This window comes from Muscardinus avellanarius (assembly GCF_963383645.1).
Source record: "Muscardinus avellanarius genome assembly, chromosome: 1".
Lineage (NCBI taxonomy): Eukaryota > Metazoa > Chordata > Mammalia > Rodentia > Gliridae > Muscardinus > Muscardinus avellanarius.
The window spans coordinates 81333221-81455116 of record NC_137786.1 but is presented as its reverse complement, the minus strand read 5'-3'; the positions used below and the strand labels follow the sequence as shown (position 1 = coordinate 81455116).

Here is a 121896-nt window from a genome sequence, read left to right as displayed (position 1 = left end):
ATCACATGTGTAGAGTAGGAAGTGGGTTTGAGTGGGATAACATAGTCCTTGTTCTGTATGGATTCCTAATGTAACCCTTTCTAGTTACTTAGTTCATTACAAAGTTGCTCTTTTGTTCTAGCATATTGGTTGTTTTTTTTTAAAACATTTTTGCTGAAAGCAAAAAATAATGTAAAAAGTTAAAGCACTCATAAATCCTTGATGTAGGAAACAAAAGTTCTTCATAACTCAGTTACTGCTGAATTTATTATAAATTCTTAATTTTTGCATACTATGCATTGTTAAAATTATTAGAAATACTTCTTGACAAAAATGAGGCCATATCATGTTGCTTTGAAATTTGCTTTTTTTTCACCTAACAGTGGGTATTTTTATGTATATCATTAGGGGTGATGGTGATAATATCATTAGTCAAGACATTTCTTATGTTTGATTTATCAGGATTTGTTTTTACTATAAAATCATGCTATAATGAGCATCCATATTAATATATCTTTGCATATGTTGGGAACATTTTATAATATAAATTTATAGTCTATATAATTGTGGGATCAAAGGAAATACACAAACACATGCTTTGGAGTTTTTTTTTTATGGTACTGAGGATTGAACCCAGGGGCATTCTACCCCTGAGCCACATCCCCAACTTTTTTATTTTTTATTTTGAAACAGGGTCTCACTAAGTTACCCACACACTGGCCTTGAACCTGCAATCCTCTTGTCTCAGCCTCTCAAGTACTGGGATTATAGTCCTCCCCCCTCCCCCCACAGTGTATATAGACAAACTGTAAATTTCAAAATATCAACAGATGTTTCCAAGTTGCTAAGTCATAAATCATTGTAGTGATGTATAGTGTCACTAATAATGCAGGAGAGTGCACACTTCTCTTCACCCTTGTCAGCCCATTATTATGACTCACTTTAATCATTGCCAATCTGAAAGTGGGAGTATAGAATTTCTTTACTTTATACTTCTTTAATAAGTATAATAATAATTATAATAATCGTACCTTATAGTAATAAGTATAATAATCATACCTTCATTGATTATTGTATTGTTCTGTGACTTTTATGTTTATATCCTTTCTCCATTTGGAAAATAAAATATTTGATTTATTATTTTCAAATATACATAGGCTATTAGTTCTTTTTCCTAGCATGGCACTTAATTGCAAAGGACTCTTGCTATTGCATTCAAACTCTTAAATACTGCTGTGGAAATCCCTTGAATTGTGGAACCAGTGATTCTACATATAGGTACTAATAACAATAAATGGATATGTTTCAAACAGATATGTTTCTCTAATTAAAAAATTAGAGAAATTCTTGTTGATCAAAATTTATTTTTATTTTTTTATTATGGTACTAGGGATTGAACCCAGGGGCATTCTATCTCCAAGCTATATCCCTAGCCCTATTTTATTTTTATTTTTATTATTTATTATTCTTTACTGTACTGGAGATGGAACTCAGGGGCATTCTACCTCCTAGCTACATCCCCAGCCATATTTTTTATTCTTTATTTTGAAACAGGGTCTTACTGAATTGCAAAAGGCCTCACTGTGTAGCTGAGACTATTTGTGAACTGTGATCCTCCTGTCTCAGCCTCCCAAATGCTCAGCCATGCACCACCACGCCCTGTTTATTTTTATTTTCAAATAGGGTCTCACTAGGTTGATGTGTGTCTCAATACTTGTTGAGGCTGATTTTGAACCCACAATTTTCCTGTCTCAGCCTCCCAAATATTGAGAATACAGATGTGTGCTACCATTCCTGGAATGCCCAAATATTTTTTTTAAAGGGTAATTTTTTCCTTTATTGGGAGGAATTGTCACTGTAAGACACCTGAAGCATGAGTCCCCATGCCAGGGTTATACAAAGATTTGTTACTAGAAATTAGGCCTTGTTCTAGCACACATAGTGCATGCCATGAAGAGTTTGTTTCTGCTTTTCATTATTTTCTTTGTTGTTGATTTTTTTTAAGGTACTATGGAATGAACCCAGACTTTGCACATGCTAGGCAAGTGTTCTGTCACTGAGCTACATCCCCAGTTCTTTTTAATTTTTATTTTCAGACATGGTCTCTCTAAGTCGCTGAGACTGGTCTCAAACTTATGATCTTCCAGCTACTTTTCATGGTTTTACTGCCTCATTTCAAACTTTATATTTAACAATAAATCCAGAAAAGTTAGTTACATTCTATGTTATAGATATTAGTGTTTTTTTTTTATATTAGTGTTTTTGAAGTGCTTCTGAATTCAGTACCTAGGTCAAATTATGTGGACTATTTATGACAGAAGCTACTAAATTCCTTTATTTTGCATGGGTTAGCCCTTACTTTCTCATAATTGTGATACATGATGAGCAAAATGAAAGGATATGCATAAGCTAGACTTGCTGTCAACATTGGGATTGTTAGAACAGGGAAACCTCTGTGTCAGAAGTTGTGAATCAGCAGCTCAGTGAATGTATCTGTTCCACAGATATTTCTCTCATACTTTAAGAACTATGCTAATACTTACAATTACTTAAAAATAGATGCTAATACTTACAAACGGAGAGGCTTCTCTTAAATGAAAATATTTTGGGCTAAATTCATGCTGGTAATGAATTGTAACTGCATAATGGCTATTATTTCCATTCAGAATCACTAGTCTCTTCTTTGCCACCGCTCCTCTGTTCTTTAATGTCGCACACTTGGCCTTACTTCATTCATTTGTGTAAATTATGTAGGTTCTATTTTTATTTGTAGGCGAATAATATAAAAAGGTATGTATGTGAAGGAATTTTTAAATTTTTCATTAATAAGTTGAAGATATCATAAAGCTTCTTTATTGTTGTTTTCCTGGCACATTCATCTCCTTAAATGGTGGCAAAAAACTTCAGATTCTCTAGAAGCAGAAAACATCCTAGAGCTATTAACCTTCTTCTGTACAACTTTTCACAACAAACTGCCCCATTAGCTGGTGAAAAGAAGATGTCTGGAAGTTTTTAGATTTCCTGGAGTTCCACAATCTTACGCTTTAATTTCTTTATGTCTTTCTGTACTTTATGCTTTTCTAAATCCATTTTTGTTTTCTGTATTTGTTGAAGGGAGTTGAGAGAGTCATGAATCGACATAAATCCTGGGAGAGGAAAAAAGAATAGACAATACTTAGATTAATGCATTGGGACTTTTTTTTCTTTTTGGGCCAAAGTTGTTACTCAGCAGTTGCTAATTTTGCCATAATTGATTATCATTTAATTCAAAGCACATTATATTCCATTAAGACTCATCTACAAATGCATGAAATCCATTTCTTGTATGTCATAAAGATATTTTACTCCTACCGTGTTTGCTCATAACTGGTTTAATTGTGAAAATTTAATTATGTTCCTTCTATATTGTATAATGAAGTAATTTTACATTTCAAAAAGTTTATAATTTTTTTGATTTCTAAATGGTTTGAAGAGAGATTTGTATGATCTTTTCTTTTTAAAACCAAGTTGAAGGTAAAGTCTACAAATGAATCTGATTTGAAAATTCTCTGAAAGTTACATGTTTGGAAGACCTAAAGAGTGGCCCCAGCTCTTCACTTCTCCTATGTACCAGACACTCATGACCACACTCCTGCAGACCTCGAGCTTCTTAGAGCACAGTCATGTCTTACGCACCGAGGCCTTTCATATAGCTGCTTCTCAACACAGTTTTATTAAAGGCTTAAAGTAGCAAGCAGACCACTAATTTAGAGCCCCCTTTGCTAGAATTCTCACTTAGTAAAACACATCTATTTACAAAAAAAAAATTGCAAATTTCTCTTCAGCTCATTCTGAGGTTGTAACTAATGGAATGAGTAAAATTAAATCTCCCTGATAAAAGGAGAAGGCAGGGCCATTGTTAGAAGGGTCAGTTAACTTTGGGACATGATTCCTGGCCAGATAGTTCACTATTTTCACTTGACAATGAAAGTAGGGATTGTGAGGATTAGGTTTCCAGACAGCAGATTCTACTCCCAGGCCAGGAACATCTGTAGAATGAGGCAATGATGTATTTTTAAGGCACCTGCAACATATTTTCTTATAGGATTAACATTTCGTGGAATTCACACATGACTTTTTCTGAGATCTAGCAGATAGAAAATGAGCTGGGGCTTTATCTAATACAAAGAACCCTGATTCTAGTAAAACGCTCAGAATTGTGACTGGAGGCAGATGGCTGCTCCACGGCTCCTATCCCATCTCCTTCCCTTTGACAAATGAGATGAGCCTTTTAAATTAATCCCCTTTGATGTTAGCTCAGCTTGACACGGCTGCCATTAGCCTCTTAAGAAAAGCAGTCATTATACCGGACTCTGTTAATTCATCTCTCTTCCTTACTTCTAAAGGTCAAGTTTCCAGCCTGACATCTGTCTGGGCTCATTACCTGCAGTTCAATGAGAGGGACATTTGATTTAGGCTCCTAATTTCATAATATGTCCACCAGTCAGGTCTTGTGTTCTCCAAGGACTTTTGGTGGCTAGCATTTATAATTCTACGATCTTATAAAGAATCTCATAGCAGTGGCGAGCTTGTGCCATTGCCCAGTGTGAGTGAAGAAAGCTGACTCATGGACATACCTTCCAGTGGTATGCTGACATCCGATAGGATATTAGAAACGTCAGGTTAAATATGTAATGAAGTGACCAATCACAAGATTGATTCCTGGCCACTGGCTCAAAGTAGAACATTCTGAGGCTCTGCACTGGAAAGGGCAGCTAGTCTTTGTTTAATACAAAGGCATCTGCTCACCTGATTGATATTCATTCTGCATTTTCTCTAGTTCACTCCACATGTGCTTTTCCATTTGACTCATCTTTTTGGACAATTTATTTTCTATATGCTTTACTTTGCTTAATTCTGATTCACGTTTCTGTGAGTTAATGAAATTCTCCAATTTGCTTGAAAGCTTCAGCATTTTTTCTTCCATTTTATTTTCAGATTTTTCCTAGAAAAGAGACCATGTGATAAATCTGTAGCAAAAAAACCCGTATAGATTCATATTTCAGCTTAGAGAAAATGTTTTTAACATGTTCATGTATTTCACATTATGCATGAAAACTAAAACCAAGATCCCTTGTTTCTAAAATATATTCCTGAGTGTAAGAGCTAATCCCTTTGTCTATAGATTCTGAAATTCTACATGTTATGAAGAAAAGGGTTGTTGTCTTATTGAAATGCCTTGAGGATCGGGACTTTTAGTCTAGATTTTTAAAAAGTGTAACAAAGGAAGATGATTTAGCTACCACTGTGCCTAAGCTGCCTGGACATGCTTGTGTTAGATGATCTTGTTCCCTGGGATTTCATATCCCCATTTGGACACACTGTGAGGATAGGAAAGTGCCCCTCCACCTTGGATCACACCCTTGCCCCCAAATTTGATTTCAATGGTTTATGATTAGTACAGTTTAAAAGCTCCCCAGGTGATTCTGATGTGCAGCAAGGTGGCCTTAGGCTAATGAGCTTCTCCTCTCGCTTTCCCATAGGCCATTCTGGAGGAGGAATTGGGCAGAGCTGGCCCTTTGGTTCTTCTCTGACTCTGCCTAAGGAATGGTACATTCCACTCTCTTTTTTGGGAGGCTTTTACCTGCAGGGTCACCCCCAGGGTCACCTAGCACTGCCTGTTACTGGTAGGAATTTGCCTAAACAGTAAAGAACTAGCAGCCCCTCCTGGCAGCCGCAGGTCAGACAGCTCATACTTTGTTGGCTCTGTCAGTGGTAAACCTGCTATGCTTACCGCCAGCTCTTGGACTCCCATCTCACTCAGTTACTTACAAACTCAGTAGAGTCCAGAGGCATCATTTCCTGAGTCGCCCAAAGCTGTTCTGTAGAAGTTCTCATGACATCCTATGGGAATCCCCTCGGAGGCCCCTGACCACACAGATGGCCTGGTGCTGCCCTCCTCCTTGGGCCCAATGTGCTAAACAGTGGAGAAGGAATCCCTGAAGTAATACTCACGTATCTTGGCAGCCCCACCTCAAAGCTTTAGAGTTATCTTACATATGGTCTGATCTGAAAAATGCATTGAAAACTTTTGATCTACTAATAGATGCCCATAGAAGTTAAATGTTTTGTGAGCATAAATTTTCAAACTTTCTTATGCCTAACGACTACCCAGGGTGATTGTCTAGGACCACATATTTCCAGTGGAGGAGGACTGCTATGGTTTGGATTTAGAAGAGCCCCTAGGCTTTGCGTGGTAGAGGCAGCTGCCATGTTGAAGGCAAGCCTTGGTTCCTGGAGTGGGTTCCCTGGGCCTGTAGTCTTGGAGATTACATATGTCCTTCATCTGGTCCCCTTGGACTCTCTGCTCCCTACCATGATGCCCTAAAGAAGTGTAGCCACAGGCCCCTAAATGGACTTTGACCTTCTGAACTCTCCAGAACCATGAACAAGTAAACCTTCCTTCCTGTGAGTTTCCCATGTGTCAGATATAGAACTACAGCAGTGGGTGTGCTGACTGGAATGGGCGAGTGCTTACTCCCCAGGTTGGGGGTAAAAATCTGTATTTTTAAAAGGTTTCTTCAGGCTGTTTTGGTACAGGGAGAGCACATGTGAGAAATGTAGACTCACAGAGGTGGGGAGTAACAAACAGACCTGGAATACAGGCTGCGGGCTCCTATTGCAGTGCTAATATAATAAAGGAGTTACCAACACACTAAAGCTTGCTGTAAATGTGGAAAAGCCAACTTCCAGACCGCTCCCCGTGGCTGGCAGCCAATGAGCATGCAGCTCCACTTCATGAGCTCACAGAGCTCCTTACCAGCTTCTCCTGCAGGACCTTCAGGCATTCATTGATATGGCCCAGGTGATCTTTCCTGTATTTGATAAGCTGGTCTTCTGTCCATTTTTGATTGTTCTCAAGTTCTTCATACAGATTACTTGAAAGTGAATTAAATCTAAGGAAAAATATTTTGTTTTAATGAGTGAATTTAAACATATGACAAAAAGTTTGTAAAACTTTTTGAAAAGTTGAAAAGTCTGTAGCAAGATTAAGCTCAATGTGCCTAGCTAAGTTCTTATGGGGTGATGTGGGAGGTGGGGAGATGAGGTAAGTGGACGGTGGGACCTGTCCTGTGCTTGAGCTCAGCTGGCTACTGTCAGCACCCCCTGCCACCTTAAACAGGGGCACAGGGATAGGTGCACTGCTGGCTTGGAGCTAACATGCCACTCAGAGATGCACGTTATATGCAGAATTCCTCTCCGGCCCAGGGCTCCTTGTGTGGGGAGGAAACACTTTAATAAGTTATTTGGGAGTGGAGAACATTACTTGATGGTAGGGATCAGCCAACATTTTCTGCAAAGGGTCAGATTGTAAATAGTCTCGGCTTTGTGGCCGTTATGGCTGCCCAACCGCTCAGTGCTGCCTGGGCTGCAGGAGAGCAGCCACAGATAACCGGTACATGGGTGGGCATGGCTGTGGGCTATTCAGACTTCACACACTGACATTAAAATCTCATATAGTGGCCGGGCGTGGTGGCGCACACTTGTAATCCCTGCGCTTGGGCGGCAGACAGGAGGATTGTGCAGGTTTAAGAGACCCTGTTTCCAAATTAAAATATAAAATAGGTCTGAGAGTGTAGCCTGGAGAAAGGGTTCCATCTCCAGTACCACACACACACACAAAATTCATACAGTGTTGGCACAAAATGGAATATCTCTTTTTTTTAAAAAACTATTTAAAAGTGTAAAAACCATTCATAGCTATGAGCAGAATTGGCTAAGGGTGGGAGTTTCCTGACTTCTGCTCTACAAATGCCACTGGGAAGTTGGGAGAGGGGCAGGACAGAAAGAACGTGCATTAGCTGGTGGGGTGGGCCACTCTTGTAATCCCAGAACTTGGGAGGCAGAGGCAGGTTTGAGAGCACCCTCAGAAATTTAATGAGGCCATCAGCAACTTAGTGAGATGCTATTTCAAAATGAAAAATAAAAAGAGCTGGGGGTCTAGCTCAGAGGTAGAATTCCCTGGTTTTAGTCCCCAGCAACACACACACACACACACACACACACACACACACACACACACATACACCTGCATTGACTAAGTAAAAAAAAAAAAATCAGAGCAGGGGAATGTGGAAAAGGTCTCAAAAGGACCTTGGGAAAGCAATGTCCAAGGGGTACTTTATGTTATCTCCATCTCAGATGAAATCTTCAGCACAGTCTCCATAGCCTCCAATGGAATTGTATGGGTGGATATTTTCAGGAGCAAAGACCAGAAATAACCGACTTGCAGAAAGGGACTGCTGGCCTCAAGGTAAAGTACCACAGGAATGTTACATAGCAGAGAATGAAGGAATTTTTAAAAAGGGAGTGGATGTTGTTATAAATATGGAAGGAATTGGAAAGATACACCATCCATCTAAAACGTCACTCTTCCTCAAAAGATCCACTGGCTCCTGCCCTCATTTCAATGCGTATTTATGTTTGGACACCACCTTATCACAGAAGCCTCTTTTTAATCCCCCTATGGGATAAGACCCCTTCTCCTCACCTGATACCCCCTATTCCCTTATTCTTTTTAATTCCCCCCCCCAAATTCCCATTACCCTCTGATATGTACTAATCTGTGCACTATCTACTTCCCTGGAACTTCAGCTGTATGGCAGTAGGATTTGCTTTTTCCTTGCTGTGATCAATGTCTGATCAATGAACAGTTGTTTATAAGAGGAACCAGTGGTTCAATTCTTTCTCATTAAATACCTATTAGGGCTGCTAACAAATAACACATAAAATTGTCATACTACTTAGAAACCTAGTCTACTTTTATTTTTATCTTCCTTCCTCTGTGTCTGGTGGAAGTATTAACTTACTTATTATGTTTAAGGGGGGCTAGTAAGTCCCCAGATAATCAAAAGATAGCCTTATAACTGAGAATTTAGGTTTCAGTGCTCATCTTTATAATAAACGCAAGCAATTACTTTATTACTTATATAATAGTAATATCTGTCTGAAAACCAAGGAGCCACTAAATGTGCCCAAGTAATAACTCTGGAAGGGCACTGCAGTAATTGAAATTTTGAAATTAAAGTAAGGTCATAGAAATGAATTACTGCCCATAATCCCTTTATTACAGTATTTGCCTGTGATTGGAGATTCACTTTCCTGTTAACGTCAGAAGTCAGACTCTGCCTGTTGGAAATGTATTAAAATATGAAGGCATTTTTAAAAAGCATTTTCCTTGAAAGATGAAAGGGATCAAGTAAAACAAAGGTTTATGTAAATCTTTTTCTATGCCTAACTTAACAGACATGTTTTGCTCTAATTCTAGTAATTATAGAACTTACAGTTAACTAAGTTAACTCAGATATTTTATTCAAAAGAATGAATTTTTCTTGGATGACATCGTTTAGTTTCCAAAATTTATTCCAGTGGGTATAGTACTTCTATCTGATGTAGAGAGATAGATGGCTTTTTCTTTCATTTTTCCTCAAACACAGAAGTCAAACTTAAAATATGGCCAGAGATCCCAGTAGAATAATGCAGGTCCTTGATTTTTTTTTTTTTTTGCTTCTTTTTTTTTCTTGAATCTTATGTTATGAAATCAGACTCAAATCCACACCAAGGAAGAGAGTTACAAAGATAAAGGAAAATTTAATTGGAAACCATGGACACAGAAGAGCCCAGGGCAGAGAGCAGAGGTGAGGGCTAATAAAGAAGATGAAGATGCATTAGGGTCATGGTTGACAGAGAGGAGGACGGGGCTCCAGTTTAGATCAGTTTTACCAGTTCCCTGTCATCCCCAAACCAGTGTCTTGCACTCAACAATCTATTGAATGAACTGTTTTAGAATTTGTGAAGATTTTGGATTCTTGGAAACTGTTACTGCTAATAGGATCTTAAGAATTCACATAGTAGCTTTGACCAAGTGCAAATATTTTAAAAAGTGGCCTTTAATGAACTGACAAACACAGGAGATAATTTCATTTTTTTGTAATTATATTTGAAAAGCTGCTTAGACAGACCACATACTCATTCTTTTAAGACTGAGTCTAAGAATTCAAGACTCATGTTAGAAGCAAGAAATTAATTCCAAAAAATTTTTTTGCTAAGTTTATACTTACAGGTAGAACTCTTTTGAGCTAATTTCTTTTTCATATTCTATGACTAATTAAAGAGCAATTCCAACTCCACTCTTTTAGGAAGACTTTTTTTGTGTGTGTGGGGGTCTGGGGATGGAACCCAGGGGCATTCGACCTCCGAGTTGTACCCCCTGCCCTATTTTTTATTCTTTATTTTGAAACCAGGTCTCACTGAGTTGCAGAGGGCCTCACTAAGTAGCTGAAGCTGTCTGCGAACCGTGATCCTCCTGTCTCAGCCTCCTGAATGCTGGGATTACAAGAGTGTGCCACCACGCCCGGCTGTGGAAGACTTATTTTTAGGTCATTCCAAATAATACATGAACTTACATCCCAATAACTTCATATCCCATTTCCCAGTTCCCTGAAGCAAATGTAATCTGTCTACACCCAAACTTTTGGTGGCACAACTGATTTATTAATAAGTCAAATAAAAATATGGAGGCCTCATGGACTTATAAACAACCGGATCTTTGGAGTCAGACACTTTCAAGCCTGTGAGTTGGGCAGATTACCTTTTCTTAATGATTTTAAGTGTTCTCATCTCTAAAACAGGCAAGACTCATCCTGGAGGGCTGGGTGCAATGAGCATCATGAGAACTTAATGACTGGTAGACATTTACAAGTGGAAATCACTAAATTTATTATTCCTGCCTACTGACATTGAACATTCTTTTAACGTTTACTTTTTCTTTGTTTAGCTTTTCACTAATTTATGCTTTTTTTCCAAATAGTATGTGTCAGTGATAAAGTTTTTGAGTATTCCAAACCTCACTCACATATAAGGTGCTCAAAAAATCATTCATGTATTCATCAGCTTCTATTTGTAATATGTAGGGTGCTAAGGATACAAACATGAATGAGACATAGCCCTGCCTTGGATACTTTTTAGTTTTCTACTGTAATTACATTTTCAAAATTGAGTGGTAAGATTTGAAGTTATGGATTTGCTTCATTGACCAGACACTTTTTTCTTTTCAACATCAGCAATAAGAACTATCTAGGGAGAGACTGATAGATGCTGCCCCTGCCAAACCCTTACTAAAATATGGCTATATTTCAGGATGGCCAAGACTCTTGCTATATAAGCATTAAGTTGTTGGCTCGGGACCTCACTTAGCTGAACATCTGACCAAGACCCTTCTAGAAGGAGGCTTCATGGGGACTTCACTGCACATCTCCTTTGTCAGGTCTTGTGATCAGTGCCTAAGTTTCAGGCATTCACAAGAAAGCCCCTGGACAACATTGTGGCATCTAAATTTAATGTAAAACAGGCTTGGATGACAAACTAGAATTTGTTAAAGGTTTTAAATAGGAAAACTGATTATTTAAACTTATTTTTAAATGTTATTGAATGTTTTTATTGAAGCTACTCCCTTTGTTCAGAAATAGTTCTTACTTCAAAAAAGAGAAGCAAATTCTATATGCAATTCACTTAAAATAGGTCTGGGAACATAGCCTGGAGGTAGTAAAACCCATGGGTTCCACCCCCAGTACTACCAAAAAAATTTTTTTCCCTTGAACTAAGTTATAAAAGGTTCTTGCTAAGTTGCTAAGGCTGGCTTTGAACCTGAAATCCTCCTGTTACAGCCTCCCAAGTACTGGGATTACAAGTGTGTACTCCCACACCCAGCTCCCACTCCACTTTAATTTTAAATTTATATATTTCTCAAATTTTTAATACTAGCAGTGATTTAAATACTTTTAAAAAATGTTGTAGAACAGCCAGGCTTGGTGGAACACGCTTGTAATCCCTGCGCTTGGGAGGCGGAGACGGGAAGGATCATGCAGGTTTGAAGTCAGCCCTGCTGGCTTAAGAGACCCTATTTAAAAAAAAAAAAAAAAAAAAAAATATATATATATATATATATATATATATATATATATATATATGTCTTGGAGTGTAGGCTGGAGGTAGAAGGGTTTCCAGGAACCCCAGTACCACCAAAAAAAAAAAAAAAAAAAAAAGTTGTAGAACTACTTATTATTGTTCAAAGGCAACTTTGCTAAAAGAAGCAAAAACCTAATTACTATATTAGAATAAAATGCCCTGTTAAAAAAACCATTACTCACTTACTTTCCCTTTGTGCAAAATACAACTTCAATACGTATCTCAGTAGAAAGATTAATATCCCTAATATAAAGACATCCTACAACTAGTAAGGCAATAATTTTAAAAATCCCCATACAGAATTTGATTAATGATAAGAAAAGGCAATTCACAGAAAAGGAAAGTCAAATAGCAAAGGAAGTGCAAATTAAACCCCCTGCTAGTTTTCATCCTTTCACTGGCAAATATGAGAAAGAGAGCCCAGCCACTGTAGGGGAAGATAATCAGGAAGACTTCCACATGCATTGCCGCTAGGAGTGTAACTGCCATTATAGGAAAGACATTTAAAAATTAATAAATATGTATGCTTTTTGACCAAGGAATTTTGCCTGCAGAAATAACAGCCCCAGACTCTCAGGATATCTCAAAATAGACACATAATCGTGTTTTCTTCTTTTTGGCTGTGGTGGCCCCAAACTGGAAATAATCTATTCAGATAAGATAAATGGTGAATTATGACACATCTATAAGATGCAATATTATGTAGTTATGAAAATTGATGTTAGGGCTGGGCGTGGTGGCGCACGCTTGTAATCCCCGCGCTTGGGAGGCAGAGACAAGGAGGATCGCGCAGGTTCGAAGCCACCTCGCTGGCTTAAGAGACCCTGTTTCCAAATAAAAAAATATAAAATAGGTCTGGGAGTGTAGCCCGGAGAAGGGTTCCATCCCCAGTACCACACACACACACACACAGATGTTAGGGTAATATTCACTGATCTCAAAAGGTATCTTGCTCCTTCATAAGATGATCTCCCACTAGAAAAATGAGTAATATATATAATTTATTTTATTTGCTTATTTTTGTGGTGCTGGGATTAAACCAAATGCATCACACATGCTAGGCAAATGCTCTACCACTAAACTGCATCCCTAGCCCAAGATTTATTTTTTAAAAACTATATTCTTTCTATATATACAAAATGTGCATATATCCCTTTTCTTTATATTAATAGGAGGTAAATGTGGAAGGGTACATCCCTACTGTTAGCATTGGTTACATTAGAAAGCTGAGGGACTTCCGGGAAGATGGCGACCGAGAAAAGTGGGGCTCAAGAGCCCCGCTAACAAAAAATCTCCATTACCACAAAATCAGCGCCTTTCATAGCCAGAAAACACCATCACCAGTGAAACAAAAAATCACCAGGCTCCAGAGAGAAAGCGGACTGAGAACAGAGCCACAGAGGAGATACACCGGCCTCACGCCTGAGGACATGGCAGAGGCGGCAGCAGCGCCATACTGCCGGCGGTACCGGCGAATTCACGGGATGGCTACAGCAAGCCGAGGTGAGCCACTGAGGAACAGCCAGGCAGGATTTCTCCGCACAGAGAGCATCTAAAGCTCCCAGTGGCTGAGCTCAGCACACGCTGCAGGGATTCAGAGTGGAAATCAAAACCAAGAAGAAAACACCAGCCCCACAGCCGAGGGCATAGCAGCGGCGCCATATTGCCACTGGTGGCAGCAGCACCGAATTCGGCGAGGCCAGTACAGCTACATCTGCGTACTCAAGAACAGTGAGTCAAATTGCCTGCCACAGAGGAGAAATCCCAGTACTGTACACCCTGGGACTTGACCCAGTGGGGGAGGGGCGGTGGCAGAGATATCACACCATAGGAGAACGTGCAACCTGGCACCTCCCACAGTCTAAAGCAGCCTCTATCGACTCTCTGGGTCGAAGACTCTGTGATACAACCCAGTAAAGGAGTAGTGGGGTCTGAGGTACTACTGACTCGAGATCCAGAACACATTAAGTGAAGTCATAGTGACCCAAGGGAAGAACCCAGAGAAGGCACAAACTTCCGAAATCATGGGAAAGAGGAATAATACTGGAGCAATAAATGCCCACAACCCCACAACATCAGAACCCGATAAAACTGAAAATCAGAGATTTCTAGAAGATCAAATCAGGAAAATAACTGTAGAAATAATAGAGGTGCTTCGAAAAGAACTCAGAGAGAGCCAAAAAGAGATAAAGGATGCAATTAATGAAGTAAAGACCTCAATTCAAAGCACAAACAACCGATTAGAACACATGGAGAACAGAATCTCGCTCTTAGAAGATGAGCAATCCAAAAATGAACGCATAGTTTCTAATCTAGAAAAAAATATCCGACAGCAGGAATTTGATATTGAAGAAATATGGGCCCATTTTAAGAGAGCTAACCTAAGAATAATTGGAATAGAGGAGGGAAAAGAAAGTGAAACCAAAGGGATCAACAATCTCTTCAAGGAAGTAATAGCGAAAATTTTCCAGACATAGAGCAAGAGGTCGATACACAGGTCCAGGAAACTTATAGAACTCCCTTTAGACAGGATCGGAGAAGAGGATCCCCACGCCACATAATTGTCAAAATGACCAATGTGGAAGCCAAGCAGAGACTCTTAAAGGCAACAAAAGCAAAGGGCCAAGTGACATTCAGAGGCAAACCAATTAGAATCACTCCAGACTTCCCAAAACAAGTTATGAGAGCCAGAAGGGCTTGGAGTAACATATTCCAAACTCTGAAAGAAAACAACTTCCAGACAAAAATTTCCTACCCAGCAAAACTTTCTACCAAATTAGATGGAGAAATAAGAAGCTTCCATGACAAACAGAAACTGAAGGAATTTATGTCTTCAAAACCAGCACTAGAGAAAATACTCAAAGAGATTAACTACAAAGAAGAAATAGGTAACACACTCCAGAACTAGAGAAACAAGAGTTTCCATCCAACAGACAACTAAGATTGGTTATCTGTGGAGATTCATTATTTATGTTAGTCTTTTACCTATCTCTAAAGGGTATTGTTTGCCTTTATTGTTGTTAATTTCTAGGACTTCTAGTTGGAATATTAATATACCTTCAGATATAGCATTTGGAAATATTTTATCCCATTCTATTAGTAATTGTTAACTCTGTTTACATTGTCTTTGGATATACAATTTTTTTTATTTTTTAGGGAGTTTGTATACTCCTCTGTTGCCTGTCCCATTGAAATCATATCCAAGAAATCACTGCCAATTTCAATGTTGTGAGGTTCTATGACCCAGATTTTCTCCTAAAAGTTTATAGTCTTAAGATTTATATTTAGGTCTTTTACCTATTTTGAGTTAATATTTGTATATGGGATTAGGTAAGGGTCCAATTTTATTCTTTTCCATGTAATTATTATTTTTTAACAATATTTAGTTAAAAGATTAATATTTCCACCACCAAATGTTCATGGAAACCTTGTCAAAAATAACTTGACAATATAGGGAAGAGTTTAGCTCTAGGCTTTTATTTAACTCCAATGGTTTATATATCTGCCTTTAGAATAGTACTACACTGTTTCAATTATTGTAGCTTTATATGGTTTGAAATCAGAAAATATATATCTTCTAGCTTTGTTCTTTTTCGAGATCGTTTTGGGTACCTAGAGTCCATATTCCATATTAGGATGGATTTTTTTCTGAAAAATAAATATATAAATATATGATAGTTTCACCTAAAAAATAGAAAAAAAATATTCTCTGGTAAGAAAGAAAGTAAAAAGAAATATTGAAATGTTATCTTTAAGTCATCAAAAGCTTGGTATCAGACAAATGAAACTGTTATGTGAGATTATCATTTTTAATTTTAGATAAATTGCCATAATACTAGATGTCAACTACTAAGCCAAGCATGGGAGGGAGGGATAGGGAGAGAATGGGGTGGGGATTGGGTGCGGGCTGACTGGGAAAAGTGTGCATGTATGTCTACAAAAGTATGTATCCTATTATGATGTATGAATATAGTGCACCAATAAAAAAAATCAGAAAAAAATGAAAGTTGAGATTATGACTTTTTTAATGTTAGTTTTATTTTGATACAGTATGTGCATATTACCTTTTTTTAAAAAAATAAAATTATATAGGAATGAGATAATCATGTAACTAAAAGAATTATTAGAGCTCATAATTATTTATATAGAGAAAAATATGACTCATTGCCTGCTGAAATGGTAATGAAACGTTAAGACTTCATTATTTAAGATAAAAAAGATTCAAGTTAATACTGTTACAAAAATATCCAGATGTTTATGTTCATGTAGATGGCTGACTTATATAGAAGCCAATCTCCCACAGTACAGAAGGCAGAAAAAAAAAAAAAAAAAGGATTGCCAACAATGAAACAGTCTACTCTGGATCTCAAACATTTTATTTCCTCTCTTTTCTTTTCTTTCCTTTTTTTCCTTTCTTTTCTTTTTTTTTCTTTGTGGTACTGAGGATTGAACATTCTACTTCCGAGCTATACCCCCAGCCCATTTTTTTTTATTATTCTTTATTTTGAAACAGAGTCTTACTAAGTTGCAGAGGGCTTCACTAAGTAGCTGAGGCTGGCCGCAAACCCAGATCCTCCAGTCTCAGCCTCCCACGCACTGGGATTACAAGCATGTGCCACCACACCTAGCTTCTTTCCCCTCTTTTCTAAATGTTATATTTTATCCCATTCCATATTATAAATCCTATCTCTTCCCTATGAAATCAATTCTAAAACTGGGCATCTATAAAAAGTTTACTTTTCTACTTACCTTTGGATACTTTGTCCAAATTCAACACTAACGGCATCATCACACCAAGCATCACATAGGTATTTACAGTGCACTCTCTCTGCACTATAAGAATCTAAAAATGCTTTCTTAGAATATGAAGTATGTATTTTTTGTTTATTCAAGACATCTATTCTCCAAATTTTAGTGAGAACTGGTGTTTCTCATCAATTTTTAGGACATATATATTTTTTTGTTTTAACGTGTCCAGAATCAGGTGTGTTAAAATGATGGTATGCAAGCCAGATGGGCGTGGTGGCGCACGCTTGTAATCCCCGCGCTTGGGAGGTGGAGACAGGAGGATCGCACAGGTTCGAAGCCAGCTGTGCTGGTTTAAGAGACCATGTTTCCAAGTAAAAATATAAAAAATAGGTCTGGGATTGTGGCCTGGAGATAGAAGGGTTTCCAGGAACCCCATGTCTTGGAGGTACAAAAATATAATGGTGCATATTATATGTGATGGAACTTAGATATAATAAAAACAGTACAGTAGAGAAAACAAAGTATTATCAGAATACTAGATTTGACCAAGGCATTAGACCCAAGTGGTGTGGACATACAGGAGAAGAACAATGGTACCAAGAGCAGTCAGGTGTCAGGCAGTATCAGCTAAGTGGCTGGCATTTTTCTTTGTCTGCACCATAACCCCTAGACATGGTCTTTTAAACAAGAATTTGAATGTTTGTGGAGACTTGTCTCCTTTTCTACTTTCTCCATTGAACAGGGGAAAAAATTCAGCATAATGAGCAATTGTGCAATTCAGTTATTTTTGTTTTGTTTTGCTGTACCTGGGATGGAACCCAGGGGCATTCTACCTCTGAGCTACACCACCCTCAGCCCTATTTTTTAGTCTTTAAAAAAAAAAAACAAAAAACAAAAAACAAAAACCAAGGTCTTACTGAGTTGTGAAGAGCTTCGCTAAGTAGATGAGGCTGTCAGGGAACTGAGATCCTCTGGTCTCCGCCTCCCGAATGCTGGGATTGCAAGCATATGCCACCATATTTGGGGGCAATTCAGCTTAAAAAAGTCACAATATGAAGGAGTAAGTAGAAGATCTTGGAAGATGTCTTAAAGGAAAAGCTTGTTTATCAAAAGTGCTTTAAAGTATACTTGGATGTTTTCTCTCTTATGTGGAAGCTAGAGAGAAAATAGGAGACAAAAGGGACTTTAGGTAATTTAGGAGAGCGACAAGTAGAATATTGGAAAGGGGATGGGGAGGGAAATGAGGAGGAGAAAAGAAAGATAGGCTACGACCATGTATGAGGGTATCACTACCAATCTCACTATTATGTATGGGAGGAGTGGGTAGCAGGAGGGACCTGGGTGCATGTTTGAAAGTGTAAAAATTATACTGGATAATCTTAGGAGGTCAACTATATTCAATAGTTCACTTCAGTCATTTTATTTTATTTTATTTGCGGGTTTGGGAATGAAACTCAGGGGCATTTGACCTCCGAGCTACACCCCCTTCCCTATTTTTTATTCTTTATTTTTTGAAACAGGTTCTCACTAAGTTTCAGAGGGCCTCACTAAGTAGCTGAGGCTGTCTGTTCTCAGCCTCCCGAATGCTGGGATTACAAGCACATGCCATCATGTCTGGCTCACTTCAGTCATTTTAACATAAAGTTAAAGTAAGTTAAAATTACTCTATAGGAAGAGTCATAAAGAATATGGCAATTTAGTTGAGATATTATGCAAAGAGAATGACAGAATCAGTATTCATACTTCTTTTATGAATATTGTATAAGCTACTTTAGTGCAGAATATTCTCTGTATTGGTTTGCTACTTTATTTCTTGGCCAGGTTCAACTTCCTGGGATCCGTTTTCATTTTATGCAAATGCTTTCATTAGGCAAAATTCTTTGGAATGCACTTAACAGAATCAAAAATCTTCCATTCACTTACTTGAATTCCAAAATGTTCATTTCATGGCGATAATCTCCCTGGACCACCTTTAAATTTGAAGTTTGCTCAGAAGTGGAAGTCTCTATCTTTCCTAAGAGCTGCATTACCTAATGAAAGTACAAGAGGGAGCTTTTTCTGTGTGTGAGCAAAACCACCAGCACTTACACAAATTATATCTTATTCATAAAGGAGCTAGGAAACAGACTGAAACCTATTGAATGTTTGCATTTGAAAATGACTTTTTCAAAATGAGTATAATTTGCAGGTATAGTCACATTATTTTCAGGAAAAGGATAATGGGGAGTGCTCCATTCTGCTGTCTATAATATTCTTTTATACAAGAGGCTACCAAATGATATAACAAAAAGATACTGTTTTCATTAGTTTGTTATTAACTTGATTATTTCTTTAGCTTCTGTCTCTGGTTACAAGTGGTTACACAGCTATATTCTCAGGTCGCATTCGGTGACTAATGGCAATGCTCAACCAAAGCTGAACGAATCAGTGTTTTGCTTCACAATTAGTCCCCGAGGAAAACACACATGACCGGCTGAAGATTCAATTTCAGCGTTTTCTAGGTAATATTCTGACAGGACCACAGTGAAATGACTTAGGGAATGTATAGATATAAAAAAACAAAATCTAGTTCCAAAAATTTATGAGTAAAGTGCCTTTCACACTGCTAGAAGCGTGAGGAAATTCCTCTGGGGACAAAAACTGGATTGAAAAAGAGATGTAGAATTGCAGCATGTACTTGTGTCTAAGTTAATCATTGTCAAGGAGGATAAAACACTGGCTTGGACCCAACAAAATTTAGACCCTGAAAAAGATGATAATATGGAAGAAAGTTGGCATTCAATACAATCAGAGTTCTTTTAGCAAAGGAAATGATAAACAATGGAAGGGTTTGAATAGATAAATCTTGAGTGGCAACGATTAGCACCCAAATGGTTATTACAGGAGATACATTTAAGGCAGGGTAAAGGCAGAAATGTTGAAAATAATAGGCTAATATACACCTAGTAAAGGCAAAAAAAAAAAAAACAGTAGAGCAGTGTTAATGTTAGATAAAATGTTATTCAAGACAAAATATGTAAAAAAGAAGGACAAAGATGGTAATATTTTTTGATGAAGAGAAAAAATGGTGAAAATAAAGAACTTTCAACCTTATTTACTTTATATGCTGAGTTAAGCAAAACCTTTTTAGGATAGACTATCATAAATTATATATTAGTAATTTTAAATGAATTCTCTTTTTCACTGGTTGAGTACATAAAATACAAATAAAGGTAGAGGAACATATGAAACATAAATTTTATTTAGTAGATTTATATACTCTTTCAATTTATATATGGTTTAGATACAGAAGTTGAATGGTAAAGCTCATGTGTTGGCAAAGAAAACATTCAGAGGTGAAATTATTAGGACTCTAACCTCATCATTGAATAAATACATTGATGAATAAATAATTTGAATAGATTTATTGGGATCTATTACCTGTAGGCAGGTAAGGTGTGGCTGGAGAACAGAAGTCACTGGGGTTGAGGTCTTGGGGACTATTTTTGTCCTTGGTCCCTTTCTCTCTAGCTCTTATCTCTTCCCAACTACCCTGAACATCTTTCCTCTGCCACATCCTGCAGCCATGTTTCTGCCTTGGGGCAGCTAACCATGAACTGAACCTCTAACACCATGAGCCAAATAAATGTTTCCTTTATTAGATTGTGCTTGTCAGGTATTTTAGTCACAGGGATGAAAAAAGGCCAAGTACAACACATACCAAACCATGTAACTTACAAATAGGCAACATTCATTCTTTCTCATTGCCCCTGAGCATTTGCAACAATTAAGCACACATGCACACCTATAAAGAAAATCTCAAATTATTCCTCAAAGCAGGAAAAGCATAGGCTGTAATGTTGTACTGCACTGAAACTATAAATTATTGATAAAAGTACATACAAAGAAACAAAAATAGAGCCACTTGAATAAAAGAGAAAAACACTCTGTTTGTGTATGTGTGTGTGTATGGTAATGGAGCTTGAACTCCAAGGCATTCTACTTCTGAGCTACACCCCCTAGCCAAATTTTGAAACAGGGTCTTACTAAATTGCTGAGGCTGGTCTTGAACCTACGATCCTCCTGTTTCAAACTACTAAATAACTGGGATTACAAACGTGCACCACACTCCCGGCTAGAAAACCACTTATTTATTTGTTTATTTTGGTGGTACTGGGGTTCCTGGAAACCCTTACTTCCGGTATACACTCCCAGACCTATTTTTTTTTTAATATTTTTATTTGGAAACAGGGTCTCTTCAGCCAGCGTGGCTGGCTTTGAACCTGCGCGATCCTCCTGTCTCCACCTCCCAAGCGTGGGGATTACAAGCGTGTGCCACCACGCCCGGTTCCCACTCTTTTAATTCTAGCATTTTGCATATTTCGAGCAAGGGCTATAATTGTCCAAGGTCCTGAACTTCTGAGCTCAAAGTCCGCACCATATGTCCAGACCATTCTTTCCACGGGCTTCTCCTAGTCAGTGTCTCCTAGTGCATGATATTCCTTTGATGGATGACTTTCCTTTAAGAGACTTGATGAAATGCTCGTTATAATATCTCAGATAAAGCCTTCCTTCCCTTTTGTCTGCACAGGGACCAGGCTAGTGCTACAGTCTGAAGGTTCTCCCTGTCCATTTTTCTTCACAGGTTTTCCCTCAGTAAAACTCCTGCCCATCTAATTCTCTCATGGCAGTTGCTTTTCAAAGTTAACCCTGAATTTACTTGGAAATGACAATGAGAATATTATACATCAAAAGGATGTAGCCGCATATGAGTGAAAACATATCCTTCACTTCCTAGTAGAATAGTAGCAGGAGATTTGAGGAGGGAGGTGGGTAAGTGACAGAAGAAATCTGATGATAGAAACAATTCAAATAATCCTTTGTTGATATATGAAATTATCTATATCAATGTTAATATTATCTATGGGGAGGGGAAGGGAGTGAGGTGGGACCCAGAGGGAAACACACAACAAATGCTGAGTGCACCGGTCTCTCTATCACTCTGAAAACCTGATTATTATGTGTAATTACAATGCACCAATTAAAAAAATAAAAAAGGATGCAGCCAAATCTGTAATTAGGTAGCTACTTACAGGTATCTCAGTACCGCTGGGCAAAAAGGATGAGTCAGAAAGCCCAGGCAATTAGCAGGGGCCTTTAAAATCCTGCCTGAAGGATGTTTATGTTGGAGGTTGGGGATGAAGCTCAGTGGTAGAGTATTTCCCTAGCATTTATGAAGGCCTGGGTTTTATTCCCAAGTATTTCAAAAGCAAACAAAAACGATTTTTATACATTTTTTTGTAAGATATATAACCATTGCAGAGTTTTAAACAACGACATAGCATGATCCACTCATATTAATGTTGGCTCTTTAATAGGATAGCTTCCAAGGAAATTCCTTTTCTTTTAACCCCCGGTTCTACAGTTTTTGGGGAGAAGCTAGAGAGTATGCAAATGGTAGTCTACGTGTACCCAGGAGACAACCATTAAATACTGTTCACTGGACTGATTGCACATGGTGTGTTTCAATGAGCCATCATATTACACCTTTTAAACAAAAGAGTTCTTCTAAAGAATTACCACCTGACTGGGCATTTTGATAAGCTATAATGATATTATGTCTTGTAGTAACACATGGGTCCCATCTAGTTTCCATTACCTTCACATCCAAGTTCTTGGAAACAGTGTCCAGGGCGGACACAAGATCTTGAATTGCTTTCTCGAGTTGCCGGTACTCCTGCCTCATGAAATGAATGTCTCCAGAAAGCTTCACGATGCTTGAGTCACATCTAGTGCCAAGATGCAAACATATGTGAGATCAAAAGGCTCATAACGTTTTTCAAAAACTCTCTTATTGGTGCATTGTAACGATACATCATGGTGAGATTCGAAGCGATACAAACATGCTTGCATATAGCACTGGGTGTGTTACCCTCCAGATACCTCCCTTCCCCCACCTTCTGCCCCTTACATGGTTGAGACTGGTGATACCTTCACACATGAGCATAATATTATTTGAACATTTTCCTTTATCAGGCTTTTTTTTCTCCTCCTCACATCTCACTCCCACATCAAGACCCCTTCCACTATTCTTCCGGTCTCTCTCCTCATTTTTCTAAGGTCCCATTTATTTTCTACTTTCCATCTATGAGAGAAAACATATGATCCTGGTCCTTGACTTTCTGTGCCTGGCTGATCTCACTTAGCATAATATTCTCTAGTTCCATCCATTTTCCTGCAAATGACATAATTTTGTTATTATTATTATTATTATTATTATTATTATTATTATTATTATTGTGTGTGTGTGTGGTATTAGAGATTGTGCCCAGGGGCATTCTACCACTGAGCTACACCCCCAGCCCAATTTTTTATTCTTTATTTCAAAACAGGGTCTCACTAAGTTGCAAAGGGCCTCATTAAGTAATTTAGTTATTAATGGCTGAGTAAAATTTCAGTGGGTGCCATATTTTCTTTATGCATTCATCTGTTGACAGACACCTAGGTTGGTTCTATAATTTGACTATTGTGAATTGTTTTGCTATAAAAATTTAAAATACTATATAGAGGCTGTGCATTTTTTTATGGCAAGTTCTAACATCCTGTGAATAATCTGTTGGCAGATATAGGAGTAGGTATAGGAGTCTCCTTCTTCATTTCTTCTTTTCTTCCTGATGGGAGAGAACCCAACTTAGATACATTGATCCAAACCAGAGTGCCACAATGGTGTATAGGGAACAACGAGGTATTTTATAAAATTGTTTACACTTTCAGCATTAGAATGACTCAGTCATTGGAATTTTAATATGTTTGAAATATACCCTGTTGCAAAATTGATAGTTTTTCCTTTTTCTATTATCTTCTTTTTTTTTTTTTTTGTGGTACTGGGATTCCTGGAAGCCCTTCTACCTCCGGGATACACTCCCAGACCTATTTTATACTTTTTTTTTTTTGGAAACAGGGTCTCTTAAGCCAGCACGGCTGACTTTGAACCTGTGTGATCCTCCTGTCTCCGCCTCCCAACTGCAGGGATTAAAAGCGTGCGCCACCACGCCTGGCTTTATATCATCTTCTAAATCCACTTTCCTCCCTTTGGTCTCTTTTCCTTCGCCCCCAGACTGTAAATAGTCCTTTGGCTAGCAAAGGTGTCCCAGACAAAATCTTCCAGTTAATCTTTTCTTGCCTTCTTTCACTCCTGTCTCTTGAGTGCTCTCAGTCAGGCACTGTCTCATATTGGGACAAAAGCAAATCACACTAACATGAATGTAACTGTGGTCCATAAGGTAGCATTTGATATGTTAGGGAAGGAACCCTGGTGAGATGGAGTTAAGTTGAACTTTAACAATCTTCTCAGCAGCTCAAGGAAGAAAACAAATAACTCTACCTTCTGACATTACTCAAGAGCTCTCTTGGGAAAGAAGGTTACACACTGAACTAATAATCATTTAATTAATGTTCCTATTTCTGTATGCATGATAGATAAGATGAACACTGGAGTTATATATGAGTTACCAGCCATCACTTTTACACCTATCTTTTCATAAAGTAACTGTTTTGACTGTTGTCAAATATTTATTAGAAACCACATTTTCATGTTGTTATGTTAAGTGACATAAGTATTATTTGCTTTATCACTGTTAAGATTTTGTAGGATCTAGAAATGAATTTTTAAAAAATATTTTTCATGCCAAAGAGTTGAACCAAAGTTGAGTGAAGATGGTCATTTTTCCTGAGCATGTCTTTGAAGGAATACCAGGTGATTGAGAGGAGAAAACATTAGAAGCCAATCTGATCAAGAATGGAAACAAGATGGTATGCACCCAAGCCCTGGTCCAAAGCTATTTTACATATCTGTGTATAGAAACTGTCATTGTCAAAATAATACTTCTGTTGTTGATTAGTTGGGCTGTCCTTATGTGGGTCTATATGGAACTCTCCAAAACTATAGAAGTGGCTACTGCTACCACTCTCTCCTGCCACCTCCTTCCACCCCTCCCTTGTTCTCCATCCTCAGGGACAGCTGTTCTATGTACAGAAAGCTACTGGTTAAGAGTTTTGTTTCAGCCGGGCATGGTGGCGCACACTTCTAATCCCCGTGCTTGGGAGGCGGAGACAGGAGGATTGTGCAGGTTCAAAGCCAGCCGTGCTGGCTTGAGAGACCCTGTTTCCAAATAAAAATATAAAAAATAGGTCTGAGAGTGTAGCCAGGAAGTAGAAGGATTTCCAGGAACCCCAGTACCACCAAAAAAAAAAAAAAAAAGTGTTGTTTCTTTCAGATCAGATTTTGTGTCCTGCATCTACTATGTCCTAGGTTTGTGATCTGGGACAGGTATCTTCTGTTAGTTTCAGTTTTCCTCATCTAACAGAAAAAAGGGGAGTAATGATATTGAGGTTGCTATATGCAGTTGCACAATTTGCTTATCATGCAACTCCAGGGGATGTCAGATACCTGAAAAGCTGTGTGATATGTCCCTTGGAGTACTGGACGTTCAACCCTCAGAACCATAAGCAGTGGCCCTGAATAGCACTACTTTATAAAGTTACTCAAAGATGGAAGAAGGCAAGGAATGCAACTTAGGTGATACCTGGCACAGGGGGATCATCCATACAAGAGAAGAAGCTATATATTTACTCATCTTGAAAGCTGTCACCTGTTCATTCTTACATTCTCAGCCTCCCACAAGCCCAACTCATACATATTGTTATAGTTAGATAAGAAATGCCTGTTAAAGAGCTCACTTAATTTTTGGAGTTCATATAATTGAGTCATGAGGGTTGTAATCACAGAAGTGGATAAATCCATTGTAATGAATTTACTTGGGTGGTACCTGGTAAACTGGTAGGGTGTGGCTATAGGAGGTGGATCTCTGGGGTTGCAGCCTTGTACATTATATATGCTGCTGTTCCTCCTCCTCCTCCTCCTCCTCCTCCTCCTCCTCCTCCTCCTCCTCTTCTTCTTCTTCTTCTTCTTCTTCTTCTTTTCTCTCTCTCTCTCTCCCTCCCTCCTCATTTCCATTTCACATGGATTGAGCCCAAAACCATAAGAAAATAAATCTTTCCTCCAAGTTATCAGGTATTTAGATTATGACTACAAGAATGCCAATGGATATAATAAATGGTACCAGGAGTGGGATTTCCAAATTGGAGAACCAGCTCCAGAAGCCACAAAACCAACTAAGGAAATTCATCCTCACAATTCTTTTACTTATAACCACCCCACTCCTGGTACCAAAATCTGTATTTGTCAGGGTTCACTAGAGTAAAAGAACTCTCAAAACATGTATATGGGGGTAAAAAAAAAAAGGAATTTATTAAGTCAGCTTACAGTCCAAATCAGTGTAGTCCCAGGTTTCTGACTATACAAGGAGAGCCAGAGGAACCAGCAGCTGGCCAGGTGGTCCAAAAGCTGAACTCTCATTATTAGAGAAACTACTAATTCAGTCCCAGCCCAAGATAAAACAGCCAGGAAATTCTCTGGAGAAATGATGGTGAAGATTCCTAAAGTTTGAAGAGCTATAGGTTGATATGTCAGACGAGAGCAGATGTGCTTTCTCCTAGAAGAACCATGCATGCATTCACACAGCTTTTTATTTTTTATCTAGGTCCTTTGCCTGTGAGAACATGAGAACATGCTGCCTACATTCAGCAAAGGACTTCCCCTTCAGCCTGCCAATCACTCAGTCATCACACCCAAAGTCACATAGTCTTAGGTGTTTCATGGTCCAGTCAGGTTGATAATTCAGACTAATCATCACATAGGTAGAAGTCAAGAACTGATGAGCAGCTTCCCAAAGCTGCACTCTATATTCCAAAAGGAAGTTTTCAACCTCTATTTAGAATGATTTTACTGTTTCTGTTAGAATACTATGTGCCCATTGTAAGAAAATTCACATAATGTAAAAAGGAACAAAGAAGAGAGCTTATATAATTACAAATAACACCTTTAAGAAATGGCGACTTCCGGGAAGATGGCGACCAAGAAAAGTGGGGCTTAAGAGCCCCGCTAACAACTAATCTCCATTACCACAAAATCAGCACCTTTCATAGCCAGAAAACACCATCACCAGAGAAACAAAAAAATCACCAGGCTCCAGAGAGAAATTGGACTGAGAACAGAGCTCAGAGCCACAGAGGAGATACACCGGCCTCACGCCGAGGCTGAGGCAGCAGTGCCATACTGCCGGCGGCAGCGGCGACTTTACCGGACGGCTACAGCAAGCCGAGGTGAGCCGCTGTGGAACAGCCAGGCGGGATTTCTCGCCGCAGGTAAAATCTAAAGCTCCCAGTGGCTGAGCTCAGCACACGCTGCAGGGATTCAGAGTGGAAATCAAAACCAAGAAAAAATATGCCAGCCTCACGGCCGAGGGTGTAGCAGCGGCGCCATATTGCCACCGGCGGCAGCAGCACCGAATTCACCGAATCCAGTACCGCTACATCTGCGTACTCAAGAACAGTGAGTCAAATTGCGGGCCACAGAGGAGAAATCCCAGTACTGTACTCCCTGGGACTTGACCTAGTGGGGGAGTGGCGGTGGCAGATATATCACACCATAGGAGAACGTGCAACCTGGCACCCCCCATAGTCTAAAGCTGCCTCTATCGACTCTCTGGGTCGGAGACTCTATGATACAACCCAGTAAAGGAGTAGTGGGGTCTGAGATACTACTGACTCGAGATCCAGAACACCTTAAGTGAAGTCATAGTGACCCAAGGGAAGAACCCAGAGAAGGCACAAACATTCGAAATCATGGGAAAGAGGAGTAATACTGGAGCAATAAATGCCCACTACCCCACAACATCAGAACCCGATAAAACAGAAAATCAGAGATTTCTAGAAGATCAAATCAGGAAAATAACTGTAGAAATAATAGAGGTGCTTCGAAAAGAACTCAGAGAGAGCCAAAAAGAGATAAAGGATGCAATTAATGAAGTAAAGGCCTCAATTCAAAGCACAAACAACCGATTAGAACACATGGAGAACAGAATCTCGCTCTTAGAAGATGATCATTCCAAAAATGAACGCATAGTTTCTAATCGAGAAAAAAATATCCAACAGCAGGAATCTGATATTGAAGAAGTATGGGCCCATTTTAAGAGAGCTAACCTAAGAATAATTGGAATAGAGGAGGGAAAAGAAAGTGAAACCAAAGGGATCAACAATCTCTTCAAGGAAGTAATAGCAGAAAATTTTCCAGACATAGAGCAAGAGGTCGATACTCGGGTCCAGGAAACTTATAGAACTCCCTTTAGACAGGATCGGAGAAGAGGATCCCCACGCCACATAATTGTCAAAATGACCAATGTGGAAGCCAAGCAGAGAATCTTAGGGGCAACAAAAACAAAGGGCCAAGTGACATTCAGAGGCAAACCAATTAGAATCACTCCAGACTTCCCAAACCAAGTCATGAGAGCCAGAAGGGCTTGGAGTAACATATTCCAAACTCTGAAAGAAAACAACTTTCAGCCAAAAATTTCCTACCCAGCAAAACTTTCTATCAAATTAGATGGAAAAATAAGAAGCTTCCATGACAAACAGAAACTGAAGGAATTTATGTCTTCAAAACCAGCACTAGAGAAAATACTCAAAGAGATTAACTACAAAGAAGAAATAGGTAACACACACCAGAACCAGAGAAACAAGATTTTCCATCCAACAGACAACTAAGATTGGTTATCTGTGGAGATTCATTATTTATGTTAGTCTTTTACCTATCTCTAAATTGTATTGTTTGCCTTTATTGTTGTTAATTTCTAGGATTTCTAGTTGGAATATTAATATACTTTCAGATATAGCATTTGGAAATATTTTATCCCATTATATTAGTAACTTTTAATTTTGTTTACATTGTCTTTGGATATACAATTTTTTTTTTTTTTTTAGGGAGTTTGTATACTCCTCTGTTGCCTGTCCCATTGAAATCATATCCAAGAAATCACTGCCAATTTCAATGTTGTGAGGTTTTATGGCCCAGATTTTCTCCTAAAAGTTTATATTCTTAAGATTTATATTTAGGTCTTTTATCTATTTTGAGTTAATACTTGTATATGGGATTAGGTAAGGGTCCAATTTTCTTTTCCATGTAATTATTATTTTTCAACAATATTTAGTTAAAGGATCATTATTTCCACCACCAAATGTTCGTGGAAACCTTGTCAAAAATAACTTGACAATATAGGGAAGAGTTTAGCTCTAGGCTTTTATTTAACTCCAATGGTTTATATATCTGCCTTTAGAATAGTACTACACTGTTTCAATTATTGTAGCTTTATATGGTTTGAAATCAGAAAATATACATCTTCTAGCTTTGTTCTTTTTCAAGATCGTTTTGGGTATCTAGAGTCCATATTCCATATTAGGATAGATTTTTTTTCCTGAAAAATAAATATATAAATATATGATAGTTTTACCTAAAAAATAGAAAAAAAATATTCTCTGGTAAGAAAGAAAGCAAAAAGAAATATTGAAATGTTTTCTTTAAGTCATCAAAAGCTTGGTATCAGACAAATGAAACTGTTATGTGAGATTATCATTTTTAATTTTAGATAAATTGCCATAATACTAGATGTCAATACTAAGCCAAGCATGGGAGGAAGGGATAGGGAGAGAATGGGGTGGGGATTGGGTGGGGGCTGACTGGGAAAAGTGTGCATGTATGTCTACAAAAGTATGTATCCTACTATGATGTATGTATACAGTGCACCAATAAAAATAAATATATAAATAAATAAATAAAAAAAAAATAAAAACAATTAAACCAAGATATCCTGGTTGAAGTTACTGAACACCAAGAACAAAGAATTACTGGGCATCTAGAAAGATAAAGAAAAATCACACAAAAGAGGGTGAAAAATGTAGTCTCCTACGACTTATCTGTCTCATGGAGTGCCAGGAAAGAATGGAGAGAGCCGGGTACCGTAGCACACATCTATCATCCTAGTGTTAGCGAGGCTTAGACAGGAGGATCCCAGGTTTGATCAGCTCCAGCAACTTAGCAAGACCCTCAGAATCTTAGTGAGACACTGTTTCAAAATAAAAAAAGAACCAAGTGTGTAGTTCAGAGGCAGTGTACTCCTGGCTCCAATCCCTAGTACTAAAACAAAAGAATGGAGCAATGTCTATCATGTTTGAATGAAAGAAAATATATTATCTTACCCAAGTTACCATGCAAGTGTAAGAGAGCAGATAGGCATTCTTAAGGACTTAAGGATTCCAATCTGGATGATGAAATCTGGCCAACCAAAAAATAAAGATGTCATTGGGGTTAGGGAGAATCATGGTTTAAAGGGACTGTTAAGGAACATAGAATCTAATTATAAAAAGATGATTCAACAGCTATATAAATTCTAGTTATAGAACTCAATACAAAAATCATAAAATTTTACATTTAAAAACAGAGAATTATTAGCTGGGTGTGGTGGCACATGCTGGTGATCTCAGCATTTGGGAGGCTGAGACAGGAGGATCAAGGTTCTCAGACAGCCTCAGTTACTTAGTGAGGCCTTTTGCAACTCAGTGAGACTCTATTTCAAAATAAAGAATGAAAAATAGGGCTGTGGGTATAGTACAGAGGTAGAATGCCCCTGAGTTCCATCCTCAGTACTACGGGAAAAAAATAGAGACATATTAATAAAATTCTTGACAAACAGCTGGGCGTGGTGGCACACGCTTGTAATCCCCACGCTTGGGAGGCGAAGACAGGAGGATTGTGCAGGTCCGAAGCCAGCCTATCTGGCTTAAGAGACCCTGTTTCCAAATAAAAATATAACATAGGTCTGGGAGTGTAGCCCAGAGGTAGAAGGGTTTCCAGGAACCCCAGCACCACCAAAAAAACCCAAAAAAACAAACAAAAAAAATTTTGACAGAGCAAGTATATACATTTATTTCCACATTTTTGGCATATGGTCATTGGATAATGTTTAAGTTGAAGTGCTAGTTATAAAAATATAACAATTCCAATCTATGATAGCTTTCAATAACTTCTTTTAGAGACAAATGTCTCTCATCACAAAGAAATACAAACAGCCCCTCCATATCTGTGAGTTATATACCCATGGTTCTATCTACTCTAGATGGAAAATACTGGGGGGCTACAGGCTTTTTTTCATGTCATTATTCTTTAAGCAATATAGCATAACAACTATTCACATAGCATTTATTTTGTATTAGGTATTATAATTTAGAGGTGATTTAAAGTACCTGGGAATATGTGTGTAGGTTATATGCAACTACTACACCATTCTATATAAGGGACTTTAGTATCTGTGAATTTTGGTATCTGAAGGGGTCTACTTGTTTTCCTAGAACCATTCCCCTATGGATACTAAGGGTCAATTGTACATATGTATGTATGTATACATATATACATATTCATGTGTGTATGATTGTGAACAAAATAACCAAGCACTAACAATGCCATTTCTTTTTTTTTTTTTTTTGGTGCACTGTATTCATACATCATAGTGGGATACAAACGTTTGTAGACATACATGCACACATCACCCAGTCAGCCCCCACCCGAACCCCACCCCATTCTCTCCCCATCCCTCCCTCCCATGCTTGGCTTAGTAGTTGACATCTAGTATTATAGCAATTTATCCAAAATTAAAAATGATAATCTCACATAACAGTTTCATTTGTCTGATACCAAGCTTTTGATGACTTAAAGATAACATTTCAATATTTCTTTTTACTTTCTTTCTTACCAGAGAATATTTTTTTCTATTTTTTTAGGTGAAACTATCATATATTTATATATTTATTTTTCAGAAAAAAAAATCTATCCTAATATGGAAAATGGACTCTAGATACCCAAAACGATCTTGAAAAAGAACAAAGCTAGAAGATGTATATTTTCTGATTTCAAACCATATAAAGCTACAATAATTGAAACAGTGTAGTACTATTCTAAAGGCAGATATATAAACCATTGGAGTTAAATAAAAGCCTAGAGCTAAACTCTTCCCTATATTGTCAAGTTATTTTTGACAAGGTTTCCACGAACATTTGGTGGTGGGAATAATAATCTTTTAACTAAATATTGTTGAAACATAATAATTACATGGAAAAGAATAAAATTGGACCCTTACCTAATCCCATATACAAATATTAACTCAAAATAGATAAAAGACCTATATATAAATCTTAAGACTATAAACTTTTAGGAGAAAATCTGGGTCATAAAACCTCACAACATTGAAATTGGCAGTGATTTCTTGAATATGATTTCAATGGCACAGGCAACAGAAGAGTATACAAACTCGCTAAAAAATAAAAAAAAATATTGTATATCCAAAGACAATGTAAACAGAGTTAACAGTTACTAATAGAATGGGATAAAATATTTCCAATTGCTATATCTGAAGGTATATTAATATTCCAACTAGAAATCCTAAAAATTAACAACAATAAAGGCAAACAATACCATTTAGAGATAGGTAAAAGACTAACATAAATAATGAATCTCTACAGATAACCAGTCTTAGTTCTCTGTTGAATGGAAACTCTTGTTTCTCTGGTTCTGGTGTGCGTTACCTATTTCTTCTTTGTAGTTAATCTCTTTGAGTATTTTCTCTAGTGCTGGTTTTGAAGACATAAATTCCTTCAGTTTCTGTTTGTCATGGAAGCTTCTTATTTCTCCATCTAATTTGATAGAAAGTTTTGCTGGGTAGGAAATTTTTGGCTGGAAGTTGTTTTCTTTCAGAGTTTGGAATATGTTACTCCAAGCCCTTCTGGCTCTCATGACTTGGTTTGGGAAGTCTGGAGTGATTCTAATTGGTTTGCCTCTGAATGTCACTTGGCCCTTTGTTTTTGTTGCCGCTAAGATTCTCTGCTTGGCTTCCACATTGGTCATTTTGACAATTATGTGGCGTGGGGATCCTCTTCTCCGATCCTGTCTAAAGGGAGTTCTATAAGTTTCCTGGACCTGCGTATCGACCTCTTGCTCTATGTCTGGAAAATTTTCTGCTATTACTTCCTTGAAGAGATTGTTGATCCCTTTGGTTTCACTTTCTTTTCCCTCCTCTATTCCAATTATTCTTAGGTTAGCTCTCTTAAAATGGGCCCATACTTCTTCAATATCAGATTCCTGCTGTTGGATATTTTTTTCTCGATTAGAAACTATGCGTTCATTTTTGGAATGATCATCTTCTAAGAGCGAGATTCTGTTCTCCATGTGTTCTAATCGGTTGTTTGTGCTTTGAATTGAGGCCTTTACTTCATTAATTGCATCCTTTATCTCTTTTTGGCTCTCTCTGAGTTCTTTTCGAAGCACCTCTATTATTTCTACAGTTATTTTCCTGATTTGATCTTCTAGAAATCTCTGATTTTCTGTTTTATCGGGTTCTGATGTTGTGGGGTAGTGGGCATTTATTGCTCCAGTATTACTCCTCTTTCCCATGATTTCGAATGTTTGTGCCTTCTCTGGGTTCTTCCCTTGGGTCACTATGACTTCACTTAAGGTGTTCTGGATCTCGAGTCAGTAGTATCTCAGACCCCACTACTCCTTTACTGGGTTGTATCATAGAGTCTCCGACCCAGAGAGTCGATAGAGGCAGCTTTAGACTATGGGGGGTACCAGGTTGCACGTTCTCCTATGGTGTGATATCTCTGCCACCGCCCCTCCCCCACTGGGTCAAGACCCAGGGAGTACAGTACTGGGATTTCTCCTCTGTGGCCCGCAATTTGACTCACTGTTCTTGAGTACGCAGATGTAGCTGTACTGGCCTTGCTGAATTCAGTGCTGCTGCCGCCGGTGGCAATATGGCGCCGCTGCTACGCCCTCGGCTGTGGGGTGGTGTTTGTCTTCTTGGTTTTGATTTCCACTCTGAATCCCTGCAGCGTGTGCTGTGCTCAGCTACTGGGAGCTTTAGATGCTCTCTGCGCGGAGAAATCCCGCCTGGCTGTTCCTCAGTGGCTCACCTCGGCTTGCTGTAGCCATCCCGTGAATTCGCCAGTGCCGCCGGCAGTATGGCGCTGCTGCCGCGTCTGCCGTGTCCTCGGGCGTGAGGCTGGTGTATCTCCTCTGTGGCTCTGTTCTCAGTCCGCTTTCTCTCTGGAGCCTGGTGATTTTTTGTTTCACTGGTGATGGTGTTTTCTGGCTATGAAAGGTGCTGATTTTGTGGTAATGGAGATTAGTTGTTAGCGGGGCTCTTAAGCCCCGCTTTTCTCGGTCGCCATCTTTTCGGAAGTTCTTAATTGTTTTTAGATCTATTTTCCCAGTGTCACAGTTTTACATTTTTTCTATAGAATCAAATCTTTGTCTCAATAATTTTTTCTTTGATAGCCACGAATACTTTTTGTTTTCTTAAGAATTTATTTCTTCTTCAAGGCCTCCAATTAGGTTTCTGATTTTTTTGTCATATACATAATTTTCTTATAGCCATTTTTATATAAAAATCCATTTCTTTTCATTTGATGTGGTTTGCTCATGCTTTTTATTCTTATTAACTCTTATTTTAGTTGTATTTATTCTGATTAAGAGCTTCTGAATAGATTCTCTCTTGTATTTCTTTTATCCCTGAGAAATTTTTATTTACTTATCTCCTTTTATTATCCAATAACCTCCTCTTTGAGAAATCCTCCTAAATCTTATTCTTGAAATTAATTTTTATCTTATCAAAGTAAAATATGCTTATGGTTTGAAGTAAATGATAACTAAAAGGCTAATAAAAAAGCTATAGTAGTCCCCACTGATCCACAGTTTTACGATCTGCAGTTTCATTTAACTTGTCAAGCATGGTTTGAAATTATTAAATGGAAAAGGGTGAGTACAGTGAGAGAGAGAGAGAGAGAGAGAGAGAGAGAGAGAGAGAGAGAGAGAGCATTCACATTACTTTTATTAGTATATTGTTATAAAGTAGACTTTATCATTGGTATGTATGAACAAAGTTTGGTCTGATCTGTGGTTTCAGGCTTCTCCTGGGGGGTCTAATCTGAAGATAAGGTGAAGGTATTACACAGTGATTCTCTCTCTCTCTCTCTCTCTCTCTATCTATCTATCTATCTATCTCTATCTCTATCTGTCTCTATTTCCTCTCACTATAGTGGCTAAAACTTTTGATAATTCTGTGATGTTTTTAGCTTGTCAAATCAGAATGTTTTTAGCTTGTCCTACAGCTGTTTACACACATTCACCTGCTTTTGTCCTGAGTTTATGTCTTAAAGAAACACTTTTTTTTTTTTTTACTGTAGATTTGGTGGGGTTTTTGGAAGGAGCCAAATTATACATGATTGTGTATGCAGTAATTCTCTCTCTCTCTCCCTCTTCCCCTCTCTCTCCCTCTCTCTCTTGCTCTCAATTTCTTTAATACCAGGAGACTTTGGGTTTAAACCCTTGCTTTTCTGGGCAATTCCTCTCATGAAGCATAATCATCCATCTTTGGCCTGTATTTTTGTCAGTCTGTCTGTCTATCAATCTATCCATCCCAGATCTGTCTATCTGAAGATGGTAGTACAAATGATTTTTATTACTGGCTAGATTTTCTCACTATGATAAGTTATGCATGCTATGGTTTTTAATTTAAAAAACTGAGTGGACAAATAACCTAAAAGAGGGTTGTGGCTTGAATATGACTCTCCCAACCTGAGTGTTGCCAATATGACATTTTCAAATGCTTCTGGCCACCTGCAGGACATTCGTGGGGATGCTTGGTGGAGGGTAGATGCCATTCTCTATCAATTCTTGCAGTATCAAATCTGATATTTCCTTAGGTCTGGGGTGGGGGCACTTCTACCAATTGTCCCCTGAAATACAGATGGGGGTGTCTCCTAGAAAACATCGAGTCATAGCTTCTCTGTCGCGACAGTCACTTCCTCTCCTTCCTCTGCCGGCTGCAGTCCAGCCAGTTTCTCTCAGGTATGCCTGGCAAGGAGGGAGGTCCTGGATGGCTGAAATGATGTAGAACACGCTGCATCTGCAGCCACAGCTCCCCAGGTATTCTGTGCCATTGACCTGTGCCTCTGAAGGGACATTTCCTATCTCTCTGATGACCTATGCATGCCCCTAAGTAATACTTCTTTGTTAAAATTATTTTGAGCCAGGCATGGTGGCACATGCCTGTAATTCCAGGATTACAAGGAGCTGAGACAGGAGGATCACAGGTTCAAGGACAGCCTCAGCAATGTAGCGAGACTCTCAGCAACCTAGTGAGACCCTATTTCAAAATAAACAAAAAGGGCTGGAGGTGTACCTTGGAAATAGAATCTCCCCAGTACTCCACCAAGGGGAGTGGGATTTGGCAACAGGCATGGTGGTGCACACCTGTAATCTCAGTATCTGGGAGGCTGAAACTGGAGAATCACAGGTTCCAGGCTAGCATCAGCAACTCAGCAAGACACTGCCTCAAAATAAAAAATAAAATAGGGCTGTGGCTCAGAGTATAGGCCATTCCTGGGTTCAATACCCAGTACCATACATAAAAATATTTTTTCCTCTGTCTTTCAGGATTATGACTTTTCATTTAATGAAAGCTATCAGGTTTAATATCTGAGAAGAACTGTATCAGTCCAAATATTTGGAAAGCATGCCCTGTCTATGGTTAGTGGTTGTCGCAAAGTCCATGTTCCATTAAAAATGGTGGCTTTTAAAATTTGTTTTTCTTTTATTTCCCGCTGGATTTGAGCTACCTCAACAGCATAAATGTCTTTATTCTCTCCTCTTTAGCCAGTAGTATTCTCTCTGATATTTTCAAAGTTGCTGATATCTATAATATTATTGTTTCTTCAGAGGACACAATTTTGGTTTTAATTGTACTTCAGCACAGTTTACTTATTTTTTAAATGCAGTTTTGCCTTGGAGTCCCGAGGAGTCAAGAGTGGCCAGAGTGTGGCCCCCCGTGGCTGTGCTTCAGACTGTAGGCCATACCCATCCCTACAGGTGCCCTTTAAAGCTTCACCTTTCCCTTGTTTGCACTTGAGACTAATCTATCAAATAGAGGAGAGGGTGTCACAGGCAGGCTGGGCATATTTGAGAATCTCAGCTCACTGCAAGGACTTGCTCTTAAATTGCCACTATATGTGGGTGGGAAATAAGGTACAAATGTCAAAGAACATTGTAGTTATTAAATATTGAGACTGATTTATGAAGCAGCAAAGTGTTTGCTAAGAATTATGTTCAAATAACCAACCTAATTTCACTTAATTTCACAATACTAATTGGAATTAAAGTTACTGGATAAGGAAAGCCAGTAATCAATATGCCTCAGCGTGTCCATTAGTCATTTGTCTGGCAAAAACACAGAGAAGAAATAGGAGAGGAAAGATGAATTTCAGTCTCATGGCTTTTAGCCAGAGTCTGTCTCAGATTACCAAATAGATTTCAGAAACTTTCCATGAAAAGGAGACACTTAAAAAAAAAATCTTGTCCCCCAAATCACTGCTGAAGATTGAAAATGAGAGCGATAAATCGAAGCAATCTGGGCGTGGGGCGTACTCCTCTAGTCCTCGCTCCTTGTGAGGCTGAGGCAGGAGGATCACCAGGAATTCACGACTAACCTGGGCAACATAGTGAGACCCCGTCTTAAAATAAATAAAATACATTTAAAAAGAGCTGGAGATATGGCTCAGTGGTAGAGCATGTGCTTAGCATGCAGAATACCCTGGGTTCAATTCCCAGGAGCAGAAAAGCTAAAGCAAAAAGAAATGTAGTGGAGCAAAAAGAATTGTACATCTTCTCATATAATTCCATTGATCTCTTGGTTATTTTTAAGTTCCTTTGATTTTTGTCTTTGTTTTGTTTGAAAAACAAGATTGATAAGAACAAAGTAAGTTTGTAAATGGTTTACAGAAAGACAGTGGGAATGTCATCAGTGAACCATCAAACTGTGTTTCTCTCAAAATAGATATTTAGTACTTATCTTTTTGCAAAACATATCTGGGTAGTTGGGCGTGGTGGCACACGCTTGTAATCCCCGCACTTGGGAGGCTGAGACAGGAGGATCGCACAGGTTTGAAGCCAGCCTCAGCTACTTAGTGAGGCTCTCAGCAACTTAGTGATACCCTGTTTCCAAATAAAATAAAGTAGGCCTAGGGGTGTAGTCTGGAGGTAGAAGGCCCCTGGATTTCATCCCTGGCACCACCATAAAAACAAAACAAAACACCTCCCCCCAAAAAAAAGAAGAACAAAATAACCCACAACTGGGTATGGTGGCAGATGCTGAAACCGAAGGATCATAGGTTCGACACTAGCCTCCTCAACTTAGTGAGGCTCTCAACAACTCAATGAGACCCTGTTTCAAAATAAATAAAATAGCTGTGGGGGTGTGTCTCACAGCTAAAATGTCCTTAGGTTCAATCCCCAGTACCACAAAACAACCACAAAAGCTGTTCCTCATTTCCAATCTTTCTCCTTTGCTGAGTAACTAAGGATTCAACCAGTCCCCAATCCAGGAACTTGGATAGTTATCCTTGACTCCCCCATCTTATCTCCTCTCATGTGCTTATTCACGTACGAACCCCATAGACTCTACTTTGCTACTCTCTGTCGCTTGTCTTCCACTCTGATCTCAAGGCTGGTGCCTCTGTTCAGGCCCTCACTACCTCTCACCTGGGTTGCTTTGGTCTCTATGTACCCCAACAATCCAGTCGTCCCGAGAATGTCACTAAACATACCATCTCCTTACCTACAGTCCTTCCATGGGCTATTTACAGCCTTCTACATAAAGTTCGAGCTCCTCGGCCCACAGCATCGCTCATCTTTCACTTTGGATTCCTTCTCCAGCTCTATCTCCCATCTCCCTGAATCACACTCCAAACTACCACAACCAAAATAGTCTTCCAGGCAGGGCGCTCAACCTGCCGCATCCTTTCCTGAGTTCTTTTGCACATAGGGTTTCTCCTATGTACTTTGACTTTCCTACCCTTCCTTGTCTACTAACCCCTACACGTCCTGTGACACCCATCCTCTCCTATGGGACACCTCTGCTGTGCTCAGCCCAGCTGGGGTGTCCTCATCGTGCCCTAGGCTTTCAGCACAGGGCTGCTCTTACTGCTCACTGAGGAGCCAGCTGTGTCAAGTAGACTATGAACAGGTACACAGAGGGAGCTGTGTTGCTGAATTGTTGCACACTGCATGGGCATATAGTGTTTAATTTTTTTTTTTTTTTGGTGGTATTGGGGTTCTTGGAAGCCCTTCTACCTCCGGGCTACGCTCCCAGACCTATTTTATACTTTTTTAATTTTTGGAAACAGGGTCTCTTAAGCCAGCACGGCTGGCTTCGACCCTGCGCCATCCTCCTGTCTCTGCCTTCCAAGCGCGGGGATTACAAGCGTGCGCCACCACGCCCGGCTAATTTTTTTTTTTTTTAAATGGAGTCAGTAAATACCCTGATAGAGTGCTATGGCTCAAACCTGTTTCTTCAAACTCAGGTGTTGCCAAATTATAGCAGTAAGAAGCATTTAAGAGGTGGGTAGGCCCTGCGAGCTCCTCACAGGGAATGGGATTCAGGACTTTGAAGATGCTTCGCAGAGCATTTCGGGAGCTTTGCCATTTTGCCTCTGGTTCCTGCAGAGGACACAGAGTCTCCTTCTGGAGGATGCAGCCCTCTCCAGACAACAGAGCCTGCAGACTCCTTGATGTGAGAGTTCCCAGTCTCCAGAACTGGGAAAAGGTTTCTATTAAGTTACCCAATATCTGATATTCTGTTATAGCAGCATAAACAGACTAAGAGCCTGGACTTTGGTGTTCACCATCTAATTCTCACTTGGTCTTTCATGGTTTGAAAAGAATTAGTAAGATGGAAGTAGGGACATCCCAGGAGAGAGGAAAAAGATTCTGGCAGATGTAGGGAGAATGGTGTCCACGGAAAAACATTCACAAGTCAGTTTTGATATGCCTTTCAGAGTGGCTCTTCTCTTGGTAATACTTAAGGTTTTTTTTTTTTTCTGAACTGCATAATATCAACCTCTGACTTAAAAATCTCATATGAAAGTGTTTTCGAAACTTATTTGGGAGCAAATCCCCTTTGTTAGGCTCATGTGATCCTTGAATATTTTAAAAGCTTTACTCATTAGAATTTGATCCATGTGGACATTTTATAGGTGGTTATGAGGGCGTGGCTGTGTATGAATGTTGGCATTGGGCTCTTGTGGGCTGTAAAAGCAAGACTGATAGCTTCTAGTGGAACAAACTTGACTGTCTATGTAAGGGGTCTTTTGTAGAACCCGTGGGCCTCATGATCTTGTGCAACTGGCCATGATCTGGTCTGTCCTAAGAAGAAGCAGGGAACTGGAGGGGTGGTAGTGGTGATACATGGCTTTATTCCAGCTGTGGAAGGCTGAACACAAGAGGCCTCCACCTCTATACCAAGCGATGGCTGACAAGATACATGTGAACTCCGTAAGAGACTTCTACACAGGATATCCACGCATTAACAGTCGCAGTCCAGTTTATACATCGAATCAGAACAAAGTGGCAGTTGGCCAGGGCACAGTGTTATGTAAGATGATATGACATCCTTGGGGGCATGCTTAACTGTTTTTAATACAGCTATGGCCTTTAACGGTAGGATGTGAAGAAGTCTACCTGACACCACGCTTTGGTGGTCCTAACACACAGGTAGCTAGAGACTTTCAAAATTCTATGAAACGATTTCTCAACAACCATCTCATTAGTTTAGCTTAAAGTCAATATCTTGTTTTCTGCAATCTGGAGTTTGTTTGGAAATGAGAGTCCAGTGGCCGACCTGATTGCTACACATTGGTTAGAATACCTCTCACCTGGCAACCCTTCCCCGAAGGTCTCCAACTCCTTGGAGGTGTTTGAGGTTTAGATCCTGTACCGCGAAATTTGTTCCTGTGGCCGCCTGATCTCGAACTCTTATTTGGTCTTCTAAGATCTGTAATTTTGAGTTAGGATTTCCATTAATTTATCATCACACATGATAAGAAAACATTTAAAGCAGGTGAATGCGTTTTGCAGTTAGGTTGATGGGGTTAATGAGTGAAGGAAGATGGCTTCAGAGAGAATTGGTATCTGGAGGAGGCCACAGTGGTTTGATTGCAAGCGGAGGATTCCCAGGAGGGAGTAATATCACGAGAGTGTTTCAACAGAAGCTAGAAATTCCAGACTATGTGAGCGTTTTCAGTTTAGAAATATCAGGGTCCACGGGGTGTGGTGATGTACACTTGTAATCCCAGTACTGGGGAGGCTGAGACAGGAGGATCGCAGGTTCACAGCCAGCCTCAGCAACTTGTGAGGCTCTCTGCAACTTAGGGGAACCCTGTTTCAAAATAAAGAATAAAGTAGGGCTGGGGGTTTAGCTCAGAGGTAGAAAGCGCCTAAGTTCCATCCCCAATACTGCAAAAAAAAAAAAAAAAAAAGCCACAAAAAATCAGGATCCCATGCAAAATCATTAAACACTATATGGGCCAAACAAAACATATTCGATTATGGACATTATTAATATAAAAACCTCTCTCTGTCTCTTTCTCCCCCCCCCCCTTTCTTTTTTCTCACACACACAGCTTCACAACTGCTGAGAAGTTTAGAAAAATATTTTTCAATATGTGATCAGGAAGAATCCTTTATGGATTGAATCATAACCACAGCGAAACTAGCACAATTAACACGAGCCAGTCTGAATCAAACTGTCTCACATCCATGGAATGAAAAGGATTGCTTTTCCAAATTTTTTAGAAATCATAAAACATAAGAGAAACCATATAAGATTTATATATTTTTAGATTTTTTTGTCCTTGAATATTATTAATGTTTTCATGGTGTTTTGAGAGTAAATCTGGTTTTCCTGTACTACCATGTTGGTGGACTTAGAATAGTTTTAATTTTATGTACTTATTTGTTAGTTTAAAAAACTGAAGCTGTGTGTGGTGATGCACACTTGTAATCCCAGTACTTGGGAGGCTGAGACAGGAGGATCACAGGTTTGTGGCCAGCCGCAGCTATTTAGTGAGGCTCTCTGCGATTACTAAGACATGGTTTCAAAAATTAAAAAATAAAAGGGCTGGAGGTGTAGCTCAGAGATAGAATGCCCCAGGGCCTATCCCCAGTATCACAAAAATAAAAATAAATAAATAAATCCATAGAAAACAATTAAATTTTGGTTAACATTTAAACTCCAGTATAGCCGGGTGTGGTGGCACACACTTGTAATCCCCGTGCTTGGGAGGCGGAGACAGGAGGATCGTGCAGGTTTGAAGCCAGCCGTGCTGGCTTAAGAGACCCTGTTTCCAAATAAAAATATAAAATAGGTCTGGGAGTGTAGCCCGGAGATAGAAGGGTTTCCAGGAACCTCAGTACCACCAAAAAATAAAAAAAATAAACTCTAGTATAAAGTGCTGACATACAAAAAATTTTATCGAGAAAAAAGTAAAGGTATAGAATTTTGAAAAGCACAAACAAATCTGTGACTTGGGAAACATTTGAGTTTATGATATTTGACAGAGACCTGAGCTATGATCAGAGTTGTTTATTAATTTAACTGTGTAAAGTTCATTTTGTAGCAAATGAACTATAGGAATTTCAAAGACTATATAAATACCTTTCCCACTTTTAAATTGGCAGAGATAACCCAAGAGCAATTAAAGCCTTCATTGAAGACATAAAAACACTAGCTAGAGCTTGGTTTTGTCTTTTTGCATATGTGTAAGGGCATTTTTGTTATTTTTGGTAAAGAACACTGATAAAAGGAACCTTGCTCTATCATGAACTAGAGCATCTTATAGGACAAGGATCATAATCAGTGACTTAGTGGTCTATTGCCATTAAGTACAATGTAATAAAATAATGCCCTGTAATGTAATAACAAAGACTTTGGTAAATGTGAGAAAGAAACATTATCCATGAGACTCACAAATCAACAGGGAGAAACTTTCCCAATGGTGTCAGGATCTGTTTACTTATTCAGAAGACATTACATTTACTTATTTAGAAGATACTTACCTCATGTCATAAATCAATATAGATTTTAAAAATATATATTAAAATATAAATTAAAGCCATAAGAAGACCTGGGAGTGTAGCTCAGGGGTAGAGTACATGCTTAGCATGTATGAGGATCTGGGTTCAATCCCCAGTACAGCATGCATGCATACACACACATACAGGCACACACACACACACACACACACACACACACACACACACAAATTTAGCCATACGAATAACAGGTAATAGAGTAGATTATTCCATCTCTGAAAAATTGTCTAATCTTAATACTAATAAGATAAGCAAAATATGTGAATGTGAAAGTTTATATAAAACTTATAAAAGCCCTGTAAACACAATTATGACATAAAAATAACACACTGACAAAACATAGCAAATGTTGTTGGTTTTTTTTTTTGCCAAGGTGTCATTGGTGTCGTGCAGCCCATATGCAGCAGTCTGAGAACTGACTGTGCTTAACTCTTCCCATCTTTGTGTTCAACATCATCACGTTGGTGGTTTAAAGTCAGAATGGAAGTGTTTACACCATGGAAATAGGCACACTCTATGCACCGGCTCCCCTCCCCCAAGAAACTGCTTATTCTTAAACATTATCATTGTATCAGTAGTTAATATGTAGAAGGGCTTATCATATAAAAAATAATTAAAAAGTGCTAAAACTCCAAAAGATAAATTGTCAAAAGACATGAACAGATAATTGACAGAGGAAGTAAAATTTTCATACTCATTGATAAATGGATTTACTCTTTTCAAAAAAAAATTCACTTATGTCTTATGAGATTAACAAAAATTAAAATAAGTCACGATGCTGGCAAAAACAAAGTGAAAAAAGGACTTTCCTATAATGCTAATGGAAGCATAAATTAGTATAAACTCTCTGGAAACCAATTTGGCAATGTGTGTCAAGAGTTTTCTGTGTTCATGTTTTGGTAATTCTACTTCTAAGAACATATGTTATAAAAATAATCCATTAGGTAAATATTTATGCACAGATATTTTAAGTAAATAATTAAATCATGGTATTATGCTCCATGCAAAAAGCTTTTAATGAAATGAAAGAGTTTGTGCGTTAAATTTGTGTTAAACATTGTGATTACAAAAATTGTTTCAATCTCCTAAGCAAAATTCTTATAAGGATCAGAGAGAGATGTATTTGGATATTGGTAGAGATTGACATTTCATGGTGAAGTTGTGAGAAATATTTTTTCTCAGGTTTTAAAATCTCCTACTGAACTCCCAAAATAATTATAATGAGCAAGTATTGCTTTAATCAACAAGGGTGGTGGGAACTGCAATAAGGCAACATTATATACAAATTTTCCTTTTGAATTAAAATAATTTTTAAAACTTGTAACTAATTGCCTGTTTAAAAACACTTGCTTTAGAAAAGGAACAAGCCACTTAACTGCTGTATTTATGGTAAGTTTAATTTTTTTAAATTCCTTTTAAAGACCTGAGTCAAGCTTTAGTTCACATTGAATCTAGCTTTCTGGCAAGTTTGCAAATGTACTGTCTGGGTTGCTGAATTTAGGCTGTATTAAAATATTTGAATAGCATACATTTCTCTTCAAAGTGCTTATTACTTTATAGTTTCAGCTACATAATTAAGGCAGCCTAGTAGTTTTCCCTTTGTAATGTTTAAGCACATTATCTAAAGCCTTTAAAATATATACAAATTTATTAAAGTATATAAATACATACTATATATAATATGTTATTAAAAATATATATATATTTAAATTTTAGCTTTCCACACAATCAGATCAGTCATTCTTTTCCCTATATATAAAACAAAACCTTAAAATGATTGCAAAGATTTTGAGGTTCTGTAGTTTTGGGGAAACATCTTGGCTTTGTCTTATCTCAGAGCTAATCTATGATAATCAATTACTGTAGGTGTAAATGAGCAGTCAAAAGAACTGTTTTTCTCTGGGGCAGTTATACTGTAATCATTTAAACTTAATGGCAACACATTGAAAAATGACAATGGGGGCTGATAGTCTTTGTCCAGCAATGGTACCAACAGATGGGAAATAGAGATCTACCTCAATGTTTTGGTTGAGTTTTTTGACGATGCTGGTGATGGTCTGTATGTGGCTTTCCAGTAACTTCCTGGCAAGTGACTCCTCTTTCTGAAAGCCGTGGGTCCCTTGGAGACAAGCAGAGATATCTTCCTTGATGCGGAAGGCTTGCTCGAGGAGGAAGGCTACGGTGCGCTCCTGGTTGTTCAGCCTTTCTTCCAGCTGACTTTTCTGGGTGTTTGGAATGACAGGAAGAAAAGGACGACCCCTGGTCAGGAAAAGGAAACACCAGGGGCATTATGAGAATGAGCTGGAGGGGCCAGGAAAGGGATTCACATTCTCACTGCCGCACCTGCATCTTCTCCCCAGTGTAAAATTTGGTCAGACTTTGAGGTACATGGTTAGAATCTTGGTTTATGTCTCATCTAAGAATCAGATCTGACTTATGCCTTGATCTCATATGCTGCGGTTTTCATGTTTTCTAAGCAGAAACTGTTCTATACATATTGCTGGTTGGGAGGAAGTGGGAGCTCCATGAAGCTTCCTTCATGGAAAGGCTTCATTAGAAGCCTTTTCCCATGGTTTATGCCTTTACATATACTCTTTAAAAATTATACTTCAATCTAGAAAAAAATCCAAGTACTTATAATTTTAAAAATGCAAAAGTGACTTAGTTTTTCAAAGGGTACATCTTGGAATAGTAGTAAGACAGGACACTACAAAAGATGTTTTGCTCAGATAAATTTGTAAAATATTACATATAATAAATATCCTTCTCTTGGTAAGTTATAAATATTATATTAATGTCTAATAGTATACTAACTTTATAAATAAAATTATTCATGCAGCAATTAAATAACTAGTCCCAGACCATATAAAATCTATGGCTAAAGCACTTAGTTAAACTGTCTCAGCCAGGCATGGTGGTGCACGCTTATAATCCCAGCATTCGGGAAGCTGAGACAAGGAGGATCATGGTTTGTGGACAGCCTCAGCTACTTAGTGAGGCCCTTTGCAACTCAGTGAGACCTTGTTTCAAAATAACAAATAAAGCCAGGTGTGGTGGCACAGGTTTGTAATCCCCGCGCTTGGGAGGCGGAGACAGGAGGATAGCGCTGGTTCGAAGCCAGCCTTGCTGGCTTAAGAGTCCTTGTTTCCAAATAAAAATATAAACTAGGTCTGGGAGTATAGCCCGGAGGTAGAAGAGTTTCCAGGAACCCCAGTACCACCAAAATAAATAAATAAATAAATAAATAGGAGTAAAAAATAGGGTTGAAGGTGTAGCTCAGAGGTAGAATGCCCCTGGGTTCCATCCCCTAGTACCATAAAAAAAAAAGAAAAGAAAAAAAAAAAGAGAAAAATAACTGTCACCTTAAGAACACTTATTTTATTTTATTTTATTTTTTGCGGGTCTGGGGATGGAACCCAGGGGCATTCAACCTCCGAACTATACCCCTGCCCTATTTTTTATTCTTTATTTTGAACTTAGCAATTCCCTCAGCATCTTAGTAAGATCTTGTTTCAAAATAAAAAGGATGGAAGGTATAGATCAGAGATAGAATATCCCTGGGTTCAACTCATGGTACCAATAAATAAAGAACCAAAATTATAGAGATTTTGGAATAGATTGGTAAGGAGCTTGAGAAAGGCAGAGATGCTGAAGTTTCTGATTTGGGGTTAATGAGTGGTGATGGCTTCCATCAAGGCTGAAATGTAAATAATAGATTTTAGGTGAAGAAAATGAACTTGAGATATTTACAAGTCATCCATGTAGATTTGTCCCTCAAACATTCTGAAATGCATGTAGAGATAAAGATTGGGATGTTATTTGAAAATTAAACGGTAGTTGAAGATTTGGGTGAGTACAGTGAGACTGGCAGAGTTGGAAGGAGGGTGTGTGTGAGTGTGTGTGTTTGTGTGTGAGTATGTGTGTGTATGTAGGAGAGAGAGGAAGAGGGAGAGGGAGAGGGAGGGGAGAGAGAGAGAGAGAGAGAGAGAGAGAGAGAGAGAGAGAGAGAGAGAGGAGAGAGAGGAGAGAGAGAAATATGATGGAGAGGGGCCTATGGGGCCACCTCCCCCCACCACCTCCAGTCCTGGTCCCTCTGCAGCACCCTGGGTGACGCTGCCTGTGGACCACAGCTCAGCTCTGCTTGCAGGCTATAGAAGACACACTCCGCTTCAGACTCCTTGGTAAAACAGGCTTTTGGTGAGCAAGACAGTTGAGAACTAGCATGGCCATGTCAGCTAAGGTACATCTGTCCAGAGGAAGATGAGAGCTTGGGGACACAAAGCACAGAAAGGAAATAAATTACACAATTCTTCAGGGGTAAAAAAAAAAAAATTCCAGGATTGAATGTTGTTTGACAAACAGGTTGAATTAGCATGACTACCATCTTTTTATTCTTTTTTCCCTATAAATCCCTGGAAACCCTAGAAAAAAGAATACTGAGAGAAAGCCTGGGGACGAAGGGGGCATTGTCAAGGCTGAGGGAGTGGGGTAGTGCAGTGGGTGCTGGCTGTGCCTCCCAGACCTTCTAAGAAGGAGGGACTTCTTCCCTCCACTGCTGTGAGTGTTGGCCTACTTTGAGAACTGCCTTGGTGAAGGGAGTTGCCTTGCCAAGCAGGCCACTTCCGAAGGTATCATGCATTCAGTGATTGGCCAGTGCATGGCTATAAAGTCCCAGCCTGCTTGCTGAGACAGGACAACTTAGAAGGGCCATTGTGGCCTCAGAACTTCCTATGAGTTCCGCTGAAGTCTTCATTGGAATATTTTCACAGCTCAACTTTGCCTCCTGAACAATTCTGTTCCTTTCCACCAACTTGATTCCAGTATTCTCTAGAATTCCCTAGTCTCCTCCTCAGAGTCTCTTTCCTCCACGTACCAGACCTGAGCCCAATGCCCATGTTGCCTGAGGAGAGAGACGCTTAGCCTGGCTGTGGGGGACTAAACAGGCAAGGGGAATGAGGTAGATCTGCCCTGCCACCGCTTCTCTACTGCAGTTGGGGCAAAGGGCTCCCACTCCTGTGAGATTTCAGACCCTGGTCTAGGGGGCCTCCAGAGAAAGATCGGTCAGAGTGCAGGGCCTGTGCTGCTGACCAGAAGTTGGGATAGTAACAATAACAGCAAACTCAAATGGACTTTGGGCAGTTGCTTCTAGACAATTTCACCTAAACATGTCCCAGGGTTGGGAAAGCTGCTGCTCTCCTAACCTTGCTTTTTCCTGAAGAGCAAAAGATGAAGATGTGGTAGGATGATTATTAAGGGAGGGGATCACTATGGTTTTGGGGAGCCTATGGCTTTAATTTTTCTTTCTCTCTCTAATTCCCTCTCCTTCCTTCCTTCCTTCCTTCCTTCCTTCCTTCCTTTCTTTCTTTCTTTCTTTCTTTCTTTCTTTCTTTCTTTCTTTCTTTCTTCTTTTTCTTTCTTTCTCTCTTTCTCTTTCTTGTACTGGGGATTAAACCCAGGAGAATTCTTATCTCTGAGCAACACTCCCAGTTCTATTTTATTTGGAAACAGGGTCTTCTAAGTTTCCAAGCTGGCCTTGAACCTGCGATCCTCATGTCTCAGCTGGGATTACAGATTTGTGTCACTGCCTAGCTCCTACAGCTTTTTTTTTCTAGATTAAAAAATTATTTAACTAGTGCATTGCAATGATAAATTGTAGGTTTAGTGTGATTAAACACACACATGCACACAGACAGCTCTTGGTGTATTTCCCTTCACATTTCACCCAATTCCCCCCTTTTCCCTTCTGTACATGTTAGTGAAATTGGTAGTAATACCTTCACATGGTGCTATTGCATTATTTTAACTGTTATCTTCTTTTATTCCTCCCTAACTCCCTTCCCTAATTCCCTTCCACTACTTTACCAGTCTCTTTCCTCATTATTTAAAGTCCTTTATGTTTCCTATTTTTTCTAGCTTTAACATATAAAAGAAAACACAACCCTTGACTTCGCAAACTGACTGTTCCCATATTTCAACATGTTCTCCAGTTCTATGCATTTTCCTGAAAGTGAAATAATTTTGTTTTTTTATGGCTGAGTAAAATTCCATTATGTATATATTCCACATTTTCTTATCCATTAATCTGTTGATGACACCTAGGTTGGCACCATGATTTGGCTATTGTGAACTGTGCTGCTATAAACATGGGTGTACTGTATCACTACAGTATTCTGACTCTTTGGAAAAGAAACTGAGGAGTGGTATAGTTGGGTCATGTGATGTTTTTATTCTTAATCTTTTGAGGTGCCTCCAAACTGATTTCCATAGTGGTTGTACTAACTTACAATTCTACCAGTAGTGTATAAAAGTTTCTACTTCCCCATATCCTGGCCAGCATTTGTTATTGTTTGTATTCTTGCTGATTACTATTCTAATTGGAGTTAGGCAGAATCTCAATGTAGTTTTTTTTTTTTTTTTGTGTGTGTGTGTGTGTGGTATGTGTGGTGCTGGGGATTAAACCCAGGGCATTCTACCTCTGAACTACACCCCCGACCCTATTTTTTATTCTTAATTTTGAAACAGGGTCTCATTAAGTTGTGGAGGGCCTCACTAAGTAGCTGAGACTGTCCATGAACCTGTGACCCTCCTGTCTCAGCCTTTCAAGAACTGGGATTACAAGTGTGTGCCACCACGCCTGGGTTCAGTATAGTTTTGATTTGCATTTCCCTAATTGCTAATGATAGTAAAAATTTTTTCACATTTATTGTCCAATTGTGTTTCTTTTGAGAAGTGTCTTTGAGTTACCCACTTTTCTTTTGCGGTACTAGGAATGGAACCCAGGGGCATTGTACCTCTGAGCTATGCCCCAGTCCTATTTTTCAGTCTTTTTAATTTTTTGAAATGGGGTCTCACTATGTTGTGAAGGGCCTTGCTAAGTAGCTGAGATGGTCTACGAACCGTGATCCTCCAGTCTTTGCCTTCCAAATGCTGGGATTACAAGCATGTGCCACCATCTCCAGCGTGAGTTGCCCACTTTTTGATTGGGTTGTTCATTCTACTTTATTTGCAATATTGAGGATTGAGCATAAGACCTCACTCATACTAGGCAGGCACTCTACCATTAAGGTAAACCCTTTTTTATTTTTTTGGTGTTGTATTTTTGGAATTCTTTATGTAGTATAGATTTAATCATCTAACAGAGAAATATCTGGCAAAATTTCTCCCATTCTATAGATGTTCTCTTTAGACTCTTGATTGTTTTCTTTGCTCTGCGACATTTTTAAATTTGATACAATCCTATTTATTTATTTATTTAATTTTTTTGGATACAATCCTATTTATTGATGGTTTTATTTCCTGAGATTTAGGAGTCCTATTGAGAAAGTCTCTACCAGTGCCTATATGCTGGAGAGTTGGTCCTATGTTTTCTTCTAGTAATTGCATAGTTTCTGGTTTAATTTTTTAAAAGTCTCAGTTCTGCTTATTTATCAAATATTTATTTTTCTAAAAATAGAATTTTATTGGTTCATTATAGCCATAAATCATATTGAATAGAAATCTGATCCATTTTGAGTTGGCTTTTATGAAGGGTAAGAGATAGGGAACCAATTTCATTCTTCTATATATGGATATCCAGTGTTCCCAGAATTGTTTATTGAATTGGCTATCTTTTCTTCAGTGCATGTTTTTGGATCCTTTGTCAAAAATCAACTGGCTGTATATATGTACAGGCTTATTTCTATATCTTTTATTCCACTGGTAAATGTTTATTTTTGTGCCAATGAAAGGCTTTTTTTTTTTTTCTTTTGCTGTACTGGGGATGGAACCCAGGGGCATTCTGTTTCCAAGCCACACCTCCAGCCTTATTTTTTATTATTTATTTTGAAACAGGGTCTCACTGAGTTGTGGAGGGCCTCACTAAGTAGCTGAGGCTGGCTGCAAACCTTGATCCTCCTGTCTCAGCCTCCTGAATGCTGGGATTACAAGCATATGCTACCATGCCTGGCTGCCATACTGTTTTTTGTTACTATAGCACTGGAATATTATTTGAAATTAGGCATTGTGATGCCTCCAGCATAGTTCTTATTGCTCAGAATCACTTTGGCTATTCCGGGTCCTTTGTTCTTCCGTATAAATTTTAGGACTATTTTTTTCTAGCTCTATGAAGAACATCATTGGTATTTTGATAGGAATAGTATTGAATCTTTAGATCACTCTAGCTGGTATGGCCCTTTTGACAATGTTTATTTTGCTTATACCAGGACATAGGAAATATTTCCATCTTCTGAGGTCTTCTTCAATTTCATTCTTCATTATGTATGTATGTATGTATGTATTTACAGTACTGGGGTTTGAACCCGGGGGCATTTTACCTCCGAGCTACACCCCGAGCCCAATTTTTTATTCTTTATTTTGAAACAGTGTCTCACTGTGTTGCAAAGGGCTTCATTAAGTACCTGAGGCTGTCTGAGAACTGCGATCCTCTTGTCTCAGCCTCCCGAATGCTGGTATTACAAGCGTGTGCCACCACGCCCAGCTCTTCAGTGTTTAATTTTCATTGTAGAGGTCTTTCACTTTTTGAGTTAGATTTATCCCTAAGTATTCTTTTTGAGGCTACTGTGAATGAGATTGTTTCTGGAACACTTTTTCAGTGCATTTATGGTTGGTGGATAGAAATGCTATTGATTTTTGAAAGTTGATTTTGTATATGGCTACATTACTGAATTTATTTATTCTAAAATTCTGTAACATCATAATGGTAATAAATGATAAACCCAAAGCCAACATCATACTGAATTAGAAAAAACTGAAAGTATTTCCTCTATAATCAGGAATAAAAGATACCCACTATCACCACTCTTATTCAAAATAGTACTAAAATTCCAGGCAGAGCAATAAGGCAAGAAAAGGAAATTAAAGAGAAAAAATAAATAAGGAAGGAAGCGAATTATCTCTATTTGCAAGTGATATGATCTTAAAAGATCCTATGTCTATTCTTAACCCCACCCTCTGGGCTCAGTACAGCCGACAAGACCCTATAGAGTTCAGGGTCTGGTTTAAAGCCTCAGGACAAAAATGAGTTCTCAGGTCAAATAGGGGATTTGATAATCACAGTATTTTAAAAATCATTAAGTCTGCTACATTGTTGGTGGGATTACAAATTAGTACAACCACTTTGGAAAAGAGTATGGAGGATATTCAGAAGAATGGGAATGAAACTACCACATGATCGATCCAGCAATACCACTTCTGGGTATCTACCCTAAAGAATGGAAACCAAACTACCAAACTAATGCATGCAGATCTATGTTCAGAGCTGCACAATTCACATTGCCAAACTGTCAAATCAGCCAAGATGTCCATCAACAGATAAATGGATTACACAACTATGGGATATATACACAATGGAATTTTACTCAGCCATAAATAAGAACAAAATTACATCATTTGTGAGGAAATGGATGGAACTGGAGAACATTAATAGCTAAGTGAGATTAGTCAGTCACAAAAAGTAAAAAAAAAAGCAAATGCTTTCCCTGACATGAAGAAGCTAGGGAGAAAAAGTGTCATAGGAAGAACTCTAGAAGAAGGAATAGAAACCACAGATGAACAAATAAGGTGACCTAACTGAGGAGGATGGTAAGTGGAATAGAGAAATTCCCTAAAGTACATGATGTTCATTTATTAAAAATATCAAAGTCAATCACTAAGCCAAACATGAGAAGGAAGGAGGGGGAGGGAATGGGGTGGGAATTGGGGAAGGGCTAAATGAGTCATGTGTGCATGTGTGCCTCTAATATATTGTACTCTGGTCAACATATATGACTTCAACGTACCAATAAAAAACTTAAAAAATAGAAAAAGATCAAGCCAACAAATAAGTAATCTATTGGATCACAGAGTCCTACAAAAGAGAAACAGTATGGGTAAAAAATTTAAAGGCTAAAAAAAAAATAAAGGCTAATAAACACATTAAAAGTAATGGAAAGATATTAGAAAATAGAAAAACTAAAAGTAAATAAGGAAACAAATAGAATTATAAAAATATATTTAAAGTAGCCGGGCGTGGTGGAGCACACTTGTAGTCCCCACGCTTGGGAGGTGGAGACAGGAGGATCACGCAGGTTCAAAGCCAGCAGCGCTGGCTTAAGATACCCTGTTTCCAAATAAAAATATAAAATAAGTCTGGGAGTGTAGCCCCGAGATAGAAGGGTTTTCAGGAACCCCAGTACCACCCAAATATATATGTATACATTTAAATTAAATAAGATACCTTCTCATAGTTTTCTACACCTGAAGCCTAAAACTTCTTATTCTTTTGTCTTGTCACCATGAGATTTATAGCCCTTTGTTAAAATACTATTCAGACAAGGCTCCTAAGCTACTCTGAGAGCGACTCTTCTCCCACATGACGTACATTCACTGTATATGTAATAAGCTCACTTGCATTTTTCTCTTGTGAATATGCCTCTTGTTAATAGGAATCTGATCCAGCCAGGAAATTACAAAATTAGCAAAATAAATCAGATTTCCCCCCTCTTGACTAGTCAAAAAGCAGTATAATTAATACCCCAAAGTGTCTTCAGGCTCTAACTTAGTTTGTTTTTCTTTTCTTGGTCTCTGCCACTGTTATTTCTTTGACTTTTGTCTTGCAAAAGGGCATCCCTTGTAAAGTGACTAGAGTGGTCTTTCCAAAGTGTAAATGATAGCACTTACCTACTTAAAACACTCCCATGGAATAAAATTCCAGCTCTCCTTTCCAAACTCATCTCTTCCCACCTTTCCCTTCATCTACTCCCATTCAACCACACAAGCCATCTTTCTATCCCTCAAATACACCAAGCCATTTTCTGGCTCAGAGGCCTGGCATTGGCTGTTCCTTCTGTGTGTGGGTTGGTTTTCCCTATAGTCATATCATGCTTTCCTCTTTTCCATTGTTTAGGTCTTGACTTCAATATCCCCCTTCAGAAGCCTCTCCCTCAGTTACTTTCTATCACACTACCTCATTTTATTTTCTCTGTAGCACTTGTTTACTTTTTGTGCTTGCTTTCTGTCCTCCATCATCAGAACAAGACCTCTGTGCGCAGACACTCTTCTAACTTGTCTTCCACAGCATCCCAATACTCAGAAGAGTGTGTGACACACAGTAGGCGGTCAGTAAATATTACTCATTGACTGATTTCTCTAAGTTGATAACTCTCTTAAGACTCAGTTGTTGAGGGTAGAGGGAGAGTCTATAAACTCACAAGTTATTGACTCAAAGCTTATACTTTATTTTCTTGAGAACTGGAAAATAGCCCCAGCCAGGGTAAAAGTCCTCTTTCCTAGCATCACCCGCACATCCAGGAAATAAAGAAGGCTTTGCTAAGAGGTTTCATTTGTCAGATTCTACCTGTCACTCATTTGGCTAAAGTGTTCTGGAAAATTACCAAATGGTACCTTATTTATATGGATACACAATCCATTCTTCTAAATGCTCACTATGCTGACAGTGCTACCTTGGACTGGGTGCATGAGTCAGAGTCAGAAGGGAAGAGAATGTCAGGCCATCCTGATGGTGACACATAGCTTAGCAATGGACTGCAGATTTGCTCATTATTTTCTTTGAGAAAGTGCTTCTTTCTAGCTTCTAAAATGCAGTGTGGGTTTGCCAGTGAAGGTATTAAATCTCTGTTCTTCATTCCTAGACAAATACTTGTAAATTATGCTCTAACTCCCAATTTAGAAGTTTTCTTTTAGGTGTTCTCACTGTGGAATGCTGTAGGTTATCTCCTTCCTAAAAGTCACCCCCACTTTTGCTGACTTGATTCATCCTCCTGCCTCTCATGTCCTTTTATTTGGTGGGAGAAGGGGACTAATTCTGTTGTTCCTGTTTTTCTGGGTTGAGATGCAATTGGTTTAAATAGGAGCAGGTTTCCTCCTTCAGCATCCTCACTGCTATAACCCCAAATAACTGACAACAAATCTTAGAGGAAGGAAGACTTATTTGCTGACAGTTTCCTGGATATTTCAGGCTCAGGTCTATGGAGCGTAGTGCATGGTGGTGGAAAGCAGATGGAGGGAGAGAGCAAGGCTCTGCTCTCACCTGGAGGCCAAAAGCAAGAGAGCACACACCAGCAAGGGATCCCATGGCCACGCCCTGATGGACCCACCTTCTCCAGCCACACCCTACACGTCTAGATTACCACCCAGCAAATCCATTCACACCCAAGAGATTAGAGCCCTCATGACTTAGTCACATCAACTCTGAAAGCAAATGCTTGAGCTTTTCAGGGGACATTCTATATCTAACCATAACATATGAATCAATTTTGGCTGTGCATGTGCAAAGAGAAATTTTCTATGAAGTTCTTGGGTAATGCTGTTTTGCTTTCAAACTAAAAAGCTTCCCTCTTCTTTACTGGATGTTGTCATGTCCATGTGTAATGCCTAGGATAGATGAGGCCATCTTGTGATCCCAAGAGAAAAAGGAGGCAGAGGAGGAGGACAGAAAATGCCTGGCTGCCTGAGGCTGCTGTTGTGCCACTGAATTAACCAGACCCAAGATTTTATTTTTCTCATATAAGCTAATTCATGTGCTCAGACATTTAAGTCATTTTCATTGGTGTCTCTATTTTATTTTTGGTGTTGAAGATTGAACTCAAGAGAATTATACCTTTAAGCTATACCCCTAGCCTCCTGATTATTATTATTATTTTTTTATTTTTGTGATATTGGGGATTGAACCTACAGCAACACTGTATCTGTATCTAGTAACTAACCAATACAAATGTCAACTGAAATAAAAATATATCAGTTAATAGGCATTTAATATCTACTCCATGCATAGTATATAATGGTTCTGAACCTCAGTCTAATTTCATGTTTTTCAAAAAGAAATGTGAATTAGTGTATAGGTTAAGGAAGACAGGGAAGTTATTAAGAATACAGATTCCTTGGCTTCATCATAGACCTACTAAATAATAATCTTTGGGTGGGAATATGTATCCAGTTTATTTTATTTTTGGTGCTGAAGGTTGAACTCAAGAGACTTAAATCTCCAAGCTATACTCCTACCTTCCCTTTTTTATTTTTTATTTTTGTGATATTGGGGATTGAACCTACAGCATTTTAACCCTGAGCCCTATTTTATTTTTCTTATTTTGAAACAGGGTTATCAAAAAGTTGCTAAGGCTGGCCTCAAACATGTAATCTTCCTGTTTAAGTCTCCCAAATACTGAGATTATAGGTGTGTACCACCACGCCTGACTAAGTATATATATATATATATATATATATATATATATATATATATATATATTTTAAGCACTTAGGTGATTCTAATGTACTCTGAAGATCAAATAGAACTGATTTAAGATCAGCCATGTGAACCAGAAAATAATATGAGGCAGGATGTATAATGAAGTGCTAAAATGCAAAATAGCAAAAACTAGCTCTCAGGTTCTATAGACCTTCAGAAGCAGTTTGGCAAGTTAGAAAATAAATAGACTGAGGGTGGGGCACGGACTCATCACTTACCAACCAAGAGTTTTGGTTGTTTCTTCTTTGAACAAACCAACAGGGGCTATGTTGCTAATGGTTAGGGGTTCTGAGATAACAAGTGAGATGTCTACAGCTGGGGGTGGTATGACCAGTGCCACACAACTGTACTACGACCCTGAGGAACCCAAATGCACCAGCTCCTGGGGACAACTGCGTGCTGTCCAGGTTGAATCCAGAGAGCGATGAAGAAGCAGACCTCAGCTAGCAGAGGGACCAGGGAGACAGGGCTGCCACCTGGCTCACATGCAGCCCATGCCGTGTCTGTCACAGCTGGCTCCACTGTGGTTTCTGCCTGCCATTTGAAGCAGCCTCTAAGGAAGGCAGTGCTTCTTGCCATGCAAATGTTTTTGCCTGCAACCATGGAAACATGACTCACACACGTGCTGGACTATAGCTCTTTTTTCTCCTTTAGTTTTTAAAGATTATTTTTAAAAGTTATATTTAAATGGAGAGCTTTCTTTTTTGAGATTTCATGCCTAAGATTTTCTGTTAATAAAATGATTGTGCTTGCTAATAATGTTGAAAGAAGCATCAAACGATGCTGTTTAGTTTTATCTACATGATTTCAGCAAAACAAAACACAGGATTCATATTTTTCAATTTCCATTGCTACAAGGAAAGAAAATATTTTTCTAGTTGACCTTTATAAAGCCACAATGGGAAGAAAAAAACATGTGAAACTTCCTACTTTTAAGAATTTCCAGATGATGCTATTATTCAAATCATCAGGTTGCCCAAAAAGTTATAACCTGAAGCCTTTCACTAGTAGTGAGCTGTGGCCACCCTGATTCTATAAATACATAAACCAACCAACCAACCAATCAACCAACCAACCACTGAAGTGCTTTCAGAGGTAGAATGCCCTTGGGTTCTATCCACAGTACCGCAAAAAAAAAAAAAAAAAGTCTACCCAGTAATAAACATTATTTACATTTTAGTATACATTATTTCTATGAAAATAGGTTTTTGGTTTTGCTTATAAAATTAGGGCTGGGCTGGGGTTGGTTGTGTATGTTTATAATCCCAGTGCTTGGGAGGCTAAGTCAGGAGGATTACAAGTTCACAGCCAGCCTCAGCTATTTAGTGAGACCCTCTGCAACTTAGATCCTGTTTCAAAATAAATCATATTTTAAAAAAAGGGAGCCAGGCATGGTCATGAATCCTTGTAATCCCAGTATTTGGGAAGCTGAGGCGAGGATCACAGGTTTGCAGAAACCTCTCTCTATATTTAACTGTTCAAGGAATGAAGTAACTGAGATTTTAGTCTAGTCCAGATGAAGTCATTAACCACAGGAGAGGGAACACCTATGGGCCTTTTCAGAGAGGTATTTGGGCTTTGTATAGAGCGCTGATTGTGTAGCTGACAACTGACTCTGAACAGATTTTCCACAAACTCCGAGTTCTATTTCTCTGCAGTTTGGTGTGACTTATACCAGCTGGGCTGTAGCTGGCAGAAGCATCATCACAGGAGCCTCTCACTTTGCTGCCTGTTCTGTCCTTGTGAAGAGAGCACTAAATTTACTTGGGAGATCCTGATAACCATTTTGGCAACCTGTAATACTCAGAGACAAAAATTGGAAAATCTACACTGCCTTCCAGAACACAACAGGGCACAACCAGAAAACCCTCTACATTTTCAGGAGATCTATTTTATGAGTTGTTACACTCTGAGTGCACAGAGTCCTACAAAAGATGTAAAGGGAAATTTTAGGGAATATTTTGATGCCTCACAAAAATAGTCTGTGTACAGGGAATATATATTCCCTGAAATATATAGAAGAAGTATGTTCTATAGTTTCTCTGTTGCTTGTTTTTATCCACGCAGGCAGGTGGGTTGAGGGAGGCTCAATGCTCCCCGGGGTGAGGGAGTATCTGAGTTGCAGGGTGCAATCTGGAAAGAAGAGCAAGTGTGGTGGGACTGGATCAGAATGGGGCTCAAGGAAGGACCTGGAAAAGAGAGGATTAAATAGGGGCACAGCCAAGAAAGAGACCAGGGAAGAGACCACTTGTGCACCTTGCTGGTGAAAAGTTATGCATTCTATGGGGAAAATGCTTCATGTTCAGTGATAGTTCAGTAACACTGCCAAATTTGTGATGCCCTTGGTGTGATTGGCTTGCTGTTTTGTGGAGGTGTCAGGGTGGGTGAGGGTTCCAGGCAGAACCTCTGGGTGAATGAGGGCAGAGTGGACATCTGGGTCACCTGTGAAGGTCAGATGTGAGTAAATTGCAGCAGCAATTTACGTACCCGAAATGTTTTGAGATGTCTAAACTTGTACACCTATTTAAGCATTAGCAATTATTAGATATCATGGGTTGATTTGTGTCCCTCAAAAGGGTATGTTGGAATCTTATCATCCAGCATCTCAGACTGTGACCATACTTGAAATAGGGTCATTGCATATGTTATAGTTAAGACAGGGCCACATAGGAGATGGGTGGGTCCCCCTAATCTAATAGGACTGGTATACTTATGTGAAAATGGTCATGTGTAGACAGACACAGGGAGAATGGAAAGATGGAGGCAGGGACCAAGGACATGAATCTATAGCCCCAGGAATGCCAAGAATTGCCAACAGTCGCCAAGCTAGGAGAAATACATGGAAGAGATTCTCCGAAGGAACCAAATCCTACTGACACCTTGTTTTCTGTATTAAAACCTTCAGAATGTGAGGCAAGAAGTTTCTGTGGTTTTCAGCCACCCAGTTTGTGGTATTGTGTTAGGACAGCCCTGGGAAAATAATATGCATGGTGAACTACTTAAAGGGAGGTCCTAGCCCAGGTGAAATTTATTAGAACACTATCTTAGTTTTTTTTTTTTCTTTGGTACTGGGGTTGGAACCCAGTGGCCTTATACCTCCAGGCTAAGTTACTGAGAGCTTCACTAAGTGGCTGAGGCTGGCTCAAACCTGCGATCCTCCTGTCTCAGCCTCCCAAGTACTGGGATTACAAGCATGCCTCACCACGCCTGGCTTATCTTAGTTTTATATAGTGTTTATAGTCAACATATCACTTTCTAATACAGTATCCCATTTGATTCTCACAAGTACCCTATGGTATTGGTAAAACTTCTCTCAACTTAGGATGAAACTGAGATGTGGGGTTTATAAGGAACTCAGCTGGTAAACATTTTAACCTGCTTCTTTCTTCCACATCACAGCGACTTTACTTAGGCTAATTAGGGGCTCTTCCTCTTAAACTTGCACTTTTTTGGGGGGAGAGTAAGGCATGCTTACTTCTCTGCTTTTTAGTATGTTTCCTGATTCTAACCATGTAAATTTTCATCCCTGCCACCTTCCCCTGTTTGGCCTACGTCTGTCCTCTCTGAGGGTCAGGGTTAGAGGGGATCCCTTCAGGGAACTGAGATTGGCTTCAGCCTGACCTAGTGGGGACCTTTACCTGAGCAGGATCTCTTAGATGCACAAGACCCAAGAGCCTCCGGGGGCAGGAGGAACTGGGTGTCATGTGGGAATCCCTTGCCCTGATGGATTTGGGTGTCTTGGTGGGCACTGTCCAACTCCTGGGGTTGTGCCCACTCATAGCCAGAGTCCTGCCCACCACAGGTAGGGCTAAGGAGAAGATAGAAGTGAGAATAAAAGACTGCTGTGGCGATGGCAGAGCCATCCATCCTGACATGATCCCCTGTAGAAAGCTTAACAACAACATTTTGTCTTCCGTGTCGTGAAATATCTTCATCATGTAATAAAATTAATGCCTTGCAGCACAAAAAAGTCTGCCAAGGTGCTAAGAGAAACCTTAAAAATGAAGCCTGTCAGACTATGAATGCCATTTTCTACTCCAAAGAGAAGTTATTATTTATTATTTTGTCCCTCTGATTAAGTGAAATTTTACCTATCCAAATTTCAATCCTCTTCCTACACTGTCAGCCAGACCCCAAGATGTCATCCTGCAAGAATTACTGAGCTGTCATTGGTATAGTCTGGCCCGAGCAACTGTTCAGTATAAACCAACCTCATTTTCCTGGCCTCCTTTTTGTTTAGGAAACCTAGAACTTTCCCCAGGGACCTCAGAGACTCAGGATTCTTTCTATTCAAAGGCTCTCAAATTAAACCCCTCGTCCCATCACAATTCAAGTTTATATTTCTATTATTTTTACTCCAGCCATTCTTGCCCCGTTTCTATGCTGCCTTAGAAGCTTGTCTCTTACATAGATGTCCCCATGCCAAATCCCTTGTCTCCTGGTCGTGGTTCACAAGCCAGATTCTCAGTGAGGCCCAGCCTGAACCGGCTGCCTGGCAATGCATGTCTTTTCTTGCTAGGATGTAAGCTCCCCAAGGCAGGGATTTCTGTCTGATTTGTCCCCTGGTAACTTCTAAATGCCTGCCACAGTACCTGGCTGGCATATAGTAGGTGCTTAATAAACTCTTAAGTGAATAAATGGTAAAACCCAGTTTTTGAAGACCAAAGAATCTTAGGGATAGAAAAGACACAAGCAAGTACTTGATTCAATGGTGAAAAAATTTTTGTTTTTTCCAAATGAGTCAATTAAAGAGAAATCAAAGATTTATGAGGAAGATTTGTTTTCCATTCAAAATTAAAAGCCATGGGAGAATAATATATGTTATTCAATCTTAACCAGCTACTCTGTGACTAGAAGAATGATGAGAAATTGTGGGCAGAGCTGAGCCATAGCCAGTGCTTGTCACTGATCACGTGAAACTCCCACCCCATCCCAGGAGACAGAGAATGTCCAGAGAGGGGAAGAAATGCCCTTTTTCTCAAATTTGCATAGTTGACTGGAGGCAGATTCAGAGTAGACCTCAGGTATCCTGGCTCCTATGACGGCTCCTTCCACCATCAGAAGGAGAAGAATAAAGAAAAAGGCTTTGTGCTTTTCTGCACAATTAGCTCTCATGAGTATTGGATGCACTGTCATGAAGTCGGTGGCTGTCTGCTTATTGTGAACTGATTAGCAAATGTAGAAATCAGAATTATTTATTGCCTCTAATATTACGTCGCTATAATTGATCTGTGGTCACAAGCGTTCTGCCACCCTCTGTAGCCTGGGGTAGATTATTAATAGGACTTAACATTTAGCAAGTACTAAGAATTTATGGCTGCTGTTCCAAGTGCCTGAGGACGAGAAGGGCCTCAGACACTTGGACGACACACAACTGGACTGCCTGTCTATAATGTGCATATCTTTTGCCCAAGTTTTTTTTTTTTTTTTGGTGGTACTGGAGGTGGAACCCAGAGGCTTTCTACCTCTGGGCTATACTCCCAGACCTATTTTATATTTTATTTAGAAACAGGGTCTCACTAAGTTGCTAAGAGCCTCACTAAGTAGCTGAGGCTGGCTTTGAACCTGTGCGATCCTCCTGTCTCAGCCTCCTAAGCGCGGGGATTACAAGTGTGCGCCACCACGTCCAGCCTGCCCAAGTTTTTTTTCATAGGATAGGCATTACTTTTGTTGCAGGATTTTTACATTTTCAGGTTGTTATTATTTGTTCTGAGTATTATTTGTAAGTATATCCATATATGTTTATAAGGCTGACCTCTGAGAGAATATATATTATATATTCAGGCAGTTGAATGAGTCAGAAATAACTTTTGCTTATCTAAGTCCCTTGTTAGCATTCACTGGACAGCAGAAAATGTATTTAAATAAAATGATTTGAATGGTGCAATTATTGAAAGGTGGTTATTCTTCATTTAGTTCTAGAAACATGGTTTAGCCAGCAAGAGAAGGTCAGGTAGAAATTAATGTTAGGGCCAGATCATCTTTATCAAGCTCTTACTTAGAATTATAGACTCTTTCTCCTCTTTATCTCAATTCTGTTTCTCTGAGATTCAAGATGTAAAAAATATCTTGGCTTTATTGTTATCATCTTCCAATAATTTATTCTCCTTCCTAGAATGCAGGTCTCCAATGTACACTAAAAACATTCTATTGGGTTCACACTGGACTGATAGGTGAGAAGAATGATTTCTAATCTCCACTTGTCATGTGGAGTCATGAAATAAGTCTTTTCTCCTTGGACAGTAGTTATTATGACCATTTAAAATTATTTTTAAGTACTGTATTCATTGTAACTCATTAAAATTTATTCATATAAATATAATACACACACACAAACACACACACACACACACACACACACACATGGTACTAAAGATTGAACCCAGTGGCTCTCTACCACTGAGCATATACCCTGCCCTTTTATGAGACACCATTTCTCTAAGTTGCCTAGGCTGACCCCAGAAAAACCTATGCCACCATGCCCAGTGGTAATATTTTAAAAATATTATAAAATTAATTTCCCTATGATTCCATTTTGTATAAATTATAAACTTATAATTAGACAAGCAATTTAAGTTATGAGGAGCATGAAAAGAGAGACCATAATACTGTTGTTGGGCTTTTTGGAATATACTGAATTTAATTGGCTGAAGAACAGGGAAATTCTTAATTGTGGAAATAGTGAAATAAAAATCAGTGAATTTAAAATATGTTAAAAGTTGAAGTCTAGTGTTCAGGTTTTTTTCTTTGTATTGACTCACTTTATTTATTTGATCATCTTTCTTTGGTGGCTAATATGTATATTTTAGAATCAGAATTGTTATAAAGCTACAACAGACCCTAGAGAACTCTAGTTCAACCTCTTCATCTTCATATGAAAACAACTTAAGCTCAGAAACATTATGAGACTGACTGAGGTTATAGCAAGTTAGTGGAAAGGCTGAGTCTAAATCTTAAGTGCCCTGAAAACATTAATGAGAACGTTAGACCAAATGTTTCTCTCATATGCTGGATAGAAGACATACATTGCCTCTGATATCCCATCGTGGCAAAGTAGAAGTTCAGGATCTTTTGCATACTATGCACGTATTAATAATATATTATTAAATGTATTTATAAGTGTTTAAAGTTGTTTTCCTTTGTCAGGTCTCCCTGAATCAATTTCAAAAGTGGCACTGTAAATAGCAGAAACAAAACTTTCTGCTATTTACAGTGATTAACCTAATATATTTCAAATTTTCTGGAGACATTTTTTTGTTTGGTGGAACTAGCGAATGAACTCAGGGGCATTCTACCTCTGACCTACACCCACAGCCTTATTTTTTTTAATTCTTTTTTTTGAAACAGGTACTTAATAAGTTGTGGAAGGCCTAAGTAGCTGAAGCTGGCTATGAGCCTGTGATCCTCCTGTGTCAGCCTCCCAAGTACTGGGATTACAAGTGTGTGCCACCATGATTGCCTGGAGATTTATTTTATTTTTTATTTTTTTCTGTTTATTTATTTATTTATTTTTTGTGATTGTTTATTCAACTTTATTTTTTTATTTTTATGTGGGACATATTGAAAATGGCATATATTTGGACTATGTTTGGTGCCCTCCCCTCCACTTCCCCTTCCTCCCTCCCAACAATAAGTGTTCAGGTTAACCATGCTATATTTATACAAATTCAGATGTACCTCCTTCATTAATCAACCTCAGCCTTCTTCCTCTCCTATCCTTCCATTCTAGTTTTGGTGAGGTTTCTCCTCCATTATCTGGAGTCCCTCTGGTATCCCTAATATTCCCTAGTTTGGGCATATTAGAGAAAACATAAGTCCCTTCTCTTTTTGTGCTTGGCTGATCTCACTAAACATAATGTTCTCCAGGTCTTTCCCTCTTCTTGCAAATGACATGATTTTTTTTCTTCTTTATAGCTGAGTAGAATTCCATTGTGTGTATTTTCCATAATTTTTGCAATCCATTCATCTATTGATGGAGACCTAGGTTGGTTCCATATTTTGGCTATTAGGAATTGTGCTGCTATGAACATGGGTATGCATATGTTACTGTAGTTCTCTGATTTCAACCTGTTTGGACAAATACCCAGGAGAGGTATGGCCGGATCATATGGTGGGTCTATTCCCAGTTTCCTAAGGAATGGAGATTTCTCTTAAATAATGGAATGTTGAGCAGTGTACCTGATTATCTTGGAAGTCATATTCAGTTATCCCTGTTATTGTCATATGTAACTTACTGCCTGTAGTAAGTCTTACCCACAAATATACAGGGACCTATGAAAGTCATTTAAAGAGAAGTCAATAAAATCTGCTTCCTCTGTCAGAGTGGAAGAGGTTAGAGAGGTTTGTCTTGTTGAGATAGTTTAGACTCTTCTTAAAGCAGAGAAATGATTTAGATATGTATAAAGGTCTCATTCAGGACCTTTAGTCTCTGACTTAATCACTAAATGCAGTAAAAATTAAAACTAGTAATTTATAGACTTACGTGTCAACATATTCAACTAGATCTGTAGGATTCTTGGTTGACATTTTGGCTGGAGAAAATCTTACCTATAACAAAGGTCATAGATTTTAAAATATGTCATTGGCTATGTCATTTACAGGTTACTCTTGTTCATTTTATCCTTGAAGAAATTGTTCAGTTTTAAACCAAATATAGACCATAGACCATCAGCCTAGTTTATCTTGTGCATGTTTCACTTGTATTGACAAATGTATTTGTATTTCATGACAACCAAAAATAAGTTCTAGGAAGATACTAGAGAGCATTAGTTCACAAATTGGTATCACAGACAGGAGAAACTTTTTGGAAAAATCAAAGTCATAGATTATTCCTAGATAATTTCTAAATAAAATATCCAGTGATTATTGACTGAGTTTTGAAAAAAATCTTCATAGATTGATTTACTCCTGACACAGTTATTTCTAGGGGAATATCAGCTAAATTTCAAAAACATATCCCCAAACTAGAAAACTAATCTATCTATGTAATTTCCTATGCTAAGAAACCTGGGTGTTCAATTACTGGAGTCAATGAGAAATAAACGCCCGAAGTACAGCTATATACATAATTTATTAGTATTAAACATAGTTTGCCATATGAACACTTAGCTAACAACTTCTAATCCAGTAAAGTGGTACTTCTATAAAGTTCTATCTGCAGAAAGGTTGATAATTTGGCAACATTTTTATGAAACAAGAGGATACCAAATGTATTCACTGTTTTGCATATGCTGAAAATGTTTAAAGCTCCAATGTTCTTTTATTTAATTTTAAGAGAAGAGCACAGCAAAACTATTACCATTGTGGTACAATTATTTTCTTAATGCATTTTTATGTATCTAAAATAGTATTTATATTTTTATATCTTTTCTAATTGAATATAGGAGTTCTTTACCTCATTACTGTAAGTTGGGATGTGATCATATGTAAAAATGATCTCACTGTCAATCAGTTTGATGGTTATTATGGGATTGCTTTACATTAGTCAATTTTCATAATACTTTAAAATGTTATAACTCTTAAGGGTTTATGAACTATAAAATCCTTTCTTGCAAAAATGTGATTATATTCTTCAAATAGACCTGTAAGGATCATATCACTCTTTTACATTATGAAAGGCAATACCTACTTTACATAATGAAAATTCTTTATTACAAAAGAGTGTTAGGATGATTGTTTTTATAAGTGAGGAACTTGAGAATCAGAAATAACAGACTTACTCAAGATCACCTCAATGTTGGGAAATAATCACTATAGCTATTGATGGAGCCCTTTCTAACCTGCTAAGCACTTTACCTAAGTGGCTCCTTCAAATCCCACTACAACTTTGATAGGCCTAACTACCTCATTTTATAAAAAAGGAAACAGAGAAGTTAAGTAACTGCCCAAGCCCACATAATATGTTCACAGTCAATAGATACTCTAAAGCAGTCTTGATAATGTGTTAGCTTTCTGGTGCTCTTTCCACTAGATGGGTGTAATGAGAATGACCACACAAAATCTGAAGACACTGCTGGCCTAGAATGTTCTTTTTAATTAATGGGAAGATAGTACTACTACTATAAAGAAACATTTCTTTTACCTCTTATTAAATTTATCCTGTTTATACCTTTTGTTTATCATTCTTAGGCCCACACATTAAAATCATACCAATTTACATGTCTACACTTGAGACCCTTTTTCTTCTCAGCCTGTGCTATAATCAGTTCCTTTTCAAAGCAGAATAAGCAGGAAGTATAGGAAGACTGAAAAAAAAAAAAACACCAATTTTTTCAGAAGGCCTTACAACTCTCTAAGCAACCCTGAGCTTTGAAGAAGCTGAGCAAAATATTCTGTTTTTATATGTATGTAAAATACTTGCTTTCTTTTCTTGGTCACTGTCAGAGGCAGGAAGGGGGCCATCAGGTAGATCAGGCGGTTCCTCCACGGTTGGGGAGGCACTTTTGTTTATATCCGTATCTAGGCAACCAGAATGCAGAATCAGCTCAGGAAGGAAAGCAAGTGAATCTTTATATTCATTAAGGAAACCCTCTAAGCTTGCTCTTGCTTTCTCATTTGCTTGCTTTTCTTTTACACTTGCTCTCTTCCCTTCCCCCACCCCAGTTTCCCCCATGCCTGCCTCACAGCTGTAGTCAAATGGTAGAGCATATTCTTACATCTACTTCCTGAAGAGGTTTAGGAATTTTTGTTGAAATCAAACATTTCTAAAATAATAAGGAATAATTTTCTGCCTTACCATGCAAAATTTATTAATTTGTTTATATGTAATAAGAAATATAAGTACCAAGCATGTGGTGGCACATGCTTGTAATCCCAGAATTTGGGAGGCTGAGACTGGAGGATCACAGTTCACAGACAACTTCAGCTACTTAGTGAGGCACTATGCAACTCAGTGAGACTCTTTTTTAAAATAAAGAATAAAAAAATAGGGCTGGGGGTATAGCTCAGAGGTAGAATGCCCCTGGGTTCCATCCCCAGTACTGCAATGTGTGTGTGTGTGTGTGTGTGTGTGTGTGTGTGTGTGTGTGTAGGATAGTGAAGTATGAGAAATTTAAAGATATTTTCCTCACTTTCCTCACTTTTATAAGTGAGGAACTTGAGAATCAGAAGTAACCAGACTTGCTCAAGATTACCTAAATGATGGGAAATAATCACTATAGCTCTGTCCTTTCTACCTGCTAAGCACTTTACCTAAGTGGCTCCTACTTGTGTAGTGTGTGAGATAGATACCTGAGCTCATGAGGCTTGATTTCCCAGCTTTATTTTTTGTTGAATCGATGTTTTGAAAGGGAACAGAGTTTTTTCTTGGAAAGCTAAAGGATTAAGGAATCTTGGTTGCATCCTAATTGCTATGCTCCTGTTGGGCATCTTCCCCAGGTGGCCCAATAGCATTGTGACTGCAGGAAGGAACTGTGATGTCAGTGGAGCAGGCCCCCACTCTGCAGGCTGTTAAATCCCTGGGATTTAGGAGTTTACAGCGTTTCCTTAATATTCATCATAAAAATCACTAGGTTCTTTACCTGGTATTTCACACCCATACCCTGATATTATCTTCACAGTTTATATCTAAGTTGACAAAACCTTTTTATACCAAAGATAAAGGACTGGACATAGTGTGCATCTGTAATCCCAGCTACTCAGAAGGCTAAGGCAGAAGGGTAGCAAGTTCCAGGCTAGCCTGGGCCAATTTAGTAAAACCTTGCCTCAAAGGAAAATACAAGAAGGGCTCAGGGTGCATAAGAAGTGCCCGTAGGTTCAGTACCTGTAAACACACATACACACACACACACACACACACACACACACACACACACAGGGACACACATAAAATGAATTATCGTCCAATCCTTTTCCAATTTTGCTAACTATTTTAGGACACTAGAGGAGTATGACACGTAATATAGTAATAATTAGAGGTGACATGGGTCTGGGCTTTAAATAAACTATAATATTAAACTTTGATTGTGTAGAGGAAATCTTATTTAGTTATTTGTTCAAAAGGGAAGGGATTGTTTCAGCTCTAAAATGTTTTTCTGAGTTTCAAAACTAGAATTGGCATATTTTGTTACTACTTAACTCTTCTACTTGGCTCTTCTAATGATGCTCTGGCTAAGTTACTGTCCACATTGTGGTGCTGGGTTTGCCTTGCCTCAAGGATACATGATATTCATGATTCTGAGTGACATACTTTGATCTATAAAGACTACCCATGATTTTGGCTCCATCAATATATCCCTTAGTGCCGGGCGTGGTGGCGCACGCTTGTAATCCCCGCGCTTGGGAGGCAGAGACAGGAGGATCGCGCAGGTTCGAAGCCAGCCGCGCGCGCTGGCTTAGGAGACCCTGTTTCCAAATAAAAAAAATGTAAAAATAGGTCTGGGAGTGTAGCCCGAAGGTAGAAGGGCTTCCGGGAACCCCAGTACCACCAAAAAAAAAAAAAAATATATATATATATATATATATATATATATATATCCCTTAGTGTTAAATTCAGCCTTAAAAACTTAGACATACAAGTTGGGCAGGGTGGTGTACATCTGTAATCTCAGTACTTGGGAGGCTGATTTGGGAGGATTTCAGATTCAATACCAGTCAGCAACTTAATGAGATTCTCAGCAACACACTATCAAGAGCCTGTTTCAAAACAAAAAATAAAAAGGGCTAAAGGTGTAGTTTGGAGACACTATGCTTCTGGGTTCAGGCCTCAGTACCACACACATGCACGCACATGTATACACACACGTGTATACACACATGCACACACACCTTTCGAGATACAGTGGTTTGTAAGCAGTTCAAAAGGCTTATATCATCCCTCCCAACCTCAGTCACCAAATTAGCCAGGGCCAAGGGACACTGAAACGCATCAAGTAGAGCTGGGGGTTGTGATTTCTCAACCTGCTAGCTATTTACTTTGGGCAAAATTATACCATCTCTTCAAGCCTCAGCTTTCTCCTCTGTAAAATGAGCTCATACCATCTTTTAAGGTGGTTAGGAGAGCTAAATGCAAGAATACATGGCATATCTGAGTTTCAAGCCATGGACTCTCTAAAAGGTAACTGTGGTTAGGGATTATTTCACAATTGACAATTACCCAAGAAACAGATACTAGGAACATACGCATGATGAAAAAAACAAAAGCAAAAAAACACATGTAACCTTGTCTAACAACTCCTTGAGATTCTTCCACCTTAAATTCAGATTCATCTATAGTGTGGCTAGAGGGTGGATCCCACTGAATGTCTTTGGAAACCACTCAGCTCTGAACAAACTGGAATAGTCAGTGTCCCAGAGCTCAGTCCTTGGAATTCTCTACATTCACCACCTCGAAGAGCTCCCCCATGGCAATGACTAGAAAAGGATGTTCTCCATACAAGGCTGATTCTCAGAGGGTCTTTCCCATTGCAGTAAATGGCAATAGCCTTTTTTCAGGTTTCCCAGGCCCCAAACCTTGGAATCCTCCCTCCATCTCGCTCTGTCTCTCACACGCTGCCTGTTCATGCCCCCTTCAGTGTATTTACAGCTTGGCTCATTTCTCACCATTTCCTCTCTAAGCCCCATTCTTTCTCCCCTGGATTATTGCAGTGCCTTTCTAAAGCCAAGCTGCCTTCAACCAAACTTGCTTCCCTGCCAAATTATTTTCAGCCAGACAGCCAGTGATTTTGTCAAAGTTAAGACTAACCATGAAATTCTCCTACTCAAATTCTTCAACAGTTTTCCATCTTGCTCAGAGTAAGGGACTGAACCCTTGTGGGATCTGCAATGTCTTTTTAAGGCTATGTGATAGAGGCCCCCAATGGCCTTCTAGCTCTGAGCCGTTACCGTCCCCCATCCTGGCCACCCAAGACTCCTTGAGGATGTTGGCAGGCTTAAATGACTTTCCCTAGCTATGCCCTCTGCTCACCTTCTACCTTCTTTCTAATCTTTACTCAAAGGTTACTTTCTTAGGGAGGCCTTTCCTCTATTCTAAAATTACAGTTTCCGCTCATATTACACATACTTCCTAGTACTGTTTCCTGCTGAATTTCCCTCCTTAGCACCTATTTAATATGCATTTTATTTTATTATTATTTTTTGGTGGTACTGGGGGCGGAACCTAGGGGCTTTCTACTTCCAGGCTATACTCCCAGACCTATTTTATACTTTATTTGGAAACAGGGTCTCACTAAATTGCTGAGAGCCTCACTAAGTAGCTGAGGATGGCTTCAAACCCATGCGATCCTCTTGTCTCAGCCTCCAAAGCGTGCGGATTACAAGCATGCACCACTATGCCCAGCTAAATATGTATTTTATATATCGTTTACAATGCTAAAATCTACACTCCATAGGGAGAATATTTTTGTCTCTGCTCTGCCTCATTGCCTGAACTCACTGCTCTGCCTCATTGCCTGAACTGGTATCTGGCACATGGCAGGTGCTCAATAAATATCTAAGTTAATAAATGAATCCATAAAACACATAGACGTAGCAGGGGACTACAGAAGTATGGGGGAATGTGTTTTAAAAAGCTGGCATTTCATGTGAAGCTTGAAAAACACAGCGGCTGGAGGTTCCCAAGGTGAGTGGAGCTCATTATGTCTGATACTTCCTTTTCCTCTCTAATGGTCCTACTGTTCCAGAGGCTGGATGTCCAGAGGCTTGTGTACGATCCAATGTGGTATGAATGTGGGTTGGAAAAGTTTTTCTAAAACAAAAATAAAGGCACAAACAGATTTTATTAGTAGGAAAGCATCTGTGTTTGTGTTAGTGCTGGGTTGGTAAGCCCTGGATGTAATCATAAGACTGTCCCCATGTCAATAAGAAATGTAATAGCAATTCCAGGCACACCTAGGCTAACCTGGGGCTCCTCAGGTCTGATGAAGATCAGGGACGCTTGAAGGGAGAGCCCTGACAACATCAGTCCTCTGATGTTCTCAAGACCAGCCTCCTCCAGACCAGCCTTAATAGTCATGGGCATCTGGCTGCTGTGGTTTTTTTTTTTTTTTTTTTTTGCCCCTTTGAATGAATGAATGGCCTCTCACGTCTGTTATCCATCATGTGGGGGTAGGAAGGAGTTGGTGCCCTCATCTGCATAGGAGCGGGACAACTCCTTCAGTGCCCAAATCGATTGCAATGTGGACATAGGGTCTCCAGAGGTGGTGCTTGACAGTTTTTGATAGGATGCTCAGCCAGCTGCATTAGAAGCAGGTTAGTGGTGGCTTAGGAACCATGAGAGAGTAGGGGGTCCTGGAAGGGGATGGATTGGGTGATGGCTGGAGCCATATACTGGGCTTGTCATTTTAGTTTGTCCTTCTCAAGCTCCCCCCTGGTCCTCATTGCCTCTTCCCTATTATTGAATAACTTACAATCTGCATAGAAAAGGTATAGAAAATGGAGGCCTTAGTTTTTGCCTGCTGTCTGGGGAGTTCTGGCTAATAAAATGAACTGCCAAAATGCCTTGTCCTTCTGGAGTCTCGGGGACTAAGTTGGTATATTTTCTAATGGTCTTGGGAATCTGTAATTGGAAAAGGTCTGAGTGATTCTAATTGGTTTGCCTCTGAATGTCACTTGGCCTTTGTTTTTGTTGCCTTTAAGATTCTCTGCTTGGCTTTCACATTGGTCATTTTGACAATTATGTGGCGTGGGGAACCTCTTCTCTGATCCTGTCTAAAGGGAGTTCTGTAAGTTTCCTGGACCTGTGTATCGGCCTCTTGCTCTATGTTTGGAAATTTTTCTGCTATTATTTCTTTGAAGATATTATTGATCCCTTTGGTTTCACCTTCTTTTCCCTCCTCTATTCTGATTATTATTAGGTTAGTTCTCTTAAAATGGGCCCAATTTCTGCAATGTCAGATTCCTGCAGTCGGTTTTTTTTTTTCTAAGTTAGAAATTATGCATTTGTTTTTGGAGTGATCATCTTCTAGAGTGAGATTCTGTTCCCCATGTTGTCTAATAAATTGTTTATACTTTGAATTGAGGCCTCTACCTCAATGATTGCTTCCTTCATTTCTTTTAGACTCTCTCTAAATTCTTTTCGAAAGTCCTGTATTATTTCGACAGTCATATTCCTGATTTGATCTTCTGGAGATCTTTGAATTTCTGTGTTATCAGGTTCTGATAATATGGGTTTGTGGGCATTCATTGCTCTATTGTTGTTCCTCTTTCCCATGATTTTAGAATTTTGTGCCTTCCCTGGGTCACTACGACTTCACTTAGGGTGCTATGTATCTTGAGTCTGTTGTAATCTCAGCTGCCACTACTCCTTTACTGGGTTGTATCGCAAAGTCTCATATCCAGGAAGTTAATCGAGGCTGCCTGAGACCATGGGGATGCCGGGCTGGGCATTTTCCCACAGGGAGCTGGGACTAGGGTGTGGTATCTCTGCCACTGCTACTCCTTCACTGGGTTGGACTGAAAAATATCTGACCCAAGGAGATCAATGCCACGCAAGTCCCTGGGAGTGCAGTACAGAGATTTCTCCTTTAGGGGCTGCAATTACACTCAGGGTTATTGTGTGTGCAGATCTGGAGCTGTGGCGGGGCGTGGTGAACTTGCTGTCACTGCTGGCAATATGGCGCCCCTGCCACGCCCTGTGTTATTTGTTTTCTTACTGGTGAATTTCTTAAATTCTCAGTATATTCTAGATATTAGTCCTCTATCAGAAGAATAGTTGGCAAATTTTTCTCCCATTCTGTCAGCTCCCTGTTAGGGTTCTTGATAGTTTCCTTTGCTGTACAGAACCTCTTCATCCTGATTTCTTCTTGTCTGACTTTTCACCTAGCCTTCCATTAAAAACATCTGATTAATTCAGTACAGACTTTACACCTGATGGGGGACAATGCCTTCGTTTAAATCTTACTGTGTAAAAAATTTACCCAGAGAACTCCTTAAGCTGTAGATGTGTAGTCTGCTCTCCAACCCCCGCCCACCCACACTACAACTTTCTAAACAAGTTCATTCTGACCCAGAAATCCAAGTTTCATATACTGAAAAACTTGAAAGATTTCTGAAATGGCATTCCTGGAGACCTCCAATGAAGATAATTTTGATCAGGGGATAATTTGGATGTCTCTAAAATTTCTACCATATTCCTATAAAACTATCCATCTGTCCATTTATTTATCAGGTGCCTTAGATTCTGTGTTTAAGAGATTCCACAATTTCCAGAGGAGTGCTTGAGGTGCTTTTAGCATTCAAAACCTCTTTCTCAGGTCCCAAATGCCATCTGTAACCTCCCCTGAGGCCAGACCACATCCTATGGGGAGTCCCCTCTCAGATGCCAACTAACAGTTTGAATTTATACCCAGCTGCTCCTTCTCCTCCCAACTGTGGTTAAGGTCCTTTTATCCAGTCTCTGGTTTTCTGTTACCACTTCTTTCTCCTCTGTCTGAAGAAAGAGTTTCTCTCCAGACATCTAAATTTACCCAAGCTACTAGGTAAATCCCAGCTGCCCTTCCTGCCTCCTGCCTTCAACTCCCAGTGCCCTTGACCTGGTTTTGGTGAACACCAGCCACATGAACTGATTTATCAAATTAAAAAGTCCAATGCATTAAAATATAGTAACTTTGATAATTTCCAGTGAAATTAAAATGCCCAGGGAAAAATAGTCTCTGGGAAAAAGTATTTTTCCTTATAGACATGTTTAGTTTTCAGTCTGTCATGCATAGTCACATTTGCAAACAGAATAGAAAACAACCAATCAAAACCTAAAAAACTGACAAAATCTCACACGACAGCCAGTGCAGTAGAAAGGTAGATTACTGCAAATTCAAAGACAATGTCCACTCATATGTTTATTTATTGCCCAGATAAGAGAACCATAGATAGGACTTAGCAGAGGCAATAAAAGTCTCTGCTTATTAAATTGATCTGCAAGATCTCTATGATATAGCCTACAGGAGTATTTAGTGTAGCTGCAAAAATCTGTAGCTGTGGGAGGTTTCTTGCTCTGCCAGGGAGACCCTGAGTATGCCTTTGTGGACATTGTAGTCTGCTCTGAAAAACCGTGATTCAAGGTCCCTGCCAGTGTCACCTCACCAGACACAGGCTATTTTGGGCAGCCATCCCAACATCTTGCTCTCATGATCTTCACGATCCTGTTTTGTTGTGTAGTAAGACTGTTGTCCCACCATCTAGACTAAAGCAAGCACCTGTCCTTCAAGGTGACCAGAGATATCAGTTCAAAGAGCATATGAGTAGATTCTAAATCTAAAATCAATGGATGTATTTTTGGCCCTCGACATCTATACATTTAGCCAAATAGCTCTAGGACAGATTTTAATATTTTATGTGTTTTGTCTCATCAATAGAAAGGGTAATGAAAGCCACAAGAGAGATGTTTTTCCCGTGCTCTGGGAATACTCCTGTGTCCCATAACTAAAACACATGATGTTTTGTGCAAAGCTTATCCCTGAGTAACCCTCTCTTTTGAAGGCATGCCCTTTTCAGTATAGACCACACACTCATATCTCCTTACAGCCATGACTTCTAATCTTGAAAGGGGGCAGGCAGCTTGCTTTTGCTACAGTATCCATCTAGTATGATTTGTCTTCTTAAAAGTCAAAGTCAAAAGCTGGGTGTGACAGTACAGACGCTTGTAATCCCATTACTTAGGAGGCTGAGACAAGAGGATCAGTAGCTTAGTGAGGCCTGCTACAACTTAGTGAGCCCCTATTTGAAAATAAAAAAAATGATAAAATAAGGCTGTGAGAACTGTCATTATAGAACATCTCTGTAATGATTTTTATATGTTGTTATATTCAATCTTAATTTATATGCATACATAGGTAATTTTGCAAAAATGCATAAGTGTGAGATGTCATAGAACTACTACCAGAAAGGATTAATATCTTGATTATATAAAAATCTATACCAAAATATAAAATACTTATAATAATCTCTTTGAAATGATCATTGTATATATACATTTTATTTTGTATTGGTGCCTTGTGATCAGCACCTTGATGCAGTTCAGGGTGATAGAGGCATACATGCATACAGCACTTGTTGAGGCCTTCCCCAGTTTAAACCCCACCCCCTCACCTTCCCCACCTTCCCCTGCACAGTAACCGGCATTAATAAGTTTGTGTATGCTACTTTCTAGCCTTTTTCTATGAACATAGAACTTTCTCTCTCCCTCTCTCTCTCTCTCTCTCTCTATATATATATATATATATATATATATATATATACTCACATATAATTGAAATCATATATGTATAATTTTATAACCTGGCAGTCTCACTTATCCTTATTGCTGTCCAACGTTCTGATATTTTACCTGTTATTACAAATTTTTGGAAATATTTTAATGGCTGTAGAAAGTATATTCTATGAATAATATAATTTTGCTTAAGTGATTTTCTATTTTTGACCTTTGAATTGTGGCCAATTTTTTGATAATGGAAAAATACTGCAACAATACCCTAAACAAATCCTTTTATATGTGTCTGGTTGTTTTCTAAGGAAATAATGGATCAAAGGGTAGAGATATTTGTGAGACTATTAATACATACTGCATATCGCCCCCCAAAAAAGATTATTATATTTTGGCAAAGCAAACTGAAGATATGCAACAATATACAGTACTTTTAGAACCAAATGCAGTAATAGCATATCTAAAAATATATCCTAGGGAAATAAAGAAGACTTACATATTAAGGTGTTCTTCCGTGTTAAAATAACCCCAAATTGGAAGCAACTCAATTGTCTGATACTAGACTAGAGGCTATGCTGGATGTATTACTTCTGTGAGACTTAATTATGACAACCATTAAAAAGGATTATTAATAATTATGACATAAAATTTATATGTTGTTATGGTAAATGAAAAGTTGTCACATAAAATGTTACATAGTTATAGTTATTATATTTTTATCTGCATGTATTATTTTTATATTTTAAAAAGTGACTAATTAAAAGACAACTTGTCCTTTGTCAAAAAATTATTAGCCAGGCGTGGTGGCTCACACTTGTAATCCCAGCATTTGGGAGGCTGAGACAGGAGGATTGTGGGTTTGCAGATAGCCTCGGCTACTTAGTGAGGCCCTTTGCAACTCAGTGAGACCCTGTTTCAAAATAAAGAATAAAGCCGGGCGTGGTGGCTCATGCTTGTAATCCCCGCGCTTGGGGGGCAGAGACAGGAGGATCGCGCAGGTTTGAAGCCAGCCGCGCTTGCTTGCTTAGGAGACCCTGTTTCCAAATAAAAAAAATGTAAAAATAGGTCTGGGAGTGTAGCCCGGAGGTAGAAGGGCTTCCAGGAACCCCAGTACCACAAACAAACAAACAAACAAACACAAAGAATAAAAAAAAATTGGTCTTGGAGTGTAGCTCAGAGGTAGAATGCCCTGGGTTCAATCCCTATTACCACACACATAAAAAATTATGCTTTTTCTCCTGGTTTCCTTACCAATGTTATTTTTAAAATAAAATCAGTCCTATTTTCGTTATCTCATGATGTGTATTGGTTTCTAAATTCTTTTAAAGAAGTCACAGCAGAAATCACAAGAGCTTTCTGACTTCAGGCTCAGAAGTGAGTGGCCTGGAATTTCCTGCTCCTTCCAGAATACTTTCACAGATTTCACCTGATAGAGATGGATAGGCGGTTTAGGATCAGGAAATCAAATTTGGTTTCTGACTAGAGCAATTCTCTGCATCTATTAGAAGGAGGCAGCAGGGAAGGTTCTTGTCAAGTCTGTTATTGATCCGTGGAGAAGCAGACAGGAAAGCGCTTTTCAGAGAAGAATGTTAGCTATCTTTTATTGTTAGTTATCTTTTAGACCGAGGGCACTTTTTACTCCACATTGCATGCTTTCTATGCACCAGTCAATAATGTTCTGGATTTTAGGTTTTGTGTTTTAGGATGAAAGAGAAAATTATCTGTGACATAAAACAAGAAATGTTTTGAAGGAGATTCAGTAGGAGACTTCTAAAATTGGTGAGAATTGGGGGATTGCTGTAATTACTTCTAAGTGTTACATTCAATCTCCATGTATGTGCACATAGAGAATTCTACATAGATGTATAAATGTGATGCGTTTCCTTTTTCTTTGTTTGCTTTCTCTTTTCTCTAGCCCTCTCCCCCACATTAACTACCTACAGGTTAGCCTTAAAAACACCTTTGTAACTTCAGAATGTGCCAGGTAGATTAAAGCACCCCCCTTGGGTTCACATTTTAGGGCAGGTGCTGCACTTCAAATGTGAGCCAGGCTTGGAAGCTCTGTAGCAACAGCCTCTTGCTAGTATTAGTCCGTGCTGAACCTATACTTAGAAAAGTGTTATCTGCTTTTATGTGAAAAATTAAAAAGCTAAATGTTTTTGTTGAGTGAACAGATTCACTTTTATGTTACTTCAATTTAAAAATGTCTATATAAAGCCGGGCGTGGTGGCGCACGCTTGTAATCCCCACGCTTGGGAGGAAGAGACAGGAGGATCACGCAGGTTCGAAGCCAGCTGCGCTGGCGTAAAAGACCCTTTTTCAAAAAATATAAAATAGGTCTGGGAGTGTAGCCCGGAGGTAGACGGGCTTCCAGGAACCCCAGTACCACAAAAAGTCTATAAACACTTTTATTAATAAAAGAAAAATCTTGACCAGGAAGGGCACAAGAGAACTTTGAGTTGAAATGTTTTTTTTTTTTTAAATCTTGATTGTTGGTGGTTATATATTGCATAGCATTTATTAAATCTCCTTGAACTCCATGCTTGAAGTGGGTGGCTTTGTTGTAGGTAAGGTATACCCAAATAAGATTTATAAGACAAAAGCCTTCCTATTGATCTAAACTCTTGGTTTTTAGGCTTTTATGAAGATATTGTTATCATTGCAATCTTTTGCAATGAATTCCACTATGCAGATTTCAGATGATTTATTCTGTGGGGCCATGTAGGGGCTGGGGGTGATGGAGAGCAGGAGTGGCTCTGCAGGTGATAGGGTGTTACTCAGCTGCCTGCCCCACACTCTCCTTTTGCCCCAGAAGCGACACGGCTCTTTGTTCTTCTACCCCATCTTAAGACGCAGAAGGAGGCAGGTCTCCATTCAGTGTCATGGAGAGAGAGTCCAATACTCTATATCAATATTTCTCCCTCTCCATCTTTCTCATTACCATATCCCATGTAGGACAGGCAGAGCAATAGCTACAATTTAATAAAACATTATTATTTCCTTTTAAAGTACTTTTATTGGTGCATCGTAGTCTCACATCATAATGCAGTTCACAGTGATGGCGATATACATACTCATAGCACTTGGTGGGCTTTTCCCAGGCTCCCTTCTCGTTCCCTTCCCTTATAACTGCATAATTCACAATAGCCAAATTATGGAACAAAGCTAGGTGAAACATTATTTCTGATCCAAACACCTATCCACCTACTTGTTTGGACCTGAACTTTACGGTGCTTTTTTTTTTTTTTCTGGTTGTTTACTTTAATCCTGATAACCAAAGAACTATACTTCAAGGAATAGTTTCACACTGCATCTCAGTCTAAGATACCCTTAGGTAGAAAAAATGAAATGTAGACTATGACATGGGAAATGCAGCGGGAACCCCACCGCATCCCAACATGTGCCTTTACATTAAGCAATTCTTGGAGTTTTTGAGTTGTATGTTCCTTCCAGTTACAAAAACAAATAAATACCACAGCAGAAATAAATGAAATAAAAATTAGAAAAAAATAGTAAAAATCAATAAAACTAAGAGTTGGTTATGCAAAGAGATGAAATTGACAAGACTTTAGCTAGACTGGGAAGAAAAAGAATACAAAAAATTACAAATAAAAGAGAACTGCATGATCACACAGAATATAAAATTCTAAAATACCAGTAGAAACAACTATATGATAATTAATTGGATAACCCAGAAGCATGGATAAATTTATAGGTACATATAAGTTACCAAGATTGAATCTTAAGGAAAAATATGAATTGACCAATAGCAAGGGAGGAGACTGAATCAGTTATTAAAATCTCCCACTAAGCCAGGCCTGGTGGAATGCATTTATAATCCTAGTATTTGGGAAGCTGAGACAGGAGGATCATAGATTTGTAGCCAGCTTCAGCAACATAGTGAGGCTCTCTGCAACTTAGTGAGTTCCACTTTCAAAATAAAAAATAAAATGAGGCTATGCAAGTAGTTCAGAGGTAGAATGGCCTTAGGTATTCAATTACTTATACCCCCTCCAAAAAAAATTTTCCAACCAAGAAAATCCCAGGACCCAATAGCTTCACTGATGAATTTTACCAAATATTTAAAGAAGAATTAACACTAATTCCTCTCAAAATCTTCCAAAAATCTTCTAATATCCTTTCTTAATGAGGTTCTGAGTAATAGAAACACACCAATGTGCACACAGCATTTGCCATGTTTTCCTCCAGGTCCCCCACAGTCCATTCTATTTCTCATATGTGATATTGAGATTAATATTGACCATTTTTTATGTACATAACATTATTTGAACTGTTTCATTCATCAAGTCTCCTTCCTTCTCCACTCCCTTTCTCAGACCTCCATTGCTCCATTGGAATCTCTCCTCCTCTGTTAAAGTATTTTATCTCCCAGTTTTTCTCTAGTTTCTACATATGAGTGAAAACATATAAACCTTCAGTTTCTGAGACTGGCTAATCTCACTTAGCATAATATTCTCTAGTTTCATCCATTTTTCCTGAAAATGACATAACATTGTGTATGGCAAAGTAAAATTCCATCATGTGTCTATACCACACTTTTGTAACCCATCCATCTATTGATGGATACCTAGGCTAGTCCCATAGTTTAGCTTTATGAATTTTTCTGCTATAAATATGGACATGTGTGTGTGACTATACTATTCTTTTTTTGTGTGTGGGGGGGTGGTACTGGGGTTCCTGGAAACCCTGCTACCTCTGGGCTACACTCCCAGACCTATTTTTTTAAAATACTTTTTTCTTTGGAAACAGGGTCTCTTAAGCCAGCACGGCTGGCTTCGAACCTGTGTGATCCTCCTGTCTCCGCCTCCCAAGCACAGGGATTACAAGCGTGCACCACCACGCCCGGCTGCGACTATACTATTTTGACTTCAATTCCTTTGGAAAGATAGCCAGTAAGTGGTATAGCTCAGGCTATACTCACTCTGCCAGGCCAAAATTGGTCTTATACCAAAGCTAGAAAATTACACTGGGAGAAAAGAAAATTATAGGCCAACATTCATGGTAAATATATATGTAAAAATCATTAATTAATATCAGTAAACCGAATCCTACACATAAAGGAATTATGTACCATGATCAAGTAAAATTTATCACAGAGACACAAAGATAGTTTAACATATACAAATCAACAAATGTGATATGCAAGATTATCAGAATAAAGAATGGACTTCACATCATTTCAATGGATTCAGGAAAGTACTTGACAAAATTCAACATGTGCTTATTAAAAAAAACTCAACAAATGAAGTGCAGAAGGAATGCACTTCAACATAATAAATGCCACATATGATAAGCCTATGGCCAACAACCTATTCAATGATGGAAAAAAAGCTTTTCCTCTAAGATCAGGGAAAAAACAAGGGTGAGCACTTCTGCTTTTATTCTCTGTAAAGTTAGAAGTCCTTGCTAGAACAATTAGGAAAGAGAAAGAAATAAAGGCATCAAAATAGGAAAGAAATAAAATTCCCTCTTTTGCAGATGACAGGATCTTGTGTACACACACACACACACACACACACACACACACACACTTCACTAAAAATGGATAAAAGTAATAAATTCAGTTGGGAGAAGTAAATTCCGGAGTTTTATTTTGCACATGCTGTCTATAATGTATTACATACTCAAAAATTACTGAATAGATTTTAGATGTTCCCAACCACATACAGATGAAGATAACTTATGTCAAGTGTTGGACATATGAACAAATTTGATTGTGGTAGTGATTTAACAATGTGTACATGTAATAAAACATCATATATCCCATAAATATACAGTATACAGTTTTAGTTGTAAATTATACCTCTATTAAGCTCGAAAACATATAAAGCAAGATCCCTCCTTACTTATTGGGGAAGGTAAATCAGCTGTCACCTTGGCTTCAGAGAATTTCACATAATCTAGTTTGGGTGGGAAACAAACTTTTATCAGAGGTAATGACTCCGGTTTCAGTATGAAGTAAAACCTTGTAAGGCATAGCAAGTGAGAAAATTGGATCCTCAGAGATTTCATTGAGCCAACATATAAAATATCTCTTGAAAATTCCTACTTTAGACTTTCAAGTTTTATGAGACAATATAATCCCTTTATTTTATAAATCAGCTGAAATAGGATCAACTTTTACTTGCAATAGAAACATCTTAATTTATATAAGCAATAAAAAGTATTATTATATGTGAAATATACCCTTTAGATCTAAAGTGTAAAAATAAGTAAATGACATATTTATTTTCAAAAGGTTTAAATAAGGACATCAGAGTTGTAAAACAGTCCATTGACTTTGTTCTGCTTCATTTGTGAGACAGATTGAGTCATTTAATGTGGAATAGTTTTTAATATTTTAAGTATTTTTATGAAAGGTTATTCAAACTTTAAAAAGCATAAAATTTAACCTTGGCAACATGTTTACGTCCCAGCCCAAAATGAGTTTATATAGTCATAGTTTTAAAAAATATACTGATGAACCACAATAAATCTAGTCTGGGATAAATTTAAATTCTCTCTGCAAAAGGTAAATTTATTTCAGAACTATTCATAACTGCTTATGGATAAAATAAATGAAAATATTTCAACTAGACAAAGAGTTATTAAACCAAGAACACAGATAAAAACATCATTTCAAGCAGAGCAAGTTAATTACAAGCGATTTTGATGTTAAAATGCTTGTAATCTTTTATATGGCTGAAAGAATGTATTGCCAGTCATCATAAATGTTTAGAATATCACTTCTCATGTAGCTCTGTCTTTCCTGTATCTGATATTTTCACCTCCAAACAAAAGCAACAATTTTGGAATCTGAGCCTTTATGAATTTTTTCTTTCTTTTTTTCTTTGCTGAAGAACTTTTGAGGTTCTTTTCTTTGTTTACTGATGATCTGTGACTTGTCCTATCAGAATCCAACACTTTGCAACATGTCTGTTACTATCCCTAGTCTGAGAGGCTTGCTGTAAGAGAAAGAGATAGGGAGAAATTGACTTATTCTGTGCATTCTTCTCTAGTCAATGAAGGTTTGTTCTTAGAACACACTCATGTATTTCTCTGTGAAAATGAGGAAGGGTGGGTTCAGGAAGTTGTGAGTCAGCCAGCCAGACTCCGCCGGCAGGACTCAGCAGCCCCACTGAGCAAAAACAGTAAGTAGGTAGAGAATGGACAGGGAGGTGGATGCTAGCTAGTCCCATGAGGCATCTGCCTGTGTTGACTCTGTGACCATACTCCAGGAAGACTTTGTTACTCTCTTTGTGTCTTTGTTACTCTCCTAAATTATAATGAGATGCTAATACAGCATAATGAACAAAATAGTAAACTAGGATGGGATATCTTGTGGTACATAGGGATGAAAAGAGGAACTTTCAGAATGGAAGAGAAGGAGGGACCAGGCTCCCCATGAGTCATTATTCTAGCTGGGCTCCAGCTGGTTACTAGGTGCCCTTAAGGCAAGAGCTTTCAAGTCAGCATCATGGACAAGGGGGTTCTGCCCTGACTCTGTGCTCTCAGTAGGAAAGACTGCCTTTAAGATGGTTTGGCTTTGACAAACAGAAACTGAAGGAATTTATGTCTTCAAAACCAGCACTAGAGAAAATACTCAAAGAGATTAACTACAAAGAAGAAATAGGTAACACACTCCAGAACTAGAGAAACGAGATTTTCCATCCAACAGACAACTAAGATTGGTTATCTGTGGAGATTCATTATTTATGTTAGTCTTTTACCTATCTCTAAAGGGTATTGTTCGCCTTTATTGTTGTTAATTTTTAGGATTTCTAGTTGGAATATTAATATACCTTCAGATATAGCAATTGGAAATATTTTATCCCATTCTATTAGTAACTGTTAACTCTGTTTACATTGTCTTTGGATATACAATATTTTTTTTTTATTTTTTAGGGAGTTTGTATACTCCTCTGTTGCCTGTGCCATTGAAATCATAACCAAGAAATCACTGCCAATTTCAATGTTGTGAGGTTTAATGACCCAGATTTTCTCCTAAAAGTTTATAGTCTTAAGATTTATATTTAGGTCTATTATCTATTTTGAGTTAATATTTGTATTTGGGATTAGGTAAGGGTCCAATTTTATTCTTTTCCATGTAATTATTATTTTTTAACAATATTTAGTTAAAAGATTAATATTTCTACCACCAAATGTTTGTGGAAACCTTGTCAAAAATAACTTGACAATATAGGGAAGAATTTAGCTCTAGGCTTTTATTTAACTCCAATGGTTTATATATCTGCCTTTAGAATAGTACTACACTGTTTCAATTATTGTAGCTTTATATGGTTTGAAATCAGAAAATATATATCTTCTAGCTTTGTTCTTTTTCAAGATCGTTTTGGGTACCTAGAGTCCATATTCCATATTAGGATAGATTTTTTTCTGAAAAATAAATATATAAATATATGATAGTTTCACCTAAAAAATAGAAAAAAATATTCTCTGGTAAGAAAGAAAGCAAAAAGAAATATTGAAATGTTATCTTTAAGTCATCAAAAGCTTGGTATCAGACAAATGAAACTGTTATGTGAGATTATCATTTTTAATTTTAGATAAATTGCCATAATACTAGATGTCAACTACTAAGCCAAGCATGGGAGGGAGGGATAGGGAGAGAATGGGGTGGGGATTGGGTGGGGGCTGACTGGGAAAAGTGTGCATGTATGTCTACAAAAGTATGTATCCTACTATGATGTATGAATACAGTGCACCAATAAAAAAAAAAAAAAAAAAAGATGGTTTGGCTGAGAAGAGGGCTGCCGATCTCACTTTGTCCAGTACAGCCCCAGTCTGAGCACTGTAAGTCTAAAAAAAAAAAAAAAATTAGCAGTTGGTCACCCTAGATTCCTATAGAATTTGATATGGAGTTGATGATTAGAGACCTTGCGAAAAGACTCTTTCTTGAACATCAGATTGCTTGGCCAAGTTAGGTCAAAGGAGCATCAGTGGAAGACAGTTTGCAAGGAGATTTACATTTTGTCCAGTTTCAGTTTAAATTCCAGGTATCCTTGATTCAGAGATAGGAAAATTACTCTTGAGGTTCCAGATCATGCTTCTAATCTTCCTCCAGGGTGGGTACATGTTAGGAGACCAACAAGTGAAAGCCGACCCTTAAGTCTGGATTCTGGAGACAAAGGGATTAGGACTGTGAGGTTCAAGGGGGGTGGAAGCTGAGGGTGGCTAAGGATTAGAATTTATTTACTTCCCTACCTCTATCATAGCAAGAAGGTGCCCATTCATTTTTCTTTCTCTTTCTTCTTTTTCTTTTCTTTCTTTCTTTTTTTTTTTTTTTTTGGTGGTACTGGAGTTCCTGGAAGCCCTTCTACCTCCGGGTACACTCCCAGACCTATTTTATACTTTTTATTTGGAAACAGGATCTCTTAAGCCAGTGTGGCTGGCTTCAAACCTGCGCGATCCTCCTGTCTCTGCCTCCCAAGCATGGGGATTACAAGCGTGTGCCACCACGCCCGGCTCTTTACTCTTTCTTCTAACAGGAGGCAAAGAATATGCCATAATTCCTGTTGGAGGAAGCCATAATTATTTAAAAATGAATATGGAAGGCTTTCCAACATAGGGGCAAGCACCTGCTGATGTAAATAGAAGATGGCTATGGAGCTGAAGAGGTCAAAGAATCTGGGAAATGGTCAGGAAGAAACTAGGTATGCAGCCAAACAGGAGGTTCACATCTGTAATCTCAGTACTCAGGGGGCTGAGATGGAAGGATTTCAGATTGAGGCCAGCCTCAGCAATTTAATGAGGTCCTGAGCAAGTTGGACCACCACTACCACCACCAGAAAAAAACAACAACTGACCAAACAAAGAAACAAATAAACCACCCCATGCTGGTAGTTTTGGAGAAGGGTAGTTGTGGAGAAGTGGTATACAGAAGGATGGGCAATTGACCATGCTTTAGTGGTCTCAAATTTTTTATTGGGACATTTAGTAGTTTCCTTTTGAAAGAACAGTTTACAGTCAAATACGTTTGGAAAATGCTTTTCCCCTTAGTTCTGCCTTTGGTATGTACTTCTAGAAAGTATGCTGAACTGCTTACATTTGTTTACTTAGAGAAATGATTGTTTTAAGGTAATCTTATTTTAAATTGAGAAATAATTATTATCCCAAGGAAATAGTGACCAATAGAACTCAGTTTCAGAAACACTGCCTAATAAGTTTGGTTTCTAGAATAACCCCAGTAAAAGTCTCAGAAAGAAGTTTCCCAAATTCTCTTTGAGGCCAATGGCACTGTCACAGCTGAACTTCCAAAGTGAACCTTCTCTCCAGTCAGAGGGATGGGGCCAGTATCAGAACAATGGCTCTGCAAATGTGGTCTCCACTAAGACCCAGGACTGACATTTAAATATTTGGACTTTCAGGAAAGAAGTATTGTCTTAGTTAGCTGGAGCTTTGCATGGTTGAATCTTTGTGAATATTTTCATTAAACAAACTTTGGGGGAAGGGTGGTGCTGAAGTCTGAATCCAGGAGTATTCTACCACTGAACTGTATCCTCATCCTCATCCCCATTTTTATTTTTAATATTGGTATGCATCTTTAACCTGCCATTCCCCAGTCTCAGCCTTCCAAGCACTACAGTTACAGTCATGTGCTGACCAAACATACATACATATATATATATATATATATATATATATATATATATATATAATTTTATTAATTTGGTACTGGGGATTGAACCCAGAGACATTCTACTCTGAGCTACACCCTCAGCCATATTTTATTTCTTATTTTGAAACAGGGTCTCACTAAGTTGCTAAAGCTGGCTTTGAACCTATGATGCTCCTGTCTCAGCTTCCCAAGTACTGGGATTATAGGCTATGGTTAATACACCTGGTTTCTGAATAAACATTTTAAAGACTAAAATCTAAAGAGATCACTCTTGTAGAAATACTATAGACAAGAGAAGAATTATAAAGGCACATATGATAACTGAAGTGGCCATTTCAAGTTCTGAGTAATATTTCAATTAAAAAAAGAAAGTTTTATCCCTTAGAATGGTTGTTGGAATTCTAAAATGTAGATGGAAGGATTACTGTTGGAGACGCTGTTGAACTAGTAAAATACCTAGACTCTACCTTTATCATCGCAAACATGTTGATAGGGCAAAATAGAAAACTTAATCTATAAATATTTGATAGCTAGAAAACATTTTAGCTGAGCAGTCTAAGCATAGCCTTTTAGGTTAGGGACAGTATACTCATTGTAATATGATACAAATAGGTCATCCATCATTATCTTGGGAAAATCTTTTTGCACTTCACTGGAAAAATGGGCTTTATTTAGATAAAATAAGCGCTAGTTACAATTATTCAGAAAAAGATATACTATCTTTTAATAATTCTTTTGTAACTTTGTGTTGATTGTTCTTTCCATGATTTATGAAGCTTTGAAGAGGTTTGCTATCACTTGGCTACTTTCTTCTTGAAAAGCTATATATGCCTTATGAGCATATGTGTTTTATATGAAATGCCATGTTCAAACACAGGACTGTGTCCAGGAAAATTGGTGAATGGTCAGTTTTTCCTGCAGACGTCCATATTCCCTAAGAATCTACCACCCAAAAAAAACCCACTTTTTTTCTATAGTGGTCTAGTCTTTCAATTTTCTGGCCACCAAAGGACCCTGGTCTTTGTTTGGTGCCCTATTCTGATCTCCTATATAGTGCACTTTTACTGAACCTTATTGAAACTTTAAATCTTACTCTCCTGCAGTATACACAGGAGTAAAACATTGAAACATAATAGATGTTGAACAGTAAGAAAAGTTTAAAAATAGATTTTGAGACAGGCGTGGTGGTACACCCTCGCAATCCCAATACTTGGGAGGCTGAGACAAGAGGATCACAGGTTCGTGGTCAGCCTCCACTACTTAGTGAGGTGCTCCACAAGTTAGTGAGACTCTGACTCAAAATAAAGACTAGACCAGCATTCGCGAGGCTGAGACTGGAGGATCGGGGTTCGCGGAGAGCCTCAGCTACTGAGTGAAGCCCTCTGCAACTTAGTGAGACCCTGTTTCAAAATAAAGAATAAAAACTAGGGCAGGGGATGTAGCTCGGAGGTCGAATGCCCCTGGGGTTCCATCCCCAGATCAGAAAATAAAAAAAGAAAAGAAAAGAAAAAGAAAAATAGGGCTGAGGGTATAGCTTGGAGGTAGAATGCCATGCTCCTGGGTTTCATCCCCAGTACTGCAAAAAAAAAAAAAAAAGATTTTGATAGAATACTATTGTATAATTTTGATCACTAAAAATGTTAAATGGTAAAATATACAAACTATATGTTTATATCATATATAAAATTAAATCTGCGGGAAGATGGCGACCGAGAAAAGCGGGGCTTAAGAGCCCCGCTAACAACCAATCTCCATTACCACAAAACCAGCGCCTTTCATAGCCAGAAAACACCATCACCAGAAAAACAAAAAAACCACCAGGCTCCAGAGAGAAAGCGGACTGAGAACAGAGCTCAGAGCCACAGAGGAGATACACGTGCCCGAGGACGCGGCAGCAGCGCCATACTGCCGGCAGCAGCGGCAAACTCACCGGATGGCTACAGCAAGTCAAGGTGAGCCGCTGCGGAACAGCCAGGCGGGATCTTTCGGCGCAGAGAGCATTTAGAGCTCCCAGTGGCTGAGCTCAGCACACGCTGCAGGAACTCAAAGTGGAACTCAAAACCAGAGAAGAAAAAGTACGCCAGCCTCACGGCCGAGGGCGTGGCAGCGGCGCCATATTGCCACCAGCGGCAGCAGCAGTGAATTCACCGAGTCCAGTACAGCTACATCTGCGTACTCAAGAACAGTGAGTCAAATTGTGGGCCACAGAGGAGAAATCCCAGTACTGTACCCCCTGGCACTTGACCCAGTGAGGGAGTGGGGGTGGCAGAGATATCACACCATAGGAGAACGTGCAACCTGGCACCCCCCATAGTTTAAAGCAGCCTCTATCGACTCCCTGGGTCGGAGACTCTGTGATACAACCCAGTAAAGGAGTAGTGGGGTCTGAGATAATACAGACTCGAGATCCAGAGCACCTTAAGTGAAGTCATAGTGACCCAAGGGAAGAACCCAGAGAAGGCACAAACCTCCGAAATCATGGGAAAGAGGAATAACACTAGGGCAATGAATGCCCACAACCCCACAACATCAGAACCTGATAAAACAGAAAATCAGAGATTTCTAGAAGATCAAATCAGGAAAATAACTATAGAAATAATAGAGGTGCTTCGAAAAGAACTCAGAGAGAGCCAAAAAGAGATAAAGGATGCAATTAATGAAGTAAAGGCCTCAATTCAAAGCACAAACAACCGATTAGACCACATGGAGAACAGAATCTCGCTCTTAGAAGATGAGCAATCCAAAAATGAACGCATAATTTCTAATCTAGAAAAAAATATCCAACAGCAGGAATCTGACATTGAAGAAATATGGGCCCATCTTAAGAGAGCTAACCTAAGAATAATTGGAATAGAGGAGGGAAAAGAAAGTGAAACCAAAGGGATCAACAATCTCTTCAAGGAAGTAATAGCAGAAAATTTTCCAAATATAGAGCAAGAAGTTGATACACAGGTCCAGGAAACTTATAGAACTCCCTTTAGACAGGATCGGAGAAGAGGATCCCCACGCCACATAATTGTCAAAATGACCAATGTGGAAGCCAAGCAGAGAATCTTAAAGGCAACAAAAACAAAGGGCCAAGTGACATTCAGAGGCAAACCAATTAGAATCACTCCAGACTTCCCAAACCAAGTCATGAGAGCCAGAAGGGCTTGGAGTAACATATTCCAAACTCTGAAAGAAAATAACTTCCAGCCAAAAATTTCCTACCCAGCAAAACTTTCTATCAAATTAGATGGAGAAATAAGAAGCTTCCATGACAAACAGAAACTGAAGGAATTTGTGTCTTCAAAACCAGCGCTAGAGAAAATACTCAAAGAGATTAACTACAAAGAAGAAATAGGTAACACTCACCAGAACCAGAGAAACAAGACTTTCCATCCAACAGACAACTAAGATTGGTTATCTGTGGAGATTCATTATTTATGTTAGTCTTTTACCTATCTCTAAATTGTATTGTTTGCCTTTATTGTTGTTAATTTTTAGGATTTCTAGTTGGAATATTAATATACCTTCAGATATAGCATTTGGAAATATTTTATCCAATTCTATTAGTAACTTTTAACTCTGTTTACATTGTCTTTGGATATACAATATTTTTTTATTATTTTTTAGGGAGTTTGTATATTCTTCTGTTGCCTGTGCCACTGAAATCATAACCAAGAAATCACTGCCAATTTCAATGTTGCGAGGTTTTATGACCCAGATTTTCTTCTAAAAGTTTATAGTCTTAAGATATATATTTAGGTCTTTTATCTATTTTGAGTTAATACTTGTATGTGGGATTAGGTAAGGGTCCAATTTTATTCTTTTCCATGTAATTATTATTTTCAACAATATTTAATTAAAAGATTATTATTTCCACCACCAAATGTTCGTGGAAACCTTGTCAAAAATAACTTGGCAATATAGGGAAGAATTTAGCTCTAGGCTTGTATTTAACTCCAATGGTTTATATATCTGCCTTTAGAACAGTACTACACTGTTTCAATTATTGTAGCTTTATATGGTTTGAAATCAGAAAATATATATCTGCTAGCTTTGTTCTTTTTCAAGATTGTTTTGGGTATCTAGAATCCATATTCCATATTAGGATAGATTTTTTTTCTGAAAAATAAATATATAAATATATGATAGTTTCACCTAAAAAAACAAAAAAAAAATCCTCTGGTAGGAAAGAAAGCAAAAAGAAATATTGAAATGTTATCTTTAAGTCGTCAAAAGCTTGGTATCAGACAAATGAAACTGTTATGTGAGATTAACATTTTTAATTTTGGATAAATTGCTATAATACTAGATGTCAACCACTAAGCCAAGCATGGGAAGGAGGGATAGGGAGAGAATGGGGTGGTGATTGGGTGGGGGCTGACTGGGCGATGTGTGCATGTATGTCTACAAAAGTTTGTATCCCACTATGATGTATGAATACAGTGCACCAATAAAATAAAATTAAAAAAAAATAAAATTAAATCTATATATCTTATACATATATAAATTCTACATAAGTACCCTATATCTACATATCTATACATACTTGTGTACATACTAAAATGTTAATAGCACTTATCTGTGCATAATTATAGCTTATTTTATCTTCTTTATATGTTCTATTCTTTCCACATTCCTTCCAATGAGCGTATATTACTTTCCTAAAAAGCAAAAGTCAAAATTGTTTAAAAAGAATGGAGTTATATTCTCTACATTTCCTTTCTTTGAATCCTTGCTTTTTTGCTTAAGGAACAGGATTTTTGTGCAATTGTATGAACACCTGTCATGCAGACCTTGAATTTTGTGTTAAGAAGTCTGGAGACTAGACTTGGCCCTTTGCATTGGGACTCTGTAACCTTGGGAAGGGTTCCTGGCTTTGGTGGACCTCAGTTTCCCCATCAACTTAAGACCAAGTTTGTAGGAAAATCCCTGAAGCAGCTCTCTGGGAATGTGAGTCTGTGTGTCACTTTAAGAGGCTTGAGAATCAATCCCAAGGAATACATTGAAATGACAAGTGTTTTTGTAACAAACAGAAATTTTATGTGAGAACTATTTCTGTGCATGTGGACTCCTCTGGGACCATGTTTATTACTCTTGGACAATAGTTCTCAGACATGTTTTTATCAGAACCACTTGGAAACATTCTAGAATACAGACTGCTAGGCTCTGTCCCAAGAGTATCCAATTCAGCGGGTCTGCAGTGGGTCTTGAGAATCTGTTTCAAACAAGGTTCCGTCTGCTGCTGCTGGTCTGAAAGAACCAACCTGAAGAAAGCATCCTTGGTAGGGGAAGCCATTTTCAACATCTGTATGTGTTTGAATTTTTTCATTTTTCTTTTCCAGAATTCTTAGAAAACTCTTTTGGGGTTGTTCAAGGACACTTTCAAGAACCTTTTAAGTTGAAAATAAATTTATACAAAACACTATTCCTCTGAATGTTGTAAGAAGGAAGAAATAAAGGATTTAACTTGAGGCTCAAATTTAAGGGTAGGAAAGAGAAGAGGAAGGTGTTTTGATTGACTTGAGTCTATTGCATAGGATGATCAACTGGCATGTTGGAGAGAGTAGACGCAAGGGTGAGATAGCTTCTCTGAGGTATAGGTTTAACCAAAGCACTAGGGTGGCTTCAGAATGTCATAGCTACGTGGTTGGTACTTGCATAAGCCCTTCCTTATTGTTATTCATTGTGCATAATCAATGGCAGCCTTAAGATATCTACCTAAAAATCAGCCAATTCAGGTGCTGACAAAATCCTCTTTTCTGCCTATAAACCTAGTTTCCACCCCAGAAATAAATCCTGTATTGCCACTTCCCTCACTCTGTGCCCAGTTTGCCTCTTCCTAATGTGCTTCAGAGGAACCCACTTTTTCCTTCTGTCTCATTCTATGATAAACCCTTTGTAAGTGGCTTTATCATAGTTCTTACTACTTCTTACTGTCCCTGTGCAGTGATGCGCTGCTTCCTCCTGCCAGTGTCCCCAGAGCAGGGATGGTCTTGGATTCTTCTCTACCTCCAGACCCTAGCAGAACACATGGCAAGGGCTTACTGTTGAAAACAGGCCATGGATATTCACAGACAAGACTTTATCTTTAAGTAAAATGATCAATAAGACCACAATTTAAAAGTAAGCAAAGTGTGAGGGATCAAATACCTTTGTACTATTTTTGTGTCCAAATAAAGCATACCTACAGACATCCTCTGGTTCCCGAGTACTCTCAGCCTCTGTCTGCCCTGGAGTCTGCTAATGCTCTTGTGGAAATTTTATCAACTTACCTTGGATTTCTCATCTGACTTCTCCCCAGCAATCTTGGAAGGAAATTCCCATCTATATTTTCTCCATAAAGGCACAACCGAGACCTAATATTTTTAATGGATCAATTGCAGTACAAGCTGAGTGTGGTGATGTACCCCTGTAATCTCAGTACTTGGGAGGCCGTGACAGGAGGAGTGTAGGCTTGAGACCAGCTTCAGTAACTTAGTGAAACCCTCAGCAACTTAGCAAGACAGTTTCAAAAAAACAAAAAAATAGGGCATGCTGGGGTGTAGCATAGAGGTAGAACACCCTGAATCAATCAATCTCTCTCTCTCTCTCTCTCTCTCTCTCTCTCTCTCTCTCTCTCTCTCTCTCTCTCTCACACACACACACACACACACACACACACTACAAAGTTCTTGCTTCTTAGAAATAATTTTTAATGTATTTGATGCTACATTCAATTTAATTCTTGCTTTTTTAGGAATATTTATCTTCTACCTATCTAGCTATTTGTATGTGTGTATTAAATAGTGTTGAAATGACATTTACATATTGCCAATCTGGGATATTTTAGATGGTGGCATTCAAGTGATTTTTTAAAAATCACTGTCCTTTATCCTGGTATTGATACTTTAAAAATGATCACATATTGTTTTATAACTATAATTCCAGAAAAATATACTGCCACTCTATATATTTAGAAAGTCCCATTCTCATCTAATTTCAGGTCATACACTCCATGCCTCATTATTTAGAAGGCACAACACATAAAGATGCATAGACTCAAGTTAACAAACCCAGAGCAGAAACATGATTTGTATTTACTTATAGCAATTTTGACTCCTGAAATCCTGCTGAACTGTACTTGGGTGTTTTTTCAATCTTCATTTCTCAGAGCACTCTTTGGGGGCTTGAATCTGACACTATTCCAGTTAGATCAAGGAGGCAGATATGTCAGGAGGCAAGGTGGTTCCATCTTTAGAATGAATCAAAGCAAGGCTGTTTGTCAAGCTTTCCCAGAAAAGACATGTAACCTCACAGATAAAAAATAGAATACAAGGTGGTTACAGTCTCATGGTTCTCTACATAAAACATGATGAAAAGTTGTTTAAAAGTTACTGATGAAAAATCTTTTAACTTTTTTATGGATGACTTTGTAGGACTTTGATATAGCTATGGGCTATCTATGTTAGTTCTTTCTGGGAACAAGAAATTAAACAGACATTTTGGTTGAATTGTCATCTGATAGGTATGATATGAGCTGTGACTCAGAATAACCTATAGGAATTTCCAAGTAAATATCCCAAAGTGAGTTGTATGATTCTAGCACATTTTACCCACCTCTAGGATGACAAAAGGTCAGGTTTTGGAGATCAAGGAGAATTTGCAAGGGGGATTTCTTTGGAGACCTTAGTCACCAAAGGGAAAATGTTGATATATTGTGAGTGCCTCTCTCATAGGCCAAATCAAGAGAAAGGAGCTCCAATGGGGTTAGTTGGAGGATATATGTTATATGTAAGTTAAAAGGACACGCTGGTCTGGTGTCTGATTCCTATCTAGAAAACATTCAGGGAAGCCGGGCGTGGTGGTGTACGCTTGTAATCCCCGCGCTTGGGAGGCAGAGACAGGAGGATCACGCAGGTTCGAAGCCAGCCATGCGCGCTGGCTTAGGAGACCCTGTTTCCAAATAAAAATGTAAAAATAGGTCTGGGAGTGTAGCCCAGAGGTAGAAGGGCTTCCAGGAACCCCTGTACCACCAAAAAAAAAAAAAGTAGGTAAAGAAAACATTCAGGGTGAGAGATGGGTTGAATCTTGGCTCTGATTTAATTGAGTCCATGGGCTGCAATCAAAGACTTGGATGAGGATGAAAGGTAGAGATCTGGGCTTGTTCCTTTTGGATTAGTGGTAGAACGCACCTATATCAGAAAATAAAAAAATAATCTCTTCACATAAGTCCTGGACAGAGACAAGAGTCATCTGACTACTAGTATTCAACCTATGGCTGGGTGTAGCGGCGCACGCTTGTAATCTCCACGCTTGGGAGGCAGAGACAGGAGGATCGTGCTGGTTTGACCTCGCTGGCTTAAGAGACCCTGTTTCCAAATAAAAAAATATAAAATAGGTCTGGGAGTGTAGCCTGAGGTAGGATTCAACCTATGAAATAGATTATTCCAAACCAGGGATGACAAGCCAAAATGCAGGATGAGAAGCAGGTTAGCCAGGCTCAGTATTCTAAGCAATGTTAAGATCCACGTGGGATACATCAGAATTATGGTGCTAGTTCCTGTGGGCTTCCATGTGCAACCTCTTACACAATTCCCGAGGCATTAATGGGTCCCACACCTGCTGCAGAAAGCAGTGCCCTCAAGTGGAAATTAAAATAACAACAATCCAACAACATGGAACAATGGAACCAAGCAACCAGTAAACAAAAACTGCCTGGCAGTTCACATATCACTAAATGTTAAGTAAATTCAAAGAGTACCTGTTAGAAAGGGCAGCAGATGATTAATTTGACCGGGGAGACTCACATGCCACGCGTCAGACTCACAACGTTTGGTCCCAAGCTCATTTTTATACTCTATAGTATATACTCACAGGTCTTGTCTTTAAAACTACTTGCTTTAAAGGAAATACAAAATTGGGGCATTTTGAGTATAAACATTTGGAATCATAATATTATAACTCCTATTTTATTAAATGAACTTTGGTTAAAAATATAGCTGAATCTGATGGATTTCAGGCACCATATAGCAATTATACATGAACCAGGAAAGAAGATGGGCATTGCAGTACATGCCTGTAACCCCAGGATATAGGAGGCTGTGACGGGAGGGCTGCAGATTCAGGGACAGCCTCAGCAATTTAATGAGGCCTTCAGCAACTTAGCGAGATCCTGTTTCAAGATAAAAAAATAAAATAAAATAGGGCTTAGAATTTAGCTCAGAGGTAGAATGCCCCTGGGTTCAATCCTTAGTACCAAATAAATAAGTAAAATAAACAACAAAAAAAGGAAAGAATTCTGTGGACACAGGAGATTTTTGAAGATAAGAATTGAATTGGCCACTGCCTCTTAAATGGATAAGGTTAGCGGTGATAAATATATTTATAATGCTTACTACAAAATTAAAGCTAAAATTATTTTGTATCAGGGCATAAAATTCAATGTTGGTCTTTTTGCTATAGAGCCTGTTCAGCTTTCCTAAATATTGAAATGCTGCTTTGAACAGTTTCAAAGAATGTTGACATATATTTCCAGACTTGACTAATATGTGTATAGAAATCAAATTTATTAGGTTTTCTTTGTAGAAAACTATTTTCACTTAAAGTTGTAAACCCTTTTTCATGGGATATTGGTTTGCCATAGAATATTGAATATTGGTGATAATTCACTGATAGTTTCATTAATTTAGCTCGAGTTAATTCAATTAGAAAAAGAGGCCTAATTGGATTTTCTTCAAAATTAGCAACATATGTAACTGTATAACTCTCTGATGTTTAATTGCATTAACTTTAAAACACTGGGAATCTTAGCTTTTTAATATACTTTTATTGGTGCCTTATAGTCATACATTATATTGAAGTTTAGTGTGATAGAAACATACATGAAGCTGGGCATGGTGGCGCACGCTTGTAACCACCCCCCTGCCCCTGCTTGGGAGGCGGAGACAGGAGGATGGCACAGGTTCGAAGCCAGCCTCTGGCTTAAGAGACCCTGTTTCCAAAAATTAAAAAAAAGTATGAAATAGGTTTGGCAGTGTAGCCCGGAGGTAGAAGGCCCCTGGATTCCATCCCCAGTACCACCAAAAAAATAAAAAATAAAAATAAAAAATGAAAAAGAACATACATGAATGCCAGGCGTGGTGGTGGCACAGGCTTGTAATCCCTGCATTTGGGAGGCTGAGACCAGAGGATCGCGGTTAACAGCCAGTCTCAGCTACTTAGTGAGGCCCTCCACAACTAGTGAGACCCTGTTTCAAAATAAAGAATAAAAAATAGTACAGGAGATGTAGCTTGGCGGTCAAATACCCCTGGGTTCCATCCCCAGACCGGCAAAAAAAAAAAAAAAAAAAAAAAAAAAAGAAAAAGAAACATACACAAACATAACACTTTGTGTTTCCTTCTGGATCCCACTGCACTCCCTCCTCCTTGTTCATGATGTTGAAATTGGCATTGATAGCTTTACAAATGTACATAAGATTGTTTGAACTTTTTCTTTCATCAACTGTTTCCCCTCCCCATTTCCTTCCCCAAACCCCTCCCCTTATGTTACTGGTCACTGTCCTCATTTACCTGAAGTCTCTTTTGTTTCCTAATTTCTCTCTAGCTCCCACATATGAGAGAAAATGTATGATCCTTTACATTCTGTAACTGGCTAATCTCACTTAGCACAATATTCTCTAGTTCCATCCACTTTCCTGCAAATGAAATAATTTTCTTCTTTTTTATGACTGACATGTACACACATATGGAATTATGTGTATACGCCACAATTTTGTAACCCATTCATCTGTTGATAGACACCTAGGCTGTGTCCATTATTTGGCTATTGTGAATTGTGCTGCTATCACCATGCATATGAGTGTATTATTTAATGGTCTAACTTTAGTCCTTTGGAAAGATTCCCAGGAGTGATATAGGTCAAGTCATACGGTGTTTCCATTCCCAGTCTTTGGAGGAACCTCAAAACTGATCTCCTTAGTGGCTGTACTAGTTTGCAATCCCACCAACAGAGTATAAAAGTTCCTCTTTCCTCATATCCCCACCAGCAGTTATTATTGTTTGCATTCTTTTTTTGTGTGTGTGGTACTGGGGATGGAACCCAGGGGTCTTCTACCTCTGAACTATACTTTCAACCTATATTATATTTTATTTGGAGATAGGGTCTCATAAATTGCTGAGAACGTCACTAGTCTGCTGAGGCTGGCTTCAAATCTGTAATCCTCCTGTTTCAGCTTGCCAAGTACTGGGATTACAAGCATATGCCACCACACCCAGCTTGTTTTTATTCTTGACAATTGCTAACTAGGATAATCTAACTAGGATTAGATGGAATATCAGTGCAGCTTTGATTTGCATCTCTCTGATTACTAATGACATTGAACATTTTTTCATATATTTATTGGTCATTTATATTTCTTTCAGTGAGATATATCTATTCAGGTTAATTGCCCATTTTTAATGGGTTATTTGATTTTTTTGATGGCAAAATTTTTAAGTTCATTGTATATTCCTTTTTATTTGTGGCCCGGGGAATTGAACATGGGGGCATTCTATCTCCATTTTTTATTTCTTATTTTGAAAGAGTCTCACTAAGTTGTGGAGGGCCTCATGAGGTAGCTGAGGCTGGCCATGAACCTATAATCCTCCTGTCTCACCCTCTCAAGTACTGGGATTACAAGCATGTACCACCAGGCCCAGCTAAGTTCTTGGTATATTCTAGATATTAGTCCTCTATCAGAGGATTGACTGGCAAAGATTTTCTGGCATTCTGCAGGCTCTCTTCAGACTCTTGACTGTTTCCTTTGCTGCACAGGAACTTTTTAATTTAATGGCATCCCACTTATTAATATCTTGTCTTTATTTTCTGATCTTTGGGGCTTTTTCCTCCACATTCACTCAAATTTATTTTATTTTATTTTATTTTATTATGTGTATCATATTGAAAATGGCATACATTCAGACAGTGCTTGGTGCCTCTCCCCCTTGCTTCCCCTCCCCCCCTAAACAATGAGTGTCCAGGTTAACTGTATTACATTCATACTTTTACACATATTCGAATGTAGCTCCTCCATTAATCAACCTCAGCCTTCTTCCTCTCCTACCCTTCCATTCTAGCTTTGCTGAAGTTTACCCTCCATTATCTGGAGTCCCTCTGGGGGGACTAGTTTGGGCATATTAGAGAAAACATATGTCCCTTCTCTTTCAATGCTTGGCTTATCTCACTTGACATAACATTCTCCAGCTCTTTCCATCTTCTTGCAAATAATGATCTTTGGGGTTCTTACTGAGGGAATCTTTAATAGTGCCTCTATGTTGGAGAGTTGATCCTATGCCCTCTTCTAGTAATTATAAAGACTCTTGTCTGATTTCTAGGTTTTTTTTTTTGTACATCTTGAGTTGAATCCTGGTACATTATTTTATGTATCAATAACCAATTTTTCCAGCACCATTTGTTGAAAAGGTTATCTTTTATTCAACATATATTTTTGGCACCTTTGTCAAAAATAAACAGGCTAAAGTGTGAGAGTTTTTGTGTATCTTCTATTTTTATACCATTGGTCTATATATCTGTTTTTCTGCCAATAGCATGCTGTTTTTATTACTAAAGCTCTGTAATATAACTTGAAGTCAGATATTATGATCTGGTTCTTGTTGAGAATTTCTTTGGCTATTCTCTGGCTTTTGTTTTTTCATATGAATTTTAGAACTGTTTTTTCTAACTCTGTGAAGAATTACCATAAAATTTTAATAGGTATTGCATTAAATATGTATGTTTTGGTAGTATTTTGATATTTATTCTTCCTCTTCAAGAAAATGAGAAGTCTTCCCATATTCTAAAATCATCTTCAATTTCTTTGATGTTTTATAATTTTCATTATACACTTTTTTTACCTCCTTGCTTAGATTTATTCCTTGTTATTTTATTTTAGGCTATTTTGATTGGAATTTCTTTTAAAATTTCTTTTTCAGTGGATTCATGATTGGTATATAGAAAAGCTAATGATTTTTATATGTTGATTTTGCTAGCTAACTTGCTGAATTTACCAGCTCTAGCAATCTTCTGTTTGAATTTTTGGTTCTTTTAAGTATTTGATCATGTTATCTGCAAACAGATAATTTCATTTCTTTTTTTCTATTTATATTCATTTAATTTCCTTTTCTTGCCTGATTGCTCTGGCTAGAATTAGAGACACTATGAAACTTTAATTTTTTTCTATGGCTTATTGTAAACTTTGTAGTCAACCAAGTCAGCATATGGGGTAGGAGAAGATAAGACCCTGAGACCATGGGACTTTTCTTGGCCCATATGGGCCACTACTTGTCTATTATTCAGAATTCTTTTTAGTTTAATTTATAGATAATTTGAAGGGCTCAAGAAAAAGAATGTAGCTCCCACAACTGTAAGTCAATATGCTAGGCAAGCTCCATGGTAGTCAGAGGTCACCATCAGGACCTGCTCTCTCAATCCTGGTTTTGTTTATTTATATTTGCTTCATCATAAGGCAGCTTTTCCCTGAGTATAGCCAGATGGTGCTGTGGTTTGAATATAATTTTGAATATAAAATTGACTGTGTCCCCCCAATTTTCATGTTCTGGAAACTTGGTTCCAGTGTGGCCATGTTGAGAGGTGATGTAATCTATAAGTGGGGCCTTGTGGGAAATAATTACATCATTGGGAGGGAATACTTGAAAAGGATTGATGTAGGTTTTATGGAACCCAATGAGTTCTCATGGTACTGAATTCTTATTAAAAAAAAGCAAGCCTAGTACTTAATCCCCCAAACTTTCTGACTCACCTTGTGATGACGTCTGCACACATTTCTACCAGGGGTGTGCCATCTGTCATGTGGCCCTCACCAGAGCCAAGAAGATGCCAGTGTCATACTCTTGAATTTCCAGAACTGTGAGCTGTGTACCCAGCCTTGGCTATTTTGTTATAGCAACAGAAAATGGACTAAAACAGATGTCCACTAGTAGCTATACTCTCATCTTAACAGCTTAGCAATCTCAGTGGAAAGGAAACTTTTTTCCCAACATGTTCATTAAAAGACCTAGAACTGAAGTGATGGCTATTGGTTCTGATTGGCACAGTTATATTTGTCCCATACCAAACACTGTTGCAAATAAATGCAATGTCAAAATTGTCAAGGCCTGAGTCTCATCTCCCCTCCCTGCCAACAAGAAGAAAATCTAACACTCAGACAGAGCTATTACTCAGACAATCTGTGCAGTGCAGTGCTCAGGTTGGGGATGAAGGAGATGTTTCAAGTAAGAAAAAGGACAACTTTTCAAGTTGGGCCATCTCATATGCCTTTTTTCTGAGTGGAATTTGTCAGTACGCATACCGGTGCCCTCACATTGTACCCTACCTTCTTCATTTCTTCCTTATAGCTAAGCTCTATAGCCTCATAACCCTAGCCTCACATTAGAGATTACACAGGATACTCTAAATTAAGAAAACATAATGGTACCTAGCCCTTATCCCACCCAAGAGATTCTGACTCAGTTGGTCTAAGATAGAACTCTCTCAGCCATGTTTGATAAAATCTTCCTAGATGATTTTAATGTACAGGCATGTTCAGCCTGAAGCTAAACTTGATATGAGAAGAACATGTATATCCTTCACACAGAGGAAGATTAAAATCTAAGTTCTATCTTTTCTGGAAGTATTAACATTTTAACCAGATCCAACCCTGGAGCTGAAGGAATGAAGCAGTAATGGTGACATTCCACTTGTTTCCTAGGATGGAGAAAGCCTCTGGAGAAGGATGGGGGCCTTGTCACTACTCCTGGAGTAATATCAGAAGCAGTCCTTCATTTCACCCTTGCATAGGTTCATCCAACCTATTAACCTGACTGAGGTGAGCTGTCACATAGATGTTGATAACTGATTTTTAGAATGAGAGATGTTTTAAGGGAAAGGCATATCCTTCACAAACACACACACACACACACACACACACACACACACACACACACAAAGCAAGATCTTCTATACTACTGGGTTTTTATACTGATTTATTATCATCATCATCATCATTTTGCATTTTGTCTATCATGGAATTGAATTGTCACTGCTTGGCTCTCCAGAACCAAGTTGTATATTTTCTGCTGCATGAATCATTATAAACAACAGCTTTGGAGAGGCACTTGAGGGCCAGTAATTATACTGATGAAACAGAGAGACTGTTTTCCAAGTGAGGTTAATTTTAGCAGAAGTCAGATAAAAATGTTGTCAACTGAGAGCAAACATGTGGGGAATAGAGCCATAGTCACTGGTAGCAGTGGCTGGTTGTTTGGCTGAGCAGCTCTCAGGATCACCACAGAGGAGGTAGACCGGATCTCCTGGCTGTCCCCCATCACTTTAAAGATTAAACTAGACAGTCTGACCTGATTATGTAACCATGAGACATTACTGTGGAAAGTGATTCTGAATTAGAAATGCAGCCAAGAATATAGAATACTGACCATTTAAAAAAGTTTATTGGTTCTGGGTGTGGTGCTGCATGCTTGTAATCCCAATGTTTAGGAGGCAGAGACCAGAGGGTCATGGTTCAAGGACAGCCTCAGCTACTTGGCTAGGCCATTCGCAATTCAGTGAGACCCTGTTTCAAAAATAAAGAGACTATATATATATATATGGCTAGAGGTGTAGCTTGGAGGTTCCATCCCCAGTAATGGAAATAAAAAAGTTTATTGGTGCATTGCAATTGTACACCATAGTGAGGTTCAATATGTTCAGAATGTACATGCAGCCGGGAGTAGATAGAGGTGCATGCTTATAATCCCAGTACTTGGGAGGTTGAGACAGGAGAATCACAGGTTCATGGCCAACCTCAGCTACATAGTGAGGCTCTCTACAACTTAGTGAAACTGTTTCAAAATTAAGAATAAAAATAGGGATGGGGGTATAACTCGAGGTAGAATGCCCCTGGATTCAATCTCCGGTAACACACACCACACACACACACACACACACACACACACACACACACACACACAGCTCTTCCCTCCACCCACCCATGTCTCCCTCCCCACATAAGTTAGTGAGATTGGTAATGATACCTTCACATATTGCCAGAGTGTTATTTGGACTGTTTCTTTCTTTAGCCCTTTGTCTTTTTCTCTCTTTCTCACCCTAACTCCCTTCAGGTATTCTACCACTTTATTTGCATTATTTAAAGACTCTTATGTTTCCTATTTTTCTTTCTAGGTTCCACAAATGAGAGAAAACATATCACCCTTGATTTTTTGAAACTGACTAACTTTATCAAAAATATTCTCTAGTTCTATCCATTTTTCCTGCAAGTGACATAATTTTTTGTTCTTTATGGCTGAGTAAAATTCCATTGTGTATACATACTACATTTTCTTTATTCTATATAAAGTCATGAGTATGATTTGGGGGTGAGCAAGGCTCAGATACCTGTGTAGTTGAGAAATAATCCAAACTTAAAATATCTATTCCCTCACAGAATAAGCAACCCTATAAAGAAAATAATTGAATGAAGAAAAATAATGTTACATCTTATTCTAAAGGCGAGTTAGATGTTCTTCAAAAATCCATGTTTAAATTTTGTTCAGAATTCTGGTTTTTTTTAAATACAGTTTTTTAAGAAACTACTTGGATGCCTTGTATCCAGTATCTCAGTTCAGTTTATAGAAATGAAGGTTGCTGGATGATTAAATAGGCAAGTCATTTTGGGAAAAAAAAAGAAAAGATTAAGGCTAAAAATATAAAGTCTGCCACCAAAGAGAACTTTGGCATAAGTTGTCCAAAATATTACTTTATAAATGTCTCTAAAAAGCTAAGTGATTGTCTGTGAAGGATATAAGGATAAAAATTCATTATTGATATAGTAGATGCAAGGAAAGAATCAAGTTTTTATTCTAGTTTTCCTATAAGAGCTATACCTCACTGGGCATGGTGGTATATTCCTGTTATCCCAGTACTTGGGAGATTGAGGCAGGAGGATATAAGGTTCAAAGACAGCCTCTGCAATGTAGTGAGGCTTTCAGCAACCTAGCAAGACCATGTTTCAACAAACAAACAAACAAACAAACAAACAAATTTAAAAAGCTGACAGTGTAGCTTGGAGGTAGAATGCTCCTAGGCTCAATCCACAGTGTCACACACAAAATTGCTATACCCCAAAGTAGCCAAGTGGTTCTTAAATTGAAACCCACCTTAGAAAAGTGCTTTAACTAAATGAAGAAAAAAGAGAATAGAAAATTGCCACTTTATAATCCTTAGTGAATTAATTGATCTGTGAACTGTCCATCAGTGCTTCCTAATATCACATGAAAATAAGCAATCAGTCATCAAACCCCTCCTAATGGATGAATATAGTACCACTGGTTAAATAGTCTTTCCCCTCAAGAGAAAAATATCTGTCTGTCTTGAAATGTGGTCAATTCTGTAGATATTACTATCTATTTATAGGAAGTAAAAGGTTTGGAAACATGTTAAAAGACTCCTTGAGAAAGCCAACAGCAGAAGTCAGACTGTGGGAAACTTCATAACACAACTTGTTTTCTCCAATAATTAAATTGCAATTTCTTCAGTAATTGAAATTCAATAATGACATTGCAATAATAAAATTTATAAACTAGCCAGGCATGGTGGCATGTACCCATAATCCCAAGTATTTGGGAGGCTGAGACTGGAGAATCACAGTTTTAAGACCAGCCAAAACAACTTAGTGAGATCCCTAGTAACTTAGTGAGAACTTATTTCAAAATAAAAAAGAGTTGGAGGTAGAATACTTCTGGGTTCAATTCATAGACACACACATACTTACACACACACACACACACACACACACACACACTTACCTTCCTACCTATAAACTAATTGTGGAAATCTAAGCACAGAATATTTGATAACATTAAAAATTGTTAATTTGGAGAATTTCCTTCTTCCCCCCTTTCATCCCCTCAGGTCACCTTATTTGCTCCTCTATAGGATCTCCTTCATCTAGAGTTCCTCCTGTTACTCATTTCTCCTTAGCTTTTGCATATTAGGGAAAACATCTGATTTCTTTTTTCTATGTGGAACATATTAAAAATCGCATACATTCAGACTATGCTTGGTACCCTCCCTCCTACTCCTTCCCACTACCAACAATGAGTGTCCAGGCTAACCATGCTATATTTATATTTCTACACAAGTTTGGATGTAGCTCCTTCATTAATCAACCTCACCCTTCTTCCTCTCCTACCCTTCCATTCTAGCTTTGCTGAGATTTCCCCTCCATTATCTGGAGTCCCTCTGGTATCCCTAATACTCCCTAGTTTGGGCATATTAGAGAAAACCTATGTCCCTTCTCTTTCTGTGCTTGGCTGATCTCACTTAACAATATTCTCTAGGTCTTTCCATCTTCTTGCAATTACATGATTTTGTTCTTTTTATAACTGAGTAGAATTCCATTGTGTGTATTTCCCATAATTTTGCAATCCATTCATCTGTTGATAGAGACCTAGGTTGGTCCCATATTTTGGCTATTACAAATTGTGCTGCTATGAACATAGGTATGCATATGTTACTGTAGCTCTCTGATTTCACCCCCTTTGGAAAGATACCCAGGAGTGGTATAGCCAGATCAAATGGTGGATCTATTCCCAGTTTTCTAAGGAATCTCCAAACTGATCTCCATAGAGGCTAAACTAGTTTGCACTCCCATCAACAGTGGAAACTCTCTAAAGCACATGATGTACTTAAAGAAACATATCCAAGTCAATCACTAAGCCAAGCAAAGGCAAGAGGGCTGGGGAGGAAATGGGGTGGTGATTGGGTAAGGGCTAATTGGGTGATATGTGTATATATATATCTACACAAGTCTTGTATCCCATTAAGATGTATGGCTACAATGCACCAATAAAAATTAAAAAAGTAACAGTACAGAATAAAAAATAAATAAAAATTGTTAATTTGTTAATTTTCAAAAAGAAGTCTTTAGAGATATATAATAAAATGTTTACAGACAAAATACTCGGGTTTAGAATTCACCTCAAAATAATTTGAGGGTGGGGAAGTAGGAAGGAATTTAGAAAAAAACCAAAATATTACCTGGTAGTGTTTGAAGTCATGTGACAGGGACACAGGGCTCATGTGTTACGTCTGCTCTAGAATGTGTAATGAGGGACCTGACTCCCTTTTCTTTTCATCTTTCCTGATGGCCTTTAAGCCTCACCTGTTCTTCTTCCCCTGATCTCCTATGTCTAGAGAAGCTGATGAGGAAGCCCACTGCTTCCTCTTTGACACACATGGGAGATTGAAACCACACAAGCTTCTTCTCCAGCCTGCACACCCAAACCTCTTTTTCAGCCCCTGAAAACAACACAACAGAATCCCAGGCCAGTCTCCTTTCTGTGCTCTCTCAAGCCACTTGCAACCTGCTTGAGGCCCTGTCCCACTCTCGGTAGAAAACTGAGTTACATAGCAAGTTGGTCAAAAGCGTGGGTGGGGCCTGGGATGTGGCTGAGCGGTAGAGTGCTTGCCCAGCATGCCTAACATCCTGGGTTTGATTCCTAGACCCATAAAGGGAAAAAGTGAGTGGGCTGCTATCGCTGCTCTGGCAGCTGGTGTCTGGGGTGGGGGCAGTCTTGTTGGGTTGGAGTCCTTTCATGACTGGCTCCTTTCACTTGTGGGGTCTGTTGCTAACTCTGGGCAATCCGTGTCAGAATTTTATTGAAGTCCAGGGTCCACCAGCTGGTGTCAGGATACTCTTCAGTCACATTTCCCTCAGAGACACCCAGGAGAAAGCCATAAAATCTATCTCCTTTTCTAAATATAGCTCATAGAGTGCCCGGGATGTTGCTTTATACAAGAAAAACATGAACGTTTGGGCAGATGAGAATACTAAAAGCTATTAAATGATTCTAGAAAGCCAACCATGTCTGGGGAAGAAGAGGCCGTTTCTCAGATAAAGAGTGAATAGCATTACACTGACTCAGCTCAAGGAAGTTTCCCGTATACCATATGCTTTCTAACAAGTCCAAAGCTATTTATTTGTGCCCTGAAGATTTTAACGTTAAAAGTAATTGCAGCAAAAAGTAAAGGAACATAAATCATTTATGCATCATGTGTTTGTTGAATGTCTACATATGCCAGACATAGTTCTAGGCACTGGAGATCTAACCAGGGCCAGGGGAGACATAGCCTTTCTTCTTTGGAGCTTACATAAAAAGCTTTGAAGGGGGTTGAGTGAAGAAGTTGGACCTCTATAAAATTAAGCAAATAAAGATGTTAATATTTAAAATGTGATAAGTGCTATAAAGAAAATTTAAAATGGTAGCTGAAAGAGAAAGATTGGAAGTAATGGGCTCAATGATGATTAGCTGGTCCTGTGAAGAACAGCAACAAAGGTTAGGCCAGCTCTCCTGGGGGGAGACCTGAGCACTGCACAAGTCCCTGGGCTTAGTAGGCTCTCATGCTTGGTGTAAAGCTCAGCTACCGCCACTTTGGAAATCTTAATAAGTTTTGGACAAGAACACTTGTGTTTTAATTTTACAGGGAGCTCTTCAAAATATGTAATCAGTCCTGGGAGAGAGAATCCCAGCTAGAAAGAGCAGCAGGTGCTCAGACTTGAGGCTGGGAAGAATAGGTTGTATGAAAACAGAAAGATGCCCAAGAAGGCTGGGGAAAGCGGTGAGGAGCAGAGTGGCAGGAGGTGAGGTTAGGGGAAGGCAGAAATTCTGGCAAGTGTGGGAGTGGGTTCTCTGCTACTGCCACATACTCAAGTGACTCCAATGGTATTAAGACCACTCTCTTGACAGATGACCCAGGAGGGTTTTCTGACAACCCACCAAAGCCTTGTGATATGGGCTGACAAGAGATTGCATCAGTTGGAAGACAGCCAGCTGGCCTGAGGCTTCCTGTTGATGCTCTCCAGAGGCAAAGGGCAGCCAGCTAGATCCAGCGATGGGTCACTGGGGCCATTCCAGGGATCACTTACCTGCAGAGGCCCATGTTAGGGACCCAGGAAGGCACAAACACCATCCAGAGAGGTCGACAAATGGCCAGGCATAATTTTTCTCTACATGCTTGCTTTAATGTCAGGTGTCAAGTCCCATATTCTTCCTTGGAAGAAAATTTGGCACTTTAATAGTCTATTTTGATTTGAAGAAGTGGAGTCAGTTTATAAAGCTAGTCAGAAGTTGGTTAGTAGGTTATGAATAGCAGAGAGTGCCATCAAGTGATAAATGTCTGAAATCACTTGTAAGTTGCAAGTTTTTTTTTTTCTTTTCTCTGAAACCTTGAAATCACTAGATACCCAGGGGTATCTCAGAATTCTGAGGAATGTAATTCTTAGGAATTAATTCCAAGGGATGTAATTGCTATCAAGTGCTCTTCTTTCTAACCTGAGAATCCAGGAATCCTTGGCAGTAGGACACAGGGCAATATGAAAGATCATGCTGGGACTACCCCACTAGATGTTTATGTCTAGTGCAGAAGTTTGATTTTTAATATGCTTTTATTGGTGCCTTGTGACCATATCACATTGAAGTTTAGTGTGATTGAAATATACATGCACACAGCACTTGGCGCATTTCCCTCTGGATCCCACCTGTTCCCTTCCCTTCTCCATTCATAATACTAGTTGGTTTTGATAGCAAATAGGATTGTTTGAGCTGATTCCTTCAAGTCTCCTCCCTCTCTACTTTTCTTCCCTTGCCAAATCCTCTTTTACATTCTGCTGGTCCTTCCCCTCATTTATTTGAAGTCTCTTGTTTCCCAGTTTCTTTTTAGCTTCTATATATGAGAAAAAAAATACATGATTCTTTATTTTTTTGAGACTGGCTAATCTCACTTAGCATAATATTCTCTAGTTCCACCCATTTTACTGCAAATGCCACAACTTGTTTTTCTATATGGCTGAGTAAAGTTCCATTGTATGTCTACATCGCACTTTTGTAGCCCATTCGTGTGTTCATGGACACCTAAGTTAGTTCCATAGTTTGTCTATTGTGAATTTGCTGCTATGTACATGGATATGCATGTGCTAGTATAATAGACTGACTTCACTTCCTTTGGAAGGATACCAATCAGTGGGATAGCTGGGTCATATGGAGTTTCGATGCCCAGTTTTCTGAGGAACTTTCATAGTTATTTCATAGCTATTTTACTAATTTGAAATCCAACCAACAGTGTATAAAGGTTTCTATTTCCCCACATGCTCCCTTGCTAACGTAATGAAGTCTCTTTAGGCCAGAGGTCTTCCTGAGACTGCTTGTCTTAGGCAAGGGACAGGGAAGATGTAGCAATGGAATTGGTACAAGATGGTGCTGCTGGGTTGTTATATACTCTCACTACCACTTGCTGCATCTATTCAGGGATGAGATACTTTGTAGTTATATTAATAAAACCCACCAGAACAGTGGGTTTTATTAATTAAAACAATAAAAATGATATCTGCTATTGCTAAACATCCGTGATATACCATACACATTTTATGTAATCTTTCACTTAATTCTAGTAACAAGTCATTAGTCATTAGACTTCTATATTTGTTAAAAGTGAAGCTTGAAGTTTATGTAAGCTACGAAAGGACTGAAATTTCAATGTCAGTGAGTCTGGGATTTGTATTTTTTTTTTTTTTTTTCGGGTCTGGGGATGAAACCCAGGGGCATTTGACCTCCGAGCTACACCCTCTTCTTTCCTATTTTTTATTCTTTATTTTGAAACAGGGTCTCACTGAGTTGCAGAGGGCCTCACTAAGTAGCTGAGGCTATCCATGAACCACGATCCTCAGGTCTCAGCCTCCTGAATGCTGGGATTACAAGCATGCACCACCACGCCTGGCTCTCGGATTTGTATTTAAATCAAAGTGCCTCCCCTAATGATTGCCCCGCCTCTGGCTAGGAAAACCTCTTCTCCCATTTGCCACAGAACTAGAGCAGAGCTGGGGCGGCAGTCAGCATTTTTACCTCTTCACACTGGCTTATTTCTGATTGTCCCCATGTTTTTAGGAAGCAGATGGAGCAGATATTGGGATCCTGCCGAGCTCAGAGGAGACAAGCCCAGCTCCATCAGTCCTTCTTACATGACATTTGGTTAGTTTCACATATTATTAAAACCAAATCACCAAAAAAAAAAAAAAATGCAAAGATGAATAGAGCCTAACTCAGTGGATGCATGAGACTTATTGTTATTATGTTAAAACCGAGACTGGTGGTTATTATGTCTTTTAAATGCTGCCCAGTTCTGCACAATGGGTTTTGCTTTAAGCCCAGATGGCTACAGATATCTAGCCAGATTCTCTCAGGGTATAAGGGATTTCTTGGCAGTAGATCAGGTACTTGGAGAGATGTGTTAACTCTTTATGATCACTGGAGTGTTAGTTAATGCTTTCAATATGTTGATTATTAAAAAAGTATCATTAATGTTCTCTAAGAGTTAAGGACAGACCGAGAAAACTATCTAACCACACAAGAAAACGTAAGCCAATATTAAAGGGAAGGAGTAATTTACTAGCCAGGAAACCAAAGTGATGTATTAGATCCAAGATATAATGTTTCTAAATTGGGCTTAACTGGGATCACTGGAATGAGTGAAAATAATGATCTAGCCATCCCAGCCTTTTTCTGACTTTGAACATTTGCTGGCCTCTAAATTTGCACAAGTGTGTTCCCAGCTCCGCAGTGTGGCTGCCATTTTCTCATCTTCTTCATCTTGACTCAGGAGATACAACCTCAGAAAGCACTTCTGTCAGTCGTTCTCTACCTCTTTTATCCGGTTTATTTCTTTAGAAGTATTTCTTACATCATGACTTTTTTATTGTTTATTTTTGCCTTTTCCTCTGGAATATAAATTCTGCAAGGGAAAGATCTAGTGTGTTTGCTTTAGTGCCTAGCTCCTAAATCATAATGCTTGGCACCTTCAGAGAATCAATAAATATTTGTTAAAAGAATTAATGATTGACTATCCCTTGTTATTTGACAATACATTTAGAATGTCAATATCCTCTATAATAAAAAGATTTTAATTTTTATTTCCAACTTATTTTCCTCTTAATAATTGTGAATATTTTATTTCCAAAATATAATTTGACAAATACATCTTATAATGCATTAAAAACAGGAAGCAGATTCGGTTTGATTCAGTAGAAGAATATTTGCCTAGCATGTGCAGGGCTCTCAGTTTGATACCTAGGGTTGGAAAAGGAAGGAAGGAAAAAATTAAAATAAATAATAAGCAGATATGTGTAAATATGGATTTTTTTCTCTTTGATGGGAAAAAATTATAGTACAATGTTACATGGAGATTTAGGACAGTGATGGTCTTATGCAATAAACATGTTGACCAGCCTTCACATTTTCTCAAGAGGGAAAAGTATAGGTAGAAAGAAAAAAATATATAACTTAATTCATTACTATTATTGAGAGTTCATACTGAAGAACTTGATTTAATTGATGATAAAAGAGACAAGAAAAAATAGTCTGCCAAACAACAGGGAATAGAGAGTGATATGGTAGTTTTTTATTGGAACTAGGATTGAAAATATTTCATTGAAAATATATTTCTATAACATATATGCTGGATCACTTTTTATAATATTTTAGCTAGGTTGTTGCAAACAGGAAAATAAATCTAGCATTTTTGTATAATTAGAGTAAAATAAAACCAAAATGTAGTGGCACAAGTCTTTTCCAAAAGCCTGAAGAGACCCTAAATTCTATAGGACTTGGACTAAAAGTCTGAAATGTTGTACCAATTTGGGTAAAGTAAAATAATATTTCACTATGTAAGAATTACCAATTTAAGAAGGAGAAAGGGCACTAGATTTCAGGAGGGAGGAAATTATACAGCCTTGATAATACAGTTAGATGTCTTTATCTTTTCTCACAGATGGGAGAAATCAAATCCTTTAATACTTGACAGCATCCCTTCCTTCCTTCCTTCCTTCCTTCCTTCCTTCCTTCCTTCCTTCCTTCCTTCCTTGATGAAGTCCTAAAGGGTACCTGAGACCACAGCACTTCTTCCCTTATAGGTCCATGATACCTGCTGCTCTTTCTCATTCCTGGGCCACATCACTACATCTACCACATCCTTGTCTAGACTTCATACTTTTCCATTGGCACATGCCATGTACACTCCTTCATGCATGCTTTCATGATTAAACATTTATTGAGAAGGGTAGATGTGATTTATTGAGAAGGGTAGATGTGAAGTGAAAAGCAATGATAACTCAACCTGTTTTCTTTTGGAAGAATCAATACTCATAAAGACCATGGAGGCAGATAATCTGAGACTTGAAATAGAAAATACCAAATTGGTCAAACCTACTCCAGTATCTTAAGACTCTAGACAAGTTCTAACACCTTCCAGAAAACAGGGGGGTAAAAGATGGCAGGTAGTAGAAGAGAAATTGCTTTCAACATATAAAAAATTTGGAATGAAATTGGAAATATAATAAAACCATTATATTTATAACTGTCCATTTTCTCAAAGGTGTGGATTATTAGATTTGTAGCTTTGTAGAACTCTTCCCTTTTCTGAAAAATTTTCTTGCTCCCTGGCACTTCAATCAAGAAATGTATTTTTTCTTCTCAAAGGTGGATGCAGAGGTCAGGTGGGGGAGAGGGTGAAGTTGAATGATGATGTGGCTTAGTCTCTGCAGGAAGAGATTTCACCTTGTTCCCTTTCAGTGGGGACAAAGGTGTCTCAGATTTGTCCTCTCGTTTCTAATGCCCTTTAGTTCACTCTGTATTGGAAATAGACCAACGTTTTTAGAACTAGAATCTGCTAAAAGGTACAGTTTTATTTCATTTCAATTGGAGCCATAGGGAAATAATGGATTAGAAAACCTGGCAGATTTACTCTTTATTTTATTTCAACTAGAAAAATAAATTTTTTAAATGATTTCATAAAATATTAAAATCTATATATTCAGTTTAAAAATAATTTAGGTGAGGGAGTGAAGAATGAAAGTTAAGCATTCTTGAGCACTTTATGTCAGATATTGTGATTCACTCATGCACTAGTTTTCAAATAGGCAATACAATTGATGCTTCAAATTTCAAAGGTATAGAAGATTACGTTCCATCTATAATTCCAGCTACCCAATTTTCCTCTTCAGAGATAACCAAAGGAATGATTTTTTGTGTGTCCTTTAAGAAATATTTCATGCATATTGAAAGTATTTTTCTTTAAAAAGAAACACACAATAATGGCATATTGCAAACTTTTCTTTTTGAATATTGCTTTTTCACTGAATAATTTATCTTGATCAGTCTATATAAGTACACAAAAAACTCCCTTATTGCATAATTGCTGTATAACTCTTCATTGTAAAAATGTAAATTTCTTTGAATCAAATTACTATTTTTGTTGTTTTAGTTAAGGCTATTTCTAAGCCTCTATAATTACAGCTCCATAATGGAAAACCACACTCATGCCATTTCTAATTGTGTGAGACCATCAATGTGAAAATTTCTTGAATTTCTTGTTTAAAGTATACATCCAAAGCTTAAGAGAACACTTTTCCACTTTATCGGTGTCTTCTAAACAAACAAACAAAAATGTTAATAGTTCCTAAATTGCATTATGAACATCTTTAGGCAAACATAATTAGAGGTGTTCCAACACTAGGCATTCTAAATTATACCACTCTGATAAAAATCAGGTATTCAAAATAATATAATGTTATATGTGTGTATATATATATACATACATATATGTAAAGTCAAATTTAAATGGAAATTTGTTTATTCAAAACTGGATTTGTTTTTTTCCTAATATTTTTTTTGGCACTGGGGATGGAACCCAGGGGCATTCTACCTCTGAATTACACCCTCAGCCCTATTTTTTATTCTTTATTTTGAAACAGGGTCTTACTGAATTGCAAAGGGCCTCACTCAGTAGATGAGGCAGTCTGCAAACCTGGATCCTTCTGTCTCAGCCTCCCAAATGCTGGGGTTACAAGTGTGTGCCACCAGGCCTGGCTTCCTAATAGTTTTGCTTTGTATTTTCTTTGCATATCTTTGCAACTATTGTCTGTCAACATTACATATGTATAACTTCTAAAAAAGCAACCTAAACAATGTTTTGATAGCCATTATCTAGAAAACAGATAGGCTATAATATTGACTCCTATTAATTAAAAAGGACTGACAAATCTTACCTTCTGGTTGCTCAACAACTGAGACTTAGAGAACAGTCAGGAAATAAAAGTACTAAGAAGAGAACAGCCACTATTTTGGCCCTTATCTTTCAAGGTCAAATGAAACCCAGGGACTGAGTGATGGAATGCCTAAGAGTTCTGCAAATTCTGGTAAGTCACTCAACCTCCCAATTAGAGAGATTGTGAAGACCTCAGAGACTAAGAGCCACCAATGCTTATTCTGTGAAAAGCAGGGTCCCTGAAGGGGGGGGGGGATGTCTGTAGTGCTTAAAGGGAAGCCATATGATCAGCAAGACTATGGCCCATCCTGGCAGAATGCATAACTGGTAGAGAAAAAGCCTCACAAAAATCCCTAAGAGTAACCCTGAGGAGTCTTGACTGACCTTAACAGCAAAATTTTATAGAAATATATGTTTGCCCAACATTGAGCTAACTGCTTGATCTTGAACACCAAGCAGAAAAGTATAACCAAAAGTAAGTGTGCTATTCTGGGGAAAAGGAAGAATCATACTAATGGAGCCATTTAAAATAATCTTCCCTCAATTTTAAATAGCTATCTTATGACTTTGGTGCCACCTTATATTTTACATTACAATGATACTTCTGCTTTTAGGCTCACAGAAGAAATTTAATATGGCACTGATGCCCCAAACTTCTGAGTCTATAAAATGCTATAAAACTAAACCTGTCCTTCATGAAATTTTGCAGTCTAGGATACCATAAAAGGAAAATTCCTATTTCTAAGATGCTCACTGCAATTGTAATACCATCAAAAAGCAGATGAATGGTTGTGTTAACCAAACAAGCAGACTTATGAATGTTGACTCAGCAGCCCTGATGGCAGGTTTGCCATGATAGACACAACAAAAACTTCAGGCATATATGGAAGGACTACCTACTGATCCTCATGTTTCTGGGGCTGTGTCCTTCAGTGATATAGCTTCTGACCTGACTACAAAGAACCCAAATCAATAACTGAGGTCAATTTCTCTGTCAGATAGAAACTTCTGATCCCTGGCTAGTCAGGGCCTTTGTCCTTTGTCAGCATTGAAGGTACTATAGAAGATGGACTTTAGTCCTTCATCAACTCTTAAGATGAAAGGATCCAAGTCTGGAGTAGGAGAATGAGGTAAGGATAGAAAAAAATAAAAATAAGTAAAAATAAAGAAAACTGGAAAGGAAAGGAGAGCTAGTTTTAAAATCTAAAATTTTTAATATTCTTATTTTCACCCTATAGGGTCTGCATCTTTCTTAGGCAAAAAGTCTCAGTAGACTCTTCTCTCTACCTAAGATTTCTTAGGTGCTTAGTAAACAAAAGATCTATAAGGAAAGTTAAGCTCAGGTACGGCTCATCCACCACCCACTGATGTTGGGAACCTGAGGATTCTGAGGAAGTCCAGACTTCCACCCCTGCTCTGTGCCCTTACCCACTGCCTGATAAGGGTCTCCTATAAAACAAGAATGTAGAGACCCTAAAGTATTCTCTCCCTCTTGAGATGGTCTGCACTCTCCCTCGAACATTTATGCCCCACTTTCTTAAATAAACCTCTCTTTGTCTCTGAAAAATAAAGTCTACATCTATTTTGTAATAAATGTTTCCATGTATGGTTCTATAGATTCTCAGTTCTCATTCTCATGGGCTGACAGTTATTAGGACCTTGGTACAGTAGTTTAATTAAGCCTTCCAACAACTCTATAAGGGTATTACTATTAACTCTGTCAGGTGAAAAAACCGAAGTTCAAATTAGTAAACATAATAAAAAGCATGGTCAAGAATTGAAGCCAGGTTTGTCTACATATGAACATACGTTCCCCCCCCCCCGACACACCATGCTCTTACCTTATTATTTGTATTGAATTATACATTCCCTTATACATGTTTCTAATAAAACTCATATGCTTGTAGTAAGAATGCTAATGGTAGTGTTCAACTTTAATATAGCACTTAACTTTTCAAAGCATTTTCCTATTTGTAATTATATAGTCACAGAAAAGCCCGGGAGACAGGTGATTAGATGTGAACATTTTGACACTGGTAAGTTAAAAAAAGAATGTTTAATTACTTGCATAAGATTACACAGCATGTGAGTGGTCAAACTGGGTCTAGAAACTTCCTTTGGACCATTTAGCACCATGCTAGCAGTGAGGTCTACAGGAGGCTGGTCCTGGCTTCAGCTCCAGTAGTGGGGCAAGGGCAGGGTAACAGGCAGGTACACCACTCTCTCCCATTAGTGATGATCATCTGTCTTTGAACTTGAGACAATCACATGTGAGTTCACAAGGCCCTTTCATCTAGGAAATTTTTTAAATTTAAGAGCATATAGTTTTATTTTTTTTCTTTTAAGAAGAGGTAGCTGAGTGTAGTGGTGCATGCTTGTAATCCCAGTACTTGGGAGGCTGAGACAGGAGGACTGTAGATTCGCAGCCAGCCTTAGCTACTTAGTTAGGGCCTGTTTTAAAAATAAAGAATAAGCCAGGCATAGTGGCACAAGCTTGTAATCCCAGTACTTGGGAAGCTGAGACAGGAGGATTGTGTAGGTTTGAAGCCAGCCTAAGCTACTTAGTGAGGCTCTCAGCAACTTAACGAGACTCTGTTTCCAAATAAAATATTGAATAGGTCTGGGAGTGTAGTCTAGAGGTAGAAAGCCCCTGGGTTCCATCCTAGTACCACAAGAAAAGAAAAAAATAAGTTGACAGACTCCTAAAAGTGGAAGAGATGGGAGACAAGGGTTGCATGATAAATATAAGAAATAATCAAGTTCTGGAGACCATTTTAGACTACATGCTCATTAAGGCAAAGGTTGTTCTTTCTTTCTTTCTTTCTTTCTTTCTTTGGAGGGAAGGGATTACTGGAGGTGAAATCCAGGGCCATTCTACCTCTGAACTACATTCTAGACAGATTTTTAAAAATTATTTTTTTGAAATAAGGCCTCTTTGAGCTTCTAAGGATAGCTTCAGACCTGTAATCTTCCTGTCTCAGCCTCCCACTTGATACTAATTAGAATGAATATTTGATCCACTGAAAGAATATATATCATCTGTATGTGCTATAAAGCACAACAACAGAAGAAGCACTGAGAAACTATTACCCACCCCAGAACTCTACCACTACCCCTTCCACCAGAGATACCTGCAAGTTCCTCACCAAGCCATCTGCCTATCTCTTTTATAGGGGGCACTGTTTTAAATTTTGTCTTAAAATCAATTTGATAACTTTTATGTATTCCTAACCAATACATGACTTAGCTTTTGAGAGTGTTTCATAAGTTCTGGGACACTGCACAAACTTAATAAACATTTGTTGAAAGAACAAATAAGAGAATGAATAAATAAATGGCAAAGAGGCTCAATCTCTTCTCTTTTATCAACCATGAAAATGAGCAAAATCATACCACCCACACAAATGCAGCTGAAAAAGATGTGGTATGTTATAAAACATCCTGATAAAACAACACTCATTGATATTGTGTATGGATATTTCTGTCAAGTACAATAATCATTCTTTTTACTAATAACTATTAAGAGTGCGAGGGTGGGACTGTTGCAAGACTGGTTCTTTTTCACACTTATGGGCATGAAGACAGATATTGTTTAGGATTGTGATCTGTGGGAGGATCCAAGAACTATTACAATTAAAGTTGATTTATGTTTTAAATGTCTGTTGAAACTTTTCTCTTGTGACATATTTTGAAAAAATAAACTAAGTTAATGAACAACTGCACCACTGTTGCATTTCCAAAATAAAATTGTTAAGTGTATTGCAGAGATACTCAGTATATCAAAGACGACATACTTCAAAAACAATCAAAAGTTTAAGAACTGCCAAAATCTGTAAGGACAGGCAAGTGTAGCTAATTTTATCCCATCGCTATGGTATGCTCTGAGGCAAACAAGCTAATCAGAGAATGTACTTCCACTCCATTGTATCAAGAACTGAAATGGCTGTGTTTATTTCAAGGTCTTGGTTTCAAATGCAGAGTCATCAACCAGCAGCAGTATAATTAAGTCTTCAAGCAGTAAGAAATTTCTTTTTAAAAATGGTGTTAGCACGGTGGCTTGTTCTAGCAAGCAAGATGAGTTAGCTGTTCAAGACTAAAACCAAAGCATCTTAGGAAGGTACTTTAGGGCCTTCGTGACACTAAGGCTATTATAAATTTAGTAAGCACTTTTCTTGTGCTGTTTAAATTGAAAAACACATTTGGAGTATGGTGCTCAGGTAAAATCTCAAGCCAAAAATCAAAGAGGGTGGTGATAAAAACTAAGAATGAGATAAGAACAATAATGTTTATTAAACATTTATCATCATCATTATTATTATGTGAGGTATTATTCTAAGTTCTATCAGTATTGGTTTATGTAATCCTCAAGTAGATAGTAGTAAGTCTAATTTTACAGATTAAGAAATAGGAATAAAAATTTAATTCAAAGCCCCACAAGATAGTCTAGATTTGAACTGTTACAGTTTTGAGAATATGGTACGGTTTGGGAAAACTGTCCCCAAGGACCCCTGTTAGGGTTCCGGACACAATTTTCCTCAAAACACAAAAACAGAAAAACTGCGGGTTCTTGTCCTGAGCTAAGGATAAATACACATTAGCCCGGGCTCTTGCTGAAGATTTAAAGAAGTTTATTAAAAAGATAGAAATACAGAAGATAGTTCAAGCTTGGGGTGGTTCGCGTGAATGCCCCACCACCAAAGATACAACATGTGGACCAGACCTTTTATACCCATGACCTCCATGTTGTTTATGTAATTCTGATGTAATAAACATCCCTGTAAGGTTCCTCCCCTGGCAAGTTGTCTCCTTTCATGAAGGTCGACCCCTCCTCCCATCCTAGCTAGATAACCAATTATTATGTAAACCTGTCTTTAGAATGAGGATAAGGAAGTCCTATTTCCCCTCTCCTATAGACTTGCTAATTACCTTTAGCTAGGTTAATTTAAGTTTCAATAGCTGTTGGTGTACTAGTATTGGGAATGGCCTAGGAAAATTTAAGAAAGCTATGATTATTAATATATTTCAAAAATTGGGTGAGGGGCAAATCTGTGCAAGGACTTGGTTTCTGCCTAAAAGCAGGCAACTATTCCAATGTAAATTAACATAGCCAAAAGTAATTAACAAGTCAATAGGAGAGGAGAACTAGGCCTTTCTCTATCTAAAGACAGATCTACATGATTAGATAAGCTAGCTAAGATGGTAGGAGGGGTCAACCTTCATGAAAGGAGACACCTTGCCACACCTTGTTGGGGGCGGTACCTTACAGGGTAAGGGGAGGTACCTTTCAGGGATGTTCACTATGTCAGAATTATGTAAACAAGATGGAGGTCATGGGTATAAAAAGTCTGGTCCATATGTGATCCCTTTGGTGTATTCATTCGAGTCACCCCTCCATGCCATTTTGGTATGGGGCTGTAACTATCTTCTGTATTTCTATCTTTTTAATAAACTTCTTTAAATCTTCAGCAACTGTCCTAGCTATGCATATTTATTCTTAGTTTAGGACAAGAACCTGCAGTTTTTTTTCTGTTTTTTGGTTGTTTTTGGTTTTGTTGTGGTTTGAGGGGAAGTGTGTCTGGGACCCTAACAGGGGTCCCCAGGAACAGTTTCCCCACAACCATATTCCCCAAATCCATAACAGTTTGCTTCCTGACTGAAACGAAACCAAGTCTTTCTTTCTCCAGTTCTGCCACCATTTTGACACAATTATTTTTGAAATATATCTATTAATAATCAGAGCTTTCTCAAATCTTCCTAGGCCATTTCCAGTACTGGTACATAAACCATGTAGTCCACATTAGTCCTCTATTGCTGCTCTAACATATTGCTACAAATTTAGTGCTTAACACAAATTTCTTACCTTACATTTCTGGAGAACACAAGTCTGACACAGGTCTCACTGGACTAAAATTCAGATTCAGCAGAGCTGCATTCCTTTCTAGAGGCTCTGGGAAATAATTTATTTTCCTTGCTTCTTCCAATTTCTAGAGGCTGCCCATTCCTCAATTCAAGTACTTTCTTCTGACCTCAGATCTGGTAAAGGTGAGAGGAGATGTCCCATTGTGACTCTATGACATTATCTCAGCCTCCCTTGTTTACTTTTATTTTTTATTTTTTGGTGGTACTGGGGATGGAACCCTTCTTTGGGCTACATTCCCAGACCTATTTTATATTTTTATTTGGAAACAGGGTCTCTTAAGCCAGATAGGCTGGCTTTGAACCTATGTGATCCTCCTGTCTCCACCTCCCAAGCACAGGAATTACAAGTGTTTTCCACTACGCCTGGCCCCTTGTTTACTTTTAAGGATCCATATGATAGCATCGCTTAAGCTTCACCTACACATAAAGTCCAGGATAATCTCTTTCTCTTTGAAGGTCAGCTGATTAGCAATTTATATTTTATTTACAGCTTTTACTTTTTTTTGCCATGTCTCATTCATAGTTTCCAACACGAGGACCTAGACATCTTGGGGAGAACTTTTTCTGTGCACAGCACAGTCTTGTTCTAAAGCTCATACTCTTAACAATTTCATTCTACTGGTAGAATGCAAAAATATTAGCACTTATAGTATTATATTTGGGAACCCTGTTTTTAGATTCATGCTTATATATGGTACAGTGTGAATAAATCTTAAGAGAAAAAATAATTAAACATAGTTAATATAGTAATTTTACCCTTTTATTTTGTTTAGAAATATTTATTTAGTCATTCAACTGTCATAAGAAAACATCGTGATTCTGTAGGGTTCTTGGCTTACTTGATAGAAAAAATTTTAGCATGAGCTGGTCAGAGGGTCAGGGAAAAAGACAGAGGTTTTATTTAGGAAAGTGAGGGATTCAAGGGAGAATGCAGGCTATCTCAAGGGGGGAAGTCTGAGCGAGAGAGACTTTGCAGTTTTTTCAGTTGTTTTATAGAACCCCTATGAGGGGTGGGTGGGGTTGCAACTGGGGGTGTGGACTTTCTCTTAATCCTTAGGTTCTGGCATTTTTGGGTGGTGACTGTCCTTCTCGCTCACAGGGATCCTTTGTTTATTAAGCATCTCAGGAATCTTAAGGACCAAGAGGGGCCATTGTGATTAAGGGTTTGGCCTCTTTGAGGCTTCTGCCTAAGAGGAAACACATCTTATATGGTGGAGTTAGAGATTATAAACATTCCAGATTTTAAAACTATATTTGTCTTTCCTTCCCAATTTGTCTCCATCTTGCCTAATAATTTATTTCTCCTACCTTACCTCACAACCATTAACTATTCTCTGGGTCTTGTGCATTAAGTATAGGGACAAATCCTCACCACTGAATATAAAGCCTGGGGTAACAGATTCTTCCATGGGAGAGTGTCCTGTTTGTCTATCTGAACAAAAGCAACCGTGTGCAGCTGAGATGTAGAAGATCCAATTCTGTACCTTCTCTCAGTCCTGGAGTGAAGCTACTCCTGCCTTTGGTTCCCCTGAGACTTTGTGCCTATATGATAAATTTATCTGTGGAGTTTCTCCCTCAGTATTTATGGCTTCTTTCTAACTACTCATTTTACTTTGAGTAGGCTGCTCTTGCAAACTATTAGATCTCTAAGAATGATACTAAATTGATATTTTTGATAGAAAACTCAATGAAAAGAATCAATAAGTGAAGAAATAATGACATTGCTAATTTGTGAAAGAAAAATACTAACATGTATTGAAAGGGAGCAAACAGAATGGTTTACAACAAAATAATTGTATTCTCAAAAATAATCCACTTGAGTCCTTTGGTTCCTTTGGTTTTCTGAAGCTCTGTGTTGTAGAGATGTAAGGCAGGGTCTGCCTCAAAGTGTTTTCATATATTGCTTTGATGGAGACAGAATTTATGCATTTCAGATTTCAGGGGAGAAGTAGTTCTAGAAAATGATCAGGTTAATACTGTAACATTGAAATTTAATCAGGGGTCTCATGGGAGGCAAAATCCAGCAAAAGAGTGTGAGACTAGGCACTTTTAATTGTCACCCCCGGATGAGGTCTGCCAACTGATACTGGGGACTTACTGAGTAGCACAGCAGAGGAAGTGAGGGAATTTAGGTACCAGGGTCTTGGGGTGGGGACTAGGGAGGTGGGGGAATGCCAGTCCTCTAGTGACATCTGGAGTCTGCCCCATCTCTGCTTCTGGCTTCCAAGGCTCTGCCTCCCGTCCCAGCTGCAGGGTCCCATGAGGGGGAGGGGGAAGAGACCCAAACTATCATCCTGGCCTTTTGGTGGTATTTATTGATGACCAAGTCAATAACTTCCTGCTGGCAGAGGGGGCATTGTTATAGGGGGACCTCGGCCCAGAGAGGTTGGGTCACTTGGATGTGGGCAAGTGGGAGTATGGCTGCATTGAGTTGATTGAAGGTTACCCTGGACAGCTTGGTAATGTGTGTCTGAATGAACTTTAGCAGACAAGGGGTTGTGGCTATCTGGCAACCAGAGAGAGAGCACTGTGCTGACCCCGCTTTGTAATTGGTCCAATGGTTTGTGGAGGGTGGAAAATAGGTCTCTTGCATGGTGAATTTCCAGACATAAATAGGTAGGCTTGCTTTCCTGATGACTGCAGTTGATATGGGATGTGGAGCTTCTAAGAAATGTCAAGGGCCTGTGCCACCTGTTGGGTAACCTTGAAAGCTGGTCCATTATCAGACTGTAAGGGATTAGGGAATCCAAACCGAGAGATAATGTCAGAACATAGAGGGTTGGCTACCATGCTGGCTCTCTTTTCCTTTGAGGGGAAAGCCTCTACCCAACCTGTTAGGGTTGAGGCACCTGGGGCTCACCACTTTTCCGAGGGCAACCACTTTTCCAGTGGCCCTCCTGGCTGCACCTGGGCGAGGTCTGGGTAGTGGGCATGGCTGAGGGCAGTGCTTAGCACAGTGTCCTTCCTTGTTGCACTTAAAGCAGTCTCCTGGAGGTAGTTGTCAATGCTGTCTTCCACCTCTAGGTGGTGCGCATTATCCAGAGAGCTGAGCTGCCACCACCGACCATAGGGCTGCTACCAAGGCACAGGCTTGCAAATCTAGATTGTGTACTCCACCTCAGCCTGTTCATCTTGGGAATGAAAAACTTTAAAGGCCATATTCACCAAATTTCAGATAGGGGGTCTGAGGGTCTTCCTTCGCCTTTAAAAAAATTTTTTCCCCCAAATA

At 38.5% G+C, this 121896-nt stretch overlaps 1 protein-coding gene across 1 annotated transcript; it reads right to left on the bottom strand.

Annotated features, from left to right (window-relative positions):
* Positions 1–2991: 2991 nt before the first annotated feature.
* FAM81B (family with sequence similarity 81 member B) lies at positions 2992–67170 on the bottom strand (the record flags this gene model as incomplete). The annotated part of the gene is made up of 10 exons (XM_080719771.1): positions 67113–67170; positions 66244–66341; positions 64366–64430; positions 44659–44902; positions 40426–40544; positions 22373–22502; positions 18658–18764; positions 6779–6914; positions 4768–4963; positions 2992–3125 (listed from the first exon to the last, which is right to left on the bottom strand). Exons 1-10 carry the CDS (start codon positions 67120–67122, stop codon positions 2992–2994), a joined length of 1239 nt encoding a protein of 412 aa, XP_080575897.1. The 5' UTR covers positions 67123–67170.
* Positions 67171–121896: the final 54726 nt, after the last annotated feature.